Consider the following 144,179-nt stretch of genomic DNA (forward strand, 5'->3'; position numbering starts at 1 on the left):
CGCAGTTAGTCCCAAGGGGAACCCGCCACGTTGAACTGTCAAAGTTAATATAAATAAATGCAAAGTACTATCGCGCATGCTGTACCGAGTGGTTCCGCGCGAATTTTCCGCTATATAAATTCGTACTAAGCGGAGTCTGGCTCCGCATAACTTCGAAATAACCGGTCTGAAAAGCATCCGCTGCGGTTGGGACCGCAGTTAAAATTCGAATAATGCAATGTTTTGAATAAACCGATTCTGTTAAAACGAGGACTAACTGCCCTTTCGAGTACGTTTGTTGCCAGCTGAAAAATGACAAGTACGTTGCCCGCTTTCCTTTGCGCAGTGTAAGCCGAGCCGACGACCAGAGGAGAAATGACGTCATCGTACCGGGTTCGCACCGTCCCCACGCGCACGGTGACCACCGTGCGCCGTCAACTGATCGACGATGACGGCGACTTCTTCGACTTCCCTAAGGCGCGCTCGGGTGGCTCCGAATTCACCACGGTGCGCCACCGAGTCACGCCAGGTGGCGGCATCGTCACCACAACAACGACGACCACCACGACGCCGAGGCGCGTCATCCGCGACGTCAGCCTGGACGGCATGGATGCCGACCCGTTCTTCGCGCGCGACGTCTCCAGGCCTTCCCGGACCAAGGACCTCGAGGAGTTCAAGGTGCGCGACGCGGACGCCACGCCGCCTTAGAAGTCGGTCGCTTAGGAAGACGTCAGTCTTCCCTAATGCAAGGCATGAAATTCTAATCGCAGCGAGTGGTTTTGGCGCGTCCAGATGGCGTCAGACCACTATTGTGACGAGTTGCCGTAGTCTTTTCGTTTGTATACCTTGAGCACAGACTTACTCAAACCCCCACGTGCACTTGTAAGAAAACTAACCCAAGTTGTCAGCTTTCAAAGGGGGCGGTACAAAAGGGAAGATACAGTTAGAGCAGTGTGAACATTGCCGATAAAGCAGGGCACGGTCGTCTATAGTCGTCATTGACAATGAAGTAATAACAAATGCGCATCAGAGTCGTTATTGTCGACTGAATGCAATTCAAGACAAAAAAAAGAAAAAAAAAAGACAATGCTTTAGGGCGACTTCATCCAGAAGTGTGACGAGACAGCAAGCGCTTGATTCTTCAATACGCATATCCGAGAAAGCTTGGGTCACGATATTGAGGCGGCTGGGGAAACCGCGTGCGCCTCGGTGACTGTGCAGATGCAAGCAGTATTGCAGCCTACAAAACTCATTTAGTCGGAACCGTTACCTGGTTTCTTAAGTTTTGCATGTCTCCTAACAGCGAGTCTGTCTGAAACACGCGTCATTTGCCTCGCCCTGCAGGTGTCCTTCGACATCGGACTGCAGTTCAGGCCGGACGACCTGTCGGTGAAGACACGCAACGGCATGGTCTTCATCACGGCCAAGCGCACCGACGGCAACATCACGCGCGAGTTCGACCGCAAGGTGCCGCTGCCTGACGGCGTCGACCCCCTCACCGTTCGCGCCCTGCTCAGCCCCACGGGCGTGCTGACCATCAGGTCCCCGCGGAACCTGTCCTCGCGGTACACCTCGAGCATCTACGAGCGTCACGTGCCCGTCCGCATGAGCCTGTACTAAAGGACGCGTCAGGGAAGAGCCGAGCTTGCGCTGGCAACGCTGAAAAGCTAAATAGTAACCACATCGCTCGTTCGGTATAAGCATGCAAGCGTCAGTCGATTACAATGGCCTCTATTCCGCGTCACGGGGAGTACCAGCAACACGGCTCATGCTGGAGGACCTTACGCATGTAGGTCTCGGTTATCACTCGAGAATATTTGCTACCTGCCGACATGCAGGGGCACGTATGGGCTAGATGGCTACTTGAGTTTGAAACCTATAGCGTGGCTGCAAAGACAAAAGAAAGAAAAATGCAGAGGACGACTGGAACAGTGCTAGCTGTTTGTGGCCTTGTTGCTGGCGTTGTTGTTTCACCTGCATTTTCACTGTAGGTTCCAAGATGATAAAATCTCTTACGAATTCGTGACTAAGTCTAGGGTATACAGGTGTGAACGGGTTTCGGGCCCGTTTTCTAGATTTCCATATTTCAATTTTTCCATGTCTACATTCAAAGACACTTATATTCCGCCCCCCATTTGGGGGCGCTTCGCGAGGAGAATTAATGCTTTGGTCAACAACAAATGTTACTTAAGCTTTGTTTCCCAGGGCTCTAAATGGCGTGTCCACAATTTGCAGCCCTGTTAGAATCGTGTTAAAACAATTACGCGAGAACATTTTTCCTGGCATATGACTGTGGCAAAACAGAAGCGATAAATGTGGAGCCAGAGTGCGAACCCTTCAGTTTGCATGTGATGGCATCCTGAGTGGAGCTTAAAAAAGGGCAGACAAAATTATCACAAAATAAAGGTCAGCGTTGATGCTATGTAACAATGATACTGAAATACATATTATTTTATCAAAACAAGGTAGCCGTGCTTCCAATCAATTGTTGGCGCTGACCTTGATATTTTCGGACAACTAAACAAAGCCTGGCTAGAGGCTTTTCTTTATATGTAATTCATCAAGCCTTTACACTGAGACGCTACTTGTGGAATGAAGGTGTAGTGGCCGTCAGAGCACCGACGTACAGGCAAGAGCGCGCGCACCTCCGAACCAGTTCCTCTCCGCTCTCGCCACTCCCCACCGATGGTGAGGAGAGGGAAGGGCAAGCAACCCCAAGGGGGCTGAAGAAAAATTAAAATAAAACCAGTGGGCAGTTGGGATTCACACCGTCCAGTCGTCTCTGTCTCTTTTCTCAGTGCATATTCGCGTCCCAACAAAGACATAATTGTCGAAGACGTTATGGAAAACAGTGCAAATCACTTTAAGACAGTGCATTAGTTCAGAAGCAACGTTATTGGTTATTTAGTGCCCTCTGTGATGTCTCAGAAGCGCTATTTTTTGAATATTTGTGGATATTATGGCTGAAGTAAAACAAGTTCCGGTTGTTCCTTTTTGTTTGAGTGTTCCTTGCAACGAGAAGCGGAGGACGACACACCAAGCTGTCTACTTGAACGGCTCCAAGGAAGGTAATTATTGCAACAACCAATAAAGTGACACCAAAGACTCACAGATTACAGATTAGACAGATTACATATGAAAATGTTTGTTTCTGTTAGGTATTTTTACACAGAAGGTTTGGTAATTTATTAAAAGGAAGTGAAAACCAAACTTTCACATGTTGGATTTCATGCGAGAGTCAGCTGGGCACGAGATGATGTCAGGCTAAGAAGAAACAGTCTTTTCTTTCCTTCCGCCTCTGACTCTCTGCTTTTTTTCGAGTTTCTTGCGCTAAAAAGCAACATGTTAAATATTTCACAGTGTTTTAGCATAGTTCGACGTCTTTATTCCAAACAGCTATTGAAAGTTGTCATGTTGATGCGTTGCTTCTTTTGAATGCAGAGCCATAACTTGTAAGATTCTATTAGTAAATAGTTAGTGTGGGAACACTAGCAACATCTTTTATGTCACAGCAAATTGGCATGGCGATATGACTGTGGTACGTCCCACCCTCCGTATTTCATATTTGCGTCCTTTCTGAATTACTAGGCCCAACTCTAGCCAAGGCTGGTCTATCTGCAATTAATTGGATCCCTGTAAAGCACAAGCAAACGTTTGTTTCAAGGTCTCGTAGTGCGTACGCTATAAAAATCTGCTGCCAATGTTGGTTATATTGATAGTGAGTTCACTACTATAGGCCCGTTTCCTTCACTTGTTATAACAATTAATGAGTCTCAATCCAGTAGCATATACCACTGTTGGCAGCAGTGACTCAATAGGTGAAACGCCTGCTGTTAGAGTCTCTGGGGGTGTCAGCGCACCTTCAACGAGACTCGAGTGTGGCCCAAGGCACATTCTTGGCCCACGGCGAAGCACCACCTGTGCGTTACACGCCACGAAGGCGCTGCTGTCGTTCTGGCGGGCCACGAGCCTTAATGAAACTTCCTAAATATATCGATAGGGTATCTATGTGGGTGTGTGGCTCTAGGTTCTGTAATGTGTTTATCACTGTATATATAATAATGACCACCCAGCACCTGGAGTAGCATGTCAGACGAGCAGCCAGGCTAACATCTCCAGTATGCTATTAAAGCTCACGTCTGGCGAGAACCAAAGCACCTCAGACTGCGGAAATAACAAATCTGCTGCGATGTTGTTTTTCGCTTGCAAATAAGATGCAACATTTTCAAGGTGTATCCTAATTACCAAGGATACACCGGATAAGGTTGTATAGTAAACCAGCGTTCGCCTCCACCGTCAGTCGTGGTTTGCAGTCATTGTTGAGTTCTGAATCGAATTACGCGACAAACGTTCAAGCTTCGTCACCAGTTCTCTCGTATTCCCCGCAACTTCGACTCCAGTCGCCGTCATCGTTAATAGCAGGCAGCTGTTAGGAAATATTTTTTTTTTTCGCATGGAGAGTCAACTTGCCCACTTCAATTTCTCTCAGGAATTAGGACCTTGGTTACTCACCAATTCTTTTTCCAATTGCTTTAGTGCTTTCTCATATATTCGACATTGCTCATGATATACTATGGCGCCTAAGGCTGCCGTGGTAGTGAGAAGAGCGCCATGCTCCACATACTTGATTCACAAATTTATACATATATGGGAATACCATCGCAGTCTCTCTCCTTATGCTCTAATTGCGTTTCTTTTTTTTTCACGTATTCATTAGAGCCAACGCGCCAGCTGCCCCAGCTGGTGCGTACCTTAGTCAAGTAATAAAACTGCGGTGGAAAGTATCCAACCTTATAATGGTCTGAATTGGGGTAGTAACTTTCAGCACAGCAACGGGGGTAGCATTGCAAACGTGCCCTACGAATAGCTGCTGAAGACCATTTGCACGCTACTGCCCTTAAAGCGGCATCAGATTGCGTCATGCGGTAGACATCCTGTGTAAGTCATTATTTCGCGACAGTACTGTTATTTTTACTAGACTGAGGCGGCCTTGGCCGTGCGCCTCAAGTAGTGGGCCTTCGTGGGCACTGCTATCGTGTCGTTGTGGATGTTGTTGCTGACGTCATATATCTAACGGGTTGGCGACAGTCACCTAGCCTGGTTGAGGTAATGGGCCCTTCATTAGGGTCCGCTGTATTAATACTAAACTGCAAGCGCCATTTCTTCGGTGTTTCATGGCTCTATTTTACGCTGACTCCATGCTAATATATTTATGTGCAATCGTTAGCTGTTGTACCACTAAAAACTTGCGCTTCATATTTATTGCATCAAGAACTATGCAAATATTGTAAAAAAATTTGCAAGCCGAGCCTGTGATATTATTCGGGTCTCCGCTACAAGTACTGTTGCTTCCATTGAATAAGTGTCACAACTACAGGAGAGAAAAAAGGATGTTGCATAATGTTATTTCAGATGGACAGAGCGGGTAATTAGGATAAAATGTTCAGATGTATTCAGTACACAAGTGCAATATCGAGATGAGTACTTTTATGCGTATCGCTAACAAATTTTCTGCCGCAGTCGGAGCAGCATAGTAGGCGGCAATAGGTGCACTTATGGCGGAGTAGTCGGCCACTGTGTCCACTAAGGCGGTGACTGCGTGGCCGTCGAGAAGCATGTCGAGAACGCTGGTTCTTTGTCTTGCGTTGTAGGTACGTCTTGGTGACGGATCACGGCTAGGTCGTGTTGAACTGAAGCTGGAACGTCGCGTCCTCAGGTCGTCATTTGTCGGCGTATTCTTGACGGTCAGGGTTCATCAGGATGGCGTCGTCTCGTTGATATGTCGTCGAAAAAGCCTCTTCGGTGTCTTCGTAGGCAGCAGAGCATCTTCATCAGCTCGACGAACAGCAACCGCACCTCCATCGGTTGCTGCCTTTAGTTTTCTGGGTATGGGCTGACGCACCTGCTCCGTGCTGGGCCAGTGCAAGGACGGTGCAGCGGGGACTGGTACCGGCCCGGTGACGGCGAACGGTATGGTCGTCGAGGGCTCTACTGTGTGGCAGCGAGGTAGTCCGCCATGCCACATGGGCGTTCACGTTGTTGTGGGCGCGATGCGTTGATGGCGAACCTTCGCAGTCCCATGTCGCGGTAAGGGCATCGGTGGTAGATGTACCCAGCATCTCCACCAGATGTCACGTGGTAGTGACACTGAAAAAAGCAAAACGGTGAATGGCGAAACTAGCATTTTATTGGGCTAACTTATTCTCACAAAAGCACGTTACACTTAAAGCAAAATGATAGCGGCGAACACAGTCGGCAATCGTCGGAAATCTGATCAGCGGGTCAAGCTCGTCGACTTTATATACATCAGTCGTGGAATGTTCCAAAGTAATTGCTGAGTACCCGCATGTCTTCCACAAAATTCTACGCCATTCGCGTCACGCATACATGGAATCAGATTACACAAGGTTCGGCGGCAGGCAGTGGATGGGGCCATCGATAACATTCCAAAAAGTTCCGATACATGCAGGAGCGTCCTGCGCTGTACGGTAACATTTGTTAGGGGCTCAAACATGGTCACCCGATAAAGATGAACAAGTACACGTGTCCATATGGTCTAGTACATCATTGTTAACTTACTTTGAAGGATTGTTACCGGAAAACCTGATTTTTAGGGGCTAGTGAAATCTTTAATTAGACCTTGTGTGACTGATGAAGGTTACTTATATAACGCTTCGTACTAAAAAGCACAGGCAGTGTTTTTCATGTGAACGTTGAACACTGCCTCTGATCCCGTGTCAAAGGAGGGAAAGGAGCGATGTTTGCGGGTGCTAGTTGAGACAAAGTGAGGAAGTGTGCCTGTTTGTAATGACACTCGTCATGTGGCGCCATGGTAACGGAACAGTTCGCTCTACCTTTTCAAATAATGAGGCGATTTGAGGGTTTGCTTTGTGAAACGCTCTCTAGATGGTACCTCACACTTTCAGCTGTATCATCGAAATTTCAAATTTGATGACTAGGGAAGGGCCCTCTGTAGGCATGTATGATTGTTGTTCTGCTTCTTTTATTGAAGCTGGCCCATTAGCTACAAGATTTGTAAAAAAAAATTATGAGCCAGACCACTCTCTTAAGGTAGATGACCAGCGAAGCTGTTTAGCGCACGAAACAGAGGTGACCCAGAATATTGAACAAAAATACGAACATATTTATTGTCGTTATCTGCGGTCATCGAAGCGATATAGGCACGCACACACATTCGCGTATCACCTCAGTTATCACCTCCCTGCAGTAGAAGTACGAAGTGGCCCCAATATAAACATTCGGATTTGGTCAAATGGTCTTCCAGGAACCTGGACGGGTTGTAGGAGGCCAGCTGGTTTCGACGGAGGCGACTTGCGCCTCTGGAAGTCGAGGCAAGTGCGGACGTGATGTTTCACGGTAGTGGTAAGTCTCGGCCAGTAGTACCTCTGCTGCACTCTTGCCAACGTTCTCGTGTAGCCTAAGTGAACAGAAGTCACCTCGTTGTGACAGGCTTGAAGTACTTGCGTACCAAGAGCTACAGGAATGACGAGCAGTAGGGGGACCCAGTTGAAGAAAAGTTTCTTTAGTAGAGGACTTTGGCCCGCAAACAAAACGGCAACAGTCCTCTTGCGAAAACTCTACGCGGTTTCGCAGATCTGCCCTCTAAGTAATTGATGAGTTTAAACAACTCAGGGTCGTGCCGTTGTTGTTGCACGATGGTGGATGTGTCCAGAACACAAAGAAATGCCGAGCCTTCTTCGGAGCCTTCTTCTGAAACCTTCCTCTTCCGAGCCTTCTTCTGAAATAGCTACAACGCGCACGGAAACATCGCGCACTGCACGTGTGTACCTCCAAGATGGCATCAACAATTTCCAAGGCTACAGTACAGGTTGACGAGAGCAGCAAGATATTCAAAACCAAGTGATGGCGCACCTAGCACGGGCAGTAGCGCAAGGCGTCGTGTATGGGCTTCAAAACGGCTGAGCGAACTGAGCTGAGCGAGTCGTGCAAATCACGTCGCAGGGACGTCCCCAAAAGGAATGCATGCACAGATCTCGAAGGCCATGCTTTTTCTGTGTGCATGTGGTGGAAGCTACTGTAAATTGCAAACATGTCATAGAATTTCTTTCAGTCCTTAAGTATAGCAGATAATGTAGACTGTGCGACTGATTTTGTACTGCAACAGCTATATATAGTTGAAAGCATCAAAGCAGAAAACAAGAGTGTACTGCACTCTTAAGCAAAATTACTCTTTGGGTGGTATCTTGCCACACGTCAATAATCATCGTCTCGCTTTCTCGCATTTCCCACGTTTAACACTGCGAGCCCTTTACTTCTAAGTCGCAAACGGCATGCGCGTTATCAGCATGACATACCATTCGTGACAGGAAAGTAGCGAGCGCAGCGTTTTCAAGGATAGAAACGCAAGCAAAACAGATGACGATGGGCCTTGTGCGTCAACATACGACCCAAAAGGTGCACATTTGTTTAAGTGCGGTTATTATTTTAGGCATCACGGACGCCATAACAGCCTCACGAGTCTACAGGTAGCACCACCTACCACCCGGTTTCAAAGGGTGGCTCATAGCATCCTTCCATCAGTCTTGTTCTTCCGTATTGGTAGAATAGTGTTAGCATAGTAAAAACAATAACGATGGCCTAATCAAATATTTTATAACAATTGGCGTTTTGCTGTTCCGCGTTTGCATTGCGTCTGCCGTAGACGAGCAAATACTTCTCAATACTACTTACACTGCCAAGAGATAATTCAAGCTGGCAACCCACAGACGCCGCTCTGCTTCCTAGAGCAAAGATCAATAGAGCTACTATATTTTACAGCAAGTACACACACACACCAAGGCTCATGATGTATGTCCCTTGTTTGCACCCCGAAGAGAACATTCCACATATTGTAGTTACTGCTCCACTGAAAAGCTACAAAGTAGTTCCCTGATGACATTGTTGAATTGAAATCGTATAAAACAAATGGAGAACTATACAAAACGGTCCCCAAATTGTTCTACAGCATGTGGCAGCATAAGATGCAATAATTGCCGCGCCTGCTGGCACAAATGACAAAGCAGGATAGGCTCGCCGAAAGTCACTTCCTCCTTGCCTGATGAAAAGTTTTGTAGTTTCTTGATGTGGGATATCGGCTTAATACTATACAACGTCTCGGCGATAGACCCAAATTAGTCACTGAGACCTGCCATAATCAACGTGGGACAGCACAAAAGACTTCCCTAAAGAAATAGCGCGCTTGAAGGTGGGTATATTGATTGCTGCGAAGATATTTATCCACCCATTGTTTCAACTACGACGTGGCTATACTGGGAATATAATGCCGTCAGATGGTATATACTTTCGGCAACATAATTCTTAGTAGGAGCAAGTAAACGCTTTCTCCTCTATTTTCTGGTATTTCACCACTGGATAATTCATAGGCAGAGAGTTTCTTGTGAGCGCATTGGTGGGCTGGGGCTCGAAGAGTTAATAACGCCCCTCCATACATAAGTATATTTGATGGATCCTTTCTCTACAAAGCCTTCAGATTGACTCATTTTCTCCTTTAGAAGAGATCCACCGAGACATGCTGTGGTGCGGGAACGTGGCGCCATCTTTTAACGTTGGGTTGTCTTACTTTATTCGGTTGCTCTAACTGCCGTTAGATGGCCCTACGTCCAAAAGAAAAAATATCAGTGGCGGCTACAAGTATTTTACAGTGTGCCAATGTGTGTAAATATACGATCACACTAAGCAACACGTGAACAAAACATTGTCTGTCAAAACTGGGAAGACTGGCACACAGACATACCTTTGTTGCAGACGCTTACGGCAACGACAGGTTATCGCGGGCGCGAGTATTCCTGTGGCAGAGCTAGGGCTTCGTCTACGGAAGAACGTTGGTTACATGCAAGAAGGCAATAACTTCGTTCACCGTGAACGAATGAAGGAAACATGGCTCGTATGATTGAAATCCTGCAGCAAAACCGCACCATTACAGTTCACAAGCTGTCAGATGCCCTCGAGATTCATAGGACAATATTCTTCCGAATTCTGCCTCAGTATGTGTGGCAACGAGACCTGAGTGATAGACTTCTGGCAGACCGTCTTGGAACTCGTAGAACCAGAAGTAAACGTAATCGTTAGCTTGTGCTGCTGTGTCGTAGAAGCATAGAAGGATGCCTCGTGCATTGAGGCCCTGCCGAAGTCGAAAAATTTTGACTTCAGTACCACTTTTCAGTGAAGGGGCCCAACACCGAATGGTGTCCAACCACCTTTCAAGCGTCGAGAAAGGTGTGGCTACAGAAATTCAGAGCATATATAATAATACTAAAATTATTAGTAGACATTATTTTCATACCGAGTAATACAGGATGCAGAAAGCAGCAAAAGTCAGGCAGAAATTCCTCTGGGAATTATCTATGTATGCATAACCATTGTGTAAACACTAAACCATGTTCACACTATCAATTAGGTGATAGAGAAATGTGCGCTATATAACCAACCCTTATATGTTGCTTTCATTTATTACGAGAAAGCGTTTGGTTAAGTCGAAACCTCGGTAGTTATGCAAGCATCACGGAATCAGGGTGTAGACGAGCCTGCATGTAAAAATACTGAAAGATATCTATAGCGGCTCCACAGCCACCGTAGTCCTCCATAGCAAAAGCAACAAAATCACAATAAAGGAGGGTGTCAGGCAGGGAGACACCATCTCTCCTATGCTTAACACAACGTGTTTACAGGAGGTATTCAGAGACCTGGATTGGGAAGAAAGCTGGATAAAAGTTAATGGAGAATACCTTAGTAACTTGCGATTCGCTGATGATATTGCCTTGCTTAGTAACTCAGGGGAGCAATTGCAATGCATGCTCACTGACCTGGAGAGGCAAAGCAGAAGAGTGGGTCTAAAAATTAATCTGCAGAAAACTAAAGTAATGTTTAACAGTCTCGGAAGAGACCAGCAAATTACAATAGGTAGCGAGGGACTGAAAGTGGTAAGGGAGAACATTTACTTAGGGCAGTGAGTGACCGCGGATCCGGATCATGAGACTGAACTAATCAGAAGAATAAGAATGGGCTGGGGTGCGTTTGGCAGGCATTTTCAGATCATGATCAGCATGTTGCCATTATCTCTTAAAAGACAAGTGTATAATAGCTGTGTCTTTCCAGTACTCACCTACGGGGCGGAAACGTAGGGGCTCACGAAGAAGTTTCTATTTAAATTGAGGACGACGAAAACATGGAATGAAGATAGATGGATGTAACGTTAAGGGTTTAGAAAAGAGCAGATTGGGTGAGGGAACAAACGTGAGTTAATGACATCTTAGTTGAAATCAAAAAAAGAAGTGGGCATGGGCAGGACATGTAATGAAGAGAGAAGATAACCGATGGTAATTAAGGGCCACAGACTCAATTGAAAGAGAAGGGAAGCGTAGCCGGGGGCCGCAGAAAGTTAGGTGGGCGGATGGGATTAAGAAGTTTGCAGGCACAAGGCCACAATTAGCACATGACCGGGGATGTTGGAGAAGTATGGGAGAGGCCTTTGCCATACAGTGGGCATAGTAAGGATGCTGCTGCTGCTGCTGCTGCTGCTGCTGCTGCTGCTGCTGCTGCTGCTGCTGCTGCTGCTGCTGATGATGATGATGATGATGATGATGATGATGATGATGATGAAGAAGAAGCATTGTGCCACTTGCTCATCTGCACGGACCCCGCTGTCATTATATATGTTATGAAACTTGATCCGACCAGTATAAACAACAGCGCTGCGGCGACACGAACTGGTGCGGACGGCGGCGCCAGGTGCACTGATGACGCTCCGATGATTACTAGCCGTTATCACTCTTTAGTGCCTTATCCATCCGCGTCGAGCTATTATGAACCGGGAGCTACGTCTTGGTGCTCTCATGGTGTTTTCATTAACTTGGTATGTGCCACAAATGGCATAGTGTGACAACAGTGTATGACGAACATAAATGAAAAATGATGACATGAACACCATGACATGCGTGTCAAGTGGGCGCGGCAGCGGTGCTACTATGCAGACCAAACCGTTTCTATACCTTCTGCAGGTTTCGCTCAGTTTGCTGCTTGTGCCATCGGGACCAACACCGAACATTTCGACGCTGGATCTGCTGCCGCCTATCTTCGGATCTACAACTGGGAGCCAGAATGATAAAGCCCTGCTTGACATCAGCGTTGCGGTGCCATCAGGAGCCACGCTATCAACATCGGAAACGGAAAGCGGATCATCGTCGACGTCATACTGCCATGCTATAAATACAAGCTGCAACAGGCCGTCAACCAGTGGGCGCGGCAGCGGTGCTACTATGCAGACCAAACCGTTTCTATACCTTCTGCAGGTAAGAAAACGCTATCGAAAAGTTTACTGTAGTAACAACGTCTGTCTGCTCCTGCTGCCGTGCCCACGGCCCTTGATCGATCTTGTGTACTCGATGCATGCTCTTTTTCAAGCTCTTCTACTACTTAGCGGGGACGTTGAAACAAAACCGGGCCCAGATGATGTGACCATTGCAGAACAGCTGAAGTCTATTGCGAAAGATATCCAAGAAATAAAGAAAGGTAAAGCAGTGGCTAACCAAAAGCTTAATGCAATCGACAAAAAATTGGAAAAGATCGGAATGCTTGAGAAACAAGTTGCTGAGAGTAATGAAAAAATAGCTGCACTTGAAGAGAATGTGTCCTTTCTGGCAAGAAAGGTTGACGAACTGGAAAATAGAAGTCGTAGGTCGAACCTCATCATCTATGGGTTGGATGAAGAAGTGAAGAAGTGAGTGAATCCACTGAAAGTCTCCGTGGGTCTGTAACTAGAAACATCTTTCAGGATGTACTACATATTGAAGTCGAAGGCATTGAAAGGATTCATCGTCTGGGGCAAATGCGAAGTGACAGAACAACAAACAGGCCAGTGATGTTGAAACTTTTGGACTATCGTGATAAGGTGAAGATCTTGAAATGCTGCTCAAAACTAAAAAAATCAGGATATTCTATCAGCGAAGACTTTTCACGTCCTCTCAGGGAAATCAGAAAGAAACTATGGGACACAACTAAAACAAACCGTGGCAGAAAGGAGAAGGTCTTCTTAGTGCACGACAAAGTAAGCATCAATGGCCAGCTTTTCAAATGGGATGAAGAAATAAACGACTTGGTCGAAATAAAAAGTGAGAAGAAAATAGAAAAAAACGGAAATGCGAGCAATCCATCAAAAAAACACGCAGCTACCGATAACCCTATTAAATATAAACGCGCGCAGCCTTCTAAATAAGATTGACCACTTGGAAGCTACCCTTCTCGCCTTTAATCCAGATATTGTTGTGATCAATTGGCTACACTCTGGCGTTCAAGATCATGAAATCGTTACCCCAGGCTATGTCATCATTCGCAAAGACAGGGAATCTAGGGGTGGGGGAGTGGCCTTGGTCTTAAAACGTGATCTACCCTTTACTCAAATGCCTGACATTCCTGGTGTAGAAGCCGTTTGGTGCAAAGTTCACTTGAAATGTAAATCTGTTAATGTGGGCGCGGTCTACAGGCCACCAAATGCTGAAACTGTGTATTTGGATCTTCTGTTTGATTACATGTATAAATGTGTCTATGGCTCTATTATCATATTAGCTGGCGACTTTAATTATCCGCTAGTTAACTGGGATACTTTGAGCTCAACTGATGCAACAAGTAATGCCATGTATCGTATCCTATTCACTTTAGAACTTGTACAAATTGTTCGAGAGCCTACTCGTGCGCGAGGATCATCCACTTCTATACTAGACTTACCTCAGAATAGGTGACTGTAAAGTTGAAATGTCAAAAGGAATTTCTGGCCATGAAACGGTACTGTGTACGCTGTTCTTGCCAAACTTGGGTCGCCAGCGCGGTCCGACGAAATATGTGCGCGCATTTAACAGAGAGAACGACACGGCTGTTATGACGTATCTTATTCATGAATTTAATGATTTTTATGATTTGTATGTTCAGAGTATCATAACTGTTGACGCATTGTGGGTACAATTTAAAGAGCACGTGATGCATTGCATCACAAATTTTATTCCTTTGAGAAAGAAGGCAACATGCAAGCACAATCCGTGGATTACTCGAGAAATAATCCACAGGAAACGAAAAATTAATAGGTTAAGGCAACGAAATAGGCAACGACCAAACTTAGAACTAAAGGTAAACATAATTTCGCTAACAAAACAATTAAAGCATAAAGTACTCGAAGCTAGGAAACGATTTTGTGGCACTACACTTAACAACTTCATTAAAAATTCGCCGGCCAAATTCTGGAGGCATTTAAACAGAAAGAATGTTACTGCAAGTTCGCCTACACGTGGAAAGCAGCAAGCTGACTCATTTAACAGTTACTTCCAGTCGATATTCACCGCCGATAACGGTGTTTTAGGACCATTATCGTGCTATAGTAATGAGTCTCCACAACCTTCTGGCGCTCCGGTCATGAAAGAAAGAGTTGTGGTCCTGACGGAATTCCAAACTGCTTTCTTAGGCGCTATGCCGAACCAATCAGTGAATATCTCTACCTCATATTTTCTAAGTCACTTCAGGACAGCTGTGTGCCCGCTGAATGGAAGGTAGCAAAAATTGTGCCCATTCACAAATCAGGCGACGTAACGTCCCCGTCCAATTACCGGCCTATATCCTTCACATGTACCTGTTGTAAAATTCTTGAGCACATCTTATTAAAATTTCTTAAAGAACATACTGAGACAAAAAACATCATTCACCAAAACCAGCATGGCTTCAGAGCAGGGTTGTCCACTGTTACCCAACTGGCAGAAATCTTTCATGACCTCGCAGAGGGAATCAATCATCAAAGCCAAACTGATATAATTTTCCTTGATTACTCAAAGGCTTTTGATCGCGTGGCACATGCTAAACTGAATTTCAAACTAAACAAAATACTAGGCGATGGTCCCGTTACAAGGTGGATAGCCAGCTACTTATCGGAACGCCGACAATATGTGCAATACAATGACCATGCTTCTGATATCGTTCCGGTCATTTCTGGCGTGCCGCAGGGCTCTGTGCTAGCACCCTTTTTATTCATTTTATACATAAACGACATAACATACCACGTTGATGTGAAGGTGCGCCTCTTTGCGGATGACTGCGTGCTATACCAAAAAATAAACACTCATGCAGACCAAATAAGGTTAAACACAGCTTTGGGCAACGTCATAAAGTGGTGCAATACATGGCAAATGGCAATCAATATGGAAAAAACTGTAGTGATGTCTGTCACAAATAAGAAAACAAAACTTAATTTCTCTTACGGTACTGGCAACGGCGTTCTCAGAACAGTAACTGAAAAGAAATACCTTGGTGTGATTATTTCTGATAATCTCAGCTCTAAAACCCAAGTACAAAACATTACCAAAAAAGCAATGAACAGTTTATACTTCCTTAAGCGCACCTTGCGCTTTGCGACTTCAGATACCAAGTTACTCGCATATAAAGTCCTTATCCGTCCAATCTTAGAATATGCAAACGTCGTCTGGTTTCCATATATGCAAAAAGATGTACACATGCTCGAATCAGTTCAACGAAAAGCTGTTCGTTTTATCTACCATAGATACCGGCGCACTGATTCGCCCACAGAGCTGCTTTCCTACCCAAGCCTAGACACCTTATCAAGCCGCTTCACGCTGAATAGACTCAAGTTTCTTTATCAATTATTTCATAACGCATTTAACATGGATCCTGCTACTTACACTAGTTTTAATCGTTCTAGAGAAACACGTCACAAGCATGACTTTACGATTAATGAATACTCTTGTGCTAACAACACATATTATTTTTCCTTGTTCCCTCGAGCCATAAGAGAATGGAACAGCCTAGACAAATCTATAACTGCGCAGGATTCCTTGGAAAAGTTAGCTGAGCTCGAAGCCTCGTCAGTCTTATCAACAATCCAGACCTGATGATCATGTTCAGACTGTATTGATTTTGTGTTGTTGCCTACTCGGTGTGTAACTGGTATATTACGGTACTGTACTGTATACTGTTTGTATTGTTGCCCGCTTGATGTGTAACTGGCGTATTATGTACTGTACTGTATACTGTATTCCTGTGTCTTGCTGATAAATCCACTCCTGTAACAGTCCCAGTGGGACTAGCAGTATGTTAAATAAATAAATAAAAATAAATTTCCCAGACAACACTCAATGTCCTCAGGACGTCCTCAAATGGCACAAACATCCTCAGTTTTTACGACGCCCTCGGTATGTCTTCGCGACGACATTCACGGGTTCATCCTGAAAACATGTTTTGCAGGGCCATTACCCAGGTAGCACAAAATAGATACTTAACGTTTTTCTATCGTGTATCAGAGACGAATGAAAGCGTTTAAAGAAGGCACGAGCAAGACAACTTCGTTGGTAAAACGTCGTATCTGCCTGCTAATGTCCGGCTTAATTGCTTTTTTCAGACGACCTAGAACAGCTCTTAAAAACGTATTCGAAAAGCTGGTCCTGCAATAGGATTGGGAATGGCACAAATAATCCCTTTGCCAGAGTTGTTCATATATGATTTCTAAACCCTTTTAAGATGTTATCTAAAAGCTGGTCTAGAAGTAGTCTTGAACTGTTTAGGATAATCTGCAGCTCGTTTTCGCGGTTTCCAAATGAGTCGAAGCGTCGGTGTCTAGTGCTACTGAGCTCCTGGTACAGTTCCAAGCACTGTTGCCTATAGAGGCGGACGCATCCTCGCCCAAGTCACGTGAAAAGGCACATGTGCACGAAAATGAATTCCCAATGCCACTTTTGGTATGCAGCAACGATGTTTACAAACAAAATAGGACTGACATCCCGCGAAGAAATGGGCGCGTCTTGACAAACGGCCAGGCTAGGAATTTTCTGCCAGGGGCGCATGAAATGAGCATATCACAAAGCAACACTTTATTGCAAAAATAACACTGATGCAAGGTTTGAGCAAAATATATGAGAACTTCAAAGTACGTCCAAATAAAAGCACATCAAGACTGAATAAAACTACCAGAAATAACTCTTAATGAACTAGCAATTGATAAACAATGGCTAGAACATGCATAAACGAAATTCGTAAGTACGCATACATGAACAGCACGAACGCGAAGTGCGCTGAAGTTTCTTATTTTGCACTAAAGAGGACAGGCTATCACATGAACAGACTAGAGTTATCTAGAAATTGATATTACAGCAACTGCAAGAAGCATAATGAAAATGCGAGAATAAATCACATGGCGTCTGCCTGCAAGCTATGTTACCAATAACATAGATGCTTGAAAAGAACATAAAAAGGAATAACTACACTCGATGAATTTTTTTAAATAAGTGTTCTAAAGTATATTCACTGGTCAAAGACAGCCATTGTAATATGCTGGGTGCCAGGTCACTGTGGTATGCCAGGAAATGAACTAGCAGACCACAATGCATACCATCAAAAATCAATTCTATGACAAAACGAAACCACGGGAACATGCTAAGCCTTAAGATATTGCCTCTATGGTAGACGAAATATAGTAATGGGGAGAGAGTTAAAATAACCATAAAACTAAAAAACAATCTAGTGAATGATCCTAAAGAATAATCAAACAAGCAAATCTGCGTAACAAGTGAGCATCACTGTAACGCAGAGTACGATGAGACTGAGTAACGATATACATAACTAAAATAATCATAGCACTCTAGTACACGAGAAATGAATGGGTAAGCCTCATTATTAGAAAAGTATCTAAACGTGGAAATTTCCCGGCCGCGGCGGCCGAATTTCTATGAGGGCTAAATGCGAAAACACCCGTGTACTTTGATTTAGGTGCATGTTAAGGAACCCCAGGTGGTCCAAATTTCCGGATTCCCCCACTATGGCGTGCCTCATGACATAGTGGTTTTAGCACGTAAAACCCCATAATTGAATGTTTTGAAGCTGGAAATTAAATGGAATGCACAGGACGCTGCACTTCAGTAACCAATGGAGCAATGGTCTTAATAAATACGATTCCGTTTATATAAACAACATTTTACAAAAGGCACATATGTACCACTCTCGCAAAAACAGGCAAAAGATCGCAATCAATCATTTGCAAACTCATGAATACATTAGTACGCCTTGCACACATCTCCAGTGTCCTAAAGTAAATAAAAGAAATTGGCTCGCCATCCTGGCCCTGCGAAAGCGGATGTCCAGCGAAGCTGTTTAATACAACCACTACAACCTCTGTGGGGCTATGCAGTGCTTTACTGCTATACTTGATGAAATGAGCGCTACGAAGACGCGGACGAAAGAACATGTACGGCATACAAGGCGCTACTGCCAACTAAATGTTTTTTGAAGAAACAGAACTTTAAATAGATGCAACCAAGAATGGCCCATAGTGACATCACGACCTCCCTATCTCTTCGTAGCGCTCATTTCATCAAGTATGCATAACCAACTCACCCACATCAAGCTTCTGCTATTTACTGCTATAGAGTGATGGTAATTATTCCAGCACGCCGCCGCCCGTTGCGTTGCTGCAACAACCCTGAAACCAGGTGCTAGTCTGGTTATTCCACATATGCAAGACCAGGGACGTCGCTTCCCACGTCACAAGCTGCCATCGCCACCGCAGCTTGCGCAGCAGTAATCGCTGTCGGGAAACGTATGCGGGGAGCGCTACGTGCTTCGCATTGTTACTACCTTATCACATATCAATTAGGCCCCTTATTAATTAGCACCTTATCAATTATGTCGCTCGGATGCTTGTTTTGCGTTTGTTCTTTATTGAAAGGCACGCTGTTTTATATGTTGCATCCATGCTTCCAAAGAATGTATGCACCGTGTGCTTCACTTTGCTGAAGCCTCTGCCTTAGGGGTGTACGGGGCATCGCTTGTGGCCCGGCACTGCCGCCGCAATCGGCCCATATTTTCGGTAACGGACAAGGACACAAAAAATGCCGACCAAGTGTGGGCTAACAGCTTCGCTGTAAAAAGCACTCTGAATGACAAAAACCTTTCACACATGTAGCCCCGAGTCATGCTTTACCAGTTTAGCCTCACTTTCACATCCAAAAATATTTAGCAAGGCTCCAAGGAAGAACAGAAGCGATGGATGTTTACGCTGTTTGAGTCTCGGGCATGTTCGAAGTGGCATAAATCCGGATTTGTCGCTGGGTGGTGCACTCTTGAGTGCTCGTCATGTGGCGTCATAGCGCGGGGATACTTTTGCTGAATGGGTTTCACTTCATCTACAACACTGCACGCACCGAAGAACTTGTCCTGTGTGAGGGTACCACGTATGCGCATGGACAGGCGATAGCCTGCTCTCAACGGATGTTCAACAGTCTATGCGCGCTCGTAACTTGCTCATGAGATAAGCCTATTTTAATTTTACTTGACTCTCATAACGTAGGTGTTAAAAGATGTGTGGTAAGCCGGCGCCGCGAACAGAAATATTATTTCAGAAGGTCGCTACGCAGCGTCTTAGGGCAAAAATAACGCGTGAATGGGGGAGAGGATCACCTATTTCTTCAGATCGATTTCAATGGTAGTGCGATCGGTTGGATCGCGATCGCAATTTCCCGTGTGACATTTCTAACTTCTTGCTCATTTGCGTTAGAAACGCAGAATAAAAATCCATTCAGTTGTGCACTTGTACTGACGCTTGTACCGGCTTGAGAGCGTACTGTATCCGATACGGCAAGGACTTCTGTCAGAATGCGGAACTAAACATTTGAGATAATAGCTATGTAGTCGGAAGAAATTGTACGCAATTAGTACATCGCTGGAAACACCGCAGCTAGATGTCATTTCAGGGTGCCTACAAATGCCTGATTGACACTTTGAAAATCAGGACAGTACTTCTCGAGTTACATATTTAATTGCAATTACCCAATTAAATTTCAATAACGAAAGAATTACTGGCGCCTACTCCACTGCACTGGAAACAATATGCACTACGTTTTCTTCGAATAACGGAACTCCTCTTTCTTTAAGTCTTGGTGCATGATAGTTGGGGAACACTGTATAATTCACTCAGTAGCCGAAATGAGGCCCAGCCGGACTCACTCGAAATCAAAATCAACAACACTCATGCGCAGCAGCGCTTATACTTGGACTCATAGAAAAAGAAAGAAAAAGAGAGAGGGGGGTGGGCTGCAGTTTCGCCGGAAAAGCGAAGCAGTATTAGTGATAGCCGAGTATACGACAATTACACGAAGGAAGATTACTTTACGGAGAGGATTCAGGATGTGAATTTGAACTTTCTCCTACTAGGAGATCTTGTATATGACTTGATGACTTTGTTTCTTTGATAAGTGCCATTTTGTGTTTCACTCTCCTGCTATGTTTGTAGCATCGGGACGATGCTGTTTGAGAGGGGCAACTGACAAGAGGAATTACTTATCTATTTAGGGTGATCGCTTTTCACGGCCTAATATATGTTATCGCTCAGCTTGGGACGCGCCTGCATCTATCGAAAGTTGCTGGAATGTTATCGATGGTTCTAGTCGCTGTCTGTGGTCACCGAATCTTGTGTAATCTGATGACATGTATGCGCGATGCGAATGATGTAGAACCTTCTGGAGGACACGCGGGCACCGGCAATTTTTCTGGAAGCTTGGCTGGCTCGCGCATAAAAGCCGACGCACTTAACTGGCAGATCAGGTTTTCGCCAATCGCCGACTGTGTTCGCCGCTGTCGTTGTACTTTGAGTGTAGCCTGCTTTTGAGGGCACAAGTTGGCCCAATGAAATGCTAGTTTCGTTAATCATAGTTTTCCTGCCTTCTTGGCCGTCACTACTACGTGACAATACACTCATATAACGCCGTCACTTCAGGGATCAATTCTTCGAGGTCGCACGGAGGTTCTTCATATGCAAGATATGTATATAAATAGGGTTTGAACAGCCGGTCGGGCCCCAGCTTCCCCCCTCCCCTCCGTGGGAAAATGAGAACTCACCACCTATGGCTATGACTGAGGAAAAAAAAATACTATTTTTGAATGCAGTGTGTCTAAAAATAGTTGCAAAGGTCTTAAGTACAAAACTGGACGATACAAGTCGACAGTGTAGTTTACATCTATATATTTCTTTCGTTATTCGGGTTTTTCTCGCGTTACACTATTTTTATATAGCTACGTACAAAACGCGCATGCCCCTGCAGCAAAAAAAAAAAATGTTTGTGAGTTTGCGATTGCCGTTGCATGATTTTTTGCTACTATCATGCCCTTAAGATTTCAAGCAGCGGTTGCAGTTAGAATGTTTCACCAATTAGTCCTCCTTACATTACTAGAACTAAACCTGTGTTTTTCCAGCGTGGATGGAACTTGACGCTTTGCCAATGCCCTATCCTCAGGCACATATTACGTATCTACAACAGATATCAGCGTAGCTAGACATTCTTGAGTCGTAGCTTTGCGAAAGCCCGAAGCACTAGACAAAGAAAACTTCCATCATCTGAAGGTGGCTGGCTATCACTAAATTAAGTGGCCTTATAAATCCGTAGAGTGCATGGAACAATCGCTTGCAAGCGGTTGCAGAAGCGTCTTCGCCCCCTTGTGCTTGTCCTAGAAGTCCTGCGAAAGCGTCAAGTCATCCTTATTTTTTTAATAAATCAGTTGTTCAGTTTAATATGTCTCATTCAAAAATCGAATGTGTCTACCGTAAACATGTTAGTCTCAACAGATTATTTCATTGTTTCAAAGCGTGTTGCGCGAACGCAAAATTACATGCATGATGGAAACATAGTAATGACGCTCTAGTGCTGCATATCAGTATTTTATTTTAGTACCGAAGCCACGGCCTTCCAACGGGTTAAGAAAGCAGAAATGCTGGCGATCAGTCACAATAATCTGGAGGTCTTGAATGCGGCCTCTCTATATAGCTTAGTCGGCTGGTTTCGTTCGTGCTACTCGCCTACTTCTTCGTGCTACTTTTGCGCGCTCTTGTACTTCGCTTGAGAATATACATATGAAATGCGTGTTGATGGTTTATAGCGCTCTGCTTGTCGGTTCCTTGGATTCTTTGTCGGAGTTGGAAAGAAGGTCGCAATGTTTGGAAAGAAAAAAGAAAGCGTCAGCCAAGTGTCGATGCTACAGAAGACACGTTCGACATACACGTTGGTTGAAATTATTCGTTTATTAAAGGCTGATATAAATATCTCCGATTTTTTCTATTACTCTCCTTTTTCACGTTCGTCATTCGAGCATTTTCTCTTTTATTCGTATCGTGTGTAATGCAAATCACGTCGACCTTCTCTTGTTAAACGTCGAAATTTGATTGATTCTTTCATTTGGAGCGTTGACCCTTACCATTTTCCTCCAGAATTCACCCATCGCCTCGGTTTTCTTATTGCTCATTCAGGCTACTGGGAAGGCATAGAGCACATTAGCGCCGAGTTATTCTTCAAAACACCCACCCGAGAGCTTAGGCGAGAGCTCTCCGTTCTCCCTGCTTTTCCGGCCTAGCTCTCCTCCATCCTGACCGATGAGACTTCGCGCCATCTGGTGCAGGGTGCGGCAGTTAAATGAGAAGACAGTTGGCGGTGGCGCGGCAGAGGGCGACAGCTAAACAAGCATTCACATCCCAAACAGTTTCTGGCTAATCATGCTTCCTTTTATGATATCCTCAGTTCTTCGTCATTGCCCCGTGTTCTCAACATGGAAAGGTATCCTTTGATACCACGTTCATGTTCATACGGCTTTTACAAGTTACCTAGCGGACCTTTTTTTTTTCTAGAAGTCAATAAAGGATACTCAAATCCCAGGTACGGCAAATCGGTCTGAATTCAGCCGAGAAGAAGCTTCATTCAATTCCAGACACTGCTGCATCGTTTTTGTCGTTTAGTTCACTAGCCTCAAGGCACTCCTGCTCTCAAGCAACAGTGCATTGAGGCCGGCGAACTAAACGACAAAAACGACCCGGTGATTGAGTGGAATTCCCAGTGACTGTACCCACGTGGCACCTGGCAGCGATGTCCTAAGAAAGAGCAGCCTCTATAACTTCAGAGCAACAATATATGTGAGAGTGATAAAAAGCTCACCAACGCCTAGTGGTGGCGACTATTTGACACCATTTGCCACTGCTCCACTTGCGACCACTTGTGGAAAATACGTGTATATCTAGCGACAGAAACTCACCAGAAGGAAAGACGACGGGTTATATTTACGACTAGAACGGCTATTACAACGCTTCATTCTTCGTTTGCACCGTGTTTGATAGCAGTGCCGCTGTGGCGCTAAATAGAGGATATTCCGAATGCGTAATACTCTGGTAACACTGGCAGCGCCCTAACTACATCTTTCCTACGGTGTAGTTACAAGCCGGCTGTATGTCGACAGGCTCAGCGGTCACTGACGTAAAGCTCTGCAGTCTGTGAAGCGGACCTATCTGTTTGATGGACTAGTGATTTCTGAACAGAGCGCGTAATTTTGCTGCAAGAAGTGAACGATGCACACGAAGTGATTTATTTGTCGGCGTGGCATTCTCCAGAGGCGCGCTGATTTGGAAACGATACCTACACAAACCCTTTATTGCGGACCTGAGGAGCGATTTCAGGAAAAGCTGGTGCTCGGGCCAATTTTAACTCGATAGCGTTAAGGGCTCCGCGTCGCAAAAAAACTGGCGTCGGCGTCCCGCGTCCAGCGCTAGACGTCGCTTTGGCAAGCAATAATTTCGAACCACGCATAGCCAACCAAGTAGGCCGTCCATGTGGCGCAAGGAAATGACTGAACTAACTGAATTTCTCAAAGTAAAATACGTGGAAAAATCGTAAAGTACGACTTACACAAAACCTACAGGCACGATAGCGTCTGTTTGTAATGAGAATACACGAGAAAACGTAATTCCGTTACGCGAAAACTAAGAAAAACGAGATGCCCCTTTTCAAGTGTTTCTACCATTCGTTAAGCGGCCATGGCCTCCCAGATTTATACGCGCAAATCTCAAAGGCCATAAATTGGCGCGTCCGGTTAATTACATGTCAAGACGGCGCTTGGCTCCGCCGCATCGCCACGCAAGGGGCCGCATTTCTACCAGAGAGCTCGCCTTCGTACATAGCGTTCGCTGCCAGCGCTTCCCGGTTACATAAGCTGCAGTTGCCGGGAAGCGTGAGAAGCACTCAGGGATCTTCGAAAGCTATCGCGTCCCGCTATGAAAGGCGAAGCTTAAGCGTCCTCCATTTTTATGCGAAGCATATTACGAGAGCTCAACCCAGCTCCTCAGGCGCGGCGGTGTCGCCTTGAAACCACGTGACACCGTGACGTCACGACAGAGGAGAAGTGGCTTTGGCTCAACTCTTGCAAGACGGGCTGGGTGGGAATCGAACCAGGGTCTCCGGAGTGTGGGACGGAGACGCTACCACTGAGCCACGAGTACGATGCTTCAAAGCGGTACAAAAGCGCCTCTAGTGAATGCGGTGTTGCCTTAGAAACGAGCTGTTTCTAAGGCGTGCGTCTCTTGCTCAGGCGCACATTTCGTTGCCGCGCCGAACGCTGCTTTGCTCGACGCTCACCGCGTCCAATGCGGGGCGCGTAGTCGCTGCCCTGTAGCCCATTGTCTTACACCCCTTGGCGGGTCGACGGGAACGCTGTCGCGTTCCACTCTTGAAGGCGAAGCAGTAATGCATGAGTTGTTTCTTCGTCTAGCCTAACCAAATATAGCCAAGCAACAGCAGTTCACCAGGCTAAACAGTGGTTCAACAACTAAAATAAAGGCTAGTATGCTTCGCATCCTGGGCTTAACCTTACCTAAGCCACAGCCATTTTTTTTGTCATGTATCACTGTTCTGTCCCCATTCTCCAGTGCAGAGTAGTGAACCAGGCTCAGCCTAGTTTACGTCCGCTTCTCTCTCTCTCTCTCTCTCTCTCTCTCTATTGGGGGGGGGGCATGGGAGATTCTCGCTTCGACTTAGGGAACCGCCCACATTAACGGTACCATGATTAATTAGATTTTTGTTATTGTTGCTGCTTTTTGATTTGAATATGTACAAAACTAACAAGATAAGAAAAAAAGGAAAGAAACGAGCTGCCTGCCGCTCTTAAAAAAAAAGGCATAGAAATTGACGGGAAAAACAAGGGGTGTTGACACGCTTTCTCTTTGTGTGGGCTTCGTGTAAGACGTGTTATTTCGGGAGAGGGGCATACCTTGAACTTTGTCATACCTCAGTACTCTCAACTGAACCTTAGGATAGCCGGCTGTGATGTACCCAGCCGGCCAAGCCAAGCTGCCCCATGCCGTCAACATCCGCATAGGTGCGTGTGCTAGCTAGCAAGCGTCTGGAACTTCCGTAGTCGCCGAACACCTTGACGGGAGCCTGCTTTTGCGTATTTTTGCCTTTAGATAACCGGCGGCATAGCTTGTCGGCCGCTCCACCGCAGCGGCGGATGCTCGACTACTTCGTCGATGCTGTGGTGTGAGACGGGGCGCTCAGAGACTTTCCAAAATCTCCAGAAGGCCCCCTTTCGATATGAGAACCCGTATGAACAACCGAACGCCAAGTTTTGGTTCATCTGTACGCCTAGAAGCGTACGGTGAGGGGCTAGTTGGTATGACATTATGGGAACAAAGAAAAACTGCGCAAAAAAAGGACAAGACAGAGAAAGAACCACACCTGTGTGGTTCTTTCTCTGTCTTGTCCTTTTTTGCGCAGTTTTTCTTTGTTCCCATAATATCATCTGTACGCATTAAAAAAATACTGGTGCGTTTCCAGCGGCTCCACAATTCTAAAACGAAGGGGGAGCTGTACCATTTCACCACCGCTCCACGAGCAAGCAAGCAACAAACAAACAAACAAACAAACAAACAAACAAACAAACAAACAAACAAGCAGTGGAACAGCTTGGGAATACGAAGAAGAAACGAGAGGCATTAGGACATACATGACCTTTCTTTACAATGCCGCGTGTTGTGCCTCACTTTGTCATCGTCGTATTGCTATGGTGTTTCCCTTTAAGCGATAAACAACTTACAAGAACAAGTCAAAAGAATCACAAGAAGAGTGGCAAATGTAATTTCTGAACAATTCTTAGCGCGTGTCATCGCTGTCGGCGTCGAGCTGAGTCCCATGGCTGAGTGCACCGTGCCTTGTCAGTATCTGTTGACCTGTATTATGTAGGCCACCAGCACTGGCCATAGTGCATGGCGTAGCTCCTGGGGTGTAGCTGTCCGACTTTCCCATGTGTAGGGAGGGTAGGGTGAGATGCTTGACCTAACGAGAAACTCCAGAGAAGAGAGTACTATGGGGCATGTCTCGTAAGTATGGAATGACTTGCCATATTTGCCAGGTACCTGGCATGCCAGTGGATCCAGTATCTTATCAATGGCGTCGGACTGCATCATTGGATAGCGCAAGTGTTTGTGCCTGGCATATTACTGCAGCGTCCTTTGTTTTTGATGTGCATAGTAAGACGAGTCTGTTTCTTTTGAATTTCTTTCAGCCGATCTAGCACTGCACTCAACAAATATGTTCAAAAAAACCCTACATTGTAAGTTCCCCTGCAGTGGGCTCCGAGTCGCCAGGAGAATAAAGGCAGTGAAGGAACTTATGCTTTAGCTTCCGATTCTATCACACCATGCAAACAATTAGTGACCACGGACATATTGCCTCAAAGGGGTCAGAGGAGTACGTCGAAAACAGCGCAAACGAAGGAAGGAAAAAGAGAGAAAAAGAAAATGAGACCGCGTTGCTAAAGTCGAAGGAAAGGTAGTTAGGAGGATGGCAGCTGGTTTCATGAAAGTGATCTTCTTGACGTCAAGAACTTGGGTTAAAAGAAAAGGGGGAAAATGGAAAGGGTACCACGTCTGAAATTTCAATTGCCACTCAACATTCCTTCTTCGGCGTGCATGGCAGTGGAGCCGGCGGGAAAAAGCCACATAATGGAGATTCCAAAGGGGTCCCCGAAAAATTGGTCGGCGACTGCGTCTGACAAGATGGACTGCACTGTTAAATGAGGCAAGCGTAACGAGCTTCGCGCGCTGGTGGGACTCGTTTGCGATAAAAATTTTCTCGAAGCTTGAGTATTTCCGCATGCTTCCGGCAAATTGCCTGCTGCAGTGCATCCCCAAAGTAGACACATCACAAGCGTTGCGTTGAAGGCGAGCAAACGTGTTTCTAAGTTAAGAGAATCGACATTTCTGCGGTTTGCACAATGCGATCAGGACGACTGACTCACGCATTTACAGCACATCCATCCACAGGTTTTACTTTAGATGGTACTCTACATGGTAATTTACTTTATGTATCTCTCTTATGTGAATGCGGCATGCAATCAGAGAATAAAACAAGAAATAAAATGCAGGAATTGCAGAAACCGCCCTGTTAAATACTCAGGGCTGGCGGTAGGAATCACGATAGAAGAATTTGAGTTACAAAAAGGATCGTTCCACAAGGAATGTGGTGAGGTACCTCACAATGTGTAGTTTGTTACGCAGTAGTGATGTTTTGAAAGCATTGCTATACTGCGCGACAACAGGGCAGCACGTGAAAACGAAACAGCGCTTGAAAAGTCACTCGGGCTGTTATTGGCAATGACCAAGGGTGAAACGGTTCAGTTTCTGTGACGGGACAATTGTCACGTGTATGGAGCGTGGAAGAGACTTCATAAAAGAAAAGTTGGCAGTCACTTTAGTATAGGCCAAGAAGGGTAAAGGCGAAAGCCTGCGCACTTAAGAGACATTGATTAAATCACTTGACATTCTCATTTTAATGCGTTGTTCCTTCCTATTAGCTGTTTTCTCCCACAAAAGGTCGTACGTTCAAGTGCCTTCATTGACGCTGCCTTAATTACCTGTGCCATAATTAATTTTACCATAATGCTGTAATGGGCTCTACTCCCACCAGAGGTCGAGGGTGCGGCTTTCATCAAAGTTCGTCGGTTCGAGGGCCTTAATTTTAACTCCATGGGTTCGACTTTCACATAAGCTAGAGGTTTCGACTCCCACCGAAGGTAGGGGGTTCGAACGCCTGAATTGACTGAATCCTAAGTAATTTTACCTTGTCTTTTTTGGGGAGGGGGGGGGAGGGGGGATCCATGAGGAGTGGCATCGGCGCCAGCCATGGAAGAAGAAGAGGGAGAATGAACTTTAATGAAAAGTGTGGCTCAGTGGCCTATGCATGGGTGAGGGTGACAAAACGAATCAGAAAACGAAGAAACGCAAAAAGCCATAGAAAAACAAAAGAAAAACTAAACAAAACACTACATAAAAACGACGATGGACGAGCGAGCAGTGGCATGAGCGCATGTCTGCGCGAGGCGAGCTCACGTGACTTTCTGGACTGCACGGTGAGTTTTCCTGACCATCGAAGAAAGCCACTTAGAGGAACCTTTAGCTCGGGCCCAACTCCGACGCGGCCCATTCAAATACATGTAAAACGCAAAAACGGTTTTCCGAGATAGCCATTGGATCGATTTCAATGACCTTTGTTGCATTTGAGATGGAAAGTTAAATTCTACTGACTGTTGGAAGCGGAATTTCGATTTTGGGTCTGAATTTTGTTGAAAGGCATTTCAAAGATTCCAAAGTTCGAAAAACATAGAAGCACAAAGCTTACAAATAATTAGCTCTCCGTCAACAATAGATATCGCGGTTCTGCAAACGGCATCCATTACATCATTCAAAGCGGATAAATTCGATGTGTAAATTTATATATTACGTGATTTTTTTACGTTGTGTAAAAGGGTTCTGCAAACGCTTTATTTACACATTACTAACTCTTTTGAGATTCATGTGTAACATCCATGTTGTCCGCTTTGGATGTGCTATTAGATGCGATTTACAGAGTTATATCATTTTTCATTGCTGAATTATGGGGTTGCAAACTTCATAGTCTTGTTTTAAGAAAATTTCCGATTTTCGCCAATCCTTAGTAAAAAAATTTACGACCAAAATAAAAAATTCGAAACGATGGTCACTCGATTAAAGTTTTCATTTTCATTGCAACAAACAAGGTCATGTTTGGTGCAGTGGTTGCAGAGAAAAACGAATTCTCATTTTACATGTATTTAGATAGGAGTAGCGAAGCTAAAGCTTCCTCTTAAGAGGAAGCTTTATTAAGACTCGCTTAGATACAGCGCCTCTCTGATGCTATATAAGTACCTCAACAAGCGGTGCAATGAAAAATGATAGGCATAAAGCTGTGGTGTAACGATAATATACAAGAAAACTACGGCATGGATCGGAGTATAAATGGCGGAAGCCGGTATTCTAGTTCATGTTAAGATATATAGACGTAGTTGGGCAGGTAACCGGTGGTCTACTACAAATGAGATCTAGCAAAGTATGTGACTCACGTAAGTTGTTGGTTCGTGATGCAATTTCACAGTGCGGAAAGAGGACACGGGCGACAGAACCGTGAATGAGGGCGAGTGCTGCCTTCCAAGAACATTTATTTCTCGAAAGTCATAGACTTATTTGTTTATAAACCTCAGGTGATTTTAATCCAGGGACGCTTGCGTCCTCCATCTCATATATATATATATATATATATATATATATATATATATATATATATATATATATATATATATATATATATATATATATCTTGTTCGAGAGTTAAGGGAAATAGTACGTTCCCGGCAGTCACTGTGATCATATCCGAGTTGCCTCGGTGTGCTCGAGCTGGCCGGGCCTGCTTGCTACCGAGCTCCACAGGTGCCAACATCAAAGAGGTGTGGCGCTGTAGAGCAGGACGAAGGATCCAAGAACGGGGTGAGGTTGAAAAGCTTCCTCGTATCAGATGGAAATGAGGTGCACATACGATAGATGACGACGATGATCATAATGTAATTGATGATGATCACTGAAAATAAACCATCCAGGATACTTGGCGTCGATGTTCAGGCTGACGAAAGGCGTGTCCTGATCGTAGATCGTGCAAATCGTCGCCCAGCTGTAGAGGCCAATCAGGCCTAATGCCATGCCGCAGTGGATTGTGTCGCGCAGGTCGCAGTACTGATGCTCAAAGACGCAGCCCGAAATGCGCCATGCAATTTCTTGAAGCGGCCGCGGTCCGGACCTGCCGTCTACGCGGTCAAGTTCATTTGTACAATCCGCGCTTGCGAGTTTGCTATACTGCGTTGCCCTGTCGCACGTGACAAGGCTGCAGGGTAAGCGTTGAAGCAAGCGACGGCGCTCCTTGCACATGAGGCGGCCGAATTACACAAGTAATAAAGTTGGTTGAATGTTCTACAAATATGCCGCGTTTACATGTTGTACTTCGGATTTGGGTGTTGTAACTGATCTTCCAGTTGCAACATTTGTGAATAAAGATGTCACCATTGTTTTTGGGTGCACCAGTGCTGGTTAGACGGCATAATACTATAAATGTGATTTTGCCATTGTGAAATTCTACGAGCTGTAGCGATCTTGCCGTGATTCCGTTCGTCTTCAGGTTTCAGAATGATATTATACTATACACGAGTAACATTTCATGTCGTAATTACGTTTTACGCTAAATGTAAAAATAATGATTATTTGAATGAATTTGCATGAACTTCATTCACCATGCCAAAAAGAAAAAAAAACCTACATAACTGCCACACTATATGTATGTCATGTAATAATTTCACACTCCACCCAGCGCAATTAGCAGTTTAAAATCATACCTAGTAAGGCTCCAAGAAGAGTAGTCACTCGTTCTAACAATGGTATTGTGCTTGTTTTCTCCATAATATATCCAGAACCAAACTTCGGGATATTGAGGCTTAGCGTAGTAAATTACAGAAATATCTGAAGCATGGTCGTCCTCACACGTTTTATCCCCAGAATTATTTAGGGGCCAGAAACCCGATTGGAACAAACGAGCATGGGGTGTTTCTGAGCAAAAATAAGAGTATTTATATTATCTCCCCTCTCTCACTTCGAGTGCAGCTGCACCCCTCTTAAAATGAGTGAATGATCCACCAGTGACACTTGTTTGGCGCTTTCCTTTGCTTGCACAAGTCAGTACATAGGTCGTACATGATGACACCGGTATGAATATTTCTGCTGTAAATGTATCCGTCTGCACTTGAATGTTCGATGCTTCCAATTCGTATTTGAAAAGTTCATATTCGGCAACCTACATCACTTTCACAGAGCTTTCAATACACCTATTTCAACGAGCTTCTTAACCGAGCTTTATTTTGGCGACTATGCCTCTCTTTTAGGCCGAGATACGTGCAGGACTGGCCCATCACGCCCATATTCCGGCATCCCCTTGGTGGCACAGCGACCGGTAATGTAACGGTAAAGGAACCATGATGCATTTCTGTGCACGTTTCTGACTGGCTTGCAAGTGTGATACTTGGTATCGTGAATTTGAAATTCTGTGCAGATTCAAACACCCGGTTAGAAGGATACACGAAGTGGTAGGTGAGGTAAATATCGCAACATATCTGTGTACGCTCGAATCGAATTCATTACTGGTCATACTGGTTGTACTCCTGTCATGGATGTAAGGCAAGATTTCTTTTCTTTTTTTTTCTTTTTTTACGATGTGGTGGCGTGGGGGGGGGGGGGGGGGAATGATAAAAATCAGTATCGCAAGTGTGTTTGTGTGTGTCGGCTCATTCTTATTCGCTGTGTCCCCTCAGAAAGGAGGTCATACCTACTACCTACATATTAGAAAACTAATAAGTAGAAACCTTGCATGCGGCCCTTTACTAACAGCTTTAGCCTTAGCCGAATCAAAGCCTGCAAGTTCTCGAGAAAATGCCCTTTATAAGAGATCCTGAAATTGTCTACACTGTGGAAATGTCTGGTATGGACACAATCAGCTGTAAAATACATTTGCGTTCAGAACAATTAACGCCACCCAAAACAGCGTGAGCAGGGCATCCAGGCAGAATGATTATGTGGAATCTCGCTGCGCCTGTCTGCGCGGTTCGAGAACGGCTATACAAATCCTTTGGGAGGCCCGGTGCTGGTTTCAGCATCGACTCTGTATACCCAGACGTAAAATCTCTGCTGCGCGAAGCCCTGAAGTGTGTAAAAAAAGAATCGAAAACAGGCGAAGGAAGAAGCACTGCAAGTGGACAACACGAATGCTGTACCAATATGACCTGGTCAAGAGAGTGCGCTGGACGGCTACGGTACATGAGGTTCTGGACTGAAGGCTCCTCCACGACCGAGGCCTTGCGGCACGGAGCACGCCGGTGTGATTTCTAACCATTAAATTCTCTTTGTCTCCAGCTGCTCTTGACGAGAGGCCTCGAAATCGGCACTCGTAATAGAATTCGCAGCACCACGGGAACTTCAAGCTAGGAGCAAAATGCTGCATAAATTTCGCTATTTTGCCATGGGGGCCAAGGTTCCAAAGTTGGAAAGTTCACGTTGGAAGTTTTCGAGCATCAATTTGCGAATACAAATGTGTCGCGCACATTTCCTTTATGTACGCTGCCTCTAATGGCGCTGCCGTAAAAGAAATTACATGTTCGTGTAGGCTGTACTGTCAGTAATTTCCGCAAGTATGCAGTAGTACGGAAGTGGCGCGTATAAAATAAATGAACTTGCAATTCTTTTTTTTTTCTTCAAATACCTTGGTGGAAATTCGATTGGCATCTTTCCAGGAAGGACGTGAAACATTTCAAGCATGTTTACAACAGAACTGGTAAACTTTCACAAAGTAATATCTCCATAAGCATGAACATAGCAGCACTAATTCGATGAATACAAGGTAGCCGCACGATGAAATTTGCAAAACAATACATACCATACAACAAAAATTATGAATACATGAAGGCTAGCACTAGAGAATAACAGCGCAAAAACTCCAATGACACTCCCCACTCAATAACACATGTAATACAAGTAAAGCAAACAACAATCAGGATAGCATTATTTCAATTAATACAAATTAGCATTGAACGAAAATTTATGTGACGGTGCATAACATTAAACCAAACAAACAAAAAAGAGAAGCCTATGAATGCGCAAAGTGGTCAATCACAGCACCTGGGGAACGGGAACAGTCATGACTGCTTTGCTTTATAGCAGAGCTTTTTTTTTTTTCAATGAGCGCTAAGCACTCGTTTCGATAAAGTGAATATCGTGTGGGTGCCTTCAACAAGCAGCCGCTTCGTGGCCTTGTCAAAAATGTCCATCTCGACGTAGACGACCTTCTTCCCTGCGTGGGTGATCCTGGAATCCAGGAGGATGACGTCACCAATCCTTGCGGGTGAGAGGAACCTGGGAGGAATATCGCGGCCCTTGATTCGTTTTCTTGCAATGTTGCTGAGGGCATTAGTCTCTCTTTCAAGCGTCCTATCAGAGTCGCCAAGCTTTCACTGCACCGCGCTTCTTACAGGCGGTTGTTTCTTGCTTCGAGAGTGTTGTCGTCGCTTGCCTAAGTCATTCTCGGATGTACAGAGTCGCCCATGCTTAGGTGGGGGAAATATCTGAGGGAAAACATGGTGCTCATAACAATTCAGGCTCCGCATTAAACCATGCGATACAAGTGTCCAGAATTATAATTATGTCATATCATAGGAAGCCAACAGATACTGATACCAAGGATAACATAGGGGAAATTACTTGTGCTCAATAAATGAAATAAAGAAACTATAAATTAATGGAAATGAAAGTGGATGAAAAATCAACTTGCCGCAGGCGGGAACCGAACCCTCAACCTTTGCATTTCGCGTGCGATGCTCTACCAATTGAGCTACCGCGGCGCCGTTTGCCCATCCGCTTTCTTGAGTATTTATGTGTCCTAGTAGAACCCTGGGAGTGTTAGCCAGCGCCCCCACTCACAGACGTTGGTGGTGGACGTGGTGCGTCCTTCTTGTCGCAGGCGTCACCAGAACGTCATCTTTTTGGGTGAGGGCAACTGGTCAATAAACTCCCACATGATACCTGAAGGGATCAATGTTGCCGGCAACAGCCTACTCTGGGGCTAACGGAAAGGGGAATAGACAGACGGAGATAGTGAATACTGTGGCCACGCGGGAGAATGCCCAAGTAGACCAGAAACGGCCACTCAAGCTGATGCAATTGTAGAGCTCTATGTAGTGCGATAATCATTTTTTCCTCAAACCGTGGCCGCATCCGTTGTCCATATTGAAATATTGTGGACACCTGTGCCTCCCGAAAGTATGGCTTGCTTTCTGGTTTTTGTGCATTAAACAAAGGTGCGTTTAAAACGGTTCCTAGCTCTTATACCTCAAAGTCGCTAAGAAAACGCACATCTAATAATGCAGCTGGACAGAAAGTCGTTATGTAGCATACGTTAACTTCTAACTAGGGTGTGACGGAAAGACTACAGCATTTAGATGGGGTAAGAAAGCCTAAATACCAGCTATAACGCTTGTGCTTAGTCTTCCTAGATTAGGTTCGAGGTGAACGGCCCCTTGCACTTGCTGTGTAATCCAAATACCTCGCTGTCAAATTCAGGCTGACGAACGGTGCATCTTGTTCGTACAACGTGCAAGCGGTTGCCCACGTGTACATGTCCATGAGGGCGAATACCATGCCACTGTGAAGAGTGCCGTGCAGGTCACAATGCTGCTTCTCTAGCCGAAGCTCGAACTGCACCTCGCCATCCCGCGTCGAAGCCACGGGCTTCACCTGCATGGTTTGTGGAAGCGGCTGAGGTAATAAGGACACACTAAGCGAAAGGATTAATTCGAGCTACATTGAAAGATTAAGGAGTTTGTAACAACGAATGCATCATTCATAGCGAAGCATCGCTTTTCTAAGGGAGAAAATGAATGAACAAAAAGACAAAAAAGTGGCCAAGGACACAGCCAAGGGAACGGCCACATTACCCAGTGAACCAAGTCCGCGTCAGAGAGGTTCATTGAAGAGTGCTACATACCCAATCGAGCATACCCACTGGCATCAACCCATGGCAATGGCCCAAATTTTAGACTGCCCTGCCTTCAGGATCGGCGCAAATTCTTAGACTGCATAACTTCGGGATCGGCCCTCAAGAACGACCAAGTAGTCGTTACAGGAGACTAGGTTAAGCTTACCAAGAGTGCTTTGCAGTAAATGGCTTACCTTGTCAACGAATTCATCTGTGTACTTCAGCTTCTTGAGTATGTCAATAATAAAGCGACCTGCGCGCTGCATGTCCGTTGTGTCGGCCAAACTTTTACAGTCGTCTGCTCGCCGACACACCGTTGCTTCTTCCCCAATGCGAACAGTCTGAAACACATGCGCGCATGTGCAGAGCGCAGGTGGAGCGTCAAACGGAGCATCGCTTACGAGCGGATGTGGAGGCTCAATCGCGGTCATGCCACTCTTAGTGCCGGCAAGTGACAAGCGCTAGTAAGCTAGATGTAGCTGCAAGCGTCAGCCGTATATAAATTGATGCCCTGTGCGTGGACTCTACGGATAAACAGTCTCGTATAAAGATGTGTCAATCTGTCCTGTAATGTTGAAAAATATTAACTTCTGCCAAATGCAGGCGGAGTGTCAGACAAAGGTGGAGTGGACTCGTCCACTCTACCTCCACGCAATGTGAAAAAGCAAAAAATAAAGGGAAAATAAAGGGGAAAAGAAAAGTCCAAAAATGCGATGAACGTCTTAACAGTACAGCGTGCATTGTGAGCCTTCAAAAGTTATTGAAGTGTCCAGGTGGTCTTAGAATGTGCAGCATGACTATAGCAACTTTCCGTCTAGGGTCCCACTATGCTCCCTCCTCTTCGCGATCTGTCACCTAGTCGGCTTAAGGCAGTAAACAAGCACTGGGCTTCGTCTTCATAAGGATGGCGTTGGCAGATGTTTGAAGCGCCGTGGCGTGATCATAAATACTGTTTGCTTTTGGTGTGTGGTTTCCGAAGCGCAGTTGCCAGAAAAACCCATGAGACCAGTAGTGCCACAAGAAATTTTTTGTTCTTCGCAGCCAAAGCATTTAGCCGGAAATAAATAGTAGTACATACGTGCGCCCGTTTCGCCAATGTAATGCATTAGGCGATTTCATGTTGCAGAGCTTTCCTACAAAACCTGGAAATTATTTTCTGAGGCCGCATTTTTCAGATTTCTTGCTCTCCCGACTGTACTTTCTGCAGTACCAGTAAAAGCAAATAGAATGTCTTATCGTGAGCCACCCTTCAAATATCTGCCAAGTATGTTACCTGGCAGGCTTAGGTGCCATATATCTTGTGCCCCTGCTAACGGTAGCCACGTTATTTGACGAAAAAAGAAGAATAAAAAACACAAGGTGAAAAGTACAATAATAAAATTTGTTGTATTCGGTCGTCAAAGGTATGAGACTGAAAACTGTAGGCCTTCAAACTGTTCTTTGCACCGTGGTATTCCTTTTTTCGTTGGACGGCTTGGCTAGCCTTAGAACAGCCGCTATATACATAGACATCTCTCAAACATAGGTGGTGTACGTACACATGTATATACCGCCCACGTTAATTAGCTGGTAAATGAAATCTCTCTCGGCTGTTCGACGGGCTCAAAAAGACACTACCTGGAATCTGTAGTACTTTTATGTTTCATTTTCACAATCATTGTCTGTACCGTTATTAACTAGCGAGTGAGTGAGCGAGCCAGTTAACGAACGAACGAAACCAAACGAAACGATACGAAACTGGTAGGAACGAACAGGAAAGCAACGCAGCGCACCGATTCGAAACGAACTTCATGCCTATCGCATTTAACGCCAGAAAGCTAGACAGTGTTGCAGGAAGGTGTTGCATGACATTAAATAGACAATTTCTCTCTGTTTCTAGTGATGTGGATACACCAGATGGAGCACTCGGGGGGGGGGGGGGGCAGTGCGTCTCTCGGCAAAACAGCTGCGTGCAGATTGTAAGCGCGTTGCTTGGTTGCTTGCCTCTCAGCGGTGTGTGTTGGCTCTGTCTTAGTCATTTGATAAACCGCAGTCTTTATATGAGCTTGAGTCCCTTTGCATACAAAAGATTAAAAAAAAACTGAAGCACAGTCATGCAGTACCAGTTCAATGTTTGAACGCGATCTGGTCCGTATTATACACTGAGCAATGAGAGAAAAGGTAGGAAGGAGACCATAAATCAATGGCATGCGCCCATCGTTCAGTGACGAGCAGTGGTCGAAGAAGGAAATCGCGCTGCAACGAACATTTGAAGGCATTGAAAAACATAAACATAGGTAATTTGTTATTTCATTAAATCAAAAAATGGCGTGACACTGTGGATTACGGAAGATGCACAACACAAGCGCAGAACAATCATGATTTATTGACAGCAACTCGAGCAAATTTGTATAATAGAGCTGGGCGCATATCCGAAGTCTCGAATACGAATCGGCTATTGCACAGCTACTATCATGTACTGTCCGTATTAAAAAGCTATCGCTTGGGTATTTGCCAATATTTAAAACTAACCAAATAGTTCGCAAAAACCGACCCATAGAGTCTTGTTGCTGTTCTTTGCCTGCTAAACACAGTGTTGCAAATTATCAGAAGTGAAACAACCACAAAGGGTTTCGAACGAACGGAGAAACAAAATGGATAATGCATGTTTTGTTTTCGATTTCGCGTCGGAAGCCTATATGACAGCGTACGAGTTTTGCCTGCGGTCTGTGATTCCCGCTTTCTTGCGGTCTATCTTTTGCGCTACGACCAGCGGTGTTTTTCTTGCGACGCGCCCCTTTACTTGTGTTTACAGTGCACATGTCCTTGAGCTGCCCCTTTCTTTTCGCTGCGAACGAATCAAATGGCCCATCCAGCGAAAAAGTCGGTGTCGGTAGCAATGAAACGACACGTAAATTCTCATTGGCGATGACGTCCCGTCACGTGCGCGCCTCGACGGAGCAGAGCGGGGGAAAGGGTACACCTGCTTCAATGGCGCGCCAAGCATTGCGCGAGGGGAGAGGGAATCGCCGCAACGCCACGTCACTATCGCTACCGGAAACCTGTGTTATCCTAACGTTCCTTGTCCGCGCCTCGGTAATCGCTATATTTCGCCTCGGTAATCGCTATAAAGAGATCGACGTATTAGAAAACAATAAATTGTAAAGAAAAACGTTGGCGGTAGTGAGTTCCGAAACTAAGGCGAGTGTCTTACCCGTTGTACTAAACCAGCGCCTCCTAAATAGCAGGCCTATGCACTTGGCTTTACAACATCCTGCTACTCGGACCAAAATTTCGATTTCCAATCCCGGCGGGATGAAATCGGTGACGTCAGAATCACCGCGCTTACTCGGTAGCGTCCTCGTTAGATTCTATGGCAGTCAGACAAGGTGACATGACGTCACGGACCATAGTGCACCGGCTTTGCGCGACAAGCGTTTGAACGGGCTCACTAACCCGCGAGGTGTTCATGAAGTGAATGACCATTCAGCTGCTTTCAGTCTGGCATTATTACATTCGCGTTCATGACTCATAAGAAATGCTTAGGTGTCCTAGGATTGTTTTCTCTACTAGTCAGTACGGCCACGCTACCTAATTGTGCAGAAATAAATATTCCTGACGTAAATGCATACATGCGCCCGCGTTTGACTATGCCATATTTGGTTGGATATTCAATATTTGCTATTCGCATTCGATTCATAATCAGAAAACTCGATACTCGCCCACCTCTAATATATACATGGCATCTATATGTGCATTCGTTTGAGGGCCGCTTTAGGTGTCTTGACGAGCACCAGTCGCCATGTCAAAACGTTGGCTCCCACAATATTCCTTTTTCATGCGCCGTCCATTTCAAACCTCATTCATCCTGTAAGCTTGTGTCGTGCCTTCTTAGCTTGCCATTTCCACTGTTCGAACCTGCACGCTGTTGATGCGCATATTAGTCCCACGAATAAATTTTAGGCCCCTTTATGCGTCTTATTCTTCCGGCACTTTAAAAAAACACGGTATCCCACTTGTGATAACGCTTGTAGTTACGTTTGAGTCACTCTTATGGCATTTGTCATCGCCAAGCTCGTATTCGACACGGCTCTGCAAACTGCATATTTGAGATTCCAGCTATTGAAAGGGCTTTTTGTGGCTGGGCGCATAGTAGCGCTTTTCCAAATGTTTTCCTTTTTTCTTTATCTGGGCGTCATTCCAATGAGAATATACGACGCACTGGGAAATTTACAGCCTGTAGAAACAAAATATCTGCGGTCTTTAGACTTGCCTAATTGAAGGCTGTCGCGAATCTTCCGTCGCAGATGAAACTGTTTTCTCACTTTTTCCCGCCAGCAGTGGCAAACTGACTCGATCAGGCACAGTGTGGCACATGCGGTGCACGGAATATCCTGACAGTCGAGCTTAATGGACGTGTCTGCCACTTTATTACTGCTCGTTTGTGCTTCATTCTAGCCCAATCTTTCTTCTTTTTTTTTTGCCATGACGGTCCGTAAAAGCTAGATGAAAAAAGAACCTTCTTTAACCTAATATAAACAAAAGCGTCTTTCTTGCGCGATATAATTGAAGGTGCAATGCAGTGGCCTTCAAATTCTGCTGATTCGAATTTCTCATTGATATTTTCGTTTCTTCATTCTTTAGCCAAGGCGGCCGCATTTCGATGGGGGCGAAATGCGAAAACACCCGTGTACTTAGATTTAAGCGCACGTTAAAAACCACAGGTAGTCGAAATTTTCGGAGTCCTCCACTACGGTATGCCTCATCATCAGCAAGCGGTTGTGGCACGTAAAACCCCATCATTTCTGTTTATTTTTTGCTCATGTCATATGGCCGTACCAGACAAATTATTTTCGTGCATATCACTTATAGTTTTCAAAGTATTTCATATTGTATATCTCATATATATATATATATATATATATATATATATATATATATAACGAAAAAAAGCAAATCACGTACGTAGTTCGTGAATACCTTACGCATCAACAGGTGCACATTCAGTCGTGTTCACAAGAGAGGAAAGACGAAAACGTTACCAATGGAACTACGGGAGAGGGATGACACGTTAACGAAGAGTATGCGAGGGGTCGCAGCTGCCAGGAACGGGTTTCTTTTGTTCTTTGTTTGAAGTCGCTCCAACTTTTGTGCGACCTCGATGACGGTCAATACACCTCCACCTGGTTGTAGGACACCTTTACTGTGACCTCCACTGACCTCTGAGTTGAACGAACTGGGTTCCATTGCGTTCTTTGCACGAGTGGTGTCCTTTGTGTCTGAAGGAAAGCTGATTTTTACAGAAAGTATATGCATGTGTGAAAAGTAAATTGAAATGTATATCAAAACTGATATGGCAAGGTGAGCTAATAAACGTGGACGTAACAGCAACGCGTCAAGAAGTTGTAATGATTGTTGCCGCAATAAACATCTCAGTTCGTAAAGGCGCCATATATGTTATACATGAGCGTTAGGAAATACATAATTCAACAAGCAAAAATATTCAAAGGTGCACCAAACTTACGTTTCGGCCGCCCAATCAAATTCAAAACTAAAAGAGAAAGGTTGGGAACCATAGCAGCTAGAAAAGCACGTGCACACATTTTGCCATCTTGGCGGGGATTTAGGCGGGATTTATGCAATCATTAATTACATTACGCTATATTAATCAAACACTACATTAATCCCCGCCATTTTGGCGGGGATTAATCTAATGTGAAATAGTAATGAGAGGCCACGTGCGGGTTATTCCAAAACTGCCTACCTGGTTTGCTTTCCTGCGTTTTTTTTTCTCATAATGCCACTGTATGTTCGCGTAAGTTTGCGTTTACGGCTGTTTTCGTTGACTTAGACATGAGTCAATGCGTGTCTTGGCATTCATGACGCCACTAAGTGCACTAGTGCTTGCGGTCATAGACGATCTCTTCTTTAAAATATTTTGCCACTGTCTGTACGCGAAAGTTCGTAAAGTTTGTATACACGTTTTTGTTTTCTCTCTCTCGCCTATTTTTTAATGTATAAATTTAACATTGTGTGTTTGCAGTTGCACTGCTGATGAAGGCCAGATCCCGACCGATACGTCAGTAAAGTCCTGTTACTCTTCCTACGCGCTTCTATTCTTTAAACTGCATATATTGGTAGCGCTTTAAAAAGTAAAATTAAGCTACTAGCTCCGCAACTTCCAAGATCCCCAACAGTGTCTTTGCAGAATTGTTTCCAGGTAGGACAGGCTTCAGTCCAGCATACTCACCCGTCGCGTTCCTGCGCTCTCCAGCAAGAACTCAAATCTGGCCTCTGCCGGAAAACACTCGCTTCGATTCCCCATGCGTCTGCTTTCTTCCCCGTAGCCTCAACCGTGCGCAGGAAAGATCTCTTCGGAGGCTTCTGACTATAGCGACCATCGGTCACCTGCGCTTGGCGTTACACAAAAGACGACCAAAGCACGAGACACAACTGCTCGGCTCCTGTAACAACGTCAGCTGATGAACACCTGCTTTGCATGCGCCCTGGAATGTGAAACTGGAATGCGAGCTTATGTTCTTACGGCCACCGAAGCATCAGCTTTCACGCTGGGTAAGTAGCGGGTGGTTTAGAGCAACACGCAGACTCGGTGAGGGGCGGCGTCTGTGCGTGTATCTCGGGAGCCACACTGATAGGCATTACTGCAGCGGCCGCGGAAGACGTTGTGCGCATAGCAAAGAAATTGTACGTATGAAAATGATGGTGCCCACGGTGAAGGTCTGCGGCTGTTGCGGCAAATGAGTTCAGAGCTGCAGAAAGCGCCGAACTCTGCCGACATTTTCGGCCCTCAGCCGTTGTATATGATTGTATATATTCTGCATAATTTTTTTGTTATCGCTATAACTTTATTAGTGTAACGATTCCTCGTTCTCAATTTTCTACGCATGCGGACAAAAGATATGGGAACATCCAAATTGTTTTGCAGTGACGTCTGCGGTGTGCAGGAGTCTGGTCTGTTGCGACGCCGTGGACCCTGACAAGTGGGCCTCGGACATTCCTTCGCTTTACCGCGCGTGTCCTGGTCGTATGCGAGAATGGGGGAATTCGACGACTGAGCCGACGCCGTGCACTTGGACCTAGGATTTCTGTTCACGAGGGTTGCAATGTGGGCTTGTTGGTACTGCATCTTCAAGGAGATTATGGTAGCGCGATTCAAAGACGGGACAAAAGAAGACACAAAGGGACGCACACAGCGCTGTGTGCGTCCCTTTGTGTCTTCTCTTGTCCGGTCTTTGAATCGCGCTACCATACTCCCCTTAGGATTCCTGCTCTGGGAAACGTTCTGCTTAACCGCAGGCCTCATGTATCACGTGAACTTGGGAGCCGGAAACTGGTAAATAAACCCACTACAATGGACTTACAAGCACTAACTCTGAATGATTTCGCAGATTTTCAAAGATGATCGAAATGTATTCAGGTGAGCAGAGTATCATCTACCGCACAAGAAGGGCACGATTTGCCAGGCCGATTGGTGTTTGAAGGAATGTTGACCATCTCCTAGGCTCAGCAATTCAGTTCCCCAGTATCCCAGAAATAATAACTATGATTTGAAGAACGTATAAAATATTTGTTTTTTCCAAATTCATATCTAGAATAATTACCTTATTCTGCGGCCCAATCTATATCGCACCCAAATCGGGAACCTTGTAGCCGCTGTCACCTTGCGCCGGAATTTTCATCCGTAGTGGTTGAGCGAAATTAGAGGAAAAAGCAGGCAGGCAAAAATGGATGGTGGTCTTTTTTGTGGGAAAATAGATGCCGTCGCACTAGATGTATTCAGAGCCGGAAGGATCGCTGAATTCTGCTGTCTTATTTCGAAGCGTGTTACTAGGCGAAAGCGACCAAGGAATGTTGCAATACTGCAGCGACAAGTGTGTGGCAGGGCGCACTGAACCATGAAGTACAGTAAAAATAAAACACTAACACAAAGCAGCGAGATGAATGTTCGTTTCGAAAGTTCAGTCATATTGTGGGTGGGTATTTACAACTCCCACGTTAGCGGCCATAAAATAAATATTATCCAATAGGCAGCCATATTTCTAACACAAGAATAAGCAGCTGCGACGGCTTCCCTTTACGACTTTGAGAAAACAACATTTCTTTTACCAAAATGACAAAGAGAAAGAGAGACGGAAGGAAACGACAGTAGAGCAGCCAAGGCAATAACTTCAAAACGAGGGCTCAAACAGGCCGGCGTCGATGCGTTCGTAAATACGTAAACCTACTACGCCAAACATTCCCTTGTGCCTGAGTGCTCTCGGAGCACCTTATAGGCGCGGCCTTTAAATGTAACGACTTTTCATGGTCCACCGGTCGTTAAAGGAACGCATTCGCAGCCGACGATAGTTCGACGTGCTTTTCGGTTCAAACTCGTGGCTATTCAGATTCTCTCTTGGAGGAAGGGCGATCCACTCGGTCTCCGTCTCACTCTAGGCCAGAGAAGACAGGGAGATAAAAAGGGAGAGAAGGTCTTCCGGAAAAATTCCCCGAGGCAAACGTTATCACCTCTTAGCAGCCTGCACGCGATTTGAGACGAGTGTAAGCCTCCTCCTGGAGAGAAGGAAAACGGAAACGTTGGGGATTAGCCGGGCACAAAAGCAGAGCTGGAGCTGGTCATTAGATAGACGTAATATTGCCGCCTTAAGAAGTTGTGGAAAATAGCTGGGTGTGAATGGCCGCGCTGGCAGCTTTTGCGGAGAAAGCCGCTTCGGGAGCGTCGTGTTGGCTTCTGCTTTTAATCCTGCTACCTTCTCCGTCGACGTGTCAGGACCAGCACCCGACGACTTCGACTACTTCGCCCGAGGACACCTCTACTACACCTAGCCCTATAGACGACGTCAGCGCTCCGGCCGCCGGTTATCTGGACAACGAAGTTCCGTCCTTACCAACGGTACACCGTGGTGTTTCGTGGGTCTCCCTTCGGGGTAACGTTTCTCACTGGGCAAACAAACCTCCAATGTAGGTCAGCTTCTTCAACGTGAGGAGTTGCTTATGCGTAACGGTGGACGAAGGCACGGAAAAAACGATCCAGGAACCACACCAGTGCCCACTCGCTGTGATTTCTTTCGAGAAAGCCACAGATGTACCCAGAAACAGCTCATTGCAGCAGGTTTCGAAGAAATATGAAGCCATAAATACTTTCGACTTCCTCGCACTGTACAGTTGCGGATATTATGTTACCACAGGATATGAAATGCCAGTGTTCACATTCAATTCTAAAGGGTAGGTCTCAAGCTTTACCAATTAGCCGTGAAAGTTAAAAGGAGATACAGCAACAGTGGATATTAGCAATTTATTCGGGTGAATGTTCCCCGGGGTGCCTTAAAGCATTAAATGCTCTGTGATTACAGCGCTTTCAAGTTATTTGTCCTCCAAACATGCTTGAAAATGTATTGATGTTCGACGTCATCCTTTGCCAGTAGGAAAACGACCCGCTTTGCAATGATGTACTTGAGCAAGTATTTGTCGACGCTTATCTCAAACCTAGATGCTTGTCAGAATCTTGCTTCTTATTGGCTGTGTATTAAAAATCGAGGAGCTCAAATGACTAGTTCTGCGGTTGTAACACGTACATTCTCATTACTCATGAAATCGCAACTTGCCCGTTTTAGTTTATAAGAAAACCTGTTGGCAACTATCACGCAGTGCCTAGCTCTAAATGCCGGGAATAGAGTGTCATAGAGAAATAGAATAGAGTAGAGTGTCATAGAGAAATAGAATTTTCTTTAATTTTTGCTGTGGCATATTTGGAGCATGCAGCTTCGTGGATGAAGGCAGTTTACGTGGCCTGGCAAAATTAGGTCCCTTCTCTAAACTTACGGAAAACTACATTTTAGTTATTATTCACAATGAGAATAAACATCTAAATTAGAAAGTAACAGCAAGAATCTTGTAAAACAAGTATGTAAGGAAAGCTTAGACTGACAAACAAGATATCATGCTCGATAACAGGCACAACGTTCGTTTGTGCCGTGTTGCAGCGATATTTTTCCAGTGAAAACGGTGAATGACATTAAACGTCAGCGCATGCAAACTTTGCGAGCTTTAAGAGTGTTCTAAACGTGGAAATGCAATCAGCTACCTTATTGAGACGAGATCGCTGAATACAAAGTTACTGTTATAAAACAAGGGAATATATAATGATATCTTTATCACTCTGGCATTTTGTAAACACAGCAAGGAAATTGATTTTTTGGTGTAAGTGACGGCTGAAAAGGCGGGAGTAGGCGTTTCTGATGAATCTCACTCACTCATTTATTTATTTATTTATTTATTTATTTATTTATTTATTTATTTATTTATTGCTTTCATGTCAACAATTTGAGATGCCTAGTGTATATTTGAAATCAAGCGCGCGTTCTGTCGGTGAGAGTACGACCATTGTATATGCTAATTTAATTGAATTGTCAGCCAAGTATAAGTTGCATTTTATGTAGCCAACTTTGTTAAATGTTGTTCTGCTTATGGTATCAATAGGCTCGTTCTGCTTTCCAATATGCTTGGAGGTATTTCGGTGCGGATTCACTTTGTATGGTGATATCCGGAACATCGTACAGGTGCGGGGTTCAGAGTATTTTGTACTTTTAAACGCCATGGCCATTTTTTCGGAAATATGTTTATTTGGCACTGCTTACACCAAAATTCAATTTTATTATGGTCTATTCCTAACTTGTTCATATCTGCAATTCTGCATGGTTATTCTCCTGCAAGTGAAACAGTTTTCCGCGAACAATCATACAATTAAAGGTAGAGTGTTTCCTGTGTCATTTATAAGGACTAGAAACAAGACTTACCTAAGCACTAAGCCTTGTTTTATAACGGATTTGATCTACCCCGAGCAGGATGCCCTGCTACTTTGTAGCCTGTGCGAGAGACCTATAGACGTATACATCTGGGTACTGTGATGAAGCAAGCCCCTCTTGGAGACGGCTCATCGATTGGAGGTCCGGAATGTCGGCTGTATATTGAGTTCGCAAGCGTAGAAGCTCGCAGCTCAAGGAAAGCACGAGTACAGTGGCTGTACGTTTATCACGTGAGATGGAGGCCCTATGTATTCTTGCTTAGCTCAGTCACTGAGTTGATGGAGTTGGTGAGCACATCCCTCAAACAGTATCAGAAAACCAAATTTTGAGGATGATAATATGTATATATATAATATATATATGATAACTCATGATAATATAGCTCATGTTTCAGCGTAGCAGAGCCAAATGCTGCAATACACAGGCCGGTTAACTGGACAGCACCACGTGTAGAAGTGAAAGAAATTACTTCTATTGATGCCGGATGTGGCGACACCTATTGGGCTTCACTGCCGACTAACGCTGAAATTGTATTTACGTCTTCTTTCCCTTTCACCGATGCCTGCTTGAATGTGCCTTGGACTCACTCTCGGAATACTTGAACCAGCCCTTGGCACAAAAGAAAGGGACAACGGTAAGTTCAATTTAACAAGTATCCACTGCAGACAGCTTGCCATTGTAATCATCATCACCCATCAACTTTTGCACGCATTCTTCCTGCTAAGTCTTCAACTACCTTTTCTTGCGCCAATAGCTTCAATCCCTTAGTAACCTGGGGAAAATGCGTTCTTTTCAAGAGATAGCTTTCTTTCCCTACCTCCTCGCTAATGGAGGTGTCGTCGCCGCCTGGATCACGAAGTAGCTGTCGCTACTCTAGCCAACATGCTGTCTCTCGGCGCACGACCTTTTTGGCTAGTCTGTTTGATAGGCTCAAAAACAACGACGCGCACATAGACTCACGCATACAAAGCAACACTTCCAACAAGTTTATTCCGAGGAAAAAGCAGACTTTATTATACACAAGATGCTATTACATCACGTCAGTGCGCAGTCGCGTTCGAATAGGGAAATTCTTTAGGAAGCACTGATGTGGATGCTACACTCACGCAACGCTAGCCTACTTCAACGACTTTGTTTTTGTCTCGATTATCAACGTAACCTATGGCCCTATAACGTAAAACTATTCCATTATGTTTGTATGCCAATCTCCTGACGTCAAATTTGCGTAACCACCGACGCAAGCACCGCGCGGTCACCTGTAGGGTTGTCTGAACAGACAAATCAAACGCTCTCCTCGTTCATAGGAGCTCACTTTTGCTTGCCTGAAAAACGAATAACACTGCCTACACTGAGCGGCTTGTCGTATCTAATTGGCTTGCAAGAGGCGAGGAGAACGCTCAAGCGGAGATGGATTCGAAGGGGGAAGAGCCAGTGCACTGAAGGTCGAAAACCGGACGAAGAGGGTGGAACCGGCGTCTGCGATTGGTCCGCTTTCCCTTACTTAGCTTGCGGTGGTTGGTCGAAAATCGCGGCGGCATGCAACGGAAGCTTAATAATGACGCTAAAAGGGATCCTCAGCAAAGAAGAATTGGCCGAATGAGTTCGTAAACGTGCCGAAAGTGCTCAAAAACGTTACACGGCCACGCAAGAAGTTTTATTACACGCAAATAAACCCAAGCTCTCCGGCAGGTGCAAGTAGCCAGCGCGTGAGCGATCGGCGGCAGCCATCTTTCATTCCTTTCGGAACGGGGCAGCCTGGGGCTATTCAGAAGAAAATTCAGTTTTGTTCGACATATTAATGCATCTTTAATGCCTACGCGTCACTTTGACGCGGTGAGTTTTCGCGGTTTTGTGACGTCGCGTGACAGGCAGGGGAAGTGGATGCCACCCGAAAACTTTTGACCAATAGCCGGGGGCTAATGGCGAAAAGTCGTCGAATCAGAATTAACTGTTTTTCTTTTTTCGGTCAATTCGTGCATAATCAGTGTGTGCACATCATATCAGATGGGGAGGTATCGCGGTTTTCGTTACGTCGCGTGACAGACAGATGAAGTGGGGGGTGGTCCAAAAAAAGCTTTTTGACCAATCGCGGAGGGCTGATAGCAGAAATGGAATAGAAAAGTTTGTAATAGTTTTACGTTATAGCGCCCCTACTGACGATAAGTTCTAGCAACAACAAAGCAAGCGCTAAGATTTGGCGTGCTCTTACCATCTTGATAATAAATAGCCAGGTGATCTCCACTGCCATTCCTGGCCTTGTTTTGATGCTGCCGCAGCACAATAACAAGGGTATTACAGTATCTGCTTTCCGTGCAGAGTTACGGCTTTCTACATTTCGTGCTTTAATGTTTTTTTTTAAGCTTGTTGATTTTCGTCAATATTTATACAAAATATGCAATGGTACTAAATCAAAATTCTGCTGCCTACAGTTGCTACAATGAAACCTTATTTTTCAACTGCATCAGACCTCATTTCAATTGGTGAGGCGCATGTCTCTAGAGAACATCGTCTTGCGTTTATTTGAATAGAGGAATTGTAGTCGACCTCGACTTAAAGCTTCCTCGTGTGGTCTGCAGAGAGCTTTCAGTGAAATTCGCCGCGTCCTTCAGCTATTGATTCCTTCCTTCATGCCCATGCCAGCGCAATGCATATTGTGTTTCTCATTTCTGTGCCACCATTAACCAGCACACGTCGTATTTGTTGATAGCTCTCGGGAGTGCCCTTATTCCGCATTCCATTTTTCTGCCGCAGCTGCGGGTGACTACACGTGCCCGTTGATGTGATATGGCACATCGTGCGCGTAAGTGCACTAGGCGATCGTAGAATAGCCCCGCGACGGCATCTTCAAAAGTGGCCGCGAAGCGCGTCCTCGAAGAGGGAGCGGCATCGCAATATTCCCCATTGTTACATCAAACGTAGGAACCGTTATAAGTTGGAATTGCTCCCGAGCCTGTCGTCCTCCGTCTATGTGGTGGTGCGCACTTCTCAATTCACATCGTATGGATAGTTGTGCGTGTGTTCCTTATCTCCACTGCTTGCGGAGAAAATTCATTGAAATTCCCCTTGGCAGCGCGTCCATGCTGGTGAGAGAAATATGACTGCGACTCCATATAAACGAACGTTTCCTAAGTGTACCAGCCGGATAAACGAAACGTGGACGCCAGCCTGGTCTGATGTAGGTGTAGGCACGATGATAACGTGCATTAGTTAAGCGGAATGTTTGTATTTGAGAGCATTAGTTGAATGCAACTGGTACCTAAGCTATGGCTTCACCGCCCGTCATGCTTGGCTACCGAACATCACTAGCATTACAGCCACAAAGGAGGAACGCAACTCAGCCCCTGTGTTGTGTACACTCCTCTGTCCTCGCCGTCCTCGTTTAGCGCTGTGCAAACATGTCGAAATTGAATCACCAAATAGCCCAAGCTTCCACTTTATGGAGGAAGTGAACTCCCGTGGGCGACGGAACCGTGGCGAATATTACACGCTTACGCATTAGACACAGGAGATTTCGATGATACGAGACATGCCGTAGTGGAAGTCATCGACCAGTAATCGCTACGAGTAGTTATGCATCTTTGCTCCAAGGGAATGCGGACGCGGCGGTTCGGTATTCATTATTTTAAAAATTTGTGCGGCCCCCATGGATGACGATCTTCGATGTAGGCGGATAACCAAACGCTTCTAGAAAGCTACTCGCTTTATAGAACGAATGATGCGCTTGGAAGCGTATATTTCTTTCAGAGAGGACATTTAGCGAGTGTTTGTCGTTTCGCGTCGTAATTCCCTAGAGAACAGAACCGTTACCTCTGTTGCCGTAGTATATATATAAATGGTTTTGCATGCGCGCGTTGAGCGTTGGAGCGCCGTTGTGGAGGCCGGCTCCCATCCTCCTCCTCCACCACCGGAGCGCTCTTCCGGAGTTACCACAGGTGGAGAAGGCGGCGAGAGAGAAGAGACGCGCTGTCCTTCCAGGTTGCTCCAACACGGACAAAACCTACACTACGAGACGTCCTACAGCTGTCACACGTCAGCACGTCCGTCCCAAAGCGCTGTAAATGTTTGTGATGGGCGGCCAACGGGCCCTGCAACGCCGGGGTTGTGCGAGATGACGTGGCATTTGTTTAGCCGCCTCTGTACCGGCTATGAAGGTCCCACCAGATCCCACCACTGCCGCACGAAAACTGGCGAAAGAACCAAAGAAAGAAGCTGTCTTTTAAAAGTCGGGGTCACTGCTTTGAACTACGTACAGTATCCTCGCTTAGGCAGCTTGGTTACACACTCGCACACGCATACACACCTCTGCCTACGGCGTTGCGCCGCTGAGCGCAAGGTCCCGGTTCCAATTCGAGTAGTCGCGGCCGCCTTCCGAAGGGGCATGAATGCAAAAAACACTCTCGTATGCCGTGCCTTGGGTTAAATTACGCCACGAGGTCAAAATTAATGCGGTACCCTACAGTATACGGCGTCCCACGTAACCCACTGTATCGAGACGTCAAACCCCACAATTCGATTTTCACACGCACGCACGCACACATACACACGGCGAGGATGAGTGCGAGAGAGAGTGACAGACAGATAAACTAATAAGCTCACTGGGCCCTTGGGAGTCACGTAATAAATCGATATGTATGAAGAGACCAGTTATCATCGACTCGCGTAGCTTCTGAGCGTTGGACTGTCCTGTGTCTGGTAGCTTCATGGAATAAATCTCCAGAATGCACTTGGTGTGGATGCGTGTGTTCGTATACACGGGCGCTTATCCATAAAATGTCGTGATCAGTATGGCATGCGATTAAAGCTGGCGCTTTGATGCTGGCATGCTAACAGCACTAGGGGCACTATCACTTGTCAAACAGCTGTCTTTAAACCAGCATAATAGCCTTTGCGTCGGCAGGTAACGGAGGGGAACGTCGGTTTCGTTTTGACACTTTACTACGCCGCTGGTGGGATTATCTTGGCTTCTTGGGACCCATCCGTTTTCCACTTTAGTCCTTCAGTGAAACATGCTTGTGATATAATATGGATATCATGGTCGGTTTGATGCAATTTGGGTCACGGTGTCCCCGTCGCTAGCAGATACGTGTACCCTGTGTGACATTCGTGATCGAGCGACGAAGCGTGAATTCGTCATTCGGCAGTGATGGCTCCTCTAACCTGACATCATAGCAAGTACCGAGTAGCTTTCATGTACAAAGTTTAGTCTGATGGAACAACTTTATGCGCCACATTTGTGCCACTGCGGCTTTTTCACTATACACTTTAGAAAGCAATTAAGGTGCTCTCTATTACAATGCTTTAGCCATTAGTGTTGAATTATTGTGATAGCCACCTTTCGCGGTAGCTCAGAGACCATGACATTGTTCTATTTGTTGCGAGACACTGCGTTGCGAGTCTGACTCCTAGCCACGGCCTCAGCATAGCGAAAAAATAATTAAGAAATCGCTCCATATAATTCCTACAGTACCCATCCCACCATATCTGTTGAGGTTTATGCGATTATGCGTTTATGCGATGGAGTGCCATCTAGCAGCGCGTCCGTGAAAGCCTTTCTTTCTCTTTATGGTGGCCTCCGAGATTCCTGGCGTTCCGGTGCATGCTAGCGCTGAAAACTGTGTCTCGCTGCCCGCGCACATTCGTGGCTGCGCACTAGAGCATTGGGCTGCTGTCGTTACGGAACTCGTGCGACACTGGTTGGTTTCCGCCCTGCACCGTGTACATAGATTTAGGTGCACGTTAACGAACCCCAGGTGGTCGAAATTTCCAGAGTCCTCCACTGCGCCGCGCCTCATTTTCGGAAAGTGGTTTGGGCACGTAAAGCCCTATAATTTCTTTTCCTCTCTTGCGCGGGCGAGAAGGCGCCGCCGCATCAAGCCACTATCCTTCTCGGCTCACCCTCTTATGCTTTCCCTCGCACCTACAGCATACGGCGCGCGGCCGCCATCTTATCGCACTTGGGCTTGAAGGTTACCTCATAGCAACGCCGACGCCGACGACGGTGAAAATTCGCTTGGGGTGTCCATATAATTGCTCTCGCAGTAATACGAAATGCAATACTGACGTTGCGCTTCCTGTTCTTCGATGGTCTTTCCTACGAGAGAGATTACTTGCAGGAAAGGCTGGCATTTTCTTCAAAGCTTTGGAAGACCTCACACATCACAGTTATGTTGTCATTTATATGAGCGGTGGGCCTGTTATTATGAGTTATGTATTATGGCTATAATTTGAATGTTGTATGATTGATCATTGTTAATTATGTTTATTGTCATTGAAGGTCTTGATCTTTTGCTTCTGCGCAATGCTTGTAATTCGCACTCCTTCCAGTTATGCCCTTAGGCCGCGGATTTACGGTAAATAAATCAATAAATGAATAAACAAAAAGTAAATAAGGTTCATCTCACGCACCTCCAGGCATCCTCTTAAAATCAAACGCCCATCCTGATTGGCTGCTGTTGGCATCAAAACATGGCTCATAACCACGAGAGATATTGGTCAGACAGACGGAGATGAAAACTGCACAAAACAAAGGACGAATAAATTTTTAAAAATTGGGAACCATAATTTATTGTTTGTTTTTCGTCGTCCTCGGTGCAGCTGATCACTTTCATACAAGCTCCCTGTCTTTTCCTCAAAACGCTTCTGCTTCTATGGCTTTCAACTGCTGCACTGCGCTCATCATCAGCCCCGTTTGATCCGAGCCCTTGATAACGCTCAATATTGCTAAATTGCTAAAGCTGCAGTCTCGCGCGATTCCAACAACGACTAGCCGTGCTTATCGCTATATGCTATCTCATTTACCGGTGTATGTGTATATCAAATAGGCATCCGCAAGTCGCAACGAGCAGACAGAAATACTTAGGCGAAATCTACAAATTAAACATACCTGGACATGTCACTTTCATTTTACGGGGTGATCTACGTGTACCCTTGAATTAAAGTTCAGACTATTTTAAACAAAACATTTTTTTTGCGCAAGCTTTAATGGAAGAGGGGTGTGCAGGGTGCAGCGGCGCTTTACCCTCGTCATTCGCTTCCTTAACATGCAGTACATTGTATCTACATTAAATTTGCAATTACATTACCCTCACCATTGTATCCTTCGTAAAATTAGGTAGGTAGATACATTTAGAGGATGGAATAGCGAGGTTCGAAGCACGCCCTTCTTGTTAAAATGCAGTGCATTTGCAATTGCTTTCTTTGCTTATGTTCTATTTTTCTCCCGTCAAAGTACTCTAAACCGTCGGCATGCATGCCGTGCTAACTTTCAATCAAAAATAGCATAGAATAGTTTAGTCTTTGTTGCAATGTTCAATTATTAATAGTCTTGTTATCGAAATGCAGGCGCTACCCCCGTACAAGCCGTACAAGGGCGGAGCCAGAAGTCCCGTAAGTATATTGGAGACATTTGTTTTGTCGAACGCTTTCTTATTCCCACAGCCACCACGGAAAGGTACCCGCTGCGCTTGCATAGGGAATTTGGCACTGTGCTGCTAAGCCCAAAAGCGTGGGATCGAATTCCGGCCGCGGTGGTCGCATTTCGATGGGGGTCGAAGTCTAAACACCACCGTGCACCGAGAACCGTGCATCGGGTGCACGTTAACGGACCCCAGTGGGTCAAAATTAATCCGGAGCCTCTCACTGTGGCGTGCCTGATAATTATATCGTGGCTGTGCACGTAAAACACCCGAATTCTTTAACACCGAAAGTGTTAGTTCTGTCGACTTTGTAAGGCAACGTTGCAGTACGTTGCGCCACGTCAACAAGCAGAAAGAAAGACTGCAGGTTCACAATGTTGGACTCTTCAGACCCAGCGTCCACCCTAGGTTTTTCATTATTTCTAAAGTTAGGCCATAAATAAATGACATTATAATATTTACCCATTTCGTAAAGTTATATGTAGGTGTGACTTTATGTCAAGCATTTAACTGTTTGGTTTCCTCGGGCTTTCGAGAAAATAAGTAGACTCTGCTAGGCTTGCCTCAGGGTCGACACGAACGACGAAAAATGAATGCGCTGTAAATTTCAAATGCCACTAGGTGACGCGGCATTTTATTTTGAAAAGTGAAGGCAACAAACCACCACATGATGCTAAGCCGCCATCCATTTATTTAGCCAATGAAAATGCCCTTTTTATGTGAACGAACTACAGAAATTTACCTTTTCTCCGCGTACACGGAGGTGCTGCTGCAAGCACCTATTCGTGTGGCTCGACCAAGAAATTAGTTTTTTCACGCTTGTAGGGAACTGCCACAGGGGCGCCTGCGTGACCAGGCGTTCGGTGTGCTTCGACACCGTAGACCCAAGCACGTGGCCTGCTGCACCTTCCCACGCGTTGCCGTGCGCGGCTTTGCAGTGACTGCGAAAAAAAAAAGGAATCCTGGTGGTGGAGCCGACGCTGAGTGCTGGGACCTGTAAGTCCCTTCGGCAGAGGTAACCCTCCAATTTGGCCCTAGCTCCACGTAAACGACACCCCCGGATTTACCCTCCCTGGGGAAATCGGCACTCGGCTTTTCTTATCTCTCTCCACGCCCTTTACCTTTCTTTTCCATTTCTTTTTTATATTTCCTGTTTCTTTCTTTTTTCATCTCAGTTTCCCCAATTTCCGGTGGCAAGAGTTAACCCGGAGTGACCTATCCAACCACGGTTAGGGTCCATGAAAGCTGAGAGCTGGGCGAGTTCATGCGGTTCCATGTTAACAGAAAAAAATACCAGCGCGAAAAAGGCCTGCACGAGCACAGAAACGACAAACACGGGCGCTGACTCGCAAGTAACATTTTATTTGCAATGAAACAGAGTAAGTGGAGAACCACAAAGAAAGGAGAACAGAAATCCTCTCACGTGCTCACGGAAACGGAAGAAGCAAAGCCGTGGCCACCCCGTGGCTGGCTGATGAAGTTCTGACTCACAGACACTCCCTTAGGTATGACACTTCTGCCTGTGACAAAAGTATTGAAGTTTCACCTATATATCTGTCACCTTCCAAAGACATGTAGAAAGCTTCCATTATTTCTTTTGTTTTTCCAGCACTATATATGTCGGCACAAAATCTCAGTCCTGTCAAAAACGGGTTTGCAAAGGCTTGTGCGGTAGAGCACCGCCAAATTTGGACCAGTGCCATTCTTTACGTTGAGTGCACGCTCCTGGATCCTGTTATATAAACATCGACTAGTTTGCCCTATGTAAACCTTTCCACAAGAGCACGGTGGTCTATAGACAACTACAGTGAAAGCTCGTTAATTCGAACTTCAATAATTCGAACTTATGGATAATTCGAACTGTACGATTTGGTCCGGCCAAGCTCTACAGAAGTCTATGTATAAAAAAGTCCGTTAATTCGAACGCGAGAAGGTTCCCTCACGGATAATTCGAACTACGCTCGCCTGGCACACGGCCAGAGAAACGCGCCTACTGCCTACACACAAGGCTGTATTGCCTCCGAAACGGAGAGAACGGCGAGAGAAGGCAAAATCGGAAAAAAAATCTAACCGACGCGGGGTCAGCCAGAAGACAGCGGCGGCTGCCGCCTCTCCGTTCTACGTAACCTCCGAGACTTCTTGCCCGTTGCGAATCTCGGAGGCTTTGCAAATCTTGTACAGCTGCTAATGTTGTGCGGAGATGGCACGGCAAGCGCCAAAACACAGCGAATCAAGCACGTCGCACCTGCGCTTGCAATCAAGAACCAACGAATCAGGACCTTCGCCACCTTCACATGTTCAGCGTCTTTGTCTCGGCAGTCTTCATCGGTTGTGCACCTCTGTTTTCAGCTTAGGAGGTATCGGCCGTCGCGATTCATTGTGATGGTGTTAAGCCTCGGCTAACGTTCGTTTCGGTGGACATCGGTGGTGTGGCACAGTCGGACCAGAAGCTTCGACTTGAAGATGGTGTGTGCCCGCGGCACACGCCATCATTATCTGACACGCCAAATTTCTCACATGCCCTACTGTTTCCAAATCGCAGTGTACTGTTGCTCTCCTTCACTTTCGTTAGTTCGAACTTTCGTTAATTCGAATTGAAGCGACTTCCCCTTGCGGTTCGAATTAACGAGCTTTTACTGTATAACTTTACAGTCCACGTACATTCCTTATGTTTGACAGCGCGCATCCTGCACATTCGTTACACGTCACTCCATTCATTTCTTTGTGATAGGCTCGACAAATCGGACCAACCTTGTGGCCGACATTAAGAACAGCATCAACCTTAATACCTGCTTGCCTCGTTTTTGTAACCCGTGTGCTAGCCCACACACGTCCGGAAACGACACTGCATTATTTCTCCTCTAAGAGTAACGGTTGACGATGATCCTTCCGGCCCTGTCCATTCTGGAAAAAAAAGAAAGACATTATTGTGTTGAAATTCAAAGAAAACAACTTCTTGAAATGTGCACGGAAGCGTCTCTGCTCGTCGCATGCAGCCACGCTGCTGAGCACGGGGTCGCGGAAGCAAATTTCAGCAGTGGTGACACATCAAGGGGCGATGCCACAGTGGTCTTTGGCGGCGGTTCGGACCACGCCCCGTGGGCCGATAGGCACGCGGCCCGTATACCTAGTCGGGCGTTGCTAGCACCGCTAGTACCACCAACGAAGACGTGTCTGCCGCCCTCTGGGCATGCCGGCTCTGGGGCCTCCGCTCGCGCAGAAAGGCCCGACACACCATTGAGTGAAGCCCGCGAGCCGACGTACAGCACCTCGATGGAAGTGATGGATGGATGGCCCTGATATTGAGCTGCACGGAAAGCACTTATGTGTGAACACGGCGCACCAATTTTTTACCATCATACCAGATGCAATACCAACATTTATTCCACAGTTGAAGTATATTAAGAACAAATGCCTAAAAACAATCAACGTTCTAAATCTTTTGTCCTACATAACATGGTAGTGGCAGGAAGCGCCTCGTGAATTTGTACAAAAGTCTCATGCAGACACGCATAGAGTATGGTGCCATGGTGTATCAATCTGCCACTCCATGCGCCTTGAATATGCGGGACCCTGTTGATCGTCTAGGTATCCTCTTGACAACCAGTGCCTTCGGGACAAGTCCTGTAGAGAGTCTCTACGTAGAATCCAATGAATGGTCACTCCATCTTCAGAGGTCGTACTCTGGTTTCATGTCTTTTCTCAAAGTACACGTCCACAATTAACATCCGAATTTTCAACCACAAACTGTTTGACTGCTGCCACTGTCTGTCATAACTGACCTGCCGTGAGAGAGCCCTTCTCTTTGCGCCTAAGGAACCATAGTGACGGTATCAGTTTCCCATTCGTTGTATACCATTTAATGGTCTCAGCGAAACCATTACTGCCATGGCAATGGTAGCTCATAGAATATGACATGTATTTTGTAGAAGCTCCAAAGCATGCCCCAGTATGCACATCCAAATGCACTTCCTAGAATTTCAGGCAAAATTCTCGTGTCCCTAATGATATACGGACGCATCAAAGTCGCATACCAGTGTGTCTTATGCAGCGGTGGGCCCATCGTTCTCGGCATCCATTGCTCCGCACCTGGAAAAAAAACATTTTTACAGCTGATCCCCATGCACTATTCCCAGCTGTAAACTTCACCAACAATATCCAGCTTCGGCAGGCAATTATTTATGCTGACTCTTTCAGAGTCCTTAAAGCTCTGTCGTCCCTGCAGAAACATATGGGTCCCGTATTTCTCAGCTTTACTCGGCTCTATGCCCCGCTTACGCGTGTCAACAACATGTTACAGTATGCTAGGTTCCTGGGCACAGAGGCATTGAAGGCAACGTGCTTGCCTACAAAATGGCTACATCTACAGGATAAAAAGCTGGCAACTTTTTCACTGCTGTCCCTTCCATAGACCTGAAACCGTTCCTGCGCAAGAAAAATAAGGAGATGCTATTTGCAACGCTCGTGGGACGCGAAACCCTCCAACAAGCTCCGCCCAATAAAGCAACGTTTAGGAAGTTGGCCACCACTAACTGAGGTCATTTTCTGTCGACTGCGAATATGCCACACCTATGGCACACAGTCTTATCTATTGACCAGCGATGATCCTCCAGTCTTCAGGAAATGTGGCGAGACGCTCACCTTTCTCCACGTCTTGCTGGATTGTCCCGAAGTGGAAGACCAAAGAAAGACGTCCTTTCCTCCACCAGAGAAACAGCATACTTCATTACACACAACAATGTTTCTCGGCAAAAAACCTCTCTTTTATGAGAGATTAGCTTTAGATTTTCTTAAAGATGTTTATGTACTCGATGTTATGCACCCGAACGATCAGTAGCATGGCCTCTCAATAGAGGCCGTTATTGCGCCAGTAACGTCGATAACACACGCTATCAAGGGCCCTAGTGAGACAGGAATGCTGCTTGAACTTTATTATCAATAGAATGTTTTAGGTTAGTACGTCGTACATGCATATACATAGCTCATCTCACTGTAGTCATTGCCATAGTTTTATTGCAAGTATATGTTTTACGCACTTGTACAGCGATCGATCTTCTGCATCTATACAACCACATTCATCAATCCATCGAGCTCAATACTAATCAGTAATACTCAACTGTACGCAATACTTGGCCCTTGCGCCACGAAACACTATACATAGTCATCGTCATCGTAAGAAGCAGTGTGTCAGCAAGAACTCTACTTAACAACTATAAGGATCTTGTTGGGTCTGAGGAGCTTAGGAATGTTCAAACGCAGTAAAAAATGGGAACAACCAAGTGTACACGTACACACGCTTCACTTGCTTGTTCCCCTCTGTTACTGCGCTTAAACATTCTTAAGTATGTCTTACGAACAAGAGGGAAAAGAGTGCGGCTGCCACCACCACTAATGGTGACCACGGCAAAACAGGGCCAGTTGAGTACTACCGGAACTACTACAACGAACAATGCTTACTGGCAAGAACTGTCTTCTTTAGTTCATGTTCCTTGGCTGCAAATGGTGACCTTGGCAGAAGCTAGGTACCCGAGGAGATAAGCAAGCAATGCTAAAGTATCCCTAAGAATCCCCTTCCGCTTCCCTGCCGACCACACTTGATTAAGTATGTGACGAGGTCGTCGACATGTTATTAAACAGTGGTCGCCACTGTTCTTTCGAAGGTTTCGAGTAAAACTGAACAAGCGCATTTAAACAAACCTTCACAACATTTGAATACGATGTTGTTTTCCACGTTTCTTGATTGTATGCCGAAAATTAGCCCAGTCTCTTTTTTCACCCGATTTGTGCTAGATTTTACGTCGGCTATCTTTCAGGATGTCATCGTATCTTTACATTGTAGCTTCGCGCTACAGTTATAGGATGACAATTTTTCCACCTCATGGGGGTTAAATTTGTATTAAGCTACATATTATCGACAAAAGAGAACGGAAATTAAAGCGGAACTTGATCGCTGTAGGAGCCCAATCCAGAAGCTTCTCTTGGCGTGGAACTTGCGTTGCTCAATTGTTATGTCGCCGTAGCTCAAATGGCAGGGAATCGCACAAATCATGCGAAGGCCGAAGGCTTGGCTCTCACCAACATGGCGTTCTCTCTTCGTCCAGGTCTTTCATTTCACTTAAGTAGTCCCACAAGGCCAGAACACTACATAGGAATTCTACATAGGAAATTCTACATAGGAAGCAGATAAAACAGCCTGCTTATTTTAGCCACGCAGTGTACATTATAGAAAAAGAAAAAAAACGAAAAAAATGGATATTAAATAGTAATTAGTATGGTACATATTTATTTATTAGTAATTTATTTGCTGAATCATTTACTCTCTGCACTGCATGAAGGACACTACCATGGGCTTTGCGTGATGTTCACAGTGCTGAAGTCACAGTTACAATGTATCAAGTTCAGCATTCGAACAATTTGTCTCTGCGTTGGGCTTTGTAGGGAAAATGATTACATGTTTTAACTATTAACTAGACTATCCACTCTTCTTCAATGTCCTGGTTAGTAACCATTATGCATTGCCGTTTTCTAAGTTTACGGGCGTTTGTTTTCTTTTTTACTTTGCATGCATCTTTAGTAGACTTTGTTTGTTTTCTTGCAACTTATTGTTGTAATTCAATGTTAACATCCAAATTTAAAATCTGCCTGTCTCATTTTATACATGCATCTCTTATCGTTCCTCCCCTCAGTAGTGGACTTATGCGCCTCAAGGTAAAAATAAAAATAAATAATTCAAGACTGTACCCATATATAGCCATATATAGCCTTCTCCTGTATATATTTTACTGCTCAACAAAATTTTGATATTTTCCAATTCTTATCGTCCCTCCCCTCAGTAGTGTATTTATGCGCCTCAAGGTAAAAATAAATTAAATAATTCAAGACTATACCCTTATATAGTCATATATAGCCAATTTCCCATATATAGCCTTTTCTTGTATATATTGTTACGGTGAAGGGAAGGAAGAAGGTGATTTAGACTAGAGGGAGACGAAGTCTCGCAGTTGCCTGAACGCCATATACATCAGTTGTAAATATACTATATTTTACACTCATGGGCCTGCCTTCTTCCTGCAACAATTTGATGGAGGTGCGGGGTACTTTTCCATTCCATGTTCAATTATACTGTTCAATAAAAATTGGATATTTTCCAACTACTTTTCTTTATTCGCTCTAGACGGCCCCTTGTAGGGTCAGCCTACCCACTAATATCTACAAGTGCTTCTTCCTACTATTTTTAATGAGAAGACGTGTGCGGCTTGGCGCGGCACTTGTTACCCCTCCTTTCGTCATCGGACAGTCTTATGCACGGCAAGCTGGGAGAATTAGTGTTTGAACACGTTCCTAGGTTTGGGCAACGCAACCCGCATAAAAGACAAAAGGAAGTACTCGTAGCGCTCATATCGTGTACTTCCTTTTGTCTTTCGTCCGGCTTGCGCTGGCCACCCCAAAGTTGAGTTTTATACATTCATGCATATGCGCTTATATATACTGGCACCCACAAAGTTTCTAGAAAAACGATTTTTTTCACAACGAACATATAGAAAGATTACCACAAGTTGATTACCACAAGTTGATGCAATGTATTTTCCCATTTCCTGCAGCAGCCTCCAAATGGAGGCTAGCAGTATGTATGAAATAAATAAATAAGCATGAAGGTAACATTGTGGGAAGAAAGTGGTATTCGACGAAGAGAACGGAACTTTTTTCATCGGGGCAGGTAGAATGTTTGAAGTTTTAGCCGAACCATTGAACTACGCTGAATCTCTACAACATTGCAGAGATAGTAAAAGACGCTCCCCCCACCACACCATTCCATTACCCGAGAAGATGCCCTGGAATGACGACAGCTATAAGCTAACTTATTCCCGTTGTCTCTTTTACCTTCTCCTCTTCGACCGCACACAATATGCCTCATACGGTCCCTACTGTGGAGCAAAGCACTGCACCTGGGAATGCCCACACCATCCAGGCTACTCCCCTGTTCCTTCACCTTCCTCTTGAGAGACTGCGCTGACCAGCTTAGACCCGCAAGAGCAGCGATGGCTGATCCAGCGGGCACGCGGAGTGACGCGAGCACATCTTACGGGGAAGTCGCCCTACCTGATCAACAAGAAATGTTTTCTCTCTCTCGCTCTCTCAACCTGCCAGGACAAATAGAGTTACACACTCCAAATTGTTGACATAACAATTGTTAGTTTATGGCAACGTGGTAGTTTATGGCAACGACAATATGGGCAATATGGTAACGACAAATATCGTAACTATATTTAATCGTCATCAGCAGCAGCTTATTTTACGTCCATTGCAGGACGAAGACCTCTCCCGGCGATCTCCAATTACCCCTGTCCTGCGCCAACTGATTCCTGCTAGCGCCATCGAATTTCTTAATTACATCACACCACCTAGTCTTCTGCCGTCCTCGACTGCGGTGCCTTCTCTTGACATTCATTCTTTTGTAACCCTAATAGACCACCGGTTATCTAACCTACGCATTACATGACCTGCCCAGCTCCATTTCTTTCTGCTAATTCAAGGTCGATGAGAGCACGCGGTGAATATTCGCCTCCACCGGCTGATAGAGACACGAAATGGGCTTTGCTGCTCTTTAGATCCATGGTCATGACAGCGGGCCCTAGTGGTCCTCTGCGCCATGAAGCCAAAAATGACAGGGCCAAGGAAACCGGCGACACTACAGGCAAGCAAGGAGATGGACACAATCAGAAGGAAAGCGTTCAGGAAATGCAGAAGCAACTTGTAGAGTCAATGCGCGTGATTCTTCGTGGTCTCCAGAATCCGGCAGCCTAAAATTCCTTGCAGGTGCTCACCGTACTGGAGCCGCTTATCGCAGCTCTTTAGATGCTGTGAAACTTTTGTATGGCGCCTGTGCTGCTCAAGCAGGGGAGGCCCACCCACTGGCTTCGTGTTAACGCCTTCATCTCTTGGTTCACTTGAACTAGGGATTACAGACAAGATACAGTAGCCGATAATGGCTTCGTGGATGAGATTTCTGAAGCTTTATCATCAGTACGTTGAATTTGCTTACAGCGTTGTGCGTCCCTCTGTCTATGTCGTCATCATCGTCCCTCATCCCATCTTTACATTCCTGTTCCCCCTTCCCTGTGTAGCGTAGCAGGCTAGAGCGCGTTAGCTCAGGCACACCTCTCTATCTTCTTTCAAATAAATTATTTCTATCTCTCTCTCTCAATTAGAATATCGGTTGCCCCTCTTTGCTCTCGCATCCACACCGCAATCTTCCTGTCTCTTAACGTGAGGCCAACACATTCTTCATTCCTTCGCTCTTTACGCATTCCTTTACTTGTTTTTGAGCTTCGTCAGTCTCCAAGTTCCTGCCCCATATCTCAGCACCAGTAGAATGAACTGATCGTACACCTTTCTTTTTGGTGATAATGGTAAGTTTCCAGTCAGTTTCTGACAATGTCTGCCGAATGCGCTCCGACCAGTTTTTATTGTTTTGTAAATTTCTTTCTCGTGATCAGGGTCCCCTGTGAGTAATTGACCTAGGTAGACGTACTCCTCCACACACTCTAGACGCTGACTGGCAATCCTGAACTCTTGCCTCCTTGCCCAGCTATTGATGATTATCTTTCTCTTCTGCATATGCATCTACAACCCCACTCTTGCACTCTCTCTGGTAAGGTCCTCAATCACTTGTAACTTGTCCCCATTGTTGCTGAAACGGACAATGTCATCTGCAAATCGAAGTTTGCTGAGATATTCGATGTTGACGCTTACTGCAAAGCCTTCCCATTTAATAGTTTGAATAGTTCTTCGACACACGCAGTGAATATCACTGGAGAAATTGTGTCTCCTTGTCTCACCCCTTTCTTTAAAGGTATCTTTCTACTTTTATTGTGGAGAATAAAGGTGGCTGTGGAATCTCTGTAGATACCTTGCACAATATTTACGTAGGCGTCATGCACTCCTTGATTGAAGTCCTTCGACTTTCTTCCAAAGGTTACCAACAGAAGAGCATGCTTTCGATTTTTGCAAAAGAAGAAGGTCATTGCGGCACAATTAAACGTCGACTCTCTGGTTCCAACACCCTGTAAATTGGCTAAATCACTGGAAGATATTGCTAAAGGTCTGGAAAGTGGCTTTAAGTCGATTTTGCCCTATCGCGCTACGTCGCCTATTCATGGTGAAGTTACAATTGTGAAGTGCGAACAAGTTGTGTTTTCGGAGCTCACAAATGTAATAAGCCAGCTGCCCAATTCAGGCATCATTACGGCAATCACTACGGCAATAATAAAAGCCTTATTTATTATATCTCCTCACGCATTACTTACCATGATAAACCATTGAATTGAAGATTTGTGGATCCCTCCGGACTAGATTTGCAAAATCAATTCCATTATTAATAGATCAAAGTGCTAGTTACCACTTAGGTAACTTAGGCCAATATCTCTTACATCTAACCGAGTCAAGCTCATCGAAATAACCTTACAAGACCGCATATATGATTGGCTGATAGAGAACGTGATTTTGAGCGCATGCCAAATTGGCTTCAGACATGGGTGCTTGATTTAGCGTGCCCATGTCGACCTAGAAAGTCATATTAAACTTCATCGATGTCAGGAAAAATTTGCTGCCTTCGTCACTTTGGATATCGCTAAAGCGTACGACCGTGTAGAACATGTAGGACTAATAGACGCGCCTCAGATGGCAGGTCTTCCAAATTATTTTGTCCCGTGTGCTTATGAATTTTTAAACTGAAGAAAATTTTACTGCTCTCAAAGCGGATTGTCTTCATTAACGTATAAACATTCAAGAGGTCAGCCCAACGATCACTCCCATCGGCATTTCTATGCAATGTTTTACTGAGTACTGTGTCTTTGCAGCACGATGTACATGTGTGCGCCTGTGTCGACATCGCATTATTTTGCTGCGTCAGTAGATATACATGCAATGTACCAAGCTCTACGGCCCCATATGAGTAGCCTGAAATTGTGGCTTGGTGACATTACCATATCAATGTCAGAAAAAGCACCGTGCCAGTTTTTCCTCATGGCGTTCCTGTGCAAATTTTGATTATTTATCTACCAGAGGGTGTCCCACAGGGGATTTCACTGAAATATTTAGGTGTAATGTACGCCGAAAAGCCTAATTTGAGTCCGCACATGGAGCATATAACCTCATACGGAGTACTCGCAGTAAGATGGTTGCGCAAACTTGGCAGCAGTCGATCAAGATTGCGTCGGCATGTCCTCACTATGATCTACTGCATGTATGTTCGCCCGATAACAAAGTTCGGGTGCGTTTTGTTTTCTGGCGGACCTGCATACAAAATTCGGCCTCTTGTTCTATTAGAACGAGAAGCATTACGTTTACGTCTTGGGCTTCTTAAATTTGCCTCTAACGATATCTTATGTCAAGAAGCGCGCCTGCCTTCTGGTGAGGTTTCGCATCCTAACAGCAGAAGCCTTCCTAAATATATATATGCATCTCCACAGAGGAGGTCACAATGCGTTTTCATTATTGAACGGAGAAAGGCGGGCTATTTGGTGGTCGATATTGGAATGCGTAGTGTCTCCGCGCAAGTAACCAGTGTGTTTCCCTTCTCCGTCCGTTGTCGGTTGCGCGGTTATATTATGCATTCATTATTCAATCAGCTTCATTTTTTAAACATCCATGCTATCGCTCGCGTTATCTTCACGTTGTTTTCGCACAAAATCTATTGGACCCATTGAATGTTCAATTATGTGAGGTGGTCTTACTGAATTCTGCTGTTCCAGTCGTTAAACATAAACATGGGGATTTTTTTCAAGCAATACTAAACATTTGCCATATCAATGTCTAAGTGGTATTTTGGATGACCACGTTACACACCTGCATACAGAGACCGTGACAGCAACCGATGCATCTGCCTATGACGAGAAGGCAGGTGTGGGCATTGTATCGTCATATCGAAATTGGCACTTTTCCATTCGGCTATCTGAGTCCACGCCTATCTTCTAGGCAAAATTATTGGCAATTCCTTTAGCTTCACGTGAATTGCCATTATCTCTGTCATAAGGCGTAATTTTAGCCGATTTGCTGTCTGTCTGTTCTCCACTAACCACGTCCAAATAGCCAGATTCGTTAGAAACTGTCAATTCTCTACCCCCAAGACATCTACGTCTCGTTTCATTTAGTGTGGGTGCCAGGCCACAAACTCTAGCCTTAAACGAATATGCAGATGCACTTACAGTAGCATCCCACGACGGTTCTATAATGCCAGTTTTACCTGCGTCAGCATTCATCACTGCGGCGCGATTCAAAAAATACACTACAGGAAATAATTTCCCGGAATCATCGTTGTCAGCATCAGAATTCCACATCTCAATTTTCCTTGGAACAATAAGCGATGCACCACTAGAAAAATTGAAGTAGCGATTACGCGAATATGGTCCCGAGTCCTCGCACTGAACTTTCATCTCCACAGGTATGGTCCGGCTATGTCGCCTTTGTTCCCTCAATGCGATTAGAGTCAATCTCTTCAACAGCCCTTTTTCACATACCATCGTTTCATTGTTCAACGGAAAGGTTTTTTATAAGAACCCTACCTAAACCTTCGTTTGAATTTCACTCTTCCAGTAATTCTTTCCTTTGGGCTACCGCACGGAGTTACAGCCACAGTAACGTTTGTAAAGCCTTCTGCATCTTTTTTCACGAGACAAAAAGAACTGCATCCTGAAATTCTTCTTAATAATTATTATTCTCGCATATATTCTACTATAATACCAAGGTATTCTACTATTATACTACTATAATACTTTATAATACTACGTTCAAAGCGAAGGAGAAGCACATTCTCAGCCTCCACAGAAGAAATCCAGGTTGTCTGATTCACAAAAATGAAATTCTACAGAACGCAGCAATACAAGAAGTTTGTAATTCCGCGACTGTATAGAATGTAACTGTGTTTTGAACGTTATAATATGGTGTAAGCAGGTTAGAAATGATAAGCAACAAAAAATCTACAACATTCTGAGAATGGCCGGCTAATACGTAAACGTTCTTTCGCACCGGGAAAGGAATGGGTAGACGTGCATAAACTAGGAAAAGCAATTAAGCAAAAGCGAAGTAACAGAAGAGCCACAGACTGCTTACACACTAGAAGACAATTCTTAGAATTTCTGCGGCCTTTTTAAACGCCGGGTTTTTCTCAGCAACCACTTATTAAATGTTTTGAAAGCTTGTAAGAAAGCAACCATTATTTCTAGTAAAAATTTGTGTTCAGCCACGCTGTAAAGTTCTTGTGCGGCCATTTAAGCAGTTCATCTGTGACAATCACTGACTTTGCCTTTGAAAATTGATCGTTTGTCCCTGATAGTTAGCTCCCTTTTGTGCCCTGGCCACAACAGGTACAGTATCTAATTATGCATTAATAAATATCACTGCCGCAAATATTTGCGTGCGCGTTTGGTAACCGATATTTAATTTGATATTCCATACCTATTCTATTGGTATTCTACCGTATTCTATTGGTATTCCGAAAATAAAAGTTGATATTCGCCCATCGCCTCTACTCGCAACACTTCGTGGCCTTGTGCTCGTCGGCTCGCAGGTGTACCAGGGCACCTTCCGAGCATGCTCATCCCACGAGGACTGCCTGCCGGACGAGTGCTGCATCTATGGCCTGAGCAGGGGCGACAGCTGCGTCAAGCACTTCAAGCCCTGTCCCATCATTAAGGTGCCCGTGCGGCGTAAGTATACATGCATGCACACGAAACAGGGCTGCCATTGTTGCACGTTTTAAAACGGAATCGTCACGCAACGCATTCGGAGTTCTTTCATTATAGATGTTTTATATAGCATGATATTATGGCATAGGTATACGCACTTAGATGGCAACGGATGCTTGTCGTCCCAGAGCAAACTAAAATGAAATAAAATAAAACACCGAAGAAGACTGAATGCAATGAAACAGCACCATTATACGAGTCGTTCTGCTCGCAAGACCAGGAAGCCGCAGACCCTGCACATTTCCATAAAAATATGATAAAACACGTAAAGAATAATAAATTATGAATAGCTCATCGGCCTATTAAGGGTAACTGGCTGGGGGAATTGCAAGATATCGATGGGGTCAGCTAGGACCGGAGAGCTGTGTACTTGAAGCACTTCCAGAGCAAGTGCCTGATTGGTTGGCAAAGCTGCCGCTTTACAAGCTTGCTAACCCGCTTGTACCAGCGCCAGCTTCTCCACCGTGCTATTCGGTACACGTCTTGCTTCCTTATGCGCACACCAGCGCACAAGTGCATTCTACATAAGAGTAGCACTGCTGCAGGACTTGTGCACGAGTATTTGGCATGCAGGCTTTGCAGGCCAGGGAATCTTCCTTCGGTGTACGGTGCCGTAGGCGTTCACGCGCTGTTGCGGTCTCTGTTGCAGTGCTAAGACGTCCGTCCCTGCATTTCCATCGCATTATTAGAGCACATAAGTAGCTACATCACTGCCTAAACCTACTCGAAGTTGTCCGCGAAAATACGCAGGTCACAATTTCGCAGATCAGTAGGCGATAAGTGAAGAACATACCACAAAACTATGTACCACCATGTAACTGAGCTAAGCTTACACGACGCATGACACGCACATTTGGTATAAACCCAATGGGTTTGCGTTTTCTGTGATGTTTTAGGCCACAAAGTCTCTTTCTGCTGGCCCATCGTAAATGCACGCCCATGTTGCGTTTCACAATGCCTACGCCCAAATCGTGGCCAATATGCAGATCGCGCGATTGCTGCTTACTCGCAAACCAGATCGAGTGCGGGCTCAGCTTACAACGCGGCGTGGGCATCGCGCGCTTAAATATGCAATGAAGTATGGTAGGACCGTAAGGTATCATATAAAAGGCAATCTAATGCCTTTTCGCAGTCTACGACTTTGGCTTTGGCAACACGAGTGGGTTTGATCCCCAACAGCAATTCAAAATATCAATAAAATATTTTTACTGAAACAGACCAGTTCGGCGCATTGTGAATCTTTCTTACCATGCACCGATACATGACCTCGGCGCCACGCACAATAATTTGTCATTGCCAAAACACGACAATAAGCTTATCTTGTTTTGTGAGTAGAAGAAGTATTTATCAGATAAAAATCACCTGTTTTATCACTTTGTCATCAAACAGTTGAGGCGTTTTTCGGAATATAGATACCTAATTTGTTTCATTTGCAGGGGCAATATTATCGTAATAGTTTACAAAGACGGATTCCAAAACTGCATATATTGCAGCAGTTTATGGTTAGAAACACTTCGAGATATTGCGTTCAAGTCAGATCTACAAAGTTTATTTTGCTGAATTTCGACATCTCGTTGTATCGGAATGTGCATATCTGTGTTATTATTGTGTTGCCAGAGTTTTTTTTTTATTTACAATAATGTCCCTATATTAAAGTTCTGTTTGTGACTACTATGCATTCTTTCCGTATTGTTAAATATGCAGAGTAAGCGCTACTTTCGTATTGTAATTATATAGTGTACAAAAGAATGTGGCAATCTTAATCTGTTGATTTTTTATTTCTTTCACTTGCGTTGTAATATATTTCGTGTTTTTACTGTTTCGTTTTGTCTACTTCGATTTTCACGTGCTGTACCTATTTTGACTGCTTATAAAAGGAGCTGACATCCCGTTAAACTGGCAAAAGGTTGCCTTGTATCCCTTCTCCCAACAATTTTGGTGATTTCTGTAAAAATGCGAAATAGTCGCATTTTTTGTCGTTGTTCTTTGACTGTTACTAAGCTGCCATGCACCAGACTGAAGGTTAATAACAGAGGAGAAAGGAACTTCGCATAGGCTAAATGTTGCAATTGGCCATACCACCATGCAACCTTTTCGAAGTTGTGGGTCACCTTGCTAATACATAGAACCACTGCCGATCTTATTGTCCTTATAGTCGTATTCAGTACCGCTGCACTTCATTGTCCCTCGATTTGTGAATACAATGTAAGGTTACAAGGATATGTAAAAACTAAAACTGGATAGGCTTGCTGGGAATATAAGTAATGCGAAAGGTTATGAGCTAAATGTGTTTCTTACTTCTAAAACGGACAACCCTAATGTGGCACTTAGGACTATTGGTAGTGCTCAGTAGTGCTATTGGCGTACTCAGTAACTTCATGTAAGAAGTATTAATTAGCTAAAGGGTAGATAATTCGTTTGTGACGAGCCACTCGCATGAGGTAGAAGAATATTTTCGAGATGAGCAAATGATAGGCGACGCGTTTTCTGTCAATGTTGAATAAGTGTTTTATGCGATTGCTAAGAATCTCTTTATTGTTGGGAAGGCCTGCATTGAAGAAAACGGCACCATCACCGTCCAAAACGGAGCTGGTGTAACGGCGGAATACTTTTTAATGCTTGACAGCACTTCTTTACAGCATTTGACCGCACTTCTAAGCATTTTGGCCAATACATTTTATGCGAAGCATACTAGCCGCACAACCACGCTCTTCCTTGCTGCGCCGCGCGCGGCCGCGTAGCTACCATACACTGTAAAAAAAAATTTCCTTACTTTACAGAAAATTTGCTGGTAATTTGTGACCGAACACTCTTCCGTAAATTAAGAACGGTCATTTCCGCAGAACGGACAACTGTAAAAGAGAGACCGTAATACAAGATACGAGTGCTTCTGTATCTAGAAAACGGAAGACTCTGTATTCTGAATCTGTACTATGACCATTAAAGTACGGTGCTTCTCGTATTCAGAAAACGGAACACACTGTATGCTGAATCTGTACTATAACCGTTAAAATACAGGTGCTTGCCGTATTCAGAAAACGAAAGACTCCGTATGCTAAATCTGTACTATATCCGTTAAAGTACAGGTGCTTCCCGTATTTCATCTTGCAGAGCATATCCATTATTCGAAGAATGTGCCATCGGGGACAAAATTGCCCAGGACGTGCGAGAGTCGACCGAATTTTATTGGAGTGCTATTTGCTGGGATCAGCCGTGCCACCATCTGCGTTCAGAATGTGCATTCGTGACCCACTGTTTTCAGCGGTCTTGAGCAGAAATGCAATTTGGTCATCACTCGCACTTCCAGGGTACTTTTGTCCACGATAGTACATCTTTAATGCAAATGTCATGAAGGCAGCTCATAGTCAAAGCAGCAGGTCACCATTGAGAAAATTGTCTTGCCAACACACTAACATGGCTGCAGAGATAAAACACTTTGCACTTTGTGATATGAATGCACTGCATAGCATATATACAAAAAGGTGCAACATTTCATTCCTCAAGTTCTTAGATCACAGAAGCAACTTTATTTTCTTCAATCACTCGTCTCGCACTTCTTCCTGGTGAAAGTTGTTCTTGACTCCAAACGCTTGCAAGGACAAACTTGCTGCTGTTCGGAGAAACTAATAGTATTCGTGAATATCCATCCTAAAGAAAGCGGCAAAAAAGTATAATCACAGAACACGACAAAGCAGTAACTTCGGTGTTAGAAAAACATGTAAGTAGATCAACATTGTTGGAACAAGGGATGTTGCTGTAGCCAACATTTCGACATAGGTGGTTGTCATTAGGGTAGCAAATGTTTTCCTTGGCTGTGTTGTTTTGGATTTTGCATATCTCACTGGCCTCTAGCCTCATTGGGGGAGAAGTAACTGGTGCCTATAATAGGTCAAGAGAAGCCAAAGTGTTAAAATAAAGGCAGGAAGGGTGTGCTTAGCAGTGGTGATTGTGATGGAGCGGGTATGAGCGATGCTGTCAGTACTTGCCAAGAGTAGGGGTGACCAAAACAGAAAACGATGTACCCATGTAAGCAGTCATTAATCCAGTAGACCTAATCTTCCCAGAAGACAAAATAGGTATCAAGATAAACAGTTTGCACTTTTGGAAAAGGAAAACGAAGAATTAAGGAAAATAAATTTTGTATCAAGATGCATCTGGTTAAGATCACTGCAAGTGGTAAATGAAGGCGCATTATGAATATATATTTGGTTGAAAGCCGATGAAGAAAAGATATATTAACCAAATATTAAAAAATAGGGATAATAAAATTAAACTGGGTATGACCATAAAACAGTAAAGAACAGTCTGTGGAAAAAAATGGGATGGATAATATAACCAGGTGCAAGATTGCAAAACGTCGAGCGCTGTTTATATTCATGCTGCTGTTGACAGCTTCAAGTTTCTGTCTTCCTGTGGAACCTTTGTCTTACTTGAACAAGGAAACGGGTCATTTTTTAAACAAGCCAGTTCAAATTCAGTTCAAAGTTTCAGCAGTGTTATATAGAAGAAAATATTATGGCCAGTTCTGGGCGTGCTTTCATTCACCAGTTATTTCCACCGGTGTAAGTTCAAAATTTAGTGGTCTAAATGGACCTTAGCTCTTGGCAAACCATTAGCTGGTCTTTTTTTCAACACAGATGCCTGCACATTATATGTGTTGGCAGGAATGCAAGCGAGCTACATTATACTTGTTGCCACAACCAAAGTGAAACTTGGTAACAGTGATTGAAAAAAAAAATCTAGCATTCCACAATACTGATCCAAGTCGTCTGGAAAAGTTGCTTAAGTTAACGTACACCCCCTACCCCACAAGACAATTATTCACCACACTGACTCTCATGGTGTCAACCATGCTATTACAAGACTAGGCATCAAGTGAGGAGAATTAGGGGATAAGAGGGCACAATGCTTTTTGTTAGAACATCAAATGTGCTTTACATAATTGCTACATTCCAACTAACAAAGGAGCAACCGGTTTGTGAGATAGTGACCAATGCATACGAAAGCTAATGACATTCTGTGCAGCAGAATCTTTACGATGAGGTGTCATGCGCACAAGTGCACTCTTTCACACAAAATGACATCCTGCAGTCAAACCTTGTGCCAACATTAGAGGTTGAAAAACACCGTAGTGGAAAGCAAAGAGTGCTAAATTTGTCGAAAATTACTAAAAATTATTCGATTATTCATTATCCTTACTCTTCGTTAAAGATTCACAGATTGTTCCCTACGGGTGCTGTAAACAGGCACCCTGCTTTTACAGTGGTAGCAACAATGATCTGTGGCACAGACAAGAATAAATGCTCATGAAGTTTGTGCAAGAGTATACCCTACAAATTGCACTCCATTTCACATTCCAATATGGTAGAAGAGGAAGACGAAAAAAACTACTTTCTGGTGGAGGATGCATACCCTAGAATAGAAGAAACAAGTGTACCCTAACCATTGCTGCTGCCGATGCCTGTGCACTAGCAGTTACATATAATATGGCAGTTACAATTGTTCTCCCAGAGGCACTGCAAGCTGCGGCCAGTTTACCAGTACACAGCTGTAATAAATTTAGGGCAAGCTAAAGCTCGCTAATGGATTTATCTCATATGACACAATTGGAATGCAATATTCTGCAAATAAGTTAAGCGCGATGTGCCATCCCATACAATGAAACACCTTTGAAGAATCTGGATCACCACCTGCACTCTTAGGCAAAGTTACACCCTTTGGAGTGTCCCTTCTGCCACACAACAATAATCGTTATCTGCCTTGATGCGTTTCCTTTCTTGAAAACGCCACGCCCGCTACTTTGCTGTCGGGAATGCTATCATGCTGATAACGCGCATGCCGTTCGTTACTGGAAATCACAGGGCTCGCAGCGTTAAAGAAAGGAAATGCATAAAGGCAGATGACAATTATCGTTGTGCGGAAGAAGGGGCACTTCAAAGGGTGTAACTCTGCCTAAGAGTGTGGGCCGTGACGAGGGAAAAGAGTGTGTTCTGTGTAAAGTAGTGCACCTGTATAACCTAAAGCTTTGGAGAATGCATTTAGTATGAGCTGGGATGGTTCCTAATTTTAATTGCACACAGTAAAAACCTCCATGCAGTTTTGCAAAATGCAAACCCCCTATCTTTTTGTTGTTCAAACATAATGACACGTAGGGCCATAACATGTACATTATGGGTTTCGTTCCCAAACAATCAAAGTGAGTAGCACCAACCTAAGTGTTATGTGCCTTCTTGTTAGTGTCGAATGCTGCGATCGGCAGAGAAAGGGATTTCTGGAGCAATATAAAGTATTAGGTACTGTGATCTCAGTTCTTTCACTGCTGTTTAAGCATTATCGGGTCTTAAAGTAAAAAAACGAGGTATAAATACATGCATATTTTACGTCACAACCCTCATAAGTATTTAGTAGTCTGGATTATAAAGGATTCCAGATTTACAATGCAGGACAGATTTTATTCCACTGAAAGAATGGCATCATGCCAATGATTCTGCATTTGGTGCTATATTTATTTGTATTTAGTTCAGTTTGAATGTGTGTGTATCGTCAGCGATATCGCTTGACATGTTTTAGATTGACTGTTTTCTAAATTTAGGAAAATTCGTATTTGCAAATAACCTTGTATGACACCAAGAACTTGCTTAGCAGGAGTATTTCTAACATTTGCAAGATATGAGGCTCTTGAATGCATATCTAAGCCTGGAGTACACGCCACCCCCTAATCTCATCAGCAAGTTTCTGGAACTCATCTACGAAGTTTCTTATGATGAATGTAAAGTTGCTTGAACGGGAGAAATAGGGAACTTATAACAGGTGAATCATGCAGCATAAGAATGATGTCAGCAAGAAGCAAGCATCAAGAAGCACTGTCACTCAATGTGCATAGAATATCAAACACAAGAATTATTTGGGATGATTTAAAATTCTGGCATTGGAACGAAATGTCTTTGAATGTATATATAAACTCTGATTATTCACTCTACTACCACTACCTTCATTAGAAACATTCATAATCATTATCCTATCTATGCCACATCATCCTAGCTAATATTCAAGCCTTCATAAGCTGCTTTTTTTACTGCTAATTCTCTGTGGGAAAGAGGTGTCCGTATGAAGACCATTACCCGTTTTTTGATAAATGATAAGGGAAAAACTTCACACCAAAAATGCATTGAGCTTGAGCAAGTTCTGTGTTTGATGCTGTTGATTCTTTTTTCCCTTTGCCATCATTGACCCACCTGGTTAGCTAAGTAGACAGAAAAGCTGCAGGATAAAGGTGGGGGTGCCAAACCAGACTTGTACCCCAGGGGACCTTTTCACGGTCACTGGAGGAACTGCCTGTGGCCTCGGCATCTTCCTTGAGGGCCATGGCCATGTCTAAGAAACCTTGTCTCCACAGGCTGCACAAAGAAAGATAATTTGCTGAGCTAAGTCTTTTTCTTAAAAGAACCCATTTAAGTTGTATTCGTGGCTTTGCACCACAAAACTGACACATGACTGGCCACTTAAGACACTTTATGTGTATTCGCAGGCTTATTCCTTGGAAAAACAGTTTTATGTAGCACACAATGAGTAACAGTAACAAGAAAGTGTATCAGGAGGCTTTCATATTGCTCTACAACTTTTGATTGACCCATTTCATTTAATTATTTGAGATATTTAATAACTAATTAAGAATTATGTAATTAGGCAGAATGCACAAAATAATCAGAGTATCTTCAAACGATGGCAAACATTACCTTCATTTTGTCTAGTTACATCGCATTTACATATTTCTAAATCTTGGTGCATGATAGTTAAGCCACCCTGTAGATCAAAAAACAATATTAAAATTTTCATAATCATCTCTTGCGTGTTATTGGTGGCTATGGCTGCTTCAAATTATTCTTTCAGTATGGTACAAGCAGTTTTGAAGTGAAATTGTTTTGCCTCGAGGGCATGCAATCTAGACAATCAAGCAAAAGGTCAAGTTGTGTTCACTATTCAGATGTTTAACTAAGAAGCTGCAGGAAAAGGAAACAGGACACAACACCTAATAAACAATGCAAAATTTGAAAATTTAAATTGAACAAGAAACCAGTTTTTGAAAACACAGAAAAAAAGCCAGCAGCTTACATTGAATACACCCTTGCTATGTACTCCAAGTGAAGTTGTTACCGCAATGCTTGGGCACCATATGAACGTAACAATCGACAACTTCGAGCAGAATATTAACACCACTAAATGAACTGGCCTTTGAAGATTCTTGATCTGAAATCCTCAACGACTTGTTTTGGCGTTTAATCTGTCAAGCTCAATCTGTATTCTCAAAAGCTGGCTCTCGGCCATAATTTCTCTAAATGCAACATCAGCTTAAATCTCAAGGTAGGGTTGACCTGTAAATAAAGTGGATAATGCATGGCAAACATCATGAACTCTCTTACACGTTAACCAGAGGGTTCACTCATGCAGCCATGAAATTGTGATGCAGACACGATATATTGAAGCTGGTTTTGTGAAATGTTTCATGCTTCCAAGGCTTCTTCAGTTGTGAAAGCTGTCTCCACTAGCTAAATAAGCGATGAGAATAAAAAAAGAACTTCAACATGCTCGCAATACGTTGGCCATTTGCAAGTAAACAGCAGCCTTTTTGGGCGCCCAGGTTGCCTGGTGCAAATCTATTATGCCACAGTACTTGCGTTACCCAGTACCAGCCACTTTAAAATGCAATGTGTTCAGAGCCCTTTCCCTCTCTTTTTCTGCTTTGGAAACAGTTTAACATGTGTTCAGTAGGCGTCGAGAAAGGGGACAGAAAACACTGTGCACCACTGATTTCTAACATGTTTCGCTGGATTCAGCACACAGCACCGGATGCAGGTGTAGCCAGTGGAAATGCGATATCATGCAGTCGCTTGTCCTGGAAGCAGGGCATATGGTGGACTAACTAGTGCGTGCGATCAGATAATATTGCTGCCGAAAAACTTTTCTTCGTGGTTTTTCACATTTTAGGAGGTCTCTACATGTCTGGCAAGCGCTTTTATGACAATCTGAACCCGAATACGAGTGTTCTCTTACATCAAGTTTTTTCTGATTTACCAGTGTTTCCATTGCACGCCACTTATGTTAGCGACACTGTAGACACTACAATGGAAAAATTCTGGACACCTCGAAACACTGCTTGGGTAGTTTTTGGCACATCAGGCAGGCATGTTAGGGGAAGAAATGCCACACACCCGTGCAACAAAGTGGTGCCGCAAAGTTGTGAAGCACCAACTTCCGGGACAAGGCCGGCTTTAGTCGAGGGCGCTCGATGTGCTGTTCATCCCCTGTAGTAGAGATCAGTGGCGTGGACCCTTTTATACTGGCTGTCTTTTCTGGCCGGAACCTTGGCAACAGCTTCCACCATACTTTTTTTGAACCTGCAACATGTGCAGAGAAAGTCACATCACTGTGCGTTGATTGTATGGCTTTATTGTTCTACACATTCTATCAAATGAAAAATACAGTTAACACATTTTTACTACTGTATATAGACAGTCTAGTTGCTATACATGCGAAACATTACCATTCCTCTGACAGAATGCAACAATAGAAACGTACACTGTAAAGCTACCCTAAAATTTAAATTGATGTGACACCGTATGAGCATACAGTATGCTTACTGTATGCTCTAGCCCTGTGTCTAGTAAAAGTTAAATGTCAATCATTTATGGTGTATTTCTGCTTATTCTGGGTCATTAAACTGTACAATGTTCCAAGTTAACACATTGTTGGCTTTTGATTGCCTATGTGATCCGTTTCCTACTTACGCATGCAGTAATCCCACTGTAATAAGGAAAAAGAGAATAGGAAATGCCGTGATAATCTTCCACATTTGATGAGGGCAGGAGCAATGGCCAATAGCATGTGGTTGAAGCTACATAAATACTCAGTTTTCACACAGCTTAATTATTCAGCAAGTAATAAAGAGCTATCCTGTGCACCTCTGCATGACCAATAAAATCTGACTACTTGACACTGCACTAAGGCTGCTGCTTGGTACTGTGCGGCAGTTCAGCTTTGGTTTTCTGATATACAGAACTGTTTAGGTACCAGTAGTTCGCGATAAAATGGAGCTTGGAGCACTGGTCATTTGCACATAAATAATGCGACAGCAAATATAACAAAAGGATAGGAATATGGGTCTCTTGGAAAAAGTACATACACATTATGATTATAAGGTGATGTGATGCCACAGTAAAACAGAAAGCAACGCATAGAAGTGGACGGCGCTTCCATGCCACCAAGGTTATTGGACAGACAGTACTTCAGAAGTGCCCGCAACACAATGTGTTGGCGGGCTAGTTGGTGTGAATCCATAAATACTTTGTTAAGCGGAAAACAATGGACACAAGAAAGACGACCGGCAGAAGGCGCTACACTCAACTGACATCACTTTATTGCGTCACTCCTTTATAAATAGTAGAATCTAGAAGAACATGCGCAGTGAGCACCATGTGCAGATACCACCAACAACCAATCACAAGAGCGAACTCATGCGACAGGATCCAAAAAACCATATTGAGCACTGCACAAGGTTAAAGAAGGCACACTAATGCACTGTGACCCCAATGACTGTATGAAGAAAGCTTCCGATAACTCTCGGGCGGTGGTATCACAGCACTTTTTCAAAATCGTAGTATCACAAAACATGGCTTTGCACTTCCATATTTTACAATGTTGAGCCAAATGGGAACCTGTGCCTGTTGGTATGGATCGCTTAGGTTCGCAATGTTTCGTGATACTACGATTTTGAAAAAGAGCTGTGATACCACCGCCAGAGAGTTATCGGAAGTTTTCTTCATACAGTCACTGCGGTCACAGTGCATTAGTGTGCTTTCTTTAACCTTGTACAGTGCTCAATATGTTTTTTTTTTATTCTGTCGCATGAGTGTGCTTTTTTGATCAGATGTTGGTGGTTCCTGCACATGGTGTTCACAGCGCATGTAATTCTAGATTCTGCTGTCTACAAAGGAGGGACGCAATAAAGTGATGTCAGTTGAGAGTAGCGCCTTGTTCTGTCGTCTTTCTTGTGTCTGTTGTTTTGTGCTAAAAAAGCAATGATGTATTCCTTGTTTGTGTTTGAAGACAGCTCCACACGCAGTAGCGATTCCAGTATTGCTGCCCAGTGGTTTAGCTCGCCGCAGTTTGAAGTGCCACAAAACATAAGGAGAGAAACCTACATTATAGTCTTGTTGCAAACAAGAATTCATATAACGTGAAGTGCATTCTGAGGCCAGAAACTATAAAAAAAAATTTCATGATGCACCGCTGTGCAGGGTTTTATAGCAAAGTCAAATACATTTAGTGTAAATATCACACTATGATGGTGCACAATGGTGGTAATCTGTAATAATATAAAAGGTGCCTTAATGTTACAACAAAAGCTGACATTACTTAATAATAGCCCTGTAAAATTTAGCATGCAGGGGAACCGCTTGGTTAAACAATAGTGATGTATTGTCTATGTACACAAGTATTACCCACGCATTTCTGCCTTTGTCTAAATGGCATAAATGAATGGGTAATACTTGTATACATAGATATTACATCTCTATTGTTTAACCAAGTGGGTGAACTATGTCTGCCTGACACAAGATTAGAATTAAACCATAAATTATATATAGTCACCCTAACAGTAACACCTAACTTGAACTTCACAGTAAGTAGGCGCCTGTTGATGCCAGCCTCCCCCAATGCTAAACTGTGCTGCATGCTCTACAGAGAAATTATAGTGGTATCACTCAACTCTGAAGCAATTCAGGACTGCAGCACTGCAGAAGACATCTACAAATGTCCCATTTCATGCATAACAGCCTGAATTGCTTGCACATCTTACCAAGTGCAAATTAAAATTTCTTCTTGTTTAGCATGTTTGCCTGCTAGACCACAATCCAATGTCATCAATATATTAACATATCACCTCAAAGAACCTAATTTGGCTTATAGATTAACACCTTTGCGTACTGCCACAGCTGCACTCTGTCATATGCGTTGCAATCATAAAGGAGTGCTGGTCCACCAGCACTCCAATGTCACTAACAGTGATCACCTGCACAGCTAAGTAAATGGTCATGATTCAGGTGGCAAACAGCTAAGAGAAAAAAAAAATCCGCTCACCTTGTGAGCTACAGTACTGCAATAACTTGAGAGAGATGGACCCATTGCAGGCGGCAGACCTCTTCTCAGCTCCAGCACAACAGCAACTTACCTTTCAGTAAAGAAAAGGATTGATTAGTAATGATAAGTTACCTTGTTTTTGCTGAGTATCAATACAATCTGGCTTTCATGCATATCCACTATCCGCTTTAGTAATACAACTGAATTATTCGTCAAATAAAAGAGTCTATGATGATACCATTCGCTTCTCTTGTATGTCCAAATTTTTTCGCACTGATACCCCGTTTACTGCTTGCTTACTGACACGAATGCCTTGACTGCCCAGACATCATTCGAAGCAACACGTCTTGCTGCACCGCAAAAAGTTGCACCGAGGAAACACAGCAGGGCAGCCAGAGCAAAGTACTTTTTTTCCTGGTCACAATTAAAACGTGCACCCAAGCAAGAAAGTAACGATCACAGGTAGTGAGCGACTGCTATTGCCTCGAACGTTTATTTCCGTATTTTAACAGAAGTTCGTGTATCGGATACAGTATGCTCTCAAGCCAATACAAGCGTCAATACAAGAGCTCAAATGAACGCAGTTTTATTCTACGCTTTTAACGCGAGTGAACAAAAGGTTAGAAGTACCTCACGGAAATTGCGATCGAGCCAATCGCGCTACGACTGGAATCGATCTGAAAAGATAGGGTGATCCCTTTCCCCATTCATGCGTCATTTTTGCCCTAAGACGTTGCATAGTGGTCTTTTGAAACAATATTTCTGTTCGCGACACCGGCTTACCACACATCATTTTAAGACCTACGTTATGCAAACCAAATAAGATTAAAATGGGCTTACCTCATGAGCAGGTTACGAGCGCGCGTAGACTGTTGAACACCCGTTGAGAGCAAGCAGGCTATCCGTGTCCAAGCGCATACGTGCACCCAAACACAGGACAACTTCTTCGATGCCGCAGCGTGCAGAGTTTTGTACACGAAGTGAAAGACATCCAGCGCAAATATCTCCGCGCTATGACGGCAAATGACGAGCGCACAAGCGTACACAACACAGCGACAAATTCGGAACTTTGCCAATTCGAACGTGCCGAGACCCAAGCAGCGTAACCATCCATCGTTTCTGTTCTTCGCTCCCGATGCGTCAATCTCTCTTCCTTGGGGTCTTGTTCCACTCTTGAGCACAAATCAAGAGATATTTACGGCGAATTAACAACATTTACAACACAACTCGAAAAATGCCGGCTGACTACACATGTGCAGCTCCGTCTGCCACTCCAACGGATGGATGGATGGATGGATGGATGTTATGAGCGTCCCCTTTGGAACGGGGCGGTGGCTTGCGCCACCAAGCTCTTGCTACTAACTATGCCGTCTAATATCCTACCTAGGTCGCGCAGTGCGCGCTGCCCCCTGGTGCCGCACTCTGTGAGCGCGGAGAACCGAACAGAATCGGTTTCGTTTTCGCATTTGTGCTCTAGTTACTGGAACTGCAATATAATTGCTTGACAATTAATTGAATTCCAAAAGAGGAGAACGCTTTCTCTCCCACAAGTTAGTGCGTTTTATACAAAGGGAGAGAGAATTCAAAAAGCAGAAAGGCAGAGAGGTCAACCAAAGCATTCGCTACTGGCGATAGCAAACCCCTGTGCTACAATGAAATGCAAAGCAGTGCACTGCAATGCGTCCATAAGCTCTAGTACAGGGATAATTTGGGCTGGTTGGTGCATGTAATGAACGGGTAAATATTGAGTTGTGTCATAACATTGCCCATGCATAAAGCACACGGAACTAATGGTGTTGCATCCTAGGTCAAAAAGAAATAACGCTTGAATCGTTACATCTCGGCACTGGGCATTCTTTCTTTCCGTATTATTTTTTTCTTCTTTTTGACAGTATACACAGTACTAGCACGGTAATAGGTCCTTCATCTTCAGTCACCTTCCAGTAGTTTACACACATGTCGGTGCATGTTCGCGTTCTTTATTCTACCGTACAAGAACGAGCGCGCTTACCGGTCTTGTTTCAAGATGAAGCGCCAAATGTTTGCGCCTACATCTTATCGCAAGAATTAACCCATGAACAGTGAAGATCATGCGTAATCGATTTGTCTCGATGAATGGGCAGCTATTGTCAGAGACGAGATATTTTGTAAATATCATGGGAATGAGTTCAACCAACTACATTGCAGTTCAGCAGTGCCCTTTGACACTTGGGTTAATTGCTTTCCGCATTCAAAAATTTCCTCCGACCGTTGTACTTGGATCGATTGGCCGCCAGTCCCCATCGAGACCATTTGTTGCAAAATGTAAACGCAGTTAGGGTCATTATACCACTCCCTGCGTTTCGGTACTGATTTAGAGTGCGCACAATTTTTGGCGTATAGAGCACCAATGTCATTCCCAGTGCACCAGCACCTGAGTGCCGCAAGCTTGTTTACCTATGCACGTATGTCCCCGGCTCTTCATTCACTTAAACATATATGCTGTGTTATTAACTACGAAGCGCTTAATTTGAGAACATTGCGAGAACACGCATATATTTGCGAATATGATCAGCGTTACTAAGCCCATATGCGCGGCAAACTGCGACCGGAATAGAAGATGCGTATATATATTTATACGATCTGTTATTGCAGCTATTGGTAGAAGGCTAGCTCTCACATTTTGTACGCATCTTCATAATGCGTACAGTTTGCGTGTTCAATAAAGTATTGTTTGCTGAAACTTTATGAGTACGAGCGCTCATTCAGACAGCTTAAATTTTCTCACAATATACGGATGTTCACATAACAAAAATACGGAATTCTCTCTGTTTCGTCCAAAACAGTGTATAGCCGTTATATGATTACAGTGAAAATGTCCGTAAAGCTGAATATGGAGAGCACTTTCCGTATATTAACGGCAGATTTTGCCGTATTTTTGAAATATGACATACTTTCCGTATTTTTATCTGCAGTTCTCCGTATAATGACAGAAATCCTCCGTAAAATTACGGAAATTTTTTACAGTGTATGACGCCATAACAGCTGCAAAAGCGGAGGCTCAACCCGTGCGCTCGCTTGCGGCCGCGTAGCTACATAGCCGGGTCTCAGCTCGTGCGCTCGCCTGCGGTCGCCCAGATGGTACTGCGGCCTAACTCCCACTCCTCCCGCTGGGGCACCGACGTCACAACAGCTGCAAGCCGGGCTCAACTCTTGCGCTCGCCTGTGGTCGCACAGCCGGTGCTGCGGCCTAACTCCTGTTCCTCCCGCTAGGGCACTGGCGTCATAACAGCTGTATAAAACAGCGGCGCGCTCTCGTCGAGGCCAGTTGTATAGCGCGATTGCGGGAAAGGAAAGGGCCGCTCGTCAGACCGCAAAGCGCAAGTTACAAAGAGCCACGGAAACGGCCGGAGAACGAGAAGTTCGGCTTGCCAAGCGACATGCACAGTACGCGGCTAAACAGCAGCGTTGCTCCACAGAGTCCGAGGTAAAGGATGAAGTTGCGAGTGTATCTGGGAGTACTTCTACTCGCTCGGAGCGGCGAAATGCAACCAAGCGGAGAATACGTGCCGAAGAAACTCCGGAACAGAGGCAACAGCGTTCTTATGCACCAGGCTAAACAGTGGTTCAACAACTAAAATAAAGGCTAGTATGCTTCGCATCCTGGGCTTAACCTTAGCTAAGCAACAGCCATTTTTTCAATACGTGGCATCTGCATCGGCTCGTACATTGAATCAGTATTGTGCAGCATCTTAGCTAGTGTCGACGCGTGCTTGTTGATGCTTCTAAACGTTATGATAGCCTGCACATTTCGAAGGTTTTATTAAGATAGGAATTATATGGACACTCCAGGCGCATTTCTGCCGTCACCGGGGGGTTCCGTATGAGTGAAAGCGTGTGAGTGTGAGCCGGCGAACGCGGTTCAGTCTCGCGTGCGCAAGCAAGGAACGCGGCACGGATGCGTGCCCTTCCCTGTGGCCTGCGAGGCCGCTAAGTGAGGCCAGGGAGGAGGGGCGTTCTCCGGCCGCTGCTATGGTGCCTCGATGTCCTCCTCGCCCACTGCTCTGTACAGAGTGGAGACAACCGCGGCGTCTGCTACGGCGTTGGCCACGCGAATCACGGACGCCGTTGTAGACGCCTTTGGCGGACGCCTTAGGGACGTGTCGCCGGCGCTCCTGGGTCTTGAAAGCGATCTGCCACGTGGATAAAGTGCGCGCCCGCACGGGCCTCATCTTCAATGCGATATGTGACGTTTGCAGAGTGTGCGTAGTGCCGGTAGCTTCGTATGCGCCGTGATGTTCTGTATAAAGTCTAAAGGCGATAACATCGTTATTGGAAGCGTATTACATAAACAACTTAGACGGCCCATGTATAAGCGATACGTCGGTACAGCTGTATAACTCCGATTTTAGATTCTTTGTGTACTGGTTGTCCGATAAGGTTTGAGCGATGCCTCTTGCGTATGGGATCGTGTGAATATTGATTCTTGGGTTTTTGCCTGTGATAGAACAATTGGAAATGTCGCTGGGTCGTCGTAATCGTTTTTTTTTCTTGACTAAAGTTTGTGTGCGTCCGTTTAGCAGTGATTCTATTTAACAGCAAGTACAAACCAAACGAAAAAGTCCTTCTTACTTGCATGAAGGTCCGTGCAAGGCTACAAAAGGGAGCAACGTAGACATGAGGCAATCTGCGACGAGGAGGTCTAACCACCTCGACGGGAAAATGTGCGTTAGTTGCTTTCACGCAACAAAAAAACTTCAAAATGAGAAAGCACAAATGAGCAAGGGAAGTGTTTCTACAAAGGATTGTATTCAGTATTTTTATTATCATCACCCTTAAAGACATTGAAAAGGATATGAGAGGCAAGGAAGTATCCAAAACAAGCAAAGCAGGCACTGACCAGTAAGAGCGTCGTGTGAAACAGCGGGAGTGGAAAAACAAAATACTCCTTCTCACGCTTAACGGGCTCCACAGGTCATCTGTTGCCACAGAAGTCGCACTTGAAACAGTGGCTCCTCAGTACGTCCAGGGACGTCATGTATCATAAAATAAACACACTTACGTTATTGAACTTCGTCAATTCAAATGTGACCCCGGTAACTTAAAGCCTTGATTTCTGTAACAATATCAGAAGGGAACACTTAGAGTAGTGTACAATTGATAAATAAAACAACTAAATCGAGCAAATGGAGCAAGACATTCTCATGATGTTCATGATGTCACGTGGTAGTGACGGTGAAGAAAGAAGCAGTACGGTGGAATACAAAACTAGCTTTTATTGGGCGAACCTGTGCCCACAAAACAGGCTACACTTATAGCACAACGAAAGCGGCGAACACGCTCGGCGATCGTCGAAAATCTGATCAGCGGGTCAAGCGCGTCGGCTTTTATAGAGCAGTCGTCGAATGTTCCAGACTAATCGTTCGGACCCGCGTGCCTTCCACAAAGTTCTACACCATTCGCGTCAGGTGATAAAATCAGATAACATAAGGCTCGGCGACAACAGACAGCGGATAGAAGCATCGATAACTTTCCAGAAACGTCGGATACATGCAGGCGCGTCCCTCGCTGTGCGATTACAGTTGTTAAGCGGCGAAACGTGGTCGCCCGATAAAGATAAGTACACGTGTCAATACCCCCCTCTTAAAAAGCATCGACCCGATGCTGCAAACAAACGAAGGTAATAAACAAAAGCACTCGTAGCAAAGAAAAGAACAAAAATGGCTAAGTTCGTCAGCGTCCGTAAAAGGGTTTAAGGCGCACCACGTGGACCACTTCAGATCGTGCACGGCGCCGCTGTGAATGCGAAATGCCGTCTGGCACGACCTCATAGTCCAGAGCACCAATACGTCGGATGACCTTGTAGGGTCCGAAATAGCGTCGGAATAGTTTCTCACTGAGTCCTCGTCGGCGTATCGGGGTCCAGACCCAAACACGGTCGCCAGGTTGGTACTCGACGAAGCGTCGTCGGAGGTTGTAGTGTCGGCTGTCGGTCCTCTGCTGGCTTTTGATTCGCAGGCGAGCGAGCTGTCGGGCTTCTTCGGTGCGCTGGAGATAGCTAGCGACGTCAACATTCTCTTCGTCAGTTACGTGCGGCAGTGGCGTCAAGCGTCGTCGTCGGGTTCCTGCCGTAAACCAGCTTAAACGGCGTGATCTGTGTTGTTTCTTGAACCGCTGTGTTGTAAGCGAATGTTACGTACGGCAGGACGGCATCCCAGGTCTTGTGTTCGACGTCGACGTACATCGCTAGCATGTCGGCGAGGGTCTTATTCAGCCGCTCCGTAAGGCCATTCGTCTGCGGGTGGTAGGCCGTGGTCCTCCTGTGCCTTGTATGACTGTATTTCAGAATGGCTTGGGTAAGCTCCGCTGTAAAGGCCGTTCCTCTGTCGGTGATGAGGACTTCTGGGGCGCCATGTCGAAGCAGGATGTTTTCGACAAAGAATTTCGCCACTTCGGCTGCGCTACCTTTCGGCAGTGCTTTAGTTTCAGCGAAGCGGGTGAGGTAGTCTGTCGCCACGACGATCCACTTATTTCCGGTTGTTGACGTCGGAAAGGGTCCCAGCAAGTCCATCCCGATCTGCTGGAATGGTCGGCAAGGAGGCTCGATTGGCTGTAGTAATCCGGCTGGCCTTGTCGGCGGTGTCTTGCGTCGCTGACAGTCTCGGCATGTTCTGACATAACGGGCGACGTCGGCGGTCAGGCGCGGCCAATAATACTTTTCTTGAATCCTCGATAGTGTCCGGGAAAAACCGAGGTGTCCAGCGGTCGGATCGTCATGTAGGGCGTGCAATACTTCTGGACGAAGTCCTGATGGGACAACAAGAAGGTAATTGGCGCCGACTGGTGAGAAGTTCTTCTTCACGAGTAGACTGTCTTGAAGCGTGAAGGAAGATAATCCGCGCTTAAATGCCCTGGGGACAACGTCGGTGTGCCCTTCCAAATAATCGACGAGGCCTTTAAGTTCCGGGTCCGCTCGTTGTTGTTCGGCGAAGTCTTCCGCGCTTATTATACCAAGGAAGGCGTCGTCATCCTCGTCATCTTGCGGCGGCGGGTCAATGGGGGCGCGTGATAGGCAATCGGCGTCTGAGTGTTTTCGTCCGGACTTGTATGTTACAGTGATATCGTATTCTTGTAGTCTGAGGCTCCACCGTGCTAGCCGTCCTGAGGGATCCTTTAAATTCGCTAGCCAGCACAAGGCGTGATGGTCGCTGACGACTTTGAATGGCCTGCCATATAGGTAAGGGCGAAATTTCGCTGTAGCCCAAACGATGGCGAGGCATTCCTTTTCGGTTGTAGAATAATTGCCTTCCGCTTTTGACAACGACCGGCTAGCGTAAGCTATCACGTGTTCATGTCCATCTTTTCTCTGGACCAGGACGGCGCCGAGGCCTAGGCTACTGGCGTCAGTGTGGATTTCGGTATCGGCGTTCTCGTCGAAGTGCGCAAGTACGGGCGGCGACTGCATGCGTCGTTTGAGTTCTTGAAATGCCTCGGCCTGCGGCGTTTCCCACTTGAACTCGACGTCACATTTAGTTAGCTGCGTCAGCGGCTCAGCGATGCGTGAAAAGTTCTTGACAAATCGCCTGTAGTAGGCGCACATGCCAAAAAATCTACGCACTGCCTTCTTGTCGATGGGCTGTGGGAACTTTGCTATGGCAGCTGTCTTCTGCGGGTCGGGGCGGACTCCAGATTTGCTGATGACGTGGCCTAAAAATAGAAGCTCCTCGTAAGCGAAGCGGCACTTTTCTGGCTTCAGAGTAAGTCCTGATGTCCTGATGGCCTCTAGTACTGTTGCCAGCCGCCTAAGGTGAACGTCGAAATTTTCGGCGAAGACGACGACGTCATCCAAGTATACGAGACAGGTCTGCCATTTCAATCCTGCTAAAACCGTGTCCATCACGCGCTGGAACGTTGCAGGCGCCGAGCACAGTCCGAATGGCATAACCTTGAACTCGTAGAGGCCGTCTGGGGTGATGAAGGCGGTCTTTTCGCGATCTCTTTCGTCGACTTCTATTTGCCAATAGCCAGACTTGAGATCCATGGACGAGAAGTATTTAGCGTTGCAGAGCCGATCCAATGCGTCGTCTATCCGTGGGAGGGGGTATACGTCCTTCTTCGTGATCTTGTTCAGACGCCGATAATCGACGCAGAAACGTAGGGTTCCGTCCTTTTTCTTTACCAGAACAACAGGGGATGCCCACGGGCTTTTCGATGGCTGGATGATGTCGTCGCGCAGCATTTCGTCGACTTGTTCTCTTATAGCTTCACGTTCTCGCGCCGAAACTCGGTAAGGGCTCTGACGGAGTGGTCGAGCGCATTCCTCGGTGATTATGCGATGCTTGGCGACTGGTGTTTGTCGAATCCTCGATGACGTCGAAAAGCAGCATTTGTATCGTCGGAGCAGACTTCTCAGCTGCTGTTGCTTAATCATAGGGAGATTTGGATTAATGTCGTAGTCTGGTTCGGGAACCATGGTCGTCGGAGTAGATGCGGCGGAATCCGATAGGACAAACGCATTACTTGTTTCCAGAATTTCCTCTATGTACGCGATCCTCGTGCCCTTGTTGATGTGCTTGAACTCCTGGCTGAAGTTTGTCAGCAACACTTCAGTTTTCCCTCCATGCAGTCGAGCGATCCCTCTTGCGACGCAAATTTCACGGTCTAGCAGTAGACGTTGGTCGCCTTCGATGACGCCTTCTACGTCAGCGGGTGTTTCGGTGCTGACCGAAATAACAATGCTGCAGCGAGGCGGCATGCTCACTTGATCTTCAAGCCCACTCAAGGCGTGGTGACTACGAGGGCTCTCCGGCGGCATTGCTTTATCTTCCGACAGCGTTACTGACTTCGACTTGAGGTTGATGATTGCGCCGTGTTGGTCCAGGAAGTCCATACCGAGAATGACGTCTCCTGAACACTCTTGGAGGATAACGAAGGTGGCAGGGTAAGTCCGGTCATGAATGGTTATTCTTGCCGTGCAGATCCCAGTCGGCGTGATGAGGTGTCCTCCAGCGGTGCGAATCTGAGGGCCTTCCCATGCGGTCTTCACTTTCTTCAACTGGGCGGCGATGTGTCCACTCATTACGGAGTAATCGGCCCCTGTGTCGACTAAGGCAGTGACTGCGTGGCCGTCGAGAAGCACGTCGAGGTCGGTTGTTCTTTGTCTGGCATTGCAGTTAGGTCTTGGCGTTGGATCACGGCTGCGTCGTGTTGAAATGAAGTTGGAACGTCGCGTCGTCAAGTCGTCTTTCGTCGGTGTAGTTTTGGCTTCCAGACTTCGTCGGGACGGCGGCGTGTCGTCATTAGGTCGTCGAGATGGTTTCTTCGTCGTCTTCGTCGGCGGCGGAGGATCTTCGTCAGTTCGACGAACAGCAACCGCACCTCCATCGGTTGCTGCTTTTAGTTTTCCGGGTATGGGCTCGCTGACCGGCCCCGGGCTGGGACAGTGTATGGTCGGCGCTGCGGCGACAGGTAGCGGCCTGGTGATGGCGAACGGGTCGGCCGTCGAGGGCTCCACTGAGTAGCGGCGAGGTAATCGGCGATGTCACGTGGGTGCTCGGCAAGCTGTGGACGCGGCGCGTTGACGGCGAAACCTCGCAGTCCCATCTCCCGGTACGGACATCGTCGGTAGACGTGACCCGCTTCTCCGCAGTGGTAGCAGAGCGGGCGGTGGTCAGGAGCACGCCAGATGTCCGTCTTCCTCGCGTAGGTGCGCTGGGCGACGGGTGGTCCTGCTGGCGGCGGCGGCGGCGGACGACGAAACTGTGGCGTGACAGGGCCCTGGCGCGGTCGCGGAGGGGGTCCTTGACGGCGTGCGACGGCGGCGTAGGTCATCGCTTGCGGCTCACGCTGCGGCGATTCAGGGGCTACTCCAAGTTGTTGTTGGAGCTCCTCACGCACGGCGTCGGCAATCGAAGCCACTTGAGGCTGTGATGATGGGAACAGCTTTTGTAGCTCCTCCCGCACGACAGCTCGGATAGTCTCGCGTAGGTCGTCGGCGGCGAGTGACTGAACTCCGGCGTAGTGGGTAGAGCTTGTACGGCGGTTGAATTGCCGGTTCCGCATTTCGAGTGTCTTCTCGATGCTGGTGGCCTCGCGAAGGAACTCTTCTACGGTCTTCGGTGGGCTTCGTATCATTGCGCCGAAAAGTTCTTCCTTCACACCACGCATGAGAAGGCGGACTTTCTTCTCCTCAGGCATATCCGGGTCGGCATGGCGGAACAGACGTTTCATTTCTTCCGTGAAGATGGCGACGTTCTCGTTAGGTAGCTGCACTCGGGCTTCCAGCATGGCTTCGGCCCTTTCCTTGCGCACGACGCTCGTAAAGGTGCGCAGGAAGCCGGTATGGAAGAGGTCCCATGTCGTCAAGGTCGACTCCCGGTTCTCAAACCACGTTCTGGCGGCATCTTCTAAGGCAAAGTATACATGCCGCAGCTTGTCGTCGGAGTCCCAGTTGTTAAAAGTCGCGATTCGTTCGTAGGTCTCCAACCAGGATTCTGGGTCTTCAGTCGCTGCTCCATGGAAGGTCGGTGGGTCCCGAGGTTGTTGTAGGATAACGGGGGACGCTGGGCAGCCATTGGGGTTGTTTTGACCACGATCTTCTTTGTCGACTCAGGTAGAAGTCCGTGCTCTGGGGGCAGTCCTTGCAGTCTGCGGCTAGCACGCTGGTCTTCGGCGATGTTAGTTTTGTCCTCGGGCTTTGGGCTTGTATCGCGGCTTTGCGGGGGCGTTCGGTACATGAACGCACAAGCACCTCCACCAGATGTCACGTGGTAGTGACGGTGAAGAAAGAAGCAGTACTGTGGAATACAAAACTAGCTTTTATTGGGCGAACCTGTGCCCACAAAACAGGCTACACTTATAGCACAACGAAAGCGGCGAACACGCTCGGCGATCGTCGAAAATCTGATCAGCGGGTCAAGCGCGTCGGCTTTTATAGAGCAGTCGTCGAATGTTCCAGACTAATCGTTCGGACCCGCGTGCCTTCCACAAAGTTCTACACCATTCGCGTCAGGTGATAAAATCAGATAACATAAGGCTCGGCGACAACAGACAGCGGATAGAAGCATCGATAACTTTCCAGAAACGTCGGATACATGCAGGCGCGTCCCTCGCTGTGCGATTACAGTTGTTAAGCGGCGAAACGTGGTCGCCCGATAAAGATAACTACACGTGTCAGGCAACACAAAGCATCGCTCGATCGCCAGGTGCCAGAAGTAGAGGAAAGGGACAAGAAAACTCCAACATTATTTTGGTGCTCCCTGCTGGTAAGCTATTAGGGATTTATTTTTGCACACACGGAGTGGAACGAAAGGAAACTGTGCGCATAAATATCACTACATCGGAACCACGTCATGCCTGAAACCTATCGGTGTCGTTATGTGCACATAAAAATTTGAAATCTTACGTTGGAGATAATTCTCTAACAACATACGCATGTGTGCGAACTATGTTGTCACAAAGTCAACGCACGCAGTAATATGTGACAAAACATGATTGTTTTCAGTTATTTGTAACTTCACCTCCTGTTATCTTTCGTCGATCATCTAAGAATTCATTACCCGCCGTAGTGGCGGGCTGGCTATGGTGTTGGGCTGCTAAGCACGAGAGTGCGGGATCGAATCCCTGCCACGGCGGCCGCATTTCGACGAGGACAAAATGCTAAAACACCCGCGTATACAGATCGAAATCCTAAAACACCCGTGTATACAGATTTAGGTGCACGTTAGAGAACCTCCGTTAGTCCAAATTATACCGGAGTCCTCCACGACGGCAGGTCTCAATCAAATATTGGTGCTCATGCGTAAAACCTCCCAATATATATATATATTATCGAGCATTTGTTTGTTTCTGCAGGCACAACTGTTGCAACTGTTTCCAATTTTGTAAAAACAAATCACAAGGCTACGTTCGCACGGGTGTGTGAATAATCCACATGCACTTTCGGTTAACGAATCAAATAATGCCCTCTTAATTCGATTCCTTCTCGGACTCAAATAGCTATCGTTTGTAAATCAGAATTTTTTTTAATACTTCAACTCACCAAATATGTGAAAAGTCCCCTCCAGGCGGCCATAATGGGCATAAGACATACGAAGTTACCGGAGCGTGGTGCATGTAATTCAGAGGGGAGTGCCATTTCCATCTATACCGCTATCAGTCGCACTCAGTGATCCGTGCTGTATATGCTAACGACCAAACTGCTTCTTTGTCACTAAAATGCTCGATTTGGGCTTTTAATAAGCGAGGCTTCATAACGCGCAGTATCGTGACAGAAAATTGCTAACTTTATGTTTACACTAGAACGTGTTGAATTGCGATAACGACTGCTCACAAACCGAAAACTATTCCAAAGGTATTCAACATTTGAGTCGGTTCTCTTCTTGCACGATTCGATTTCACAATTCGTTTCCCTTTCTTTCAATATTACTATTCGCACACCCACAGCTATGTATCACGCCGATACGTTGATGCGTTACGCATTGCACTGGCAAATCTTATTTTGTTATAGCGCAAGCTTGACAAGGACAAGAGAAGGCACATCTGACACACACAGATGTGCCTTCTTTTGTCCTTGTCAAGCTTGCGCTATAACTGTTTCGTGTTGTTCACGTAAAGAATACGATCGAGCCAAGTGCCAGTCAACACAGAACGCCGTTGCTTTATTTGCTCAACTATATATACGTTGTGGGTAGGAGAGGGAACACGTTTAAGATAGCTTTCGAGGGCATGTTCGTTGGTTCGATCGTTAGTGGGCATGCGCAGTAATGCCGAGTTGAACATGATGTGCGTGCCTTTATAAAACACGATACAATAACAAAATAAGATATGCCGTACCAACAAGCCCCTATTGCTATCCTCATGCACTGGCTAGCGCTGCGCTGGTGGCGCGATAACGCCGCAGTTGGTCCCGAAATCTACGTGCCCGTCCTCGCCACTCGCAGCTCGGCCCCGCTTCTGCCCGCCGTACAACAGCGGCGGCTTCTTCTTCAACGTGTGCACGGCGCCCGAGGACTGCCCGTACCCGTACCTGTGCTGCCGCCTCCGGGGCTCGTACTTGTGCGTGCCCTCGTTCTACGACCGGCGCCGCAGACGGCGGCGTCACGCGATCGCCGGCCAGCGTGACGAGCACGACCACAACGTCGAGGCGTCGAAGTGGCGGCACGCGAGTGATGCGGCTTTGTCTTCCTAAGAGCCCGTAGTAAACGTGACGCTAATCACCCTCCGTCTGTGAGCTCAAGTAACTCTCGCACGAGAGTCTTTCTTTGTCCAATTACGTGTGTGCTTCCATCCCCGTTACCTTGCTTTAGGTGCAGAGACGTGTGCCAAGGAGGCTGCGGGCCTTGATGGCTCGTTCACCGGCTGTAACGTGTACTTTGAGAAGAAAAAAAAATCCTCGCAGATCCGACGTGCTGTGAAAATCGGTTTAAGTGATGCTTCCATTTGTGCTTTCAAAACTAAAGAAAATAACTCTGTTCTCAAGTCAACGACGATTTTAAAGTTTGGAAGACACGTTGGTAGCATTTTTTCCGGGAAACGCCTAAAGCAACCTAAAGTTGTGGCGCTCGAACGTAAGCATTCCACGCAGGACCATGAAGGATAGAGTACGATGAAATGACGGTGACCGTGTGGCGACGACCGCATGATGACACCGGAGTGACTACGAGAGAATGATGACGATTGAGCGACTATGACGATTACGATGACGTAATTAATGGCGACTTTGAAAGGACGATGACAATGACATGCCGTGAAATGTATGACGGCGACTGTATGATCACGATGCAGTGAAGATGGTGCCATGACAACGGCAGCATGACACCCTTGTCGTCACCCCATCGTCCTCATGCCGTCGTTGCCACGCTGGCTTTATATCAGCGTCATAACATTGTCATCGTGCCATAGTTGTCATAATGCTTTCATCCATCCATAGACGTGATTGCGTCGTTGTCACTGCGTTGTTGTCATACAGTCACGGTCATGCTGTCATGATCTTGGCCGATTCTGGTGCGCGAGTGTCGTAGCAAAGAGGGCCAAATGCCGAAGGGAAAGTACATTGCGTATAGCTGAAGCAAGGGAAATCTCAGAATAACCTCCGCAGATTCTACATAACGGTGTCTTCAGCAATTCGGCATGTCGCTACAGTGCTTCAGCGCTCATCGTATTAACGTCGACAGTCATCGTGTGAAGGGTTCTACCGGAATTGCCTCTACCAGGAGTTGTGACTACTGATTATGCCTGCCAATTAGTTTTCTTTCTTTTGCGTTATCGTCTGCTCTTTTATATTTTATGAGAGACTGATCATGAAACCCCGTAGGCGTGCGTCTTGGATTGCAACTGTTACAGCGGAATCTACATGACATTACTTGTCACCGCGACTACACAGCGATGCCAGGAATGACTCATCATCATCATCAGCAGCAGCAGCAGCAGCTTGGTTACGTCCACTGCAGGGCAAAGGCCTCTCCCATACTTCTCCAACTACCCCGGTCATGTAATGACTCATTGAAGTACATATACACTGAACGCAAGATGGACGCGCTACAATTTATTTCGGCGCATCAACATTTACAGGTACGAATAAACACATGTAAACAACCGTGGTCCTCTTTCTTTGCCTTAGCTTTCATAAGTTACCCAATTCTTCAGCTGCTCTTACCATAACACAGAAATCTTATTCGAAAACTGAATACCAAGTGCCCTACCATGTCTCTGGCCCTTCAGACACGATATTTTTGTGCACATTTGCAACAACAACTTTATTACGGCATGAAGTGACAGTTATTTCTCCCACGCTGGTATGCAGTAACCGGGTTTTAGACAGTCGCATTTAAGCGACAGTGCGAAACCATCAAAGTGTCGCGCTAAAAGACACGAGCTTTTGATTTCTTAAGCATCTGAAACACCCATTACGTCTGTGAAATCAAGATAGAGAGCACGCCCAACTAATTCACAAGATTTCTGTATTATCAATAAGTGATAATTTCATTTCTTTCAGTTATCTATTGTCAATAAAGCAAATGTCGTTTGTGGTGTTCTCACCCGTGCTCTGGGGACAAAGGAACGACGAACAGTAGTGCAAACCATCACAAGGGCATTTATTGCACCTTTCATAGACTAATGCCTGCTAGGCTAGTTACTATCCACAAAACATGCCGATGACTGCGCGACAAATCTAGGAAGTCCGTCTCACCGCGACCGGATAACGAGCGAATATGTTCGCCTCATGCTGCATCCCAACGCCTGGTCGCTCGCGCGTACGGTCACGCGAACGGTAGCGCGTTCGAACGAGCCCTCGCGAGACGGTCTCGCAGAAGCATGGATCGGTGCACTCGCGGAACGTCCGCGCAGCTTGCCGAGCCCGAACCAGAGAGGAAGAGCCTTCTCCTTTCCGCGCTCAAGTAACCCCGCCGTTAGCTGGCGTTAGCAACGCAACACTCGCGCCATCTCTCGTACCGCGCTTCAACCACACCGACTGCCGCGGGCATCAAGCCACGCGGCGAAGCCGGACTACAAGAGACGGGAGCTATGCGGGAAAGCAACATATCAGGGGACGCGTGAGAGTCGCGCATCCCCACATGTTTCATTGGAAAAGTCTAGACCCGTTATTCAAAGTACCGGTTACTTACTCTGTACCGGTTCATAAGAGAAGGCACGCACCATTGAGGACAGCGTACACGCGAAAATTAGTGACATCTACCGACCAATGGCAAACATTACTGTCGAACGGAGAGGTTTGCGAGTACTGTTTCTGGCCATTAGACACGAAAGTTTCAAAGGTAATGCTCCACGCACCAATCAATCGTCACAGTTCCGTTGTACAGGTGAGGCACTTATTGCGATAGCAACATCTTCGAATATTACACGAAGTGTAAGGCTCGTAGCTGTAGTGGCAGTATGAACTCCAGTAAACGTATGCTGACCGAGTAAAGGGGCATAGTGTGGTTTGCGTAGACACGTCAACGGAAAAAAACTCGATGACCGCGAGCAGGATCGATCATAACTACGGGGTCCTTCTCGGCGTCTTCTCGCGTTGCCGTACTGTGGCATGCTCACGGCGGGCGCTGTGGGCGCGTCCGCTTCACACTTTTCAACTGCAGGGCTTCGTCCAAGTTGCCGCTTAGCCTCGCTCTCCCGTTCCTGCATGCAGCGCCACGTCCTGGCACTTCCGGCGTTCAGCTCCAGCGCGCGTCGCCCACCAAGTAGCGCATTAATTTCTTCATCGGAACTAACCGGGTGGTCCTTGCACGTATGCGGGCCTGCTTTGATTCATTGCTATTAGCGCTTCGTTGGAGCATCTTGGCCGGCGCCCATGACAACACGCGGGGGGGAGGCGTGATTGCGCGATGTGAGGGACATGGCGCTTCACTTTGGCAACCACGCACCAGCAGGTACTGTTCCAGCCACCGTGCCTTGGCTACTACGTGCGGTAAAACAATCTCACAAGAAGACAGGGCCTGTATAGCCTGCGTTGTTTATTCTTTTTTTTACAATTCACACCAGCAAGCAAATTTGTGCTTGGAATGCAGCTTATTCTGTACTCCAGTTTTTGCGACTCGAACGCGAACGTGCCTGGACATCTTTCGGCACCTGGCGTTCAAATTCTGACGCAAAGGGAAATCGTACAGGTAATGTGATTATTGTTCGCTAGGAAACATTAAAACTAAAGGAATCAATATGTTGACGTCTCAGTATTTGATGACGGCCAAAAATCACGTGGAGTGTCCATGAAATGCGCCTGGCGATGCACGCGACAAAATTTTGAGGGTGTTCTACACCGTTTGCAGAGGCACACGCCCATAGCCTAATGGTTAGAGCTGTTCTGCTTAGAGTCCTGTGTTGAAATCATGCCATTGCACAATCTATTAATCTATGCTTACTCATGCGAAAGCATTATATGCCCTATTACACGAAAATCTGAAGCTTCCTCTTAAGAGGAAGCTTTAGCTGGGGCCCAACTCCAACGCGGCCTATTCAAATACATGTAAAACGCAGAAACGCTTTTCTGAGACAACCCCTGGACCGATTTCAATGAAATTTCTTGCATTTAAGATAGAAAGGTAAATTCCAGTGACTGTTGGAAGCGGAATGTTTATTTAGGGCCTGAGTGTTGGTAAAATGATTTTCAACGATTCGAAAGCTTGAAAAAAATAGAAGCACGAAAGTTACAAATTAATAGCTCGGCATCCAAAACAGGTATCGCGGTTCTGTAAACCGCATCCGCTATATCATATCACGTGAATTTGTTACGTTGTGTACAAGGGTTCTGCAAAATCTATTTCCATATTACTAAACTTATTCAGAATCATAGGTAACATATCAATTTTGTCCGTTTTAGATGTACTAATATACGGAATTAAGATAATTGTGATATTTCTTATTGCTGAGTTGGAGTTTTAAACCTGATAGTTTCGTTTTTGAAAATTTGTTATCTTTGTCATTTTTAATAAAAATTGACGGCGTGCAACTTGGAAATTCCAAACCAACAGTCACTAGAGTTTAAGTTTTTCTTTTAAATGCAACAAAACTCGCCAAATTTGGTGCAGTGCTGGCCGCGAAAAACTAATTCTTTAACGTGTATTTAGATAGGAGCACCCGCGCTAGCTTGCTCTTAATACCTGAACCACACTTCCGGTTTCGGTTTCGGGCGCGCGCGTTTTGAACGCTAGCTGGTACGCGTTACGCCGGCTGCACTGATCGACGCGTTTTCTTGTTTTTTTCTCTACAGCTCAAACGTGCGTGCTTTCTGTGCAAAATTCTTTTATTATTAAGTTAAAATGATTGCGAACGATCTTTACAAGCCTCCATGATGTATGTGCGACGTGCAATTTCATAAGGACGCAAGACACCTTGTGAATGAGGAAATGTTTATTTTATTCTATATAAATGCTCCTTGCGGGTTTTTTCTGCATTCATTCAATATTGTGGCCCCAGGTAAGTAGCAGTAGTTCCCGTACGAAGCTCCACCGGACGATGTCAGCTTAAAAAAGTAAATTACAAGCATCTGTCATTTTGGTATTAACGCATAGGAATAATGCGTGTAGAGGTTAAATGTGCGAAAGGGGTGAATGGGCAGCATTACATACAAAACCAGTTCGCTTTAGATACATAGCGTAAGGAATACCCGCCTCATCCCAACAATACCGTACACACCACGAAAACATCCTAGTTCCAAGCATTCCCATCTTCTCAGGACGTATTTCCTGCACTTTAGGAGCACGAATACACGGGCTACTGCGCGTTTCGAAAAGAACTTGGCTACAATCGACGCGATAGTTCGCTACGAATACACAGAGGTGACCACAACACAGGCCCTCAACCAGACCATGCTGCGCGCTCGTAGCATTCCTTCTACTCGCACGCAAGACAAATGCGTGGGTGCAAAGCCTGCCATGAGCCATGCAGAAGACAGAATTTTCGAGTTAGAAGTTTCTAGTGTTTGAGCTCCTTGGCGTTATCTTTTGCGCGTTCTACCAGCGCAAGCGACACACTCCCGTGGTATCACTCTTCGCAATTCCTCGCTGCGTTTTCGACAAGCGTGAGCACTGAAAGGAGGTTTAAGTTGTTGCGGTGCCACACAAAATGTGCCAATCTTGCCGTAGTAAGATTCAGTACACGCCTAACTAACTTTGTCACCGTGGCCGAGCTGCTTTTCGCTGCGTCATGGCAGCCGCGGCGAGCGTGCCTCGAAATTATCCCAAAAGGCAACCAAATTAATTACGATCATGTTTGGGGTCAGAGAAGGCGTCGCGAACACGTCCCACTAAGAATCGGTACACGCGAAAAAACTGCGCCACACAGCCGAGCTGCTTTTCGCTAACTGCGTCACAAGACCAGGCGCGGCGAGCGTGCCTCATAGGTAACAAAAAAAGTACCGAAATTAATTTTCAACAATGTTGGACGTCAGAGAAGGCGCCACAAACTTGTCAGCGCAATAAAGCGCGAAAGTTAACTGCGTACTGGGGCAGTGATGTTTTTCGCTAACCGCATCACACCGCAAGGCGCGGCCACTGCGCTTGAAAAGTACCCCAAAAAGTAACAAAATTAGTTACAATAATTACAATAATTACAATTACAATAATTAGTTACAATACAACAATTAGTTACAGTAATGTTGGGGGTTAGAGAAAGCTCCGAAATTTGTACCAGTAAGATTCAGTGCACGCGAAGCTGCGTCACAGCGCCCTGTGTGACTAGCCGGCCCAAGAACTACCGAAAAAGGTAAAATAATGTTGGGCTCATAGAAAGTGTCGGAAACATCTCCCAGTACGAGTCATTAATTGAACCTAACTGTGCCACGATGGCCGAGATGTTTTTCGCTAACTGCATCACAAGTGTAGCTTCCGAGCTGTAAGCCTAATTGCTTGAAATGCGTCGCAGACAGTCGAACAAAATTTCTCACCTTGCCCTAGTCCAATAGTGCAGTGGTGCCGTTTCGAAGTGCAGAAGGAACGCAAGAATCCGACGGCAGCGCAACAAACCAGGCTAAATCCAATAATAGAAAAAAGAGGCAGACGGGTCGCCGAACAGGCCAACGCACAGATGCGTCCCGCTCGCTTCGGCGCTCTGTCTGACGAATGACGCATGTATCTGGCTCGTCGTTCGGCAATTCGCCTGTCGCTAGGCAACGGACGTAAGCCACAATGTTTAATTTTATTTATGCGCAGATAATTTTAGTTTTAGCAGGAAACAATGAAAAAAATTAGACAATGTCTGTTAACTTCGTTTCACTTTCTCTTTCTTTTTTTCGATGCTCGCGGCAGCAAACGGTCGGCATTAATACTAGCATGACGTATTTCCTGTTGCAAGTTTTCGCCGAGTGTCCCCTCTTGTATAACTTTGTTTTCTCTATTGCTAAAGCCCACTGCAGCGCAGTTGCCTCTGCGCTGCACGGAGTGCCCGTGTGGTTTGGTAGGCGTGGTTCGGAAATATGTTTGGGCTCACAAGACGGTCGGCACCGCCGCCGGACGCCGGTGGCCGGCAAAGGATTTTCTGCGACACAGGACCCTTAATGGTCTCACGTTAAAAGACAAACGTGACGCCTATCAGCCAAGCGCTCCCACGCGCAGCCACCTTCGTTCGCTTCGGTAGCATGTCTGGCGCGTGTGGCATGCATCTGGCGTGTTATTGGATTATGGCCACGTAACCCAATATGAATAAGTCTGAAAGGGTAACTTCTTTCAAGCGCAAAACTTCTTTCGTTTTAGCCGGAAATAATAAAAAGAAAATTGTCTGCTAACTTCATATCACATTCTTTTTTCCCGATGCTTGCGTCAGCTAAGCGCTGATGTGAACCCTAGAGTGACGTGTTTCTTGTTGCCACTTCTCACCGAGTGTCCGCTGTTGTTGAATTCTTTTCTCTGTGATAATATCTTCTGGTACTGCGACCCCTCAGTTGGACTGGGAACGAACGAGTGCTGCGTCAACGAGGGTCAACTGGAAGAGGGGTGCAGTTAGCCTCGGTCTAGTGAACTGGTTTAAAATTTTGCTGATGAAGGTATGACACTCTCGTTTGTTTGCACGTTTGCTCACTTCCATTTCTTCTTATTTGTTTGACTGTGAGCGAGTTTCTCTAATATTGTACATGTAGGTATGAATCAGAGTAGTAAATACTTTGCCGCAATGGATATGACGCAAATAGGCTCTGCTGCAGACTCTCCCGCCCCGCTCTTTCATTGAATATGTCACGCCAGGTGGTCTGAGCTGTTCTAAATGCAAAGTGCAACATTGCGCCCTTTCCTTCCTTGGAGAAAAAGAGCCACAACGAAGAAGACGAACCACAGAATAGAGGCAATAAGCGTGGCCAAGAAAGGACTTCCCGCGACTATGGCGACTGACTGCTTTTCCGGATTCCCGACTCTGCTATGCAAGGAAAGCGTAAAACGCGACTGTACATCTCGCATCCGGGACACGTACGCGGCACCGCGCGGGTGGAACGTTAAATTCCCTGCGCCGCTCGGATGGTCAAGCAGAGAAGTGACCGCAGTTTCACTTAACGTCACCGCGTCTTCAGACGTGCTGTTCTTTTGCATCGCAATCATTTCTCCGCTCCCTGACGTGGTCTCGAAACAACAAGCAAACGAGGAGGAGGAGGAGGAGAAGCACGAGCACGCGCTGGTGCAGGGGACAACCGCAAACATGTATGCATGCGCAGACGCGGGAGTTGAACGTAAAGAACGTCCCTGCTGGCGAGCTCGGAACTAGAACCTGTTTGTACACATATTTGGGTCTGGATCCTCTGAGCGTTTTCTCTCTCTCTCTCTCTCTCGCCGGTGCACGCTCAACCTCTACGTGCTCTGCCTCGAATTGCGCTGCGTATACCGCATTTGTTTGCTTATAATGCAGAGTGATTGCAGCATAGGTGGTCCGGAACCTCACCTCCCACCTCGCGTGAATCCACCCGCGCTTTACAAGCCTCCCTTTCTCGCCCAATCTCCCGTACCTCCAGACACGGAATGCGCAAGCTCACGCGCGCTTTGCTTTCCGTGCACGTTTCACTCTGTCCAAGAGATCGGAATTAGTCCACGGGAAGCATCGCTTGGCACCTCGCAGGCAACGCGTGGCTTTGTGACACCAACCTCCAACAGCTCTTAAACTGTTCTTTTTTTATTATTCCGTGGTTTAACGGGCTTAAACCTGCACATTTAGGTATGGTGAGTGCCGTGCCGCGAAGGGCTTACCATTATTTGGAGCTAGCGGCAGATCTCTAACGTGCACCGAAGGCATATTGCACGAGCGTTTGCTGTAATTCCAGCCAACGCAGAATGAGTCGGCGCCTGCCGAAGGTCGAACCCATGAGTAGGGCTCCCTAGAATATCATTGGCAGTGGCGGGTGTCCCGAGCCCTTTAGCCCTTTAACCGGCGATTTACCAATGTCATTCAGACACCCGCAATTATTCACAAAACACTAATCTCTGAACATTTAGAGATGCGTATTTAAGTCTACAGCATTTGGCATCTTGTTTGCATTAGACCCTTTATAAAGCTCCCGCAGATGAGCCCAGTCCTTCTACGCATTTTCCGTGCCCTCTACCGTGAACAAGTCCACGGCAAAATGACACAATCTCTCTTACTAAAGGCTGTCTGATCAAGTCCACGCTTCTCTCGTTTTTTATGCGCAGACTGTGCTACAATATAAGTAAATACATGGCAGAAACGTCGTTAAGGTCACCGACAAAAATAATGTCGTCGTCGTCGTCGTCGTCGTCGCGTGGAGAAGCCAACTTTCTCCGATACCTAAATAATTTTGTTTGTGTGCGTGCGTTCTCCAATAAAAAAAATATTGTTTTGAATACATGACTAGTCTTTATTTAATTTGTCGATTCTATAGAGCACTAGGAAAAATCAATATTCAAGTGTAATTAAATAGAAAAAGCAAATGGTTGAATGGCTCACACCTTACGAGGGGCCAAAAAATGACTGGGCCGCTTTAACAGCACGTGGCGTAGTTTTTGAAGCGAAGTTTCGCAGGCATCCCCGCACGGCAGTGCCAGCCGGAATGCGGAAGGGCCCTAGGTATCATTCCATGCAACTGATTTGTTGTATCATTCCATGCAACATTTGTTGATGCTGACGCAGGCAACCTGCGTCAGCATCAACAAATGTTTCTTATAAAACGCAAATATCAGTTGTTAAAAAATAAAAGTTATCTTCTGTCTATCTCACTCGCACAGACATCAGCTTTCAGGCATGGTGCTTTGAGCGATTAATCCGTAACTTTTGTTTCTCACGTCGCACTCTGCCAGCCCCACGTCGGAGGTCAACTGCGCATTTGACCAGCTGCGGAAAGTGCAGAACTGTGTGATTAGTGTCGAACCGTAATCGAAGAGCAGCCGCGTGTCGGCCCCAGAGCGACCGTATCACCAGGGCTTAGGTGATGAATAGAACAGAATACCGGCCCCTGCATTCTACACGTCACGGAAAAGAAAAAGCAACCGATTACAATTACGTTTACTATTTTGGAAAAGATTACTGCACCCCGAATGTAACTGAGCGATTAATGAAATGTAGTCCATTACATAAAGGTTACTTTCCTTCCTATTTCACTGACATTGCACAAATACAGTATATAGGAATAGCTGGCCTGGCTCTTTCGGCAAGTTCTCTGCCCCTTTTCACACATTGTTTATCTTCACTGCAAATTGATTTTGAAAAAAAAAAGGTTTTGTTAACATTCTCTCGTTTCGATGTGAATGCATCTGCAGCTACACTTAAAACTCGCTCAATGTGCTCGCAGAAGAGAAGGGCTGTGTTGTAACGCACGAACACATTGTTTGCAAGATTGGCGAAGAGCGCTCCCCAGTGGGACCGTGAAACATTAAAAAATCGTCCGCGGGTGATTTCCTGGCATCAACATCGGAAGCGGTGACCGCTCTAATGAAGCGCCATTTGAATTGACCATCTCATGGACCTCTTCCCGCTATACTTTACTCGCTAACCATTTAGACTCAAACGACCAAAAAAGTGTAACAAACGCCAATATACCTTCACCTTCCTTGAAAAGGCGGGACAGTTTCCAATGATTTATTGTAAAGATGCATAATACTCAGCCCTAAAATCTCCTTGTGTGTTGCAATTGCAAAGGTAGGTTTGTATGAGTCATGTATACGGGGTGTTCTTCTTTAACTTGCCCAAGTCTGGGATCCCGGGATTCTTTTTTTCGCGTCCGTCACGCTGACAGGAAACCCAGTGGGCCGATCCCGGTGGCACTGCAGGGCCGAGAGCAATGGCTCACGCCTCCGTGAGGCAGAGGCGTGAAGCGAACATACAGCACAGCCTTCTTTTCAATACGAAACCGACAAATAAAGAAAGCCGTCAAACCGCATGATTGATGACGAGGCGCGCGCACTTCCACATGGATCACCGTACGTTGCCCCCGATCCCTCGTCGGTGGTCGTTGTCTGAGACTTCAACGTCGACATCTCAAAACCCGAAACAAAGCAGTGGTTGACACAATTCGTGGAAGAGTTTGGCCTCGGTCACTTCGACTATGCGATTCAACCAACTACCTTACACGGGCCATGCATGTATTTAACTTTGGTGAAAAACGGTTTTAAAGGAAGAACGGAAAACATCTGTGCGTATCGTAGCAACCACAAAGGAGTTATAGCAGTTATTTTGAAGTAATAAATAAAATAAAGGTCTCTGTTAGGTGCATTGAAACGTGTGTTTGTGCTATGTTTCAATTTGAAGAGCAATGTGCATAATGGGTGCGCATCGTGGGATCAGTGTTTGATAGGTTGCGCTGCAGTAGCCGCAACATATATACAGCTTCGCTGACCAATGACCTTCACAGGAGTGGATTGGTGGTGCTTAAACGTCTTAAGTATCACCCCTGGCCTTCAGTACAATTCCGCTTCTTTAGTAGAATACTCTCGGAGGCGGACATTATTTTCTTTATAAATCAAATGGAATATTCCATCGAAGATGTCTATTGCTAAGACCTCGGAATTTCTTTGTGGCGTAACGTCCACAGAAAACTACCGTCATCTATGGCTCACACCGCCAAATGCAACGGCAATATACGCCGATGATATAACCATATGGAGCGCCAACGGTAACGTAGGCCAAACGGAGACCAGACTGCAAGAGAGCATACACGCCGTGGAAAGCACGCTAGGCGAGATGGGACTCAACTGTTCGGCGGCAAAGTCGGAGCTTTTGGTCCTAAAACATCGACGCAGGGGTCGAAGACCCATGGGCTACGTCCCCGGGGAGGAACCCAAGATTATGTTACGCTGTCACGACGGATCCGCGATCAGGCAGGTGGAAAATATTAAAGTTTTAGGCTTCCACATAGCAGCGGGAGGTACAAACCTGAATGCCATTCAGCACATTTCCAACAAGACGGACCAAGTCATCAGATTACTAAGGAGAATCAGCAACAGACACAGAGGCCTGGGTGAGGACAGCGCTCTAAGGCTAGTGCACGCCTTCGCTCTCTGTCAGTTCACCTACGTGGCAGGTCTATTTAAATGGTCGCAGGCCGAGCTGAACAAGCTAAACACTCTGATCAGAAAGTTAGTGAAGGCTACCCTAGGTATACCCATCAGCACCTCGAACGTGAAGCTCATGAACCTAGGCGTGCACAATACGATAGAAGAGATGGCGGAAGCGCAACAGATGGCGCAGCAGGAAAGACTGACGAAAACGCGAGCGGGCAGACTTATACTCAAAGCGATAGGGACAGACCCAAATAGATTAATGAACCCGAAGGAATCCGAGGTAGAATTGAGCGCGAAACTTAGAGACGCGATCAGAACCACCCCCCTCCCGAGAAATATGCACCCGGAACACAATGTTAGCAGGAGAAAAGCGAGAGCGAAAGCTTTGTTGAAAGAAATTGAACAGCTAGGACAACAGGCGGCCCTTGTAGACGCTGCCTGGGTCAAAGGCAAAGAGGCCTACACCACCGTGGTGGTCGACAGCCGGGGCGAGGTACGGGATGCCATCACCATCTTCACTAAGGATTCCACGGTGGCGGAGCAAGCCGCGATTGCTCTAGCCATCAGGAACCGTAAATGGTCTTTCATCTATAGCGATTCCAAAGCAGCAATTAAGAGCTTTGACAAAGGCTATGTAGCTGGGACTGCGGCTAAAATTATCGACAAGGTCGAAACTATCAAAACTGAAATCCGATGGTTTCCTGCACATATGGGACAAGTGGACGAGACTCGGCCCAACCTCAACGAGGTGACGAACGACCTGGCACGAGGACTTGCTTGCCGTGCCGGTCAGAACCGAACCGACGCCCACTACCATTCCGGGGAACATAAAGATCACTTACTAACTTACAACGACATAACTAAATATTACTACTTGGGGCGTAGGCAATTCCCTCTGCCACACGTAAAATTGAACAGGGCTCAGGCATTGACGCTACGTTTACTGCAAACCGGGACGTACCCCACTCCGTATTTCATAAATAAAATTCACCCAGAAAGAGAAATTAGGACAGAATGTAACGTGTGCGATGGCATCATTGACATCAGACACATGCTGGCGGGCTGTCCCGCGACTCTCGCCGACCCCGAAGAAAAATGGCTTTACTGGCACAAGTTCATAACAAGCTCTTCATATCAAGATCAGCTACGGGCTGTCCAGAGGGTCCACGATGACGCCATAAGGCTCGGCCTGGCGGTGCCGAAGTGGACGCTGCCTGCCTCGGTCTGAAAAGACCGGGCTTCAGGACGCTAATAAAGTTTTGTGAATGAATGAATACCCCCTCAAGGCAGACGCCACAAGTACTCGGCAAAGTGAAGCGAACAATGCGTACATCCTTTCAAATCACGCATACAACATACAGAAAAGCGTACGTTTCAATAAAGAACAAGCTCAAAACAAACATCAAGAACCACATAGTTAATACTAAGGCGCTCCTGCGCCTAAGTGCGATGCGAAGCACGTAGCGCTACACGCATACGTCGCATACGTTTCCCGGTAAAGATTACTAGTGCGCAAGCTCCCGCGGCGACGGCAGCTTGACTGTAGCATAGGAAGCAGGGAGCGACATAACTACAATTTCGCACGTAAAAGAAGAACCCGCCTAACAACTGATGTGTGTTTGTGATAGTGCTATGGCAAGGTCATTTATAACGGGAACTCCTAAGGAGCAGCGTGCGTACGAGGTGCCGCGAATTTCTCTTCTCTCTGGTCCACTCTTTACAGGTGCACGAAGTACAGGCGCAAGCCAAGTCACAGGTTGTCGAAACGTCTAAGGCTAATAATTAAGCAAGGTATATGTGAAATTTTCCACGTGAATCATTTCAACCTCCGCGCATTGGATAATCTTTGCAGTTGTCTTTTGCCGCATCACTCTCTAACCACCTTCACAGCGTGGATTTTCGACTAATTAAGAAATGTTTGCTAATGATAATTTTACCTAATAACTATACTGTACATATTGCAGTTTATGGCGATGACGGTCACGGAGGCCGTTTTGAAGCGCTTTAAGAAGAAACAGAGAAACTTATTATAAGAGAAAAGCTGAGAGGTCGGACTTCCAAGGGAGGTGTGCAAATCTGCAAACCTGCCATGCGGAGGTGATCGAGGCATAGCTGCACTACGCCGCAGAGAAGCTGAATCACTACACAGATTGTGGATAAGAGCTAACCCATCTATGTGTTTTCTCTTCCTTTTCGACACTTTAGTTACTTCCAAATTTAAGTGCTCGAAGCAGCACTTAAATGATGCAGTTTATTCCGTCAAAAATGTAACTGGTTAGATATAATTGATCACTGAAAAAGGTGCCTAATTGTATTACATAGAATGTTACAGGGTAAACCAAATATTCGTTACATTAGAAAGACACCAAGAACCGCAATCGATTACAAGTAATGACACGTACTTCGTTACGTGCAAGTCTGACTCCATCTCACAAGTCGTCTGGCGTCCCGTGGAAGCTGCAGGACTCCTTAGCCAATAGGAAGGCCGAATGCCAACCGAGATTTTTTTTTTTCATCCGTGCCGCGTCTTCTGCTCTGCGGGTGCGGAATTCGCGGTTTAAGGCGCGCATGCGCAAAGGTGCAAACACGTCGTGTGTCGCTGTTACGTATCATGTACCAAACAGAAAACAAAACTCCAATGCTGCCATTATTCGGACAGCTACGCCCGGTACTATACTCCGCTTCCCAATAATATTGCCTGTGTACGCTTAGTAACCTCGACAGCACTGCAAACGATCTGTGAGATGGATGATAGTACTTCCGAAAGACGTAAAAATTCGCGTATGCAGCTTCACTGTCTTTCATATACGAGGTGTTCAGATTGGCACACACACTGCGAATTTCGCTTCTCTATTAAATCATTTGCCACACCTGAAGATTTCCCGAACGCCACGCCTTATGATAACTGCTTCATAATTTGCTCTCGCCCTACGTGTTTCTCTCGAATTCTTCATTTCAGCATACGTCATCCCGTTGCCGAACCAACCGAACATGCAGGCATCGTTCGCATTTTTCTTCCTCAAGCTGAAAAATCAGGACACAGTAAAGCAAACATTTTTTCGGCTTTTCGCCTACTTTTCGTGGACGGCTCTCTGGCCAAGTAAACCGTGTCAATTCCGGAGACGTCATGGTCAAAGGTGACGACTTCGTGTGTCATTCCTGATACCCGTGCACGGTAGCGGTGTTTGCAGAAGCTTTAGTGCGGTTTGCAATGCTGGCTGGTCCTGGAGGCAGTGATGCGTGGCAGCTCCGAGCCCCCCCACACCTGCTAGCGTTAATAGATATAAGATGTATAGCATGTACAGCAGTACACATCTACCCTTTCAACCATCCTCCAATGGTTTATCATGCGTCAGAGTGCATTCTCTTTGCTTTGCTTCCGACTGTTTTCATGACTCCATTTGATGTGCATGTGAGACAAACAATGCAAAACTAAAACATTGGAGAATTATAGACGCATTACATTGCTTTCACTATTTTCTGGGACCCGAGCAGTCATCCAGAAGAGGATTTTTATACTATAGTTGCCGGCTAATCGGAGGAAATAAAGGGGATTTGTTTAATTTGATTCTATATTACTTTCTAGTTCAAGGGGTAAAGTTGTAGCACCTATTTTTTTTCACTTCTACGATACAGGAGCGCTCAGCCCAGCAAGCAGGAATTCAACAGAATACAGGGCAATGTCGTAGAATACAATTTCCTTTCTAAGAAACACGCGTGGGTTCCTTGTTGTATTTTCCTGCAGCAAGTCGGATGGACGACAATTATCCCATTCATGAACCCTCCTCCATTTTGCGAGCTTCCGCCTTACCGATTTGCCACAAAGTTATAAACCTGCCTGCACTTTAATGAACGGATAGGGACTAAAAGTCTTCAAAGAATTGCCTATTTTTCGTACACTTTTCGTGGTAATACTTTGTTCAACGGCATATTTTTATATGGGCGTATAGTGTCTTCATAAAGGCTGATAACTAGGTGACTCGTATGAAGAACAAGCAAATGTGAAGTTGTTTGTAGGAGAAATGCTTGCTTGGCAAGAAAATTGCTGCCTCCACTCTCCCGCTCCTTTTGAAGAAACATCCTTTGAACATTCTTATTTTGTCATATGCCGCAAACAATAAAAAACGCACTCGCTACTCTTTGGTCACTTGCGAAACTATTCTCCCGCGTAGACACTGCAAGTTCTTTACGCAACTCCCATACCATGATCTGCCGCAACCACACCACGTATAACTGAATTCGCTTTTATGAAATGTTCTTTGATATGGAAACCATTATTTGCCTTATTACAGACACTTGCGGTGAGTATGTAGGACGGTAGATAGGTACCTGTCATGCATGGTTTCGGGCATCTTAAGTGCAAAACAAATAAGTGTCCGAGGGTCGGATGGAATCTCGGTTTATCAACACTAACTGGCACTCTTCCCATTATACCACAGTTACGTTTTTTTTTCTTATTGCAGGGAAGGAAAACGAAAGCATTTACACTAAATACGACATAACCCAATGATCACGCAAATTTTAACACGAACAGGCGAAACCAGTCTAGAGCGTTGCTAGAGCTCTTCTACATCTTAGATGTGTGAATTGTTTGGTCCTGGAAGACGTTCTTTATTGGTCATGCCGGTTCGGAATTTGTATTTATCAATCTTGCCCTCTAGAGACTATGCGTGCCAACTGGAAAAATTAGATCTGCGGACAGATTGACTTTTGTCACATCCAGATATATAATTGGTCAGGAATTAATTTCTGCTTATTTTTCAATGTTTGTTGTAGCACATAAGAAAAAGCACTTTATCCCAGCAATCAATAAAGTAATGATGAATAGTCTCTCGATTTTTTATATAATCTACAATCTGTGGTCTAAGAAACATAGAATCTCTTAGTCTTCTTCCATGTCTCAGCAGGTGGCTTCGAGGCATAAAGTTCAAAGAAGTCTTTCTTCCTGGAGACGCACTCGTTCTTAACGCGATTGAACACACCAAGCAATAGACGATTTCCGAATGCATTACGGCATACTGGCATGGGGAAAACACGCATCATTTAATCCCTAATCAACGCCTTGCGACTGGAGTTAAATAAATAGGCTATTGAAAACATGCTTTGAAGAACTGCATCAACGCTTTTCTTTTGGCACCCCATACAGAGAACAATTTTCAATAAAGGAGTATACAACAACGGCAGGCAAATCAAACGAGCTACGGCGCTGGAGCACTTCGCGTTGAAATGGATGTCTCACATCGCGAAAGTATATAAAATGCGGGGATGATTAGCGTATGCAAAAGCGTTTACAGACAATACCCGCCTTTTCAAAAGGGGGAAACAAGTTATCCTGCAGCACTGGCTCCTATCCAGAGCACCACACAAAACCGGGTCAAGATTTGGAATGGTTGAATGTTTCTCCGCGCACAATGGAGGCATTTCTGTAAATCTCTGTACCTCTGTATCTCGCATCTCTGTAAAGTGATGTTAAAAAATTGCTCACTCTTCCCCTACCGGAAAATGGTGATATGTGAAGCTTGTCCTGCATGCAACTGACCTTCGTCACGCTTAAGTAACCCACAAGTAACGGTGCCGGATTGCTTCAGACTCCCGCTCCCTTCGCTCGGGATCTTCTACTCGCTGCTGTAGGATCATCTGGGTTCGGGCAGCTTTAACGGCTGAATCGGCGCACCGACTGCAAGCCCTTTCATGGGCGAGTTCTCGCCGCCGCTCATCAAACACTGCCCGTTCCTCGGGGGAACGCACAACGCGTGGCCATTTCATTCGTTTTGCGAGAGTGAACTGAACGAAAACAAAGCCGGCGGGCAGCGCGCGCGAAACCCTTCCCTGCCCTTTCCCTCCCCGGCGGAAGCGAAACGGCTCTGATTAGCTGCGCGCGTGGCGTGAGCGCGCGCCTATGCAGCTGGAATCCTTGCTAATGACTCACGCTCCGGCGCCGGCGCAGCTGTCAACTCATCAAACCGCTCTTTCCCATAGCTGCCCTGCTCTTGGGCAACCGGGTTTTTGCGTGACCACGACAACGCCCCTTATGAGCCAATGCAATCTTCGCTTCAAACAGCGGTCATTCGTTGGGGTTGCGGACGTGCGGTGCGTCGAGGAAAAGAGATATGAGAGAGTCAGACTCCTCATGCGAGAACTCACAAGAAAGTGTATTCGCAATAACGAGACAGAAAAGGAACTGAGACAAGCATGTAGGCACGCTGGAATCAAACAAAGCTCGCGGCTACGAAGAAAGTCTTAGCGCGGTATCTCAATGATGATAGTAACTTACACGCGTTCCTGCTTGAACAGCTAACCTGCATTCAAGCTCTCGCGACCTACATGTCAACGAAAAGTTCGGCGCTCTCACAGTAAGTACGTCGCGTCGGCTCGACTGAATAAATGAGGCATCGTTGGCGACGCAAAAGCTGGCTGTGCCTGGCGATGGCGTCAGATAGCTCGAGGTGGTGTCGGTAGCGGACATTGGAGACGGGCCCGGCCACGTCGCTCACCGGGGACGCAGGTCGGGGCTACATAGCGGTTGTCGCATGCACCCACGCATGGCCGGGCTTGGTGTACAGCAGTCGTCACTCGCGCGACCACGCTCTATCTCGGCAGCAGGTCTCTCTGGTAGCCCCGATAGGCCACATGGCCTCGTTCCCCGCTCCTGCTCCGAGTCGCCCGGCTGGATTCGTCGGTCGTTGATTCCGGAACGTTGAGTCTCCAGGGACGTCCGCGTGTCGAATGTCATTGGCTGGTGGCCGCCGTCTCCTTCTCCAGCCTACGTATATTCTTGCATCGTCTCTCGCCCCCACTTCTTTTTGGGCCCTCGCTCCACGTACGTGGCGCAGTGGTAGCACAATGCCCCATCGAAGTACTACGAAGCCGTCCCTGATTGGGCCATTGCGCACACGTGGCCTAACTGCGATGGTACTCTTCCTCCTCATTGTCCTTGCTTCACCGTTCTCCTCGTTCCACGTCTCCGCACGTGGTCGTTCTGGCACTACTTTTTCACTCACTGCAGAGCTGAATCACAATAATTTGACATCTGAAGAAACGTACTTTTGACTCTTGCTCTTTCTTGCAAGAACGGAATGGGTTGGTATTTTACGTGGAGCCACGTTTGGATCTAGCCACGATTTTCTACTTCGTTGCTGTAAAAAATCGAGAGCCTGGTTGGCTTTTGCCCAAAAAATACCCGTATGTGCCGATACTTTTGGCCCATAATAGCCGCAAGAGCTGATGTGTCATAAAAAATCTCAACTCCATTGAAAGGTCAATTGAACACTTCGATGCATCGCATTGCCTCTCGCCAGATCCGCTGATGCACTAACTCGTTGAGCATAAGCGTAGCCAACTGACCGCATTTTCCTCGCAGCAACCACTCGGAAATCTCGCGGAGATTCGGCAGGCACGAGAGTCGCACGACGCATTCTACATTATATGCCGTTGCAATAAAAAAACATGAGGCAGTGGAGCGGGAACATGGACAATGTATAACTGAGCAACACGTTTCTTCGGGCTAGTTGTCAATCCATAAAGCTTATATTTTTTAGGGCCGGAATAGGACACATGGCAAAACAAAACGCGACACAACATGCTGAAGCGCGGACCTCCCACTGTTGTGGCCCTCGTGCCTATCGTTTTGACATTTGCCTCATTCTGCGGCTTATTCTGCGCTGAGAACTTATCCTTGTGGTGGATGTGTGCGGGTAAGTGTGCTTTACGGAATTTCGCGCACATTCGCTCGCTCCTTATTTCTTTCGTTGGTGCATCTGTCGTCTTCCATTAGAGGGCGCTTTCTGCGCCACTATGGTGCCGAGTTCCCCCGCATTTGCAGAAAAACTCTCTCTCTTTCTCTGTCGGGGTTCCGAGCGAGCACAGAGACAACCGCGTGCATTATTCATCAAAGGAAGGAAGGCCAAGATACGAGGGAGGTGGGCGCTGAGAAACCGAGTTTGAGTAGCCAGAAATAAATTTCATCAAACGAAGCAAAAAAAAATATTGCGAAAAGGACCCCACAAACCATGCCAACGTTGAAGTTGTAGAAGAAGCCGAGGCGTGCCGGGATCGGAGAACATCTTGGCTGTGCGCTGTCACCGGTGAAAATCTTCCGCGGGAACTGAAGGCGAAACGCGAGGGCTCTTTCAAACGAATACATTTGCTTTATTTTTCTCGCGTTGCGAAAATGTTTACGATGGCGGTTGGAAACTGAAGAAGTGGATGAGCTGGGCTTTTGGAGATGATGGTGGTGAAGCGGGGAAGATGAAAGGCTCGAGGGAGAGGACGATAGTAACTGAAAGATGGAGGGCGCGCTCGGAGAGGTGGAAGCTCTGCATCGGAAAACAGACTCGAGGCGTCCGCCCGAGATCGCCGTCAGCCGAGAGACAAATTGTCTTCCGCTTTTCCGTGTCCCGTCGTCTTCGTTCTGTGACGCTGAAGAGTTTACCTCCCTCGTTCTCCCTGTGTGCAGTACGAGATCCCATGCACGCGCATTCACAAAAGAAAAAGAAAGAAGGAAAGAAAGAAATTAAACCAAATCCTGTCTGTTTCACCACGGGCCAGTCGGCGATCTGCAAACGTATGCCTCTGGGATGAACCTTTCCTTTCTTTATTTTTTATTCTTTCTCGATAGGAAATATATCTTCCTGTACCGAGCGCAACCGTACTTGATCGAATGCGAGGGCAGCATGCACTTCCCATGCGAACATTGTGTCGACAATTTTCTGCGCTACCAGGTGAACGATTGGGAAATAAAATGATCGTCAAATCGTTCGTGGCACTGGATCTATTCTGTTAGGTTCTGTTTTGTTCTGATATGGATAGGTTGCCGTGAGAAACCAAGCTTGAAGAAATCTCGGCTGTTCGCCATTGCTCTCCGTTATACAGCAACAAAAGTAAAAGGGGAAAGAAAAGTAATGAGGTATATTATGTAATCAATATCTCACTGGTATTGGTGCAGCTCAACAAATGCGAGATACACTTTAGAGTATAAATGCCTTAACAAAGGAATCCTCCTTGCTCTAACTTGGATGGGAGGTTCGAACGAGCACGCCACTTCGGGCTCATTTCACAGCACAGCGAATACAACGCAGCTCCATGCAGTTCTCCTTGTTGTCCCGCTTCGTTTGCACGCCGATCGCAGTTGCATCACGGGCAGGCCACAGAAGTACATGCGCAAACTGAATAAAGTTCTTTTTTTCTCTATTGCGATAGCAAATACATGGATATTCCAGGAGCATTTCTGCTGTCACCGTTGCCATGAGTATCCGTATAAAGTCCAAGGGCCACGTTCTCCATGTGCGAGTGAAAGCGCACGAGAGTGAGCCGCCGATCGCGACTCATCTCGCGCCCGCAAGCGAGTAAATCGCGGAGGAGGCGCGCCGTCTTACGTCGCGCGCAAGGCTTCAGGGGGAGGGTAGCGAGAGGGCCGCGTTCTACTCCAGTGGCCCCGGCGGCCGCGCGCGCACGCCCGGGCCACGTTATCTTGAGAGTGATCTGCGGCGGGGACAGGGTCCACCGCACGCTGTGTTTTCGCGGCTTAGTTCGCGTTGATTCGAGACGCCACACGAAGGTCAATGCGCTCACTACTGCTGCCGCACTTCCTCGCTGCGGCGTTTCGAAAGTGAGTTTCCGCGATAATCGAGTGAGATGTGTTCATGTTTGCTTGTGCGCGCGTGACGCCATGTTTGTTCATTCAGTTAGTATGCCTATGTTAACGACTTCGTACGGCCGATAAAGCTACTATCCTTATGTCGTATAGCTAGCTGTCCAGTAATTTGCTATAGCACTCGATGCTTCTCCTTTCGGGCGAAACTGCGTCTTTTTTTTCGGCAGTTTCCTTGACTCGTGAGTCTATTTTCAGCAGATAATAGTGGTTTTGGCCCATACTCACTTCAAGAACACCGTGTTATAGTTGGTGCACTTTTCGTTGGTTAAGCAAGGCGTCGCAAACAGAGCCATTCGGAAATCTCTTGGCGGCTGTGTACAATCAATACTCAGGGCGTGGCACCGTCTGCTTGTTTCCTGTATGAACAGCCAAGAATGCAAAATAAGCTTAGTTTCACTTGTGCAGCTTGAACTACTGCGACCAGAAATGACGAAGTAAGAACAAGTCGAAGAGGCATGCAAAGATAGCACCTTACAAAACGCGAGCAAAAGTACATTGAAACAACAACAAAAAGGATCGTTCATTTCATTACCAAAGCCACAATGCGACATTTCCTCAGCACGTATAAAAGCGCGAATACTGGGCTGGCTTATGAAACACCCGGAGAGTTTCAATACTCGGCGCTGCATTGTAGACCGCCTGCGAAAATGCGTTGCACGCGCAACAAAGGCAAGATCAAGCGAGCCTTTGTTTGTTTTGTGCGTACGTCCGCGATACTGCCAGCAGGAGGCGGCAGTTGGCCCACAGAGTGCCGTTCAAAGGGCGATGGCCACGTGACAGGCCACGTGATCGATCGGGCCGGCCGCCGCGTCTAACAAAGAGAAACCAAGGGAGAGGATGGACGGATATGCACGTGTCGTTGCGGGAGCATTTCGGCCGGGACGCAGCGTCACTGACACGAATTCGTGCAGTTGGCGTTGGTGCCGACGCTTTTGGTCGCTCACGCCTTACGCTTCTCTTTGCGGCTGGTAAAAGTATTATTTATACCAGTTAATTTATTTTACAGCGTCCTGGAGGAATTATAGCCGAAGTAGAATATATATATATTGCAATGAAGAAAAGGAGCCGGTTACCCCGGCGCATCTGCAGCGTATGAAAGGCAACGAAGAAGTGCCGGTTAGCCAGGCGCATCACCAGCGCTCTACGCACGGGGCCGGTTCTGTCTGCTCGCAGGGTTTTGTCTACCGCACCAAGTTCGACCTCTCACTCCTTGCGTATCATGTCAGTAAACACTTTGACAACAAATATATACTAAGAACGAGCTGCCGTTAAGAAAAAGAATTATTCGAAGATGTATGCAAACCTGTGCACCTGACACATCAAACACAGACAAGCTGTATAAGTCAGTTTGCAGACCTTTTCATCGGGAGAGGAGGAAAGCGCGCGCGGCGAGCCTTTCCTCCTCTCTGGCTTGTGAGGGCCGGTGTGGCGCTGCGTGAATGTTTCCATCGTGTACTGAAGACAAGTTGAAGATCTTTTAGGTCGCTCTCTGTGAAATCCACGCGATGTCAGTTGATACAAGGTCCTTGGGGAACTGCTGCGTAGCCTTTCGGTGCAGCAGTGACTACACTAGACAGGAATTTCTTTTGGGAGCTGAAACCGACTACGTGCATGATCTTCTGCGCTGTCTGTGCTTGTCGTAAACTATTTTGGCTTCATAGGTTTTCACTCGACGCAGAGAACAGGCGCCTGTGAACTGCCAACATGAATTGGAAAACCTTCTCGCTCTCCGATCGCTTGGCGTGGGAACTATAACATAAGAGTGCATTCCCGTGCACTGCAAACCTAATGCAGCTCCGAAACAAATGCCTGTCGTTACAAAATATTTCTGTCAGCCATCGGCATGGTTCTCGCGCACCTGAAGCCTAGTAGACTTGAAATCAATGCGCCATGTGTACGCTAGCCTTCAGCATGAGGCCGATGGCATTGCTCAACACAGCGATATCACTGCGGTTGGTAAACCAGCACGATACATGCTATATAAGATTTGTACCTCGGCATTGCCTTTTAACCCTGGAATGCTCCTATATCCAAGAGGGATCGCATAAAAAGTACCCGATGGCTGTTTGTGGGGACAAAATTTCCGTAGTTAGGGTGAGTGCATCGTAGAGAAAGTGAGAAAAAAAACCATAGCAAAAATTGGTTCGCATCCTCTTTCCCGAAAAAGAAAGATGTTAAACGGGCTAACGCCGCAAAAGGACCTATCATGGTCATTCCGCACGCCTGGCCAATACGCTATATAGAACAAACACAACAGGTACATAACCCAGCATCTGCGACTACTTCGGACACTGGCGCTGTCCGCAGACGGCCATTCGACAAGTGTAGTTCACACTGCGAGGTACGCTGTTCTTACTAACCAAAACTGTTTTATTTGTGGGCGGAAACTTTGTCCAGCAAACGTATTCACGCAACGTACCGACAAATAACAATTTGAGCACTTGTCAAAGCAAACAGTAAGGTTCTAATGTAGCAGCACGGTACCGAAGCTGTGGCCTACGATCTTTCCGTATGTTTCTTAATTATGCATTGCTCCGAAAACATAGCTTTGAAATAAAGGCATAATGCTGCAGTAAGGTATATTCACACCCATCATTCAAAATATAGAGATTGTGGACTCAAACACGCGCACACGTCGCGCTGGGCACCCAGGGTTGCCAGATGGCTCCAACCACAGGTAGCCGAATTGGCCTCCGCAGTAGCCCAAATGTAGCCAAAAGTGAAAGTTTTGGGTAGCCTTAAAGTAGCCAAAGAGCTTTGCCTTTTTCTGAAGTCATTTTTTAAGCATACTGAAATAATTTTCGGCAAAAATACGTACATATTAGTTTTTCCACGCTTGACCACGCATGACCTGCGCGCGCATCGTCACGGAGGCCATGTGGGACGGAACACAGATGCTGCACAAGCGCAAGAAGTGCAGAAACGCTGGCATGCAGGCAAATTCATGGTAAGGCAAATGCGGTCTTCATTGCCAATGCACTGCTTTATTTTTCCCAGGGCACCAAAAAATCACGAAGAGAACAACAAACAAATAGCACCGCGCAGTAAACACGCTAAGCAATGACATGTATTCAGGCGTTCAGTATTATTACTTACAGCTCATGATAATTTCGCTTAACACCACACAATGCACTAAACGAAAAACTACAAAAAAACTGCAAGACAAAGTCTAACACAATATATGGTGCTTGGTACGAAGTTTAGTACGATGTATTTTATCTGCCCCTGGCCCTGACGGGATCTCGTACTCGTCACTCTCTCACCTTGGCAGGGCTGGTCGCACTGCGCCTGCTCAATTATTACAATGACACATGGGTCTCCGGTATGGTTCCGGAGCAGTGGAAGATCAGCCGCCCGGTTGTTCTCTTGAAGCCTGGAAAGACTCCTTATGGGCTTACCTCATACCGGCCAGTTGCATTAGCCAGCTGTGTTGGAAAAGTTATGGAACGAAGGGTCCTGGCGAGGCTCGAATAGTTTCTCTAGAGAAATGATCTTTATCCGAACATGATGACAGATTTTCGATGGGGTCTTTCTTCGATTGACAGCATCATTGACCTCGTTACGACAGTGGAACATGAAAAAACTTCGACGCCAACTCGTCGCCGCTCTTTTCTTAGACATCAAAGGGGCCTACGACAACATCCTCCATGAAGCCATTCTCGATGCCCTAGATGACTTGAGTTTTGGCGGTCGGCTCTACCTGTGGATTGTGAGCTACATCAGCGGCCGTTTCGTTTACATGTCCACGCCTGACGGAGAGATTAATCTTCATCAGGTATGCCGTGGAGCTCCTCAGGGAGGAGTTCTTAGCCCAACATTATTTAATGTGCCACTGATTGGCCTGGTGAGCGAACTTCCAGCTGACATCCACATCAGTGCATATGCATACGACATCTGCATCTGGGCTTCTGGTACAACACGCCCACAACTACGTGAGAAATTAAAACGTGCTGTGTCATCTACTTCACGATACATACGGCGTCAGGGTTTGCTCTTAGCTTCTGAAAAATGTGCTGTGGTGGTTGCAATCACGCGCAAATCGGTCTGCCGCTACCCGATCTCCATTAACGGTGTTATAATACCTTATGTCTCAGACCACAAAGTCTTGGGCATTATCATTGACCGCGGTTTGTCATGGTCGAGGCATGTTAATATGTTGAAGCAAAAACTTAATCTGTTTTGCCATGTTCTTCGCTTCGTAGCAGGCATGAAATGGGGCCCCACGGAAGGCTCATTACTACGACTTTATCAGTCTATATTCGTAGGCTACATTCGATACAGCCTCCCGATACTCTCAAACTTGAGCATTTCCTGCTTACGAACATTAGAGAGCGTTCAAGCGCAGGCACTCAATATATGCCTCGGCTTGCCACGGCGTGCCTCCAATAAAGGCACAATTGAGGAAGCCCGCGTATGCCCATTATCTGTATACCTGTCCCACGAACAACTTCGTGTATATTTACGCTTACTCACACGACACCATTTCCATCCATTGACGTCGTTTCTACATGAGAGGCCGGACAGCAGTTTCACAAGGGCACTCCGCTGCCATCTATCTCACATAACATCATGTTATGCCTTTCCATATCACCCCGTCAAACCACCGTGGGTGATGGTTCAACCATCTGTATGCGTGCATGTCCCCGGCATACTAAAGAAATGATTGGTTCCCGTTAGCGGACTATAACAACTTGCTCTGGAATACATCTGGTCAGAATACCAGACATATGTTCATGTTTAGACAGATGTCTCCGCGTCACCAAAGGCATCGACAGCAGCTGTGGTGATACCAGCCCAACAGATGACTCGAGGTTTCATTCTAGATCATAATTCTACATCAACCGCGGCAGAGCTTGATGCTATTCTGGAAGCGATTCGCCACATCTACGGGGAAAGACGTCAAGAGTGGTGCATTTTTTCGGACTCAAAACCCGCGCTGCAAATTTTGGGATGCTTCCTGCGCCACACCGCATATCAGGTTCTGGCACTGCAGATCACTGAGCTAATTTCATGCGCTCAAGAAAAACACCACCGCATAGTGTTCCAAAGGATCCCGGGACACTGTGGGCTCAATGGTAATGAGATGGCCGATGCTGCAGCAACGCGCGCCCACAGCAATGGCCTGCGAACTGTAGTGCCATTCTCCAGACCGGACATCACATGTCTCCTGCCGGAATTAATGAGGAGTGCGACGAAAAGATACTGGCCCCAGCCAGACGCTCGTCACGGCCGCCTTAAAAGTCTGGATCCCGATATGCAATTTCCTGTTCTGCGTGGAATTCCACGCCCCCATACATGCCTGATACACAGACTGCGATTAGGGGTCGCCTTCACGCGCAAATACTTGCATATCATTGGACAGACAGACTCCCCGGACTGTTCAGTGTGTGGCGTTGTAGAGACTATAGACCATGTGCTCGTAGTGTGCCCTGAGTATGCGCGTGAAAGACTGACAATGGCAGCTACCTTGAGACATATATACAATAGACCACTGTCGGAGGACGTCTTGCTAGGCGCATGGCCACAGAGTTGGCAGACGATAGGGACAATGCGTGCTCTTCAACGTTTCTTAGGCGACACGGGTCTGGATTTCACGCTTGTGATAACATTTATGCAATGTGTCCTTCATCTGGTTCCTCCCATTATCATCTCCCATTGTGACTATTTTTCTTCCCCTCTTCCCCTTCTCTTACGTAGAGTAGCAGGCAAGATGCTTCTTTTTATGGCCGACCTCTCTACATTTTTCAATCATTAAACAACTTATCTCTCTAGTACGATATATAGACATAAAAAGTGTGCTACGATTAAACATCACGAGCTTATTGCCAAGTGGAACTGCTTGGTCCATACAACTTGTCAGCGCTGAAATGGGACAAAAATTCTTGGCCCGGTCTAAAATCCTTGCAGCAGCCTCCGTTCCTGGTCAGGCCAAACTTCACGTGGAGGAGCGCTACCAATGTCACGTTCGACATTCTAGTTCGAAAGTCGGTTGTAATGAGCGAGACCTGGCTGCGCACTCGTTCGACGGCGGCATTTGATATGGGTAGTGGTAGCAAAAAGAGGAGGAGGGTTTGTGGTTGTGTATGAAACGGAAGGCTGTGGTGGCTGTGGGGCAACGGAAGATGATATGTTCTACGTTGGCGTTGGCGCAGAGGCAATTTGGGCAGGAATGGTCCGAACGAATTTCCACTTAGGCGTCATGGGGTAGGCAGATAATTCGGCAAACTTTAGTTGGGTTAAGCTCGGTGTTCTGCCTCCGTTCTGGCGCCGAGGTCACCCGTGGCGCACCGTCAACGGGAGCTAAAACTGAGCATGTGCTGGTGGGCTAGTTGGTTAAGCACGATTACAAAGACGGCGCCGAACAAAACAACACACGAAGAAGGGGAACACGAGACAGCACGTAGGCGCCTACGTGCTGTCTCGTGTTCCCCTTCTTCGTGTGTTGTTTTGTTCGGCGCCGTCTTTGTAATGGGAAGCTAAAAGCATCTCGTGCATAAAACGCAGGACGCCGAAAGCTCACATGTGGAGAGAGCAACAGTCCATGTTCGCTAGCGCGCGCGCGCAGGTAGCGTTAGTTCGCGGAGGGAGACGTGTTTCCTGAGGCCAGCTTTCTTAATTAAAATTATGAAAGGGACGCGAACCATGACCTTTCGACATGTATATGTGTTCACTCACGAAGAACTTGCAAATTTTGATATTGTAGCAGACGCGCTCAATTTCTTTAACCTGCCGTCGTCTGCATTTTGATTCCAACGTACTTTTCATTTCTCCTTAACTATTCTAGCTTTTTTTTTACAGAGGAAAAAGATGTAGCCCAAAAATAGCCACATAGCCAAAAGGAAAATCCTTATGCCAATTTCGACAAAATGTAGCCCAATTTGGCTGTTAGTAGCCCAATCTGGCAACCCTGTGGGTGCCCCGTCCGCCTCAACGGCGTAGAAGCTACGGCCATGCTGACCTAAATCGCTTCAGTACATGTCACAGAACTATTTCCCACCTATACGATGCCACTTCATGCTAATTAGACACGACGCGACGCGAAAACAACCACGACAAACTGCCGCCGACCGTAAACCTGACATAGAACACGAAGCGCTCAGCCAACCCTGCAGGCCGACTGCCGATATATGGCGCCACTTGGCACGCAATATGGCAGCGCGCATGAAAAAAAACTGTCTACACACCTTTCGCAAGTATTACGCCTTGTTTGTCGCATATTCCTGGATGATCCCCAATGTGGAGCAAGAAAAACTCGATTTTAGAAACAAGGATTATGGATCACTGGCTTAAAACCGAGTAAAAGAGTACTTGTTTACTCGAGCGAAGTTCACGCAAGGCAAAGTTTATTTTTAAGTAATTGATAACCTCGTTTCGAAATGAAAATTCGGAAACTCGATGCAAGTTGGGGTGCTGGTAGTTCATGATTGATCTTTGATGCCGAACACGTAGGCCCAGGACGCCGGCTTTCACCATCGTCGCACAAGAGTCGTCGTGGAAGTACCCCAGACGTCTTCGCGCTAAAAGAAATAGTTATATTCATGAAAAAGAAATTAACACAGAGAAAGAGGCATAGCAAGGTACGAAAGACGAGAGAGAAAAGAAAGAAAAAAATTCGGCAGAGACAGTTAGGACTGCTTTCGTGTGGGAATGTGAAAGCATTAGATCGTTTGTAGACCCCAAAAATTCATGAAAACGCTATTTTATACACTCATGACGTGGCGCCACCTCTTCCCCATTAGCTGCGCCGTCACGTGCCCGATGAGGCACGCACTAGGCCACACCTTTAGTCGCTTCCCAGCCTTTTGCCACTCAGCAGAGAAGTTTATCAGACACCACCGACATCCCTGGAGTCACCTCACTGTGGCGCGCACCTTCAGGGAGATCTCTTTCTTCACCTGCTACCACGGACCCGCCAGCCTGCTTTAGCTTGCCGCAGCTCTCAACGCCCTCTCATGTGCCACAGAGCAATCTAAGACGTGACGTGTACAATGACGCACAGCCAGGACCGTGGAGCCGCGGCGGCGTCGGAGAAGCGTGCTCGTCTCAGACTCCGGAGACCGAGACTCGATTCCCACCAAGACCAAAACGTGCCAAATTTTGTTTTCAAAGCCAATAATCTACATTGTTTGTAGGAACGTTCCAACAAATTTGACGTCAAACCAAGCATTTTTGGACGGGTTTTTTACCCTTTGCGCCGTACGCTATTTTTCGTACCATGATTCAGTCACGCCGACTACATCGGATTTTCGCGTAATGGGGCATGTAATACTTTCGCATTAAAAAAAATTATGCGGATCCCACACGCTATTGGAACCCAGGTAAGCGAAGCTTTCTGTGCTGTTTGCTTTGATTGACGATAACTAGCGGTGATGATGACGGCTAATATTCACTTTCCTCGGCGTTTAGCGCAATACGAGAGTGGTGAGTTGATGGTAAATGTTACCTTGCATGCACCACTGCTGTTTATCTGCGTAGCACAGAGAACACACAGCGCAACGAGAGATGGTTGCTTGAGGCGTTGTTTTGCGGCATTGTTCGAAACCTCCGACAAGGTGTTAAGAATGGCGAGCTGCAGTGCAAGATTGCCACCCACTTACGACTATGACGGCAACATCCCGGCGCTGTTAAGAATGGCCAGCTGCAGTGCAAGATTGCCGCCCACTTACGACTATGACGGCAACATCCCGGGAGCGTCGCCGCCAACTTCTAGCCACAGCGTGACTAAATCGACTTTGCGACGGAATGAGTTCGGCGGACCAACTATTGTTCCCAAACTTCCCAACGCGCTACCCGGAACGGCTCCAAGTTCTACGGGGCCCCTCTGAGGTCGGTTCCTGACCTTCGAACGTGTGTGCTTTTGTGCGTGTAGACCATCCTGCGAAGAGGCGGCTAGTTTGAGATCACCAAACGAACGTCCGCGTCGCCTTGTATCGCGGGAGTACCGAGTGTTTGAAAACTGATGTTGTGCGGATGCTCGACACACTTCTCTTAAGCAGTCATGTTGGACTGACACTGTCTCTCAAGCAGTCATGTTAGACTGATGTACTTTCTCAAACAGTCATGCTAGACTGATATAAATACTGTAAATAAACCCATATTCCTCGTTCTCGATGAGAAGCAGTCCTTCCCTTCATCAACGTCCTCAGCGTGGATAACTTGGACGTCGGCATGGGCCAGCTACCTTCTAATTCATGCCCGACTCCAATCTTGACAACGGATCACGAGCGATGGGATTGAGCCCCCAATCCTGACAAAGGTTAGTATTGCCAGTGCCTCACAGGACACATGGCAGCGTGGCAGAAGTGTTAAACTTTACTTGACTTAAGGGAATACACGTGCCAAAACCACAGTCAGATCATAAGGCACGCTGAAGTGGCAGACTACGAATTAATTTTGACCCCCCTGGCTTCTTTAACGAGCGCCTGAACCGAGTGTCTTTGTATTTCGCACCCGTCGAAGTGTTACTGCCACGGTCGGTATCGAACCATCGACATCGAACAATGCCATAGCCGCAAAGCTACCACGGCGGGCTCAGAAGTGTTGAATTAAACTACGATGCCTAGACTCTACGGTACTACGATGTTGCCTAGACGCCACGGTGCTTTAACGTGGCTTTGAGTCTGCACGTCGTGTGTCAGTTGTCCGCTTGACAAATGTGCATGTCTTTATTTTTCTGAAATGGCAGAAACGTACTCTACACTACCTGAAACTTAAATTCATCCAGTTTGTCCGCAATCGCTTTCGTGTCTAATAGTAGCTAGAGTGCTTCAGGGACGCGCGTATCGAAGCACCCTGGTAGTAGCGTTTCCTCGCCTTCTCACGTTTTCTTATCCCTCCCCACCCTCCCCCCATGTATGCGGGTTCCGAGCGAAGAGTGCCAAGGTTGTTATTCACTCGTCTCGTGGATGCGTTGGTTCTACCTATTCTCTGCCTCCTCTCCCTACCTCCTCTCTACCATTCTATATACCTCCCCTCTGCACGTTAGTTGAAAGTAAGCGCTGCAGTTTCTGCATTGATCTTGCGGAAGGTAGCGAATGATTACAGCTGTCAAGAGGATACTGTGGTGACGTCCAGGGATCTCCAGAGAGTATTGTCCACATTCGACGCGGTGTACAGGACCAAACGAGTTTCTCGCCTCGCCTTTCCTGTCTGCCACGCTCCTATATATGCACGTTCTGAACCACCTCCTGACGCGGCGTGCAAGGAATCAGCAACAGTAGCAGCAGTGGAAAAGTCGAATGGGGGGACAATGAAAGTTTCGCTTTAAAAATAATGAGATGTCAACTGATCCACAATTCCACACATTATGGCCTCGACTGACGCGGTGCTTTGGCAAAGAAACCTGTGGTGAGGTGTAATTTATTGCGCGCTGGCCTTCGACTAAAGCACAGCGGGGTAGTGACGATCTTCTAGGAGTGCATTCATCATCGGTCGAGGCCGAGACTGTTATGCGAGCGCTGTACGCAATAGCGTCGTAGTCGGGCATTCTCCACGTGGTGTAACCATGCGGGATAGCAATCCTCGGTAATCGGCCCTGTCGATATCTCCTGATTCCCCAACCAAATCACCTTAGTATAGGCCACTGAGCCCTGCGTAGTTTAAAAAGCTTTATCATCTTCATTCTGCTCTGCTATGCTAAGGTGACACAAAGGTACCTTATGCGCCCTAATTAGGCAATATGTTTCACGTAATTTCCACTCGTGTCATCGGCAGTGTGATCTGTGGTAAGGGGATAGAACGTACGTTTTCTTTCGTTTAATAAAAAAGAAAGACAAGGCATACGCTGTCAACATTTTCCTCAAGCAATCAGCCTTATAAAGATACGATGCACCGCGTGACTTACTTGGTGTCCCTTGTTCTTTCAGACATCCAAGTTGTGGCAAATACGGTATTTGAAACTGACGTTATTGGTCTAGTATGAAAGGGACTTTAATATAACAGGTAAATAAAAAGTATTAATAAGAAAAGCTTAATGAATCATTAAGGCTAATCCATCGATCTATTGTAGTCGAAACAGAAAAATCAACATCACTGCGCCTTTCATATTTCAGGTTATACATTGCATGTCACACTGGTGTGATCCAAGCTCGAGTACAATATTTTTCACGTTCCGGCACGTTTAGCGACCAGTTACGGAGCAAGGACACGCGGCGCTCACTTTATAACTTCTTTTACGTTCACGTTCTCTTTTGAACTGTCGGTGCAGGCATCCTGGGAGCACATGAAATGACAAATTTGGACGCGTTGACACAGGCTGCATCTGTCCTCGCGAGCGGAGCGCGCCTCGAGAAAGAGCGCATTCGCTACATCGATATAGAGCAGCCACGACAGAGGCGCTACGTCACCGGCTAAGGATTGGAACACGTGATGTTTCAGAATCGCGTATTTGCCCACGAACTTTGAGAGAGAAGTTGCAGCCTCTCCGAACCCCGTTCCCGTGGAAGGCATCGAACGAGCCGACGCTGTCGTGCAGAGAAGCGAGGCGCTGCGGGCGGCTGCGCTGCATCGGCTTCTCCACTAGCCGCCGGTAGAGTGCGGGCAAGCACATCGTGCGGGGTATGGAAAAAAGAAAAAGCACAGCTGCAGCTGAACCCACAGCTCGCGTTCGCCTCTCCCTCTCCTCGTCCGCGAGCACACTGTTCCGGCTCCGGCTCGTGTTGGCTCGCAGCGTCAGCCGGCGCAGCCAAGCCAGCAAGCGCGCCGCGAACGGCGACGACGCTAACGACGCTAGCCCTCTCTCTCCGCCGACGCTCCTTTTTTTTCTTCTGCGTTAGCGCCGCGGTTTATCGCCGAAAGGAGCGCCGGGTTGGGCGTGTGTGGCCGTGTGCTACCGTCGCCGCTTTGGGAAGGTTCTTTGCGTGCGCGCCCGGTATCCGTCTCTCTGCACTCCTGGATTCGTCCACCTCGCTGTGCTGTGCAACGCTTCCGAGCCGATTGTGCGACCCGCTTGCTGCGGTGCAACGTCGGGGCTCGCGCGCGCTCGGGCGCGGGCGAAATTTGCACGCTCGTTTCGCGGGGCCGGCTGTGGCGATGCCGTCGTCGTCGGCGAGTGCGCGTCGGTGTCGACGGCGGCGCGCGAGCCGGAGCTGCCGCGCCGGCTTTGGCCGCCATGCGTGATGCGTTCACGGTGCTCGTCTAGGACCCACCGTCGTCGGCCGATGGACGCGTGCGTCGGGATTCCCACGTGAGTGTCGACACCCATGGGGATCAGCCGCGGCTCTGAGCGCTGGACGCCGCCGGCCGACGTGCGACCCAGACTACCGGTGCTACTGCGCAACCGCCGCCAGCCGTGCTGCTGCTGCCGCCGCTACGGCTACCGGTTTTCGGCGTCGTCGCCCGTGATTCTCTTCCTGGTGGCTTCGGCGCTCCCGCTGCTGGCCGGGTCCGACGCGAACGGCACGGAGGCAATAGCCAACGAGTGAGTACCTACCTTCCTGCGCGTAGCTGCAACCGGGAAGCGCTGACCTTCGTTTGGAAAGTCTCCTCTTGAAACCAAATGCCGAAGCGCGAACGAGAGCTGCTGGTGAAAGGTGCTTCACCCGCAGGGTCCCGTGCAAGCGAGAGAAGTCGCACTACAAATCCGAACGCCAAGCTCGATTGATGCTGCTGCTGCCTTAAGCGAGTTCTCTGGGTTCAGTCCTCCATAACTAGCGGATGCTGAAACCTACTTGATTAGAAAAATCATTAGTACGCGCGCATTCACACGTCTAGCCGTCCAAGGCGAGTATTGTGGGTGACTCACGCTAAGCATCAAGTGCAATCGGAGAGACCCGAGAGTGAAAGGTTTCGGTCGAAGTTCCGGTTTGTAACTGCGCTTGGCTTCGCGTACGTTTTGCTGCAAAGCACCGCGATACGGCTGTTTTGCAGGAGAGCTCAGTGGAGCTGCATTGCATTGCGCCGAATCATAGCTGAAAGACTACTTGAAAATTGAATCACATGTGCTTCTTCCCTCAGGATGCTGACATTGAAATGCTAACACGGTGAGACAGCACTCAACGTCTTTGCGACTCCGCCGCGTTTGTGTCGAAGCGATCAAAATAACACCACATGCAGCTGCCTAAACGTCAGCTGCCTAGGAAAGCAAACATCAACAAAAAAATGCGATACTCGCACGCCGCTGCTTTATTGTGCTCGCCGTTGTGAAGCAACCGTGCATTTCGCATTTGGAAGATTAGCAACCGTTCCAGGCTTGTATTCCCTGAAGCCACCAAACCTGCGGGAAAACTACGCCTGCTTACCGGCGTTCGAAGCGCGCTCTTAGATGCGACTAAGGTCACGTGCCTGGGTCGCGCGCTTTCTCGACGGAGAATGTAAATCATTGCAAAAAGCGAGCCGCGCTTTCGAAGAACTCCCGAATAGTTCATAAATCGACTGGTTCAACTCGATCAAATCGCGCTTCTTTCCACACCGCCGGGGTTTCCCTAGCAAATATTTATGCTACGAGCATCCAATTTCCGGGTATTGTTGTTCGTCAAGCGCGCGATGCATAGATCTCCGCAGGCAAAAAAGAAGGAAGAAAAAGAAAAGAAAGCGTGTTGCAGTTGAGCTTTCTTTCTGCCGGCGAAGCAAACGGCGGCAGGCGGGGGGGAGGGTCAGAACATCGGCCCCGGAGCGTGAGTAGGGCTGCTGCTGCTGCTTCGTCGCATCGACGCGAGGGCCGCGGCCCGAACCTTGCGCGCATGCGCACGCGCGTCCTCGGCGCTCGTGCGAGCTGCTGCGCACGCGCACAGGGAGTCAGCAGCTGCCGGTACTCCCCCTTGTCCCTTTCTCCCTCCCCTCTCAAGTCCTCGCGTGCTTTCCTCCTGTGCTGGGAAAGAAGCTGGCGCTCGCCGCGTGCTGCTGGTTCTCAACGCTACGCTGCGCGCATCTCGATTCGCGAGGGGGATGGTCGTTCGCTGGTTTGAAAGCGGAGGGGAAGCCGCGTGTTCTGCGCGCCTCGCACCGACTTCCTTGGGCTGCGGCGTTTAGCCATCTCTTCGCGCTTGAAGGAGTCCTCGCTTCATCCTCATCACTGCATAGGCCGTGAGCTGCTACACTCTTTAAGAAAAAAATTACACCTTTGGGTCGTGTCTTGCCACGCAACATCTGTCTTGGCTGAATTTCCTTTCTTTAACGCTGCGAGCCCGGTGCTTCCGAGTAACGTACGGAATGCGCGTTATCAGTGTGACGGAGCATTCTCGACAGAAAAGTAGTCAGCGCAGCGTTTACAGAAAGGAAACGCAAGCAAGACAGTTGAAGATGATTGTTGTGTGTCAAATGTACACCCTCAAGGGTGTACATTTGTTTAAGAGTGTATCTTTTCAGCAACAATTGGAACCATTCGTCAATGACTACACTCTAAAAAAGTTTACACCCTTTGGGGCTTATCTAAACAATAATCTTCATCGTGTTCATATCAGGGAACGGAATCAGGGTGTATACAAGCCGTATGTAAAAATACTGAAATATCTATAGCGGCTCCACAGCCACCGTAGTCCTCCATAAAGCAAGCAACAAAATCCCAATAAAGAAAGGCGTCAGGCAGGGAGATATGATCTCTCTAATGCTATTCACAGTGTGTTTACAGGAGGTATTCAGAGACCTGGATTGGGAAGAATTGGGGATAAAAGTTAATGGAGAATACCTTAGTAACTTGCGATTCGCTGATGATATTGCCTTGCTTACTAACTCAGGGGACCAATTGCAATACATGCTCACTGACCTGGAGAGGCAAAGCGGAAGAGTGGTTCTAAAAATTAATGTGCAGAAAACTAAAGTAATGTTTCACAGTCTCGGAAGAGATCAGCAATTTACAATAGGCAGTGAGGCACTGGAAGTCCTAAGGGAATACGTCTACTTAGGGCAGGTAGTGACGGTGGATCCGGATCATGAGACGGAAATAATCTGAAGAATAAGAATGGGCTGGGGTGCGTTTGGCAGGCTTTCTCAGATCATGAACAGCAGGTTGCCATTATCCCTCAAGAGAAAAGTATATAATAGCTGTGTCTTACCAGTACTCACCTACGGGGCAGAAACCTGGAGGCTTACGAAAAGGTTCTACTCAAATTGAGGCCGACGCAACGAGCTATGGAAAGAAGAATGATAGGTGTAACGTTAAGGGATAAGAAAAGAGCAGATTGGTTAAGGGAACAAACGCGAGTTAATTACATCTTAGTTGAAATCAAGAAAAATAAATGGGCATGGGCAGGACATGTAATGAAGAGGGACGATAACCGATGGTCATTAAGGGTTACGGAATGGATCCCAGGGGAAGGGAAGCGTAGCAGGGGGCGGCAGAAAGTTAGGTGGGCGGATGAGATTAAGAAGTTTGCAGGGACGGCATGGCCACAATTAGTACATGACCGGGGTTGTTGGAGAAGTATGGGAGAGGCCTTTGCCCTGCAGTGGGCGTAACCAGGCTGATGATGATGATGACGAATCTTCATCTGCCTTGCTTGCGTTTCCTCCCTTGAAAACTCGACGCTCGCTACTTTCCTGTCTAGAATGCTGTGTCAAGTTGATAACGCGCCAGCCATTCGTGACTAGGAAGTACCGGGCCCGCAGCGTTATAGAAAGGAAATGCGGGCAAGACAGATGACGGCTAATGTTCGGGGACAATGCATGGTGTAAACTTTTTTTAGGGTGTACAAGTTGGAGACACGGCCAGGAGATGAACAGTTTTGTTTGAGGTGCATTCATAGCGAGAGTGCTCGCAATTTGGCCGTAATCCTTGTCGTGATTGCAGCCCGTTGGTGACGCCATACATTCCAGCTACCGTGTCATCCCCCCTTGACATAATAGACTACAACAGCGCTCCCGTTTTTCTTATCAATTGGGCTGGCTACCGCGCTTGTCGGTTTCACCATAAAAAATAATGATAAATAAAAATAAACCAATAATAGTTGATGGAGTCCTAAAAAAAATTTTGAGGCTGCCGTCACGGAGCGTTCAGCGTACACCAAACTGCTGTCCTTCCCGCTAAAATTTATTTATTTATTTATTTATTTATTTATTTATTTATTTATTTATTTATTTATTTATTTATTTATTGACAGTACCTACTGCGCCCGTAAAGCATTACCATAAAGGGAAATAGAAGTGTTCGAATGACAAAGAATGCGTATGCGCAACGAAACTCAGATTGGTAACGTTTCATAACTGTTCGGAATACAAAGAGTTAATAATAGTGGGTAATCAATGTCTGCAAAAAGTATAATATAAAACACAGAGAGAAAAAAAGGCACTCCCAACTTTGACGCCACGTTGACTAAAAAGAAAATTATGAAGCGAATATGAAAATGTGGACAGTGAAGTGCAGACAGTTTCTTGGGCAAGTTTATTCCCTTCGAGAGTTTTTCGGCGGAAGAAGGAGCACTTGAGTAACTTTAACCTGCATGCAAGCTCCCGTACCTTCGAAAAGAGGTCTGTACGGGCATGTGTGCACAGGCTGCTTTGTGTATTTTTCTTTCTGAATACATTTCTTAGCGTAAATCAGCCTGGTTACGCCCACTGCAAGGCAAAGGCCTCTCCCATACTTCTCCAACTACCCCGGTCATGTACTAATTGTGGCCATGTTGTCCCTGCAAGCTTCTTAATCTCATCCGCCCACCTAACTTTCTGCCGCCACCTGCTACGCTTCCCTTCCCTAGGAATCCAGTCCGTAAACCTTAATGACCATCAGTTATCTTCCCTCCTCATTACATGTCCTGTATCCCGAAAGTTTTATCCCGAAATAATTCGGGAATCACCTTGCAGTCTTTAAAGAGAAATTTCAAATCAATTTCGACTGATAATGGTGTTCTTTCAAAGCTCTGTTATCGTTAATGTCGTGGTAAGAGTTTATTTCAATGGAAAATGCAGGTGAAAGCTACATTTTTTTTTTAATTTCGTGCAGGTGAATTAGCGCTGGTCGTCATTGTGACGTCACAGATTTTGAAATCATTCCTGTCTTTCTGTGTGTATGTGTGTGTTCTGGCATAACAAAATTTATCGAAAGTTTAACTTCAGTATTTGTCTGCTGTTAGAATGCGGCGTAGTCTGCCTTTACCAATAGAAAACATTTAGCTGGGTACGAGCAGCTGCCGTGAAAATCTGTGACGTCACGGCAAGTAGGTACGAGAACTTCAAGACGGCGTCGCCAGCTGCCTGTCGTTCTTGCGTCTATTCTGTTCTACGAAGCCTCTATTCACGCCAAGAGTGGCTGTTTTAGATATTTAAGCGGGCAACATACCCATACAAGTTTCAATAATTATTTTATTAATTTTCTATTTATTTAATACTGTGAACACATGGTCCAATTTTCTATTTATTTAATACTGTGAACACATGGTCCAAGTAGGAGGTGCAACAAGTACTACATACAATGGCAACAAGTGAGCCAATGAAGGATAATACAACAATCAAAAATAAATGCTCAAAGATTGGGAACTGGTTTCAGTTAGACAATAACAGTTGTGCTACAATACGGGGAAAGAAGGAATGCTTGTATGTGTTCGTTCGTGACAAATACCGTGTTACAAACAAGCTTTCTCTTCAAAACGTGCCGTTAATTTCCAGCCTAATCCTTACTGCGGCACACAAACACAAAAAAAAATCGTCACTGCGTTCATCTTTATGTAGCCACACTTATCATAAACAATATTCAAAAGCTATGATCACGGAATGTCTTTCAAGAAAGTGTTGACCTTTTGCTGCTAGCCACTCGCTGATCACGGTGCAAGATCACGGCGCATACTGAAGGCTGGTCGTCCAACGTTCTTAGAGAATCAGCAACTTTTCTTCCAAGCCAAGATTTTCCGTACGAGAGACATGCAGAGAAATCCTGAGTGTAATACACCAATATGTGATGATTCACTACATCTAATTAGGCTTACTTAAATTTAGCCTACTGTCATCACCGAGCTCCCATGTTCGCCACTCCGCGCTAGTATGCGCGTCTTCATAACCTAAAACGTGAAGTGAGGCTAATTGGCAAAAGTGCGTTATGGTACTAATTCCAAAGCGCTTCGTTATAGCGTTCCGAAGCTTGTGTAAGACAACTAAACTTTACTGCAAAGCATAAGCTGACTGCAGTGGTGATGAGCCCCGCTTGCTATCACCCATATGCTATCACCGGTAGAATGCAATGATTGTACGCTCTTCAACGACAGAGGCAAGCTCCCTGTCAGGATTTGGCGTATGCCCTCCAACCTATTCTTATTTTTCTCTAAATTTCATTCTCATGATCAGGGTCCCGAGTGAGTAATTGACCTAGGTGAGCGTACTCCTGGACAGACTCTAGAGGCTGACCGGCGGTCCTGAGTTCTTGTTTTCTTGCCACACTGTGGAACATTGGCTTTGTCTTTTGTATATTAATCTTTATCCCCACTCCTACACTTTTTCCGTTAAGGCCCTTAATCGTTTGTTGTAATCCTTATTGTTGCTCAATAAAACAATGTCATCTGCAGACCAAAGCTTGTTGAGATAGCCGCCGCTGAGCCTCACTTCCAAGCCTTCTCAGTCTAATAGCTTGAATACTTCTTCTAAGTATGCAGTTATTTATATTGGAAAGATTGTGTCTCCTTGCCTGACCACTTTCTTGATAGGTAACATTATTCTTTTCTTGTGGAAAACCACGTTAGCTGTAGAATCTTTGTAGATATTTCCCAATATATTCACGTTTGCCTCCTGTACTAATTGATTATGCAATGCCTCTATGACTACTGATATCTCTACTGAAACAAATGCATTTTCATAATTTATGAAAGCCAAATCGAGAGGTTCATTGTACTACACAATTTCTCGATTACCTGAATGATGACATGGATGGGATCCATTGCAGAAAAGCTTTTTCTGAAGCCAGCTTGTTCTCTTGGATGATTGAAGTCAGTTGTTTTCCTTATTCTGCACCATTGCAGTCAGCATAACGTGAGAATTCGTAGATGAGCACCGATGAAGTAGTCACTTTCGCTATTTGAAACAAAAACACGTGGTGCGTTCTTGGACCCATTGACATAGTGTTTTTGATTTTGCGGGCAAGAAACACAATCGCAAACCGCTGTACTCGCCAAAATCTCGCATTAAAAGAGACGCCATGCAAATAGATGAACGTCTCTCTCAGCCACCTAAAGGACCTTACAGGGCAAGCGAAAGCAATCATTATGGCGATTGGCATTTTTAGCTCACTAAGTCCAGTTTGGTGTGGTGCCATATAAACGCTATAGCATGAACGTGACAGCGTTTTATAGCCAAAATCCTAAATCTCTCGTGAAATGCACTTTTGTTTAGGTTCAAGTTTCCGCACTGCACTTTCCCACACTGTGGAAACGTAATAGCTGGAACGATATTGCATTTCGCTTCCGATGTTTTATTGGCTGATGCGTGGGTTTTGACCTCCCAACTTAACAATGGTCCTATGAAAAACTAAAAAAAAAAGAAAGGCAGTTTCACCCGAATGCTGAATCGATGACAGCGGCAGCACAAGTCAGTGTTTCGCTTGCATTGCCAGGACGGTGTTATAACTAGTGACACAGGTGGGAATGTACGCGGATGCAACATGCGCATGGGCCGCGAAAATTTCTGGCACCCCTGAAAGCTTCAACACGCCGTGCAGGGCCCGTTAATTGCATCGCACAGGCGCATTTCGCTCCCCCCCCCTCCCATTTAAATGTGACTTTCGTGCCCGCGGTAATCGAACCTGCGACCTTGTGCTCAGCAGTAGAACACCCCAGCCACCGAGCCACCACGTCGGTGTGCAAATATTTCAGTACACTTCTTTTCTAGAAATCGGTGCAATCGGATCTGATGGTGAGAAGGTTAGTCTTTCAGTACTAGTCGAGTACCAATCTTGAGCGAGAAGCACTCCGCACTATTGCACGGAATTGCGTCCTGACTCTCATTTCGTATTAGGAAGATCTTGATTGAACTTCACCGGACATGTATAACTTTTCTCAGCATAGGCATGCGCACATCAGTCGCAAAAACATCCGCAAATCAACAACATCATAATCTTTCTTCCAAAAATGTGATTTATTTTCCCGACAACGCAAGAGAGGGAGTGCTTACACATTTATCTCCTTCCCTTCTAATGTGCAAAGCCTCTGCTATTTCCCTTTCCCTGTTACCCTGGTTTTGGTACGTAATACCCCACAATTTTTTTAATAAACTTCCAGTTGGCAGTCAACGCTTGTCTGTGTTATTTGTTTCCTTGTGTCCTCGTCTTTTTCGTGCTGTTTAACCCCAGTTCTCATTTCGCATTACGCCGAATCCGCATTTATACATTATTTGAATAGATTTACACGTTACGTCAAGTTCTTACTGTATCGGCAGAGTGTATGCGGAGAGTTTATTTCACTGTAAGTGTGAAAGCTTTTAGTTATCTCTGTATTTTGTTTTACCTATGCACTGTCCCTTTGAATGGTCTTTTTAATATGTGTGCGTGTTTCGCTCTGACTGGGGATGGTGCCAGAAGCCAAGCTTCCCATACTGTCGCATTCCATAAACGACTGTACAACAAATCATTGGTTATTCAACACAAAAGACTCCTTAGCCGCAGCCTTCTCCATCGATCTGGACAATTTCAGTGAACCCACGCCGACTTTGGGAAATTTTCTTGGAGCACAGGGACGACGTCTGATGCATGCAACCACGTGGACATTGCGCAGCCCACGCGGACACTCAAAGGCGGCGCTTTTCGTGCGACTTAACATGCTAAACGAATCTCAGCGATTGCTAGGACATTCTTTGCAAATATGGGCGCAAAACAGGAAACTCAGTGTTCGCGTCATGTTAATGTCTCTTTTACTCGTTAGCTTGGCAGGCGAAAGCAGGTGTGCATTTTTACCAACACTTAAATATTCCAAGAGTCGCAAACCGCCCGGTTGGCAGTCTAGCTGAAGAGCTCCGTTGTATAATGAAATCTCCTTCTGGATTTATTCTTAGCACGGGCTGGAACGGGCGTGTGATGTTTAAAAGCGGAGTTCTGACCTTTCTTTGACCCGAGAGGCGTTTTGTACGCAGCGCATTTTATGACGGCAGATAATTTGTAATATTTAATTTGTGATGTCCTGCTCTGGAAAAATGTATAAAAGCAGTTCCGTCCTTGCCTTTTCGCGTTAAGTGCGTGGTTGCCGTAAGAGGGGCGTTGCATGGAATGCGCAGGACTTTTTTTTTTGTGGCATCAATTTTTTTGAAATCACCCTTGACATATAGCACGAATCTACTCGTTGAGATGGATCACTTGAACTGGCTGACATTATTTAAACTAGACATCAAAACGTATAATTGAGTAATTAACAAACTTTTCCTGAGAACCGTGTTCACTGAATATTTCAACGCACATGTTGCAATTCACGAAAATAAAGCCAGGTATTTTAAAAAAAAAAAGCACATAACTTGGAGTTATTCTTGAAACTAGCGCCAGCTTTGAGATAAGTGATTTCAAACCTGCGGAAGAAATGCACTGTTTTTCCATCTACTTTTTTTATGAAAACGTCTTTTTATGCATTGCAGCTCAGGAAATAATGAAACGCGAATGCATTTTGTCGCAATATTTGGGAACGCATACCTCGAAACTTGTGTCCTTCTCAAAAGTCTTTCAAAGTGGAAGTGACTTTGGAAGTCGGTTAAGATTATTTGAAGAGCAAGTATAAGCCTTAAAGCAATTAGTTTGAAAGCCAATTATCGAATGTTTGTTAAGTAGGAAGCCGTTCGTCTTAATATTCCGTGCAAATATTGTCCACCTCTGGGAGTAATCCAGCTCAAAGACAAGCGGAATTGTGCTACATGCGACGGGTGAGAATGAAAAGTCCTGTTTCTTATAGAAAGAAAACCGTGTATTATGCTGAGTGTCCTTTATAGCATAGAAAACTTTCAAGCATTGCTTTTGGCAGAAAGCACAATTCTGTGCTCGTCGGTTTGATTACTCGAGGGTAGCAGGATCGAATCCAGGCCACGGCGGCCGCATGTCGATGGGGGCGAAATGCGAAAACACTCGTGTACGTAGGTTTAGGTGCACGGTAAACAACCTCATGTGGTCTAAATTTCCGCAGTCTTCCACTACGGCGTGCCTCATAATGAAAAAGTGGTTTTGGCACGTAAAACCCCATAATTAAATTTTTGATAACTCCAGGAGCCGGACATTACTTGGGCAAGAAGTTAAAGTGCATGACAGATTACCTAACAAACTATTACTAATTTAGGTTTTAGTCACAATTTATTGCAAGGAATAACGCATTTGCTATAATGAAGCAATGTTTTAGCAATCTATAACGAAGCGTTGTAGTCGGCGAAAACTCAAGTCGCGTCTATTGAGAACGAATTCTCAGGATGACATAAGCTTCGAGATATTTATTTCTATAGTGCGCGGTGAATACATTGGCGTTCCGGTTGCTTTGGTTCCCTGAATTGCATAAAATGGGCTTCGTTAAAAAGAAAAAAAGATGAAAAAAAATACGGAACAGTGCGTTTTGACGGCAGCTATCTTTAAACCAGGGACACCTTTATAATTTGTTCCAAGTAGATATGCCTTGAAAACTCGCTGAATACAATTAGTAAATTGCAATATGTCTGGTAAAGTAACTAGTTATGAACTTAATTCGTATTTTTTGTACGCAATCGATTACGCATATCGATTTCTCGTCGAAATAATGTCCGCCTCAGCGAGAAACGTGGCTCAAGTTATAGAATTGTACTGCAGGCCACAGGTGATATTTTTACATTTTGTACGGTTTAAAAAAAAAGCCAGCAGTTCGAAGGAGTGGGATTAAGGTGCAAAAATCGTTAGCTGTGAGACTTACAGAGATTTGTGTATTGTTATTTCATGTCTGTGTGTTACAATGTGTCTATGAATGTATGCTGAAGTTATTTGCTTTCCTTAGCTAACTCAGATCTAGCTTTCCCGAACCTGTTACTTTTTGTCTCGTTCCATAACAATACATTTTTTTTTCTTGTTACTGTTACGGTATTAAGAAAGAGAGTAACAGCCGCCGCGGCAGCCTAGTGGCTGTTGGCGTCGCACTGCTGAGCTCGAGGTTGTGGGCTCGATTCCAGTTGCCTGGCCGCATTCGAGTGGGAGCGAAATGCGAAAACAATCGTGTACCCTGCATTAGGTGCGCGCTAAAGAACCCTAATTGGCCAAAATTAATTCGGAGTCCACCGCTGCGGTGTGCCTCGTAATCAGGTGGTCGTCTGGGCACCACCTGATTATATATATATATATATATATATATATATATATATATATATATATATATATATATATATATATATATATATATATATATATATATGATATCGCCGCCATGCCGTCGTCCTAATATGGTCGCACACACTTGGGGACTTTGACGGAGTTGTCGGAATTTCTCAAACTTCGAGGCTTTGGAATACTCGGTGAAGTGAGGGTGGTCTACGTATATGAGTTGTGAGCGGGAGAAATTGCTGAAGCTTGCTGTTTCGTGCTTTGTTTTCTTCTTTCTTTTTCCGGATGTTTTTTTTTTCTCAGCGCCTTTGAATTGTATGGAAAAGGTTGACATTTTATTAGTGGTGTAGAAGTTAGGTAGCTATAGTTGTGAAAACTACGGACGGTGCCGTACCGCCACACGTCGCCGTGTCGCAACATCGCCAAAGGCTTTGCTGCTGGGCGAGGGCCTAATTTAGGTCCGCTATGGTCGAATACTCACGATGGCCCACTGAAAGAACTTTCTTCCGTTGAGATTGATTCCTTTTTTAATCTTTTATTCTTTTATTCAAGCGTTACTCCGCATTGCCCGCCGGGGTTCCAGCAGAGTGGTTGCATCATAGCTAAAACAAGTGTACATTTTCACAACTCCCTTGCGCTTCACGCAGCTTGTTGCATTCGCGGTGCTTTTCCTAAAAAAATGAGCAGCCAAACAGGCCCGTCCTGGGCCAGTATTCTTGTATGTTTAGTACGTGATCACTTCGTTTGGAAATAGAAAATGTTTCTTTTATATTTGTTTATTTATTAATTCCAACTTTATTGTTGAGTATCAGGAACAGCAGCTTTTAACTTTAATTTTCTCCGGTGCAAAGAAAGTGGTTGCCAACTCAAATCTTTCGTTGTCGTGGCTTACGCTCTCCGTTATTCTTAAACATTGAACATGACAGGTCTCTGGTTGTTCAAAGCTATTTGCAGCAGTCTCCACTGTTCCCCCTCCATTGAGCTTGCCGTCGGTTTGGTGGTCACCGATAATGACCTAGCGTGTAAGTGGTTGCCAGATTCCGGGACCTCACATGAAGCTGATACCTGGATTTTTCAGGTGAAGTCGGCCAACCGTATTCGTCTATAGTCTACCTACAACTTTTTCGCTATTTTCTCAACAGATCAATATTTTTTTAAACGTCTTTATTTCTGCGTTGAATTGGCCAAGCCTTGCGGCAGAAGAGGGGTGCTCTATGGGGGAGGGGGAGGGCGACCGGCGCTCTCGTCTCACTCGAGGTGGAGTGGTCCCGAGGTCCGCTCTGCAGAGAGGCGGCCAGGCCCTTCCTTGTCCCTTAAGAAGTCCAAAAAAGCACTCCAAAGCTGGACTGAGTCCTTCGCCGAGCCCAGGTCAGTATTTATTCAACATGTGCGATGTTGAGAGCGCCGACAAAAAAGTCATTACAATGGTTTGACAGAGTTGGCGCCGCCGATGGCATACGACGAAACGCTTGAAGCGGAGTAGAAAATAAAAATAGACTGCATATTTATAATCATGTCCATATAAAATCAACAGAAAATCAAGCAAAGGAAAACATCGGGGATATTAACTGTAGTTGAAATTTATATGTAGAAAGTAATACAGAAAGGGGAAATGAAAGTGGACGAAAATATAACTAGTCGCCGGTGGCAGCCGAACCCACAACCTCTGCATTACACGTGCGATGCACTACCAAGCCGTGTTAAGCCGATGGCTATCAGTCCGTCCACTAACTTGGGTATCTATCTTTGCTAGATCTAGCTCAAGGGGTCATGCGGGTCGGATGTAAAACATCCTTCCTTTTTGTCCAGTGACGTTACGTAACACGTGACCTTAGGAGATCAGGCACGCGGTTAAACAAATACCTCGTATGCTACATAATTACGTCAAGGCTGCTAGATTCGAGACGCTTGCTATGAATGAGCGAGGGCGAGGGGTCTCCGATGTGTGTATATCCGGTGTCGCGAACTTTTTCTAATATATCACGGCCGCCCTGCTGTTTGGGAAGCGCTGAATCAGTCGATTTTCTTTAAGCTCAACCTTTTCCGCACGCCTCGGGCGTTCTCTTGCGGTCCGGTGCTTAGCCAAAAGAGCATAGGGTGCAGTCTGAAAGGCTCTAGCCAAACGGAAGTGGCCCGTTTAAACAGCGCCTGCGCAGACTTTCTAAATGTGACACAACACGAGCCTTGACAAAGGAAGTGCGTAGAACCAGCGCGTCACCTCTCTCCTCCTGCCGGCCAGCGTCAGTTTGTTTGTGGAGGCGCGCTTCGGCTACCGTCTTGCAAAGGCTGCAGCATTGTTTAAGAGCCGGTAAATGGCACTTAAATGATTGACTACGGCGTATGCACGTATTCTCGCGGTGAATGTACTCCGTGGTCGTAGGGAGCTGCGGAGCAGCTAGGACCTTTTATGTGCCGCCTGGGAATTGCTGCAAACGCGAGTCCTGCTTTCTTTCCTTCCTGAAACGCACGTCCTACTTCAGAGAGCTCAGCGCGTGCGGACATGTCTAGTTGTGCATTTCTAGCAGCGCCCTTACATTGCTTAGCTTTAATAGCGAGAAAGTGATTAAAATAAACATAGTGATGCTGGAAGACTGGATTCGTGGTCGGAAAACAGTGCCGCCTTTGAGTGACGGTTAATATACCGTGCACTATACGGTATACGACCGTAGAGTACGCGGTCCCGTGTATCGGCACACCCTTCGTCGCACGCACCTCCGGGATCAGGCCAGTTTCCTGCTGCGCAGTCTCCAGGACTGGCTCACCTTACACGGCAATGAGCCAGCCGAGGAGACGCGCCAAACGCCCCAAAATAACGCACAGAGATTCGCCTCAATAACTGAAATACGCGGTTAAAGGTAAATTTTTGTTGCAGAGAGATGTTATTTAGGTACTGTTCGTTGTTTCTCTGCGTAATTCTGTATACAGGGAACAAAACCGGCCACCGGCACATTTGTAAGCATGGTGCAGTTTGGGCTAATATACATACAAGCGCACTTTTTATGTGAGCGCTGTTCTGTGTTGCAGCTATTCGGCAGCACAGCGGCAGTAGTGATCAATCAAGTGCGGGTGGGCTCGCCTAGACAGCTTCGCTTTAAATATCGCCAGGCTCCAGGGACCTTCTTGATTCCATTAAATCAATTTTTGGGGAATAGCAATTATGGGCCGCGCTCCCTGTCTCACCCTCCTGCATCATTCTGGACACGTGTATATAGGTCCCACGTGATCTCAAGAAGAATTCTATTCCTCCCCTCCCCCCCTTTACCCAAACCCTGCGTCACCCGGTACTCTCGGGAAACATTGAAAAAATCTAGTGCCATAGGAAGGCCAACGCTGAGAGGGTGCCCCGCAGTCTGACGAAGCATTCAGCTTGCAATCAGCAATAGCTGCGTGCCGCGGGGGTGTATATGGTCATTTATTTGCGAGTACGACATGAGAAACATGCCCTGTATAGGCCGCTAGCGAGCTTTCTGCGAGGCGCCCCTCTCTGAATGTCTTTCGATTCTCCGTAACCCTAACTAATGGCCGTGCGCTACTCCTAGACTGAAATCGAAATGAGTCGAGTCGCATCACGTGGTACCGAATCGCGGGGTCTCGTTCAACGTACCGCGTGCCTGGCTGGGCACGGTTGGTCATTGTGGCGCGTTGCTTTGTATGCACAGTGCTGTGCCTAGCTCCAGAGTACTATTGTGTGCAGAGCTCAAAGTGAGCTTTGCGTTTGGACCTGCGAGCCATGTTACTACGTGAACAGCTGCACTAACGTTCAAACGCTGCCAAATCTATGCCGCTTTGCCTATAGCAGCTTATGGCAGCAGCATTCACGCAAGTTAGGTGAGATTACACTCTGCGTCGTGGCAAGCTTACCTTATTTATTTATTTATTTATTTATTTATTTATTTAGTTCGTGTATTCTTACCAAAGATAAATTGAGCACCCAAGGTATTTTCCTCCCAAGTCTCCCCACGAAAACTGATTCACGACGGAGTGAACTCAGACTGTTGCGTTTACGAAAGGTGTTGTCAGCGGCACCGCCGTGTGCCTGAGTTTGTGCGCCAGCCGACGACGTAACCTAATCTCGTTCCACCATCAGTCTTCAGCGACAAACCTGTAAACAAAATTCGAACGCATGCGAGATGTGTTCGGGACCATGCCGCCCATGTGTCATCGTTCCCGGCGCCCTGGAAACGGAAAGTGAAAAGACGCACGTAGGAAGAGGGAGAGAGAAGTGGGAGAGAGAGAGGGCGAGGGAAACGAAAGAAAAGCACGTGGATCAAATCAATAAGCCAGAGCCGAGCGAGGCAGCGAGAAAAAAAAGGTTGGTGGCCGCGACGAAGATTGATCGAAGATCCCAGGGACGGCGTTTCGCAACTGTTCCTGAAAAGTGCGTCCTTGTTTGAGCAGCCCCGGCTCTTCGGGCCCTCGTTGCTCCTTTTTTTCCCGCCTTTTTTGTCACCGATACGCGGACCGCGCGCGCTTTCTCGCCTGCGCCAGCTTTGGCGCGCAATTTCGCCTCGCGCCGACGCCTAGAAGGTTGCTAGCGACGAGCGCGTGCTCTCGCCCGTTAATCCTGCGCGCGAATCGCGAGTATTACACGCTCCGAGTGACTACTGCGTGGAACGTATTTGTGACGTAATAAACGCGGTTTTCTTTCAGTATGCCTGCGGGCTTTTGTGAATCGGTCTGCGAAGCTGTATGACTGCGTATAGGTTAAGCTGAAGCCGGGAGGGAATCATCCGTATGGAAGTTCGGTATTGAAGCACAGCTCTTGTCCTCTTAAACAATGCTTCGAGAAATGTAAGTAAGGTTCATAGAAAGGAAGACGTATAGTGGCAGCATTGACCTCCGTGCCTCCATTTTCTTTCGTTTTCTGCTTTTCTTTTATTATTCTTTCCAGCTGATTAATCGACCGCAAAAAAAACAAAGCTTCCGCCGAATATTTATTAACACCGCCAACCGTACATTGGAATCGAGAAACTTATGGCGTCGCGAAATGCTTTTGGAGGTAAGGATGTGTCTCATCGGCCGATTATTAGTAAAGCTAGCGATGGCGAATATGCACCCCGATATTTTGCGATGGATTGAATTAGTAAACCGCTCACGGTTTGTCGTTACTAACAACAGCACATCTGATTCCCTACCGGTGACTTATGGGGTTCCACAAGCATCTGTTCTTGGGCCTCTCCTCTTCCTAATATATATATTAACGACTTACCACTGCATGTATCATGCAATATTCGCATGTTTGCGCATGGCTGCGTCGTTTACCAAACAATTACAACGTGTGTGACTAAATATCTCTTCAGGAATTTATTAACTGCTTGCAACAATGGTGCGATTGCTGGCTAATGACGTTGAGGCCAAATAAGTGCAAAGTAGTGGTATTCTGCCGCCGACGTAACCCGCTACACGCACACGTAGAAACTGCGAAGTCTTACGAATACCTTTGTAATACCTTGGCAATACCCTTACTAATGACTTGTCTTGGAGTACGCATATTACTGACGTCATCTCATCTTGTAATAAAGGTCTGTTTTTTTGTTTATTTTTTTTTTTTGTAAACGAACCTAAAGCAAGACCCCAATCCTGAACTTAACGTTACAGCGCAAACACCTGAGACGAACCACAAGAAGATAGACACGACACACACTGGCGCTGACTAACAACTTCTTTTTTTCCTACGTCGTCGATGCATATATATGCATTATGAATTATGAATTATGTACCGACTAGGTTTTATGTACCAACTAAGTTTTACTGAAAGACCCCAATCGCCAGCCTATCAAATCATAATCAGACCTAAACTCGAATACGCATCTGCGGTACGCAGCCCTCATCAAACATATCTAATCAACGCGCTCGAATCTATGCAAGACCGTGCCATAAGGTTCATCCATTCTATGTATCATGTCAACGTGTCGTCATTGAAAAAAAGAATCCAGTTTGGTTACCTTCGGTGATCGTCATTGCATCTCAACTTTCTCTCTCTCTCTGTTTCATAAGTGTTATCATACTTCACTTAATCAACCACCGTACATTATTCCCGCTGCCCTCATAGCACAACGCACTCGTCACACGTAGGCCGCCCTCGCACTCGTACTGCCACCTTTTCAGGCTCCTTCTTTCTTCGCGTAGCAACATATTGGAACAACCTGCCCCACCACATGGCCGCCATAACCTGTACCACGTTCGTGCAAAACATACCGGACCATATTTCCGAATAACAATTACGGTATTATGCTGTTCACATTTATTATTTTGTGCTATCTATGTATGTATTTGCTGGAACTACGTGCCCATTTCATTCCGTGTGTTGTATTTAAAACTTGTGCTCTTTGATCCTTAACAAATCAATACGAATATGAAGTATAATGAATATATGTACCCACCCCTTATGTAATGCCCCTATGGGGTTTTCAAGCTAATAAAATGAAATTATATTTCACATTTTAGCCACTCTCAGTCGGTGTGGCTGACTTCAGAATGCCCAGTGCTAAGGCCTACAGCCCACCTTTCTGTCGTTCGCTCCAGCACGCGAGAGGCAACTGACAAGGTTTTTTTCATTCAATGTTTATGCCTTCAAGAGTCACGGCGCTTTTAGAGCAACTCGAGCTGACGTCGGCTGTGACCAGGGTCCGAGGAGTGTCCTCCTCTAAATACAAGGTTGTCAACCCTGTCGAGCCTTGTGCAGTGCGAGTTTATTTGTGCACATTGCACCCGCGCACTTCACATTCGGGACACCCGACCATTCCAGTGTGGAAGCAGTGTAGGCATTAGTGAGTGATTACTCCAAGTCGGAGACGGCGAATGAGGTTCTCTTCCTGTCTTCTCTTCTGGTCGTCGTTCCTGCGCTTTCCTTTTCCTCCAGTGCAGAGTTGCCAGCCGGGCAATTAATCTGGTTAACACCACTGCCTTTCATCTCTCTCTCTCTCTCTCTCTCTCTCTCTCTCTCTCTGTCGTCAACCTCTATGCCGTGGTGCTTTGCTTAGTTTTTGATTCCACCTCGATTTCAAGCTGTGGCCATCGCATAACGCGTGAAAAAGTCATTTAAGAAAGAAAATAAACATAAGAGAAAACGCCAAGAATGCAATAGTGTTGTAGTGCCTGCCCTTCCGGCGTATTGGCAGCGGTCGCCATGGAACACCGGCGAAAGGAACCAGCCGCGGCGAGCTACACAGCGTGCAAGAAACAAGCGAAGAACAAGAACCGCGATGAGAGAAGAGGTTCGATAGTGAGACGTGAAGGGAGAGGGGGGAAGACGAAAAACGAAAGCCGAATAACGCACACAGGCACGCGGCAAGACGCGATGCCTCCAAGCCGGCGCCCTAGGTGCACAAGGGAAGGGGGCGTCAGGATGCTGAGAACGTCGTTGCCGAAGCGAACGGAAGAGGACGGCGGGTGGGGGGGAGGGGCGGGTGGGGGGGAGGTCGTTCTAAAACGGGCCGCGGCCCCGAAGAGCCGCAGTCTCGCGGGGCCATCGCCGGCAGATGTTACGACGACGACAACGGCAGCAAAGAATCGCTCCTCGGTCGCTTTTAGTCGACGGCGCCAGCGCGCGTCTTCTACAGCGCCGCCGCGGGCCACGGTCCTGCGTGCCAGCGCGCCGCTCCCGGAATCGCAGGAATCCTCGAGGGAGCGTG

General features: G+C 46.2%; 3 protein-coding genes across 3 annotated transcripts in view; all 3 read left to right on the forward strand.

The window, feature by feature from the left end:
* Positions 1–2,969, forward strand: part of LOC135897122 (heat shock protein beta-1-like) — a 13,021-nt gene extending 10,052 nt beyond the window's left edge. The window contains exons 2-3 of the mRNA XM_065425689.2: positions 326–657; positions 1,324–2,969. Of these exons, the coding sequence (XP_065281761.1) occupies positions 355–657; positions 1,324–1,599 (579 nt within the window). The 5' untranslated portion in view covers positions 326–354 and the 3' untranslated portion in view covers positions 1,600–2,969. The remainder of the gene's footprint in view (positions 1–325; positions 658–1,323) is intronic.
* Positions 2,970–43,060: 40,091 nt separating this feature from the next.
* On the forward strand, positions 43,061–93,220 carry LOC135897123 (uncharacterized). The gene is made up of 5 exons (XM_065425691.1): positions 43,061–43,611; positions 46,131–46,157; positions 52,865–52,909; positions 66,506–66,644; positions 91,739–93,220. The coding sequence occupies exons 1-5, from the start codon at positions 43,393–43,395 to the stop codon at positions 91,984–91,986; spliced, it is 678 nt and encodes a 225-aa protein (XP_065281763.1). The 5' UTR covers positions 43,061–43,392; the 3' UTR covers positions 91,987–93,220.
* A 31,923-nt stretch (positions 93,221–125,143) lies between these two features.
* The window catches only part of LOC135897132 (voltage-dependent calcium channel subunit alpha-2/delta-3-like), a 197,675-nt gene continuing 178,639 nt past the window's right edge, over positions 125,144–144,179 (forward strand). Inside the window, exon 1 of the mRNA XM_070540876.1 lies at positions 125,144–125,808. Within this exon, the coding sequence (XP_070396977.1) occupies positions 125,591–125,808 (218 nt within the window). The 5' untranslated portion in view covers positions 125,144–125,590. The remainder of the gene's footprint in view (positions 125,809–144,179) is intronic.

Source organism: Dermacentor albipictus, chromosome 6, assembly GCF_038994185.2.
Source record: "Dermacentor albipictus isolate Rhodes 1998 colony chromosome 6, USDA_Dalb.pri_finalv2, whole genome shotgun sequence".
Classification (NCBI taxonomy): domain Eukaryota; kingdom Metazoa; phylum Arthropoda; class Arachnida; order Ixodida; family Ixodidae; genus Dermacentor; species Dermacentor albipictus.

What these genes read in the sequence shown, in the direction of transcription:
- LOC135897123 (XM_065425691.1), top strand. Translation starts at nt 43,393, where the DNA reads ATGGCCGCGCTGGCAGCTTTTGCGGAGAAAGCCGCTTCGGGAGCGTCG. An exon ending in AAGTTCCGTCCTTACCAACG is followed by an intron (nt 43,612 to 46,130) that starts GTACACCGTGGT and finishes TACTTGAACCAG; the next exon opens with CCCTTGGCACAAAAGAAAGG. An exon ending in AGGGCGGAGCCAGAAGTCCC is followed by an intron (nt 52,910 to 66,505) that starts GTAAGTATATTG and finishes GTCGGCTCGCAG; the next exon opens with GTGTACCAGGGCACCTTCCG.